Below are 144,179 nucleotides of genomic sequence, written 5' to 3' on the forward strand. Positions count from 1 at the left end.
TGTACCTTCCGAGCTTTACCCGGCTAGGCTGTTGAGGCTTAGGATTACGCTTAATATTTTAGTGTGCATATTAAAAATAATCTCCTCCACCGGCACTTCCTTTTTTATGACCCGCTCCGCGTCCTTCAGGATTGCTTCCAATTTTTCGAGCGCGCTTTCTTTTTCGACCGAGTTTTCTCTTCCCATTTCCTCGAGTTTGTTTACTTTTTTACTTCGATTTCGTTCTTGATTTAGCTCTCGGCTTTTATCCCGACTTTGTTCCCGCTTTCGATTTCTGCCTTTGTTGCTTTGATCTCTTTTTTCTCCTTGATTTAGAATTTTTATTTCTCCGATTTTGTCTTGTTTTTGTTCTTGAATTAGATTCTCGATTTCGACTTGATTTCGCCCTTGATTTAGAATAATTTCTTGATTTAGATTTTTTATTCTGCCGATTCTGTCTTGCTTTTGTTCTTGAATTAGATTCTCGATTTCGACTTGATTTCGCCCTTGATTTAGAATATTATCTTGATTTTGTCCTTGATTTAGATTTTTTATGTTTCCTAGAATAACTGGATTTGATTTTTTTTTGCTATCAGCGCACTCCGCTCCGTCTTTTTGTGTTCGATTTCCGTTTTCTCGCTCATTTCAATCTCCGCGATTTCCTTATTTATCTTATTAGCGAACGTTATCATATGTTCTCCAATTTTTAAGCAGCTGTTTTTGTAATCGATACTTGCTCCCGATTGCGCGAAAAAGTCGCATCCCAACAGTCCGTCTTCTTTTATTGGAAAGTCGTTTTTCACCAAATGAAATTCTATTTTAAAGTGCGCGAAGTATAATGTGATCGTGCCGAGCGTTTGCGTTACTCCTGCTGTGATGCCTCTCAGTTTAATAATAGCGTTTTCGCTAATTTTGATACCCTCCACGCATTCGCTTTCTTTTAATAAGTTTGGTCCTGCTCCTGAGTCTAGTATTAACACGATCTCTTTGCCGTTTAGCGGGTTTATTAATTTGATTGAAGGTGACTTCGCGCACAAGCTGAGTTTTACTTCGCGGATGCTTATTGTTGCTAGCGACGATTGAACCCCTGCGCCGGGCGCGGCCTGCTTTCGGTCATTCGTCCCGCACCCTGATACGATTGACCCGCTTCGTTTCCCTGCGTTTCGCGCATTTTGTTGTTGTATTCCCTTTTTCTACATTCTGCTATGAAATGGCCCTCTTTTTTCAATAATCGCATGTGGGTTTGTTCTCCGCGCGCGCGCGTTTTCGTTCGCAAAAGTTACCCTTTGTCTGTGAACGTATTGCTCCCCTTGATTTTGGGGCGTAGATCGCAGCGGGGGTTGGCTTCGCCATGGCGTCTGCCTTGCATCCTGCGCCGCGCTATTGTTTGGCCCCTCCCTCGGGTTCGTTTGCGGCCGGACTAGTGATCTTATAGTTTCGTTAATCGGCATCTGGTTTCTGTACCAGCATTTTTGTGCAGTATGGTTCTTATTATTGCAGATTTGGCATTTTTCAATAGCTTGAGGGTTTACTACGCAAACTTGAGCCGTACTATTTTTTTGATCTTGATTTTCTTGATAGCATGCGAAGTCACGCTCTATCTCTATTGCATGGATTATTACTTCGTTAACGTCATTAAATTCGCCAAGCCTCGTGCTTATTGGCCAATCAAGTCCTTTCTTGAAATAATATATTAATTTTCGACTCAGTTCAGCGTTAAAACTCGGCGTCGCCTTTCTTTCCATATTTGCTGCCGCTTTTATGTTTACGTCCAAAATTCGGATTCTGTTAGAGTAGGTAACAACTTTTTCTCCCTTTCTTTGTCTTATTTTCGCGAGTTCTCCGAGTAGTTCGTCCGTCGATTTTCCCGATCCGAATGTTGATTCGAGATGTTTACTAATTTCTCTTACTGATTTGAATGTTTTATTGATTGTTGAGTTGTACGCGTCGACGTCTAATTTTGAACAAATTACTTTTGCAAGTTCGAGTTCTCCTTCCGTGGTGAGCGCGTTCGCGGCTTGTTGTAAACGCAACACGAATACGTGCACGGGTATGTTTTTTCCGTCAAACCTTGGCAAGTCTCGCATCACTTTTTCCGCTGCTTTACTATGTAAAACGCTCACCCACGCGTTGTTATATGCTTCCGCGCTTGATTGTAGTATGTTTTCTCTCGGCCTGAAGGTGTTTATTCGCGGTGTTGAAAATTGAAATTTTTTGACTTCTACTGCGTCTGGGTCTATTTGTTTATTCGACGAATGTCCCGTTTTGTTTAAATTATCGAAGAAAGAGATCGTATTGCTCGGAAGGCTTAATGTTTGGTAGTCTTCCGTTATTTCTGGTTTGAGAATTAATTCGGGTATGTATGTTAAATCTTCCTCGTCGTCGCCCGCCAGGAACTTAATTAGCGACGTCGGGTTTACGCGCGCTGCTATAAAATCCCCTACTACATTGACTAATGTGCTGCAGTTGATCGTTTTCTCAATTTCCTCCCTGTCGATTTCTGCTTGTAAAGCGTCACATATCGCGGCGCGTGTTTGTATCACTGTTGACTGCGGTTTTTTGCTCGAACATTTTATTCTCAGCTCGCGAAAGTATGCGTACTTTTTGATGTCCCAATCGTCCCTGTGTGTGTCGGGTTCTAGCGCTTTCGCATTTATTTCTAAAATTCGTAATGCTTCTTGGACTTTATTCGGTCCGCCTAACGCCATGCTTCCGTTGATCTAATCGCGCTTGCTTCTAGTAATAAAAAAAAACCAAGACCGGAAGGGGCCCCCAATTTCTGTTACGTCCGGGCGGCCGCACAGAGCGATTACTCGCACGATAGAAATAATTACAAATTCCGAGTCGACGATACCTTTTATTTAGCGCAGCCCGCTCACGCGATACCGCCTAGGGAAAAGGTAAAGAAGGGCGCAATTTGACTGGTAGCTCGACTGACGGTGAGATAGTGATAGCTCACCAAGTAGCGTAACTCAGAGTGACTTCTGTACGAGTTGATATTAGCTAGATTAAGACACTATGTACTGACACAATAACGTTAAATGCGATACTGACGTGAAATTGTGAATAATGATAGGAGGAACGACTTACCTTGAAGAAACGGACTTGCAGTTACCGACTGGCTAGCTCGCTCTCGTTCTGGCGCTGTAGCTCATCTCAAAAGGGCGCGAAGTTTGTAATGTAATAATTCGTACGCAAGGATTAAGTAACTGAGTGAAGTGATTTATTCAATTAGTCAGATTATAATTAGTACAAGATATAAGGCCTCGACTGAGTTCAACTCGTACCTGAGGTAGAAATATGATTAAGTCCAAAAACTTGGCGAACGCTCTGAGTCTAAGTCCGGTTACAGGAAAATAGTTTAAGTCGCGAGTCGGACAGAGCTTCGCCCTACCAGTAAGAACTCCGAGCTACGAGAGCGCTCCTCCTTGCTCTCTATTGGTATTTATAGGGATGAGGGTAATGCATAAGCATAGGGAAGGTTCTGGCCAATCAGGATTTAAGGAGGGTGTATGTATCAGCGGGGGTGGCTCCCCTTTTATTAATCAATGTTCCTTAGTACGTGTCCCCTAGCCTGGCCAACTGTAATAGTTTTTCTTTATTGTAATTTCCCTCATTGTCGTATCGATTTCCGCTTATTTGGGTCGTTCGGCTGAGATTTATAGCTTCCTTATTGTTTGGTAGGTCTGGGATGTCTCCCCCTGTTTGACCTGGTTTATTCAGGATCGACGCCCTTTCATCTCCCGTCGCGCGTGTCAGTGGCTTGGCTGTTTTGTCGTGCTCTGCGTTGCCGACTGTTGCTGATTTGTTGGTCTCCGTTATACCTGCCGTGGAATAGTTCCATTTACCGTGATGAGGTACACCTTTGGTCGAGCATGGTATTCGCGTGCTCATTGACCTGCCAGTTTAGATCATAGTAGGCTGACGTGACACCGTTTAGGAAGCTGAAAATCCGTGTATATAACTACTTGAAACCAAGTTCTTGAAACCCAATTATATGATTTTTTATTTTCATGTAACCGTTTTAAACTATAAAGCGACAAAAAAATCGCTCAAGTTAGCCCTCCTCTCCCCTACATTGTGCGAAGAGGGGAGAAAATAAGCGATTTCCAGCGAGGGTTAAGCGTTCAGCACGAGTCGGAGTTGTGGGCGCCGAAGGCACCCCGAGACGTATACGAGTGCTGAAAATAGCTCACCCAAGTCTGCCACTCCCTACTGGAAAAATCGTATAAGGTTTTCCGTCAATTTCTCGCGCGATAGATGAAAAAAATGTCAGTAAAAACTGTCACCCTACTGAAAAAAATCATCCAAAATGAATTTTTTTAATGAAATAAATTTATTTAAAATGCAAAATTAGTAAGCGTGGTGGCCAGTTTACGTGTTACCATCCGATTGGTAAGCCATAAACTGGCCACCCTGCTTACTAATTTTGCATTTTGAACAATTTTATTTTTGTCCTGTAAATAAGGATTTTCCGGACGCGAGTAGGAATAAGGTGACACGCAAATCAAGAACACTTTACGAAAGGAGTAAAAGGTTAAACGTGGCTTTATTAGTGCTTAGAAAAGAACAACGGGCTGAGACGCATCACGTGAGCGGAGAGCTTGTTGCTGGCTCGAGATATATATAGGTATACACTTGCCGTTATGCCGTAGCTCCTGCTGTTGCCGCCTCTGGCTAACGGTGCTGCTGATGTTGTGCTGCTGCTGGCTGCTCAGCTGTGGCCCGGAGTGCCGGTGGGAAGGATGGGAGAGCAGAAAAGTGGGTGTATTTGCTAGAATAAAGTCGAACGACTTAAGTTTCTTAAAATTTGAATTAATGTACGCCGCGGAGCTGGTGTAGGGTATTATATAGTCCCCTAGTAAAAATGTTTTGAAAATTGAAAAATCTAAATCTTTACTACACTCCCAGAGGAAAAAAAATGATGTATAGTTATAAAAATGTTTAAAAGAGAAATAAAAATGTGCTGCTTAAAATGCAGGCACTCAGAGGTGTGTGTACCTTTAGCACCTTGGCACTTACTTTTCTCTTCTGCTTCGCCTCCTCCTTAGCCATTGTCCTCCAGGCGTCCTAAAAGTCCATGCAAATCTGGCGTTTATATTGCAATGGACAAAGAGGAGATGAGTCAGAAAGCGAAAAAGAGTAGACGCGCCCACAAAGCACGGAACGATTGACATACGTTTTAACAACGCTTTTGATACACTTCGAAGAATAAAATAAAAATTTTTGGTGAGTTTTTACACGTTTCGGCAACGTTTTAAAAACTATGTGAACATTGTACCAATGGTTACAGTTACACGGCCATCATCTGGGTGGCGTCTTGTAAACCACACGTGAAGTATTGCTTTGGTGTCTACATAGGAAAGTGTAGCATTTAGGATGGTAGGGTGGGAATTCTCGGGGAAGGTGGTAGTAGAAAGATATTACTTTTAATACTTTTTACCTAATTTAAACCTAAGAGACGTTTCAGAAACGTTCTGACAACGTAACTTTTCCAACAAAAGCGGACGTTTTCACGTTTTAGAAACGTTTTTAGAACGTTGAGTAACTTTAGATTTAACGTTTCTCAAACGTTGTATTTGAACCTTGAGAAACGTTTCTCAAACGTTGTATTTGAACCTTGAGAAACGTTTCTCAAACATTGTATTTGAACCTTGAGAATCGTTTCTCAAACGTTTCGTGTTAGGTGGAGCGTGCTTGAACCACAGACCCCTAGATTAACAAGTGAGAGCTCTAATCACTGAGCTAACGTCTACGATGCATGCACATGCTATGCACCGTAGTATGACCAAGGGTGGAAAATATTAGGAAAATGTTGTGAAAATTCAATACAACTTTTCCGTGATTTCAAACTGCATGCCATTTGAACAATACTTAATTTTTATAATTTATTGACGTTAGCAAATTTGGCATGCACAACAGGAAGTTGTAAAGTAGTGGCATGCATGACGAAAATTGCAAAAAACGCTGTTATAATTTCCGTGACTTTATTTTGCATGCCATTCAATATTTCATTAAAAAACATTATTTTAAGTTGATAAAAAAAATGGCATGCATATTACACAAGCCTGACATAAAAAACTTGTGCAAAAATAAAATTAAAAAAAGTTTTTTAACAAAAATAAAAATAAGGAACATTTCCCTGTTTTTTTTTGCATGCCTTTTTGTACATTGTCTGTAAATATTATTTTAAACTTCAATAACAAATGGCATGCATGTTTATTGATAAAAAATTACTTAAATAAACAAAAAAACCGCTGCCAATACATTGGTACGTGGCTTTCTTCAAACTAAGTTATTGTTTCTATTATTAAGTACTCGGATTTACTTTATTAAATAACTGAAATATTTTATATAGTATATTGTTAGTTCCAACAAAAAGTCACGTAAAATAAAAAATTTTTTTTTGGTGATTTTGAAAAATGCTTGTAATTTTTTATTTAAGCATACATTTCTCTCCTTTAATTTACATTTTAATTGTTTAAAAGGTTTTGCTTCAGTTATGGTACGACCACGAAAAACGATTTTTTTCAGTTTTTGATTTTTTCTCAGGATATACTTTGTGAAATGACTTGAAATTTATACAAAATATAGTTCTTATATATCTCTTATATATCTCTCTATCATTATGATTTTTTCAGAGCCATTCGATCTTTATTAGCCGAAATATAACATGTTTAAAAAAAAAAAACACTTTTTTGTGTATAACTAAAGAAGTACAAAAGCAATTTGGAAAATTTAAGCAGGAAAAGATAGATAATTGTATGCTGTTTCAGATACATTTTTTTAAAATTAGGTTTCCAAACGAAATCACTAAACAAAATGCCAAAAACTGAAATCAAAAAATCGATATGAAAAAAAACGAGTCGTAAAAATAAAAAATGCATTCTTTTCCGGAGGTCGTATAAAAAAAATGAGTCTTGGTTTATTCAAATCGATCGAGTACAAGCTGAGATCTTACTTACACATCCATACCGACATTTTCCAAAAACACTATATTTTGATTCAAAATAACACAAAACACATTTCTAACATGTTTTTCTGAAAACTTTTTTTTTTACGAAACTGTACACTTGTATTAATAACTAACTTAAATAAAATATTATTTTTATTGTACATTATTCATTATTAACACTTTCAGTATCATTACACACTGATTCATCTTCCGTAGTTTCTCCAATGTCGGATTCACAATCACTGTCATCGTCATCAGTTTCATCCTCCACATCTTCAAAATTAGGTGTTGTTATTAATTCATCATCCGCATCTGTTTCTTCTGGATCTATCAAAATTAAATAAACATTTGATTTTTAAGTATCAATTTGAACAATTTTATCAATGGGGAGAAATACCTCAACTTCCCTAGCGCGGCGCGCGAGCGCTAAATTTTATTGTTTTCAACTCACGGGATTTTTTCTACGTATATTTTCGTACCATCAGCGCGAGTTGAAAACAACAAAATTTAGCGCTCGCGCGCCGCGCTAGGAGAGTTGACGTATTTTTCCCCCTATTTATTATGAAAGCATGAATAAAAAAATAAAATACCTTCAATTATTTCTTGAATACTTGAAGGTACGTCTCGCCCTCGAACCACAGGAAGGAATACATATCATCTTCGAGTTACCAGCCGAATTCCAGAATATTTAGAGTTTCATTGGGCACTGGAGAAAAGGCATTTTTCCATTTTCCACATGTGTCCAATGTATGATGCTCGAAATAATTGCTGCTTGAGTTCACGCTTACAAGATGGTAGGGTGCAAGCGTCAAAGTCCTTTAATTTTTGTTTGAACTCGTCCGTGGGCTCGATGTTACTAGTATATGTCGAGGAGAATATTTTTAATCGAGCTTCATCGACATTCGAGCATTTTTTTTACCCCATTTTTTATTGTAGCGTACATTTTGCAGACAAAATCTTCGAGCGTGTCAAAAGCATTTTCATAATTGTCGCTTCGTGGATGAATATTGAAACTGAATTTTGTAAACTCACACATCACATATTGTAAACTGAATTGTTATTATGTTTTTTTATTGAACAAAAATTTCTTCTCTGTTAAAACTTGCTCAGAGAAGTGTCGGTAAGTTATTGATTCCAATTTTATTTTAAATTCAATGTTTACATATGTTTGAAATCTGTAACGTACTTTGTATATAAACACACGCACTACATATCGACATAACCGTTAGAGAAACAGACGTATAAAACGGTTTTATCTTGCAAATAAAGTATATTTATGTATATATACTTCTGTATACACATGTACAAATATACGCAGAAAAAAAGTAAGTAGCTAAAACGTCGGTTAATTCTATGTAACTTTATAAATATTTTTATACTTACTAATACTGCTTTGATTAAATACAAAATATACGATGTCACAGCACTTGTACAGTAGTAATAAATGGACAGCTTTGTTATATATTATTAGATATCTTTGAAACTTGTAATATATAATATATTATATAGAATATTATGAATCTTTGTTACTCGGCGGTTATATGCTTTCAACTGCGTATCTACATGTACACTGAGGCCAAGAGGAAAAAATAAAAGTGTAACGTTATGACGGTAGCTCGGCCGTCATTATTATTTTAAATTGTTTGTTGTTTATGTTATTATTCACCGATTCCGTCGGCTGTGCAGAAGGCACTAAATTCTACCGACTATAATCTATTCGCGCACGGACGTAAAGACGTATAAGCACGCGGCGGTGACAGTATTACTCAGGACGTGGATTCAAAAGGAGGAAAAGTCAATGACACTCGCGGATTATTGTAAAACTTAGATTAACTGTTTATTGGTGCTTGGCTTACACAAGTGCGCCAGACAGGCGCATGCCAGCTACCGGCAGAGAGAGAGGAGGCATAAAGTCGCCCGAGTAAGCGAGAGTTGATAAGAACTAGTACTTACAGATGTACGTGGCCGGCACGGCCGTTCTAACCCACGCGAAGATGGTCTCGGACGGATTGTCCTCGGCTCGGTTGACCTCGCAACCCTCGCACACAATAATCGCAATCGCAGAGTGTCTATTCGCGAAACGGAGCGGAGCGAAGACAGACTCGGAATGGCTCGCTAGCGCGAGCACAGATTTACCTATGCCCTCTGACACACTGTTGTCAACTCTTGACAGCAGTGTGCGAGCAGGTGGCAACATTGTACGTTGCAGAATTTAAATCTCTCTCGATGCTTATTCTCTCTCTGTCTCTCTTACTCTCTCACATGCTGCGCCTTTAGTAGCTGTAACAACAGAAGTATTATACCGAATGTTGATTCTGTCCCGGAGAGACGTCGTAACGTGCTCAACGTGCGTTAATTGCACTGGCAACCGTTACAACGTCTACTTTAGGCTGGAAGCGACCCCTTGTGACATTTCGCAAAGGCGGCATTTCGATCATAGAGCCCGGGAATTACAAATTATTACAATTGAAAAATTTTCATTTTCAACTTTTTATAACATTTTTTTTCTGTTGAACTATAGATGTAAATACGCATGCTATTTTCGTCATAAACTTAAAATAATATTTTTTTATAAAATACAAAATTGTATGTGAATTAAAAACGCGGAAATATTTCACATATTTTATGAAACTTTCATTATTATTAAAAGTACGATGGTGTTATTTAATACGCATGCCATTTTCGATATATATGCAAAACGGCATGTAAATTAAAAACACGGAAATGTTTATTAAATTTTTTGCAACTTTTGTTATTATTTATAATATAATGATCATGTGCAACATGCATGCTATTTGTATTTCAGAATTATTTTGTCATAAAATTAATATTTATCTTTATTACAAGTAGTTTGAAATCACGGAAAAGTTGTATTGAATTTTCACAACATTTTCCTAATATTTTCCACCCTTGGTCATACGAGGGGTGCATGCCAATTTTCGTAGAGTATATTTGAAATAAAAAAAAACTAATTTTTTACAACGGCATGCAATTTGTCAACACGGAAATGTTCTATTTTTTTTTCATTTCTACGTAACCCTTTGAGCCCCGTCGGCCGTTGCGAATTGCATGCCATCAATGATTATAGCTTAAATTTGTTCCAACTACGTTATATTACAAAGGCATGCAATATAATGTCACGGAAAAATACTAAAATTCTTTACACAAAGAGAAGCCATTTTCTTTATGACGTGCAAGCGCGCAAGGGCTCGCAACCCCTCTATCTTTCATATTTTAGGGTTAGTTATAAATTCTTAAAAAGGCATGCAGGAGAAAATGGGAGAACATTTTCTGTCACCATCTCCTAGTCTATTAGCCGCACAGATCGGATGCCATAAACGCTTGATCCAACGTATATGGTCCAGAGGCGGGCTTGGCTTAGGGCCAGATCGGAGGAGTTCTGAGGCTATGGTAGGGATCTGTGGATTCGAACACTTAGTAGATCTATTTAGCCGGGTTCTAAACTCGCGTGAACTCTAATTCTCACGTAAGATTTTTGACCAATTTCTCACGTGGTCATCACGTGATTATTAAAAATGTTAAAATAATATTTATAAATTAAGAAAATGGATAATTAAGAATAAATAAAGACCTAATTGAAAAATAAAAAATGTTCACTGATCGAGATTTGAACCAATAACCTTCACGTGAAAATCCATTGTTCTACCGTCTGAGCTATTTGCTTTTTTTTGACGTTTAATGTATAATAGCTATTTACATATATTGAGATATAATTTTTTTTCGAGATTACTAGTAAAAATTGATTCTCTTGAGTTATCGTTATAAAAATAATAATTAATTGTAACATTAATTATTTTTCTGACCTAAATTTTTTTTGTATTTTTATCCTCACGTATTGCTGATTATCCATTTTCCTAATTTATAAATATTGTTTTAACAATTTGTTCTTTCTTCTTTGTTGGTCTACGAAGGAGAGCATCAAGAACCTGGTATTTTTCACTCACCAGAGTCGTCTTCTTGGTGGTAGTGTTGGTGATAGTTGCCCTGCTAAAAAACCTGGATTTAAATCGATTCTGAGACTATATCTTAATCCCAATTATTGCAATTAAAAGTAATTAAAGGTATTTAAATCGATTAAAGCGTAAAATGTATGATATCGAAGTCGATTGAAAATAATTAAAAAATGTCGATCTAAATCAATTTGACTTGGCAAAAGTTGAAGGGAGCAAAAGGGGCCATCTAATGACACCAACAACTTTGACCTGGAACTCGATTTTCAAGGTCATTTGCAGGTCATTGTATTTTTTTAACGGGAACCCCTATTTTTGACCTCGGAATACGGAGCAGCGGAAAAAATTACGTCGGAAATGACATTTCAAGTTTGCCTTAGTGACCTTGAGAAGGTCAATTCAAGGTCAAATAAGAAGTATCAGCCTAAGATTGTTTTCCTTTCAATTTTTTTGTAGAATTATCATTTGTTATTGTAATAAACATTAAGAGAATAATTGACTTAAAATGTGATTATGCTTTGCTGACTTCAAAGCTATTTTGTAAGGTCAAAAGTGCAAAAATGCAATATCAAATGTTATGTGGAGTCCATATTTATATCCTAACTTTAGTGTTGCCCAGGAACAACGACGTGAACGTAATAGGATTGTGTTCCCTTTGGGGTGCTTGATTAGAGTGAGTCTGCCCAAAGACACCACCATTTTTTTAAAGATGATTTTTCATGTTGAATTTTCCCGCGACTCATTGTTGAAATAGACAATTTTTCTAATAAGAGATCTCTGTTCATATGAATTTATCCTCTACTCATTGTTACTTACACTTAGTATTCAATAGTTTACTAGTTATTGAATAGTTATTGATTAGCCAAACTAATCAAATATCATTTGTTTAACATTTTCTCTTTTTCATTCATTGACCTTTATTTTTTCTATTAACATTTATTACTCATCGAAAGCTATCTAATTTGTTCAGTTTGGTAAAAACAAAATTTTTTATTGAACTTGTTATAAATTTTTAACAATTGCTGATTATCCAGCCGCTGAAAGGGTTGATATTTTATTGATTCTTGGTGAATCTAGACGTAATTATTGACAAGCTGCAGCCTTGTATCGAATTCGATATCCCGATAGAAGACATCCAAGTCATACAACCATTCGTGAGATTTACCGTAGAGCTCAACAAGGGCAACTAGCACGGGTTAGAGTAATTACAACGAAGATGATCTTCGTGTAATGGTCGTTTTAGCAATGGTTCATTTCAATCCCCACGTTAGTACCCGTGAAATTCAAAGGCAAAGTGGTATACCTATGGCTACTGCTTGGAGAATACTGAGAAGTCAACGTTATCATCCATATCATATTACTTTGACTCAGGATCTCACACCTGCTGATATGAGGTTAAGGCTACAGTTTTGCCAATGGGCACGACAAATGATTGCTAATGATCGTCACTTTTTTCAATACGTAATGTTTTCTGATGAGGCAAAATTCAAAAGCAATGGAGAGCTTAACCGACACAACTGTCATTATTGGTCGAATGTTAATCCGCATTGGTACAGGCAGATAGATAACCAAAATCGTTGGAGTCTTGATGTTTGGTGTGGAATTGTTAACGGATACCTTGTAGGCCCATACTTTTTCGATGAAAATGTAAATGGCCATAATTTTTTACAGTTCCTGAGAGAACGTCTTCCAGTACTTCTTGAAGAAGTAGATTTATACACAAGAGCAAGAATGTGGATTCAATTAGATGGAGCTCCTGCGCACTATGCTCGAATAGTTAGATAATATCTTAATCAAAATTACCGTGACAGGTGGATTGGACGCACTGGACGTGGAGATTTGGGTGTTCGATGGCCACCGAGATCTCCAGATATGACATCACCCGATTTCTATTTGTGGGGGTATTTGAAAGATGTTGTTTATGAACATGAAACTACAACAAGGGAAGATATGATCCACAGAATTCAAACCGCTTGTGAAAACATCCCAAGAGCTGTATTACTCAGAATAGTAGAACATTTTCAGCAGCGAATTGAATTGTGTATCCAACAAAATGGTGGTGTCTTTGAGCACCTGCGTTGAATTTTGAACAAAAATGAGAGGCAAGGGGACTCACTCTAATTAAGCACCCCGAAAAGTGAGAGGCAAGGGGACTCACTCTAATCAAGCACCCCGAAAAGTGAGAGGCAAGGGGACTCACTCTAATCAAGAACCCCGAAAAGTGAGAGGCAAGGGGACTCACTCTAATCAAGCACCCCAAAGGGAACACAATCCTATTACGTCCACGTCGTTGTTCCTGGGTAACGCTAAAGTTAGGATATAAATATGGACTTCACATAACATTTGATATTGCATTTTTGCACTTTTAACCTTACAAAATGGCTTTGAAGTCAGCAAAGCATAATCACATTTTAAGTCAATTATTCTCTTAATGTTTATTACAATAACAAAATGATAATTCTACGAAAAAATTGAAAGGAAAACAATCTTAGGCTGATACTTCTTATTTGACCTTGAATTGACCTTCTCAAGGTCACTAAGGCAAACTTGAAATGTCATTTCCGACGTAATTTTTTCCGCTGCTCCGTATTCCGAGGTCAAAAATAGGGGTTCCCGTTAAAAAAATACAATGACCTGCAAATGACCTTGAAAATCGAGTTCAAGGTCAAAGTTGTTGGTGTCATTAGATGGCCCCTTTTGCTCCCTTCAACTTTTGTCAAGGTCATTTTTCGTTAAAATTAGTTTTTCCATGGTTTTTTGTCGTGGTCGGATTAAAATGAAACACCCTGTATATAATCATAATAAACTAAAAAAATTGTTCTTTTTAATTAAAGTCTTACTTAACTTAGGGTTAAGTTATATGTTGTTCCATATTACAACTCTCAAGATACCTACTACGTAACTTGCCATGCCCTTTTTATTGTACTTATGGTGTCTGTATCACGTTCTAATACATAAAAAGAAAATTTTAGTTGTTCAACAAAAAACAAATAAAATAAAGAAGGTGATTTTTTTTAAATTCATATCTCTGAAACTAAACATCATAACCTTGCGAAAAAAATTATGTCGATGGGTAACGTGTCAAACTATATCCCATTAAAATTTCAAGTGATTTGACTACTTATTTTTTTTAGTAATAAATCGAAAACTGAAAAAAATCAGTTTATTGCACTTGAGATTTTGGATAAAAGTAGATATTTTATGTGTTTGGGATAAGTTTATTGCACAGCTTTCAAACCCCTATGGTTCGTAAGATATGAATGTTTCAATTTTTTTTTGAAATTTTTTTGATTCCTTATATCTCTAAAACAATGTAGTCAAATGCTTGAACATTTTATTTGGTGATTCACTATATAAAAAGCTATCTGCTGCTCAAATTTTAAACGATTTCGTTAAACGGTTTTTAAGTAAAGAGCTAAAATGTAAAAATCGTTTTCTCGAAAATTGCGCGAGCGACCTAGCTAATGAATAGCCTGTTGTTTTGATGGTTAGGTTGGTTAGGAATACGTGTGAACATGAGTGAATTTCTGTAAAAAAAATTGACGGCAGTCTTCGTATTCTATAATAAAAAAAACAGAGGGGTCTGCAATCTTTTGGACAATGAACCATCCAAAACTTATACATTAAATTATGTTTTAAAAACCACCTCATACATTAGCAGGCAGATATACTGTATATTAAAACAATATTTTATTTATTGGACCTATAAATTTAGTTGAAGGAAGCTACCGTGCCAATGAATCGGCAGTGGTTTTTTAGTTTTACTTTCTTTTCGATTTAATTGCAGTTTTTCCTTCAGTAAGTCATTTTTTTTTAGTTCATTGACTAGTTGTTTCAGCAATAAATTTTCAGTTATGATAAGTTCAAAATCACTCTCCATATCATACTTACCTGTGTCTAGTATATCTTGTGTTCTGTTTATAGTTTTAGCTAATAATTCTCTTCTAATTTCTTCTGAATTCTAGAGTTTGATTTCTGCAATTAACAATCTTGCCGAGTCACTTAGTTTTTCATCACTGATTTTAGAGGTTATGTTGAGTTGACCGTGCTCAGGACAGATTATAAAGCGATCACTTATAAATTTATAGTTTCTGCACTATTGTGTCATCCCTGGTAAAAATAACTTATTAAATCCGATTCAAAAGGTAATAGGTTGTAATTGGATTTCTTAATCGGAAATTATTCAATTAAAACCAATTTAATCGATTAAAATCTATTTAATCTTATTATAACTTTTAGTCGGTTTTAATCGGATTCAATCAGTTGTATTTTTCAACAAATATAACATTTTATTTAAAAACACAACTGTTTAAATCCGATTAAGACCGACTAAAACTTATAATCAGATTAAATAGATTTTAATCGATTAAATAGGTTTAATTCGATAATTTCCGATTAAGAAATCCAATTAAACCCTATTATCTTTCGAATCGGATTTAATAAGTTATTTTTACCAGGGATACAACTATAGTGGTATGCACCTCTTCGCATATTATGCAAATCGCTGTCATAGATGTTTTTGCGTTTACAACACGTAAAATTATTATCACTCTCGGGAGGATCTCGCCCTGCCGCCATGTTGAAAACGTTATTGTTATATTTTTTTTTGCGATTTTTAGAATTTTTCATATTTTATGTAGTAAACAAGTACTTTAAATTTCTACGTTATTAAAATTTTAATTAACTCTACGTTAATAAAATATTTTACATTTCGCTAACGCTTTGCGCTCTTTTACATCCAAAATCCAAGTAAGTCACATCAGGCAGACAATGGTTTTTTGTTGTTTTCTCAATAATACAAAATAAACCGACATTACTGACTCGGAATGGCACAGAAATGGCTCTGTTACCTCAGATCATTACAGTACCGAGTTGTCTATGTGACAGTCATACATGCTTTAAAATATAACAATACCCACCCCATTACCCTACTGAAAAAAATTAGCTGATCATTAGCTGATGGTTTGGCATAATTATCAGCTAATAATTAGCTGATTTTTTTTTCGGTAATAGGTCAACAAAAGCTCGAATACACGGAAGAAACCATAAAGCGACAATAAAACAGAGACCGAAGCCAAGCACAGCTAATAAAGGTCAGAGATAATCCAGGTGCCGTCAGACGGAATGGCGGCATAGCAGAACCAGGTCAACATGCACATCAGCTGTAGGTTTTTTAAGGCGAATTCCCATCTAATATAAATTAAAGTGCTATAATTCAAACGGCGACCCGACTTTGGAGAGAACGCCCCACTCCCTCTTTGTCTATCCAAAGTGTCTCTGATAATAACTGTAAACTACATTAATTTCAAATCATTTCATGGAGCAGATCTGGAAGAAAACGGGTAGGAGGAATTTTATACTGCAACGTGTAGAGTTCCTTCATCTTATTGTTTCTATTTGGCAATCGGCGCGTGTTATCGTGACGAATGTCAAAAGGGCAAAAACTTTATAGAATTATATATGAAGTAAAAACAATCTACATAATATTAATTTGCATAAATTTCTATCCAAAACGTCATTTCCAGCTCAACTTATTCAAATTCCTCCAATTATAATTGAAATTTTTTTAACTGTCATATGAGTCAAGCCTAACATCTAAGAATATTCCTAGAGTTTCATTTTTTTTCTTTAGTGCGCCAATATTTCAATATCTTAATGTAAAGATGAAATATCGCACTTTCCGGATTTTTCAGGGAATTTTTCTGGACTTTTTGGAATTTTAACGCTGATAATATACTTATAATAATAAACGAGGTTTCTTGGTGATTAAACTTGGTGTAATTTAAAACGTAGCATCATATATCATTTACTATAACTATAATATGTTAACCTCAGGATCATCCTGACACCTGGACATCATCTACAGGAAGTGAAACATTTTTTTTTATACATTTGTTGTATACTTAGTGCGTTGCATCATATACCATGTCTCGCCATTTATCATCGTCCGATTTTATATAAAATTCCATTAAGGTTATGGGCGGCCTTGGTTGCCTCCCCTATGATCGTAAGGTGGAGGGGTTCTACTTACACTACTATTCCCAGTGCCTTGGTGGGCGTGGTCCTTAGAGCCCCCCTCGTTACAAGTCCCTAGCGCGGCATACGCAAGCGTGGGTAGAAGTACGGCCCTGTAGAGCCATAGGAGAACTTTGGCACTGAATCCTTACGTGCAGATAAACGCCCTACTGCATGTCCAGAATGCCACTAGGAACTTATTACACTGGGCCGCGAGGTGTTTTTCCCAGGTCAGTTTCCTATCAAGGACAACATCGAGGTATTTAGCCGAGTCCAGGATTGTGCCTGAAAGACTAGGTGCCCTGTAGGTTCAAATCTTGCACTTGCGTGTGAAGATGAACGAGCTTAATTTTGTTCGGGTTAACCGAGAGCCCCGTTGAGCAGCAACATTTTTCCACTTTCCTGAGTGCGAGCTGCATGGCGTCCATGGCAGCACCAGCTTCGCCACCTCTGATCAGTATTAGGAAGTCATCTGCATAGGCCCGGTTGTTCGCAAAATAAATATTTGCGAACGACCGACGCCCACAATTTTTCCACGGAGCGCGCCGCTCTATAAAACTATGGACGTCCGATTCTTTGCATCTGCGCTTGGATGGAAAAGGACTACGACGGTTTAATTGCGCCGTCGAGCGGCCGACGCTCAACACGACACGGGTTTCCCCGTGACGCGCGTTCGTTCAATAAAACCATTAACGGCCGGCTGTTCGGGCCAGTTCAGACCTGAAAAGCGCCTAATGGTACTTTTCACTTTCGGTAGTGCGCATGCTCCCCCTCCAATGAGATGCATGCGCTTTGCTTTCTTATTGGACAAGAAGTACGATGGGAGAAGTTTTTGAAGCGTTCGGGGGCACAACGTCGAGCTGAGAGATCAGTTCCACTGGAGACACGACATGAGTCACTCAGTCCTAGCACACGCGCATCACTTATACATTCAAAGAAAAAAATAAATACAACAACTACCTTCTACATTTACTAGATTTACATACTTGCACATTAGCTAGCTCGACCACCCCAAAGTAATAATATTCAAATTAATTAGAATTTTAAAATAACTCATATTAAAACTGACTAGTAATCCTCATTTCTGTATGATTTTAATCGCTTCTAATCTGCAGATTTTAGCAGGGTAGAATTGCATCCTTTCCTGCAATGCTTGGCATGCAAAATATTTTAAATAACATGATAATAACAATCATACAATATGAAATACATTTTTACTCACAATTTAACTTAATAGTTACATAAGAATTACTTGATAATCACTTGATAATTACTTGATACTCATGCTAAATTCTCAAGTGACATCTCACTTGATTATCAAGTGACATTTTTCAGTAGGGAGAAAATAATATGTTTTAATACAAAATCTTCTTTTTAAAGAATTCTCCTCGCTTTCATTCGCCTCCATCCGATATGCCGATGTATTGTTTAAATAAATATTCTATCACAAAAAATAGCGATGCGTGGGGTAGGTGCAGGGTTTAGGGCTTTTGGTTTTAGATTTATTTCCCGTTTTCGCTAGCCTTCTTATAATTTAAAATTTTAAATTTAATCTAATCCTAACATTTAAAATCTCGACGCGTGAGGTAGCTGGGTTTGAGGGTTTTTGTTTTAAATTTATTCTTTGCTTTCGCTTGCCTTCGTCTGATGTGCCGACGTATTTTTTTAAAATTAAGCTTGTCTCATTAAGAATCGCGACGCGTGGGGTAGCTCGGTTTAAGGGGACAGATACACCTTAAATAGCCAAAAAATGAAAAATTCAATTTTTTGTTTATATTTTTCCCAAATTGTTTAAAAAATGAATTAAACTTCATTTCTAAGGCTTCGAAGGGAATTTTTATACTAAATAGATATGCATCAAACACATTTTTAATTAATATTTTTTTATAAAATCCCACACTCATCTGGAAACTATATATGTTTGAAGCATATCTATTAGTATAAAAGTTCCCTTCGAAGCCCAAATCTTAAGTAAGTCTGCGGTAGCTGAAAAATGGAAATTCTGAATTTTGGCCTTCGAAGAAATGTCATACCTGATAATATAGCATATATAAACATGGATTTATGTTTCTTACATTATACTTGAATAAATTTAATAGTTTTTAATTCATTTTTTAAACAATTTGGGAAAAATATAAACAAAAAATTGAATTTTTCATTTTTTGGCTATTAAAGGTGTATCCGTCCCCTTAAAGGTTTTAGATGTATTCCTCGCTTTCACTCGCCTTCTTATTCTTCGATGTGCCAACGTATTTTTTAAATTAGTACTCTCATTAAGAATAGCGACGTCTTGGGTAGCTGGGTTTAAGCATTTCGGTTTTAGATTTATTCCTTGATGTCGCTTGCCTTCCTCCGATGCGCCGACTTGTTTTTAAATAAATCGCTCGTAAATAGTAGCGGCGGTGCGTGGGGTAGGTGGGTCGAAGGTTGTGTGGATTAATTAGTTTTAAAAATTTGTATGACCCTCCCCCCCTAATGGAAATAATTGGGTGTACCAAAGTGTGGCAAAGTATGCTAAAGTGTGTCAAAGTGGGCCAAAGTGTGCCAAAGTAGACCATGATCTTCTTGAAATTCTATCAATTTCTATTGTAATTTTTCATATTAAGTTTTATCGACTTATATCGATTTTTATCGCATTTTATCACGTTTTATCAAGTTCTAATGCAAAAAGTGGAATTAAGATTCACTATTCAAGTCGATAAGTGATCTAATCGACTTCTATCGACCTTTTCCGGCAGGGCGGTGCCGTCATTCGGCCGACATCATGTTATCGGGGCTTTTTTGACAAAATATGGCACAGTATAGCACAGTTTGGCACGGTATGGTATAGTATGGCACACTTTGGTACAGTGAGATATATCCCGCCGCCCGCGCGCCAAAACATTGCCACGCACGATGCCGTCATATCGACGGCACGCGTGGAGCTTGAAGTTCCAGTTATAGAACGTAACAATAAATAATTTATACAAAAAAAAAAAAATTCTAGCGTCGGTAAGACTTGAACCCGGATCCTTTGGGTTAGTAAGCTGAAAGTCTACCACTGAGCCTCAAGTACTTGTTACAGTTAATACTGTGACGGCCAAGTGCACGTCAAACGTCTAACGGCTAAACATGTACTAAATGTAATAAGATTATTGTTTCAGCAAGCTGCCAACGAGCGCCGAAACGAGCGAGAACGAGAAACGAGGCAAGATAGAGTCAGAGAGAGTGAGAGCATAGGTAGCGCGGTTGCCGCCTGGCCGCACAGCGTTGGCGAGATATGACAACGATGTGCCGACGGCCGGGAGAACCGCGACTAGAGTTAGTGTCGCTGCGCTATCCACGCGAGTAGCTCGCGCTACTGTATACGCGGATTTGTTGTGAGTCCTGCGAGCATCTCGAGAGCGAACGATATTCGTCCGTGCGTTACCGACGAGTTGCTGCGACGCCCGTCTGAACTGTACATCTCCACGTCCGAGACTGGACCACGTCCGTTGTGTCAAGTACTACTGCCACTACCGAGTTGTAAGTACCTGCACTCTCACTCTCTCACGTCGACAGGGTAATATCTCTCGTCTCTCTTTATCGTTCGTCGAAGTGTGAGGCGTTTGCACCTCCGTGTATAGCTACAATTGAATATACATTTCCTTATCTAAACTTCTCGTGTGTTATTTCCTACGACCCGACCTACGCCGCCTCCGCGGGCTCGTGTGAAAACACGTGCCTGATCTGAGTCGGCCGAGCCGTGCCTTCTGCACGTCCGACGTTAATTTACAATAAACAGGGCCCTTCTGACCCTGGTTATAACACGGCAGGAAAGTATTAACCGAGTGTTATAATACAAAAATTTAAACTCATGTACTTCAAGTAGCTTTAGATACTTAGTACTTTTACAATATTAATTAACAATTGCCCGTAATTGCCTTAAAGCTGCTGTCCGCCGTAAATGTTGGAAAAACATGCCTCAACAGGGGAATTCGTCGGGAATACAAGTTGTTCTACGTTTCTACGTCTTACTTCGACTTGCATTTTCTGTAAGTCTGTTATTTCACTTTACTTTTTTGAAATGCTAATTAAATATATTGAAACTTGATAATTAACTTTTAAATACTGTAAACAACTGCAGAAAAACGCCGTAACAGTTTTGTTGTTATAATTCTAACCTATAGGTTACAATCATCAAAGCAAGTTCGATTGCCGATATAGAACAGAAGCAAAATTGCGACGTTGCCAAAATATTCCAGAATACCGAAACGAGTGAACTGACGGCACGCGACACGCGACACCGGTATACCGTGAAGACAGAACCTTAAGGTTTATCTTCGTTCGCTGCTCTCACAGAGACAATTTAGACCGTTATCAAAAAATTTCATTGGCGGGTACAGAGGAAATAGGAAGCAACTTCAGAGAGTTCAACAACAACAAAATCAACGCGCGCGGCACGCGCGCTAAGCCAATTTCTAGTTATACAAATTAAGCATACTTACACTGCATGAGGTTAAAATAAGATTTTACAGAAAATAAGAATAATTTTAAAAAGTTCAGTATATTAATAAAAGTTAAAGAATAATTTTGTATAACGGAATCATTATCATCAATATTATACTTTATTTTATTATTGTACAAAATGGTAATTATTTTTTTGTTAACCCTTATAATTGTTAAGATAAATTATTCTCAATTTGTATTCAACATTTTTACTATTTTAACTCTATTAATTGATAAATATTAATAACGATATTTTTTCAAGTTTTTTAAGTGGTTTGAAAAAAATTTCATTTAGTGAGCACTTGCAATACTTCTTAAATCTGCTAGAGCATTTTTAATATAAACCTAACTTATTTCCTTGGTAATCCTTACAACTTAGCAAACGCTTTTACATTTTCTAGCCATGAAGCATGCGATACTCATATTGAATATATAAGCAAGAGCTATATTATCACATATTATTTTTAAAGTTTTAGCATTTTCTTTGTTCACTTCCTTACTTTTTAATTTGAAAGCCTCAATGGTATTCACAACATACGAATACTCTTATCGCACATTGATTGATTTTGAAAACATCAATTTACAGCTAGCCATTGCTGGTCATGTTAAATTTGGCACGTAGGTTAATGAAGTTTCATAGCTTCTTCGAATTATTTATATTTTTTTGATCTCCACTTTTAGTAGTTTAATTTGTTCATTACATCCATTGATTTTAGCCATTAGAGACCATAGGTTTGTTCTTTCGTAGTACTCTCACTCTCATCCTTCAGTACAAGCACTTTATGCCCTTGCCCTTGACTCTGGGACAAATAGCGCATGATGCTAGGGAACTAGAGTTAAGTTAGTGAGTATATATCTTCTTTCTATCTTGGCAGAGATCGAGTACAAGGATATGGTGAAAAGTTGTATATGCATCACGGAAGTAAAGTACATTAATATTGGTTAAAAAAATGATAGTCCTCTGGCTTTTTTGTTGAATATCTTGAAGAAAAAAATTGCTTATTATAGTTCAAACAGTAAGTTGTAGCCTAATCATCCAGTGGTACAATGGTATAGGTTGGGTAGGTTGGGTTTAATAAAAATGGCGTTGCTAGACATCCGACAAAAATCAAAAATGTTATTTTAAGGTTATAAAATATAATTAGCTGTGCTGTTGCATGTCCCGTGGGAAAATTTTTGACATCCTTGCCAAAGTCGTTATACTAGTCCAGTATACCCCAAAAAGAACACCAAAAAATTTTAGAACCACCTACTACGAAAATTCGAATTTTCGCTTTATACCATGGGCCCGTACCCCCAGTTCCAAGTTATGGACATATAAAAAATTAAAATTTTCTCAATTTTTGCTTTTTATGACAACTAAAATAGCTTATAACTCAAAATAGAAGCATTTTAGGTAAAAAGTCATAAATACCTTTTTTGCATATTTCTTATAGAATAGAATATAAAAAAAAAGTTTATTTTGACCTATATAGTTTGTTTCATATTCCTATATTAAAATATAAGCTATACAGGCCAAGTGCTCAGCTTTGGCAGAGGCAATTTTGGGTTTTCGATAGTGAAAGTGTTTCTTATGACAAGAGCTTCGAGCATGCCAAGTTTGATAATGGGATGGACCTTGCAGTAGAAGTTACATGATTTTGAACAAAATATGTTGTATTGCTGTATGTTATTTATGGACTATAGGGTTATGTGCACAACTTCTTTGCAGCACATGCATGTTCAGTACATATCATGATATAAGCATACTGAAGCCATTATAGTTTCAAATAACAAGTCAAATTAATGACTAATATGAAAATAACTGTGATATAGACATAATTAAGTCTTGAATAATGCTTAATTCAAGATACAACTTTAAGTATACATATTTACTTTAAATATTATTGTATACTATGTATGCTGATATACTATATATCTATAATATATATCCATCGATTTCTTATTCTTGTTAATTGTTCAATGTAATACAACACATATAATGACATTTTTATTTTGAAAACATGAACAAGTAGCACCCTTTAAATCCGTATCGATTTCCATATTCCTTCTTATTAATTGTTCAATGCAATACAACACATATAATGACATTTTTATTTTGAAAACATGAACAAGTAGCACCCTTTAAATCCGTATCGATTTCCATATTTTTAATACCCCATTTCCCATGGAGTGTATTTTTTTGGAGCAGATGAGTTTTTTAACCTCAAACCTTACAATTAAATGTTAAAATATTACAAACTGTACAATAATTGTAGCAGTAACCATCAGTAATCGTAATTATATAATACTTTGTTCAAGAAATAATAACTTTTACAGTTGTGCATTGCAAAAATTATCTTTTTACAACAGTCTGTTCCGAAAAATTTTAGTCCATGGGAAACAGGGTATTTATAAAATTCGGAATGGAATTGGAAGACGCCAGTGCTGTTTTCAAAACACATGAATGAATTTAGAAAACATTAAATGTTGTACAAGATAAAGAAATTCCTATACAACCTGCAATAGTTAATGAGAATGGTTTTTGTAGAAATATATATATATATATATATTATGACTGTACAAACGTACATCACAAATATTTTAGATAAATCTATACATAAATAAATAATTTGCATATGTTCTTTTAATTTTATATTTAAATTCTACAGAATTTTATTAAATAATAAATATTATTGGTGGACTATGCAGCTGTCTGCTGTAGTTATCTCATCATTTCATAATTTTGGAGCAAATTCAAAACTTTCTGATTGGCCAACGCCATTCCGGAGAATCTGTTCCAGATTTTTCTATACCATGGGCCCGCACTCTGAGGGTGCTCAAAGGTCTGAAAAATTTGTGTTCTTTTTGGCGTATACTATAATTTTCATTTGGGTTGAGTTGACTCACCCATCATCTTAACTTGGTTTATTGGGTTAAACATTATATGTACCCGACTTTTGAGGATTTTTAGTCCCTTCGTTCAGAGCAGTGCTAAAGCAATCATACACCCTTCGACAGACTCTGAGTAAATAGACTTTAGAAAAATCCTCAAAAGACAGGAAGTGTACATTTGTCTTTTGACGATCGATTCTCAAAAGACGAGATAATCCTGAAAATGCTGGATCGGTGCCAAAAAAAATCCTTAAAAGTATAGTTATATGCATATATATATATGCATGTGCGTGTGTGTATTTGATTTTTTCTTATTTGTCCGACAATTTTTAAAAAAATCATTAAATATTTGTCATACACATAGTCATAAGTTCATTTTAATATTTTTTTTGGCTATCCCTTATGTTTATGACATCATTTTCGTCACATTTACATAGTTTTATCTGTTTGTATGACAATTACGGTTAAAAACACTGGTGTCCCTCAAGGTACGATCTTGGGACCGATGCTTTTCATTATATACATTAACGATATATTAAAGGAGATTCCTTTGTGAGTCGATAATTTCGTATACAGACGATACTGCTATAATAGCTTCTGGAAATGATTGGTTAGAAACCCAAGTTAGCATGAACAAGTTTAATATAATAACAATTTAAATTGTAATTATAGCGGCAGCTAGAAGAAAAAAAAAGTAGTTTTTTGACTGCCTTTGTTCTAGCTCAACTTTAGAGGCTAGCCACTTTGTTAAAAATGTTAATAAATGATTGTGCTTAACATGTAATGCTGCTTAAAACATAAAAAACTATCTCAGCAAGGAGAAGTCATATTGATTCAGACAGGGCTCAAAAAATTGTAAAAAAATAAAGCTATTTAAAAATTCGAAGGTTATTAATGCAAAAATATTAATTGTTAAATAATAGTAGTTCAAAGTTTGAGCCATTAATGTGTTTTAGTAGCTGGTGATAAATCTGAAAGGAAAGCAAGACCCATGCTGAAATTTGAGGCTTGCTTGTATTACTGTCATGTCAATTTCATCTTTTATCAACATTTTTAACAAAGTAGCAAGCCTCTAAAGTTGGGCTAGAAAAGACTGCATTTTTTATCTTTCAGCTGCCGCTATAATTGCAATTTGAATTTTTATTAAACCCAACCATTGTGCCACTGGATAGTTAGGGAAGTACTACCGGTAAAATATTGTTGGTTTAGAAAATGATAAAATTTAGCGTATAGGTATAGATTTTACTATAAAAAAGACAGAGAAAGTTTAGTGAAGCTTTAGAGCTTAAGGAAAGGCCGGAGCCATGCTAATTGGTTCAAGTCTTATCTTACCTCAAAAATTGTTAAGATCATAAATAAAACGTAAATACACTTATTTATAGCGTCAAAATGCAGTGTTCCGTGTTTGCTGTTATAATAAATTATATTAACTTAGTCTTATTTTTGTGTAATCATGCATAATTTTTACAAATAACCCCTAGTGGAAATGGATTGTGTGCCAAAGTGTGCCAAAGTGTGCCATAGTGTGCCATAATGTTCCAAAGTGTTCAAATTCGGAAATTTATTACACTTTGGCATACCTTGGTATACTTTGGCACACTCTGGCACACTTTGGCACATTTTGACACACATGGGTTTTTCGGAAATTGAGGACTTAGAACATTTTTGCACGAAATCTGGAAAACTTGTATTCCCGACGGATTCCTCTGTTGAGGCATGTTTTTCCAACATTTACGGCGGACAGCAGCTTTAAGGCAATTACGGACAATTGTTAATTAATATTGTAAAAGTATTAAGTATCTAAAGCTGCTTGAAGTACATGAGTTTAAATTTTTGTATTAACTGTAACGAGTACTTGTGGCTCAGTGGTAGACTTTCAGCTTACTAACCCAAAGGATCCGGGTTTAAGTCTTACCGACGCTAGAATTTTTTTTTTTATATAAATTATTAGTATTAAAATTATTATTATTAGTAGTATTAAATTATTTATTGTTACGTTCTATAACTGGGACTTCAAGCTCCACGCGTGCCGTCGACATGACGGCATCGTGCAGTGGCAATGTTTTGGCGCGCGGGCGGCGGGATATATCTCACTGTACCAAAGTGTGCCAAAATAACATACAATACCTATAGTCCATAAATAACATAAAGCAATACAACATATTTTGTTCAAAATCATGTAACTTCTACTGCAAGGTCCATCCCATTATCAAACTTGGCATGCTCGAAGCTCTTGTCATAAGAAACACTTTCACTATCGAAAACCCAAAATTGCCTCTGCCAAAGCTGAGCACTTGGCCTGTATAGCTTATATTTTAATATAGGAATATGAAACAAACTATATAGGTCAAAATAACTTTTTTTTTATATTCTATTCTATAAGAAATATGCAAAAAAGGTATTTATGACTTTTTACCTAAAATGCTTCTATTTTGAGTTATAAGCTATTTTAGTTGTCATAAAAAGCAAAAATTGAGAAAATTTCAATTTTTTATATGTCCATAACTTGGAACTGGGGGTGCGGGCCCATGGTATAGAGCGAAAATTCGAATTTCCGTAGTAAGTGGTCTGAAAATTTTTTTGTGTTCTTTTTGGGGTATACTGGACTAGTATACCGATTTTGGCAAGGATTTCAAAAATTTTCCCACGGGACATGCAACAGCACAGCTAATTATATTTTATAACCTTAAAATAACATTATTGCAGGTTGTATAGGAATTTCTTTATCTTGTACAACATTTAATGTTTTCTAAACTCATTCATGTGTTTTGAAAACAGCACTGGCGTCTTCCAATTCCATTCCAAATTTTATAAATACCCTGTTTCTGACGCTAGAATTTTTTTCTGTATAAATTATTAGTATTAAAATTATTATTATTAGTAGTATTAAATTATTTATTGTTACGTTCTATAACTGGGACTTGAAGCTCCACGCGTGCCGTCGATATGACGGCATCGTGCAGTGGCAATGTTTTGGCGCGCGGGCGGCGGGATATATCTCACTGTACCGTAGTGTGCCAAAGTGTGCCAAAGTGTGCCAAAATGTGCCAAAATGTGCCATAGTGTGCCAAAGTGTAATAAAGTGTACCATGCTGTGCCATACCGTGCCAAACTGTGCTATACTGTGCCATACTTTGTCAAAAAAGAGATGTTTGTTTCCAAAAAACCCATGTGTGTCAAAGTGTGCCAAAGTGCAGCAAATTTCCGAATTTGAACACTTTGGCACACTTTGGCACACTTTGATACAGTATGGCACACTTTTGAACACTTTGACACACTTTAGCATACTTTGGCACACCCAATTATTTCCACTACCCCGATAACATCGCGTGCCGGGCATTTTGGGTTACGCATGCTGGCCGCTCGTGCCGTCATTGTGACGTCCCCAAGACATCTTTCGTTGGAATTTTCAACAATTTTTTTTGCCTGCCATTCGGGAAGTCATAATGTTGACATTTTGGCGGCACAGAGTGCCAGCACGCATGCTCACATTGCGGCGGCACGAAACTTTGTCAGAATGACGGCCATGAGTGGCGGCTGTATGACACCGGCACGAACGAAGGCAAAATGTCGGCATTTTGCGGTCACGCCGTGTTGGCACGCATGGCAGCATAATGACGACATTTTGAGGAGCTACATGACGGCATTGTGCCTTCGACCCGTGTTCCAAATTTATTAACATTTGGCGCTGTCAGAGTGCTAGCAGAATGCCTGCTGGGAGTGCTGGTTTGGGCTATTATTTATCCACCGGACTTTGTTCCTTGCCAATTTTTATTAATTATATTATTATGACTACTCTTTCATGACTACCGAATTTATAGCAGCCTGCCAGTTTCGCGCCTTACACGAAATAAGCGGTGAATATCAATGTTGTTAAACGTGTTAATAATAATTTTGGTGATTGTTTATTACAATAACTTGCAACTTTATTAACATCAACAGCTGCTCGCAGTAGATAAGGACACAATTAGCTATGACTTGTAACAAGTGTTCGTGGTCGAGTGGTAAAGTGCCAGCCTGCTAACTAAAAGGTTCAGGGTTCGATCCCCGTTAGGGTTTTAATTTTTTTGTTTTTTCTTAATTTAAGTGCCGGCACGATGCTTGTACCGCGTGCCAGCATTGTGCTGAGCACAATGCCGTCATTTCCGAGTCATGGAGCAGGGGTACCTGGACGTCACGCGTGGCCCATTCCGAGCAGTCTCGGTGCCGTCATTCGGCCGACATCATGTTATCGGACGTAAACTACGACACGAAGTGAAGACAGCGATATCAGTAAAATGACCGTCACTTTCGTGTACATTATTGGATAAAATGTGGTACCTTATGCGGATGTGCCCGGTCACTATCTGTGTCAGGAGTCGGGAGTTATTTCTGCTGCCTCCTGCGATGCACTTGGTCCAGCCGACATTGGTGTCCTGACCCATTACCGCTTTGGCTTGTCTGCATCCTTGAGTTCTTTGCCATTCCTTAGTATGCTCCCTCTCAACCCAGCCCCGGATTTCACCCGTTAGCAGGCACCTATGTAGGGCTCCTGCCCGATTGGAGGGTATTTAGCTCCCAAAGCTGCAAGTCTATCTGCTATTTCGTTACCCCTGATCCCGGTGTGCCCTGGGACCCAGAGCAGCCTGACCTTGTTGTTGTGAGCGGTCAGCTGATTTACAACCACTTTGCATTCCCAGACCAGTCTGGAGGTCGTCCTATGAGCCATAAGTGCTCTAAGTACAGCCGGGCTGTCTGAGCAAATGGTGATAATTCTATCCCTTGCGCCGAGTTCAATGTTCCTCTGAGCACAGATCAGTATAGCGTATATCTCTGTCTGGAAGACCGTAGCATACCGCCCTAGGGAAAAGAAGGTTCCCCTTCCATCCCTTTGGCAGTAGTACCCCGAACCAATGCCAGTCTCTGCCCTAGAGCCATCTGTGTACCACACGTGCCCAGTTCCTGGTAGACTGTCCCTGCGGGTCTTCCATTCTTCTCTTGTCGGTATCACGACCCAGTATCTTCTTCCAAAGTAGCGCGGAATCATCATATCAGTTTTGATGGAAAATTCCGACAAGAGATCCACCCACCCGGGAGCCGGGTGTGCTTCGTGCCTTGTGCCATTGTCCGTACGCATTGAGTCTGTGCGCTGCCTTAGCAGCCATCCCAATGATAGTAAGATGGAGTGGTTCCACCTTCACAAGGATTCCAAGTGCCTTGGTAAGCGTGGTCCTATAGGCCCCAGTCGCCCTCCTTAGCACCTGTCCCCTGAGTTTGTCTAGCGCTGCCCTAGCACCCGCCAGCTCCGCCCTTGGCCACCAGACCAACGTGGCGTAGGCCAGAGGAGGTACCAGGTCGGCCCTGCATAGCCACAGTATAATCCGGGGACTTAGTCCCCATGTACTGCCAAATGCCCTGCGACATGTCCAGAGAGCCACCAGGAATTTATCGCACTGGGCCGTGAGATGCTTCTCCCGGGTTAACTTTTTATCCAAAACAATGCCGAGGTACTTAGCTGAGTCCTTTACCTGTAGGGCGACTCCAGAGAGTTTGGGCGCTCTGTAGGCATCTAACTTGTATTTGCAGGAGAAGATCACCATTTCAACTTTATCCGGGTTAACCGAAAGTCCCGTCGAGCAGCACCATCTCTCCACGTTGAAGGGGCAGCATTCTTACGAAGAGCAATGAGCTGCGCCTTCTCTATGCCCCCAGAACGACACCCGAAGCGAAGGAGGAGTTAAAGATTTTAACTTAAAATTCTCCAATAGCCGGAAGAGCCATGGTAATCACTCGTTAGGGAACCCCATCCTCCTCCCTTGCCTGCGAGGAGATCCCGGCGAAGTGAGCATTTAGCGCCCCGGCGAGAAACTACGAAGTTCCTCCTCCTTGCTTTTCTTTCCAGATAGTCTTATTATTGTTAAGAGCGTCTAAGAGATGTTGTTGCATATATAAATTCCGCTCTTCTATTATTCGCAGGTCAACCTCCTCACTGAGTCGAAGAAACTCACTAAGAAGCTCAGCACGGCCAGTACGTTGATAACGTCTATGCCTAGCATCTCGCTTGTCCATGAGCAACGTCAACTCAGGACCAAGCCATGGAGCAAGCGTTTTGTTAGGGCAAACCTTCTTAAGAGGCGCCAATTCATCAAGGGCAAGATTAAGATGACTATTTAAAATATGCAAAGCGGCCTCTAGGTCAGATTCTATAGAATTCATGGATGACCAATCATAGCTAGAAAGCAAGTCATTTAGTGAAACCGGGTCAATACTGATAAAATTTCTGCACAAGAAAGAGTCTCTTACAGGAGAGACAAAGATGTCAATAGTAATGTCTAAAATACTGTGCTTTCCAAAACTGGGCAACTATTCGTTCTTAAAGTTCAGCACCGTATCGTTACCGTCCGTCATGATAATGTCAATCCATGTGTGAGAGGAAGCTGTACGATGCGTAGGGCCGTGCCAAATAATTTGGAGTGAAAGCTCTGTTGAGAGACACCGGGTAGTTTTCGCGTCATCAGATGTCTACGACAAGTCTGCATTCAAATCTCCCATAATAATTTTGTGGTTATTCCGTGGACTCTTAGAATGGAAAAGAGGTCAGAATTGTTCTGCATTTGAATTTTTGTTATTTGAGTCACCCTGCTGTACGCTGCAGAATAAATATTCTGGAATTCCAGGTTTTCCTTTTCCCTGGGTTTTGGAGTTTGCAAGAACTCCTACTTTATATCCAGTGCGCACATACAGAGCAATCCCTCCCCCGTTCACGTTTCTATCCTGCCCGAACAACGAATAGCCCTTCACCTGAATGAGACTGTCGTCGACGACTGGTCCCAGCCACAACTCCGCGATACCGAAAACATGATAGGAGGGATGATTGGCAAGAAACAGATGCAGCTGCTCAATGCGAGCTCTAAGGGAGTTCACGTTGAGAAACCCAGCCTGGACAAAACTACCATTTTCGCCCCTCCGTTCGTCTCCATCCAGAGCAAGTCACGGCGTCTCCCCCGGCTCGCTCTGCTGAGCATCCCTTACTTTATTCTTTCCAGCAGTGTTAGCATGCGCCGCCTTGCTATCGTTTGAGGAGGTCGCGGCGCCAGACCCGCACGCTGTATAGATGGCTTGCAAATCTGCAGCCGACGCGAACACATGCGCTTGCTCTTCCCCCCTTCTTCTAGCTAGAAACCTGCCACCCGCATGCCAGACATACTTGAAGCCCAGTCCCTGAGCTATGGGCCGTAAGCTTTTAAATAGAAGGAATTAGTCTCGGGGTAACATCTCGTTTATAAGACTTTATGCCCTGATATGCAGGTGGCAGCCTCCGCATCCAGCAGATCGGGTTTGGCGTCAGAAGTTGTCAGATAATTGTTGTCTACTGAACGCTTAGCCCGTATTATATCCTTGACTAGGCCTGGCCCAGCAAGTTGTACAATTACGGACGACATAGCCGTCGAGCGCGTTTTTCCGTGTATCGATTTACCAATTCTCACCTCGCTCGAACCACGGAGGCTCATTATGCGACTGCTCAATATATATTTTTCGCTTAGGGCTGGAAGCACGGTGTTGAACATCGCGAAGGCGGCATTGCTTGTAATTTTCCCATTAATATTCGACCCTTGCTCAAATAGTCCGCTGATAATGACTTCGCTATGCTCCACCGCACCACCACCCAAGCCTGCCTCTAATTCTGCGGAGCTAGGTTGATTATTTTAGCCAAGTGAGGAACCTGGTTCGTCAGTGTTCACCGCCCGAGAGCCGGAAGAACCGGAGCGGGTGTCCGATGACTTCGAATCGTCGTTAAAATTCCGGTAGGCAGGATGGAAGTCCTCAATCATCTTTCGCGTTTTTTGCAATTCGTCCTTAAGTAAAATGTTTTCGTTCAGCAGCTGCCTGTTCGCTACAAGTATCTCACTAGATGCTTTGCAATTGCATTCTAGTTGACTCTCGAGAGCAGAAATTCGGGCATTCAATTCCTCGACACAGATTACAGAGCCCCCCCCCCCCCCCCCCGCCAGGGGAGGGACACAGCTCGATGTCGAATTCCTGCTTACCAGAGACTTGAGCTTATCCAGCTACTGCTGAAGCATGTCGAATCTTTGAAAAAAAAGTTCCATCGTGCTTCCCGGGATTAATATATTAGTTACCCCCATAAGACTAGCGTTTCCAAGCAGTGGGTCAGATAGTTTGCTACTCGAGAGGTCTATGGAGTCCTTAGTGGTTTGGTCATCTTAAAAATAGTCGTCAGATTCGAGTGCTGCAGTTTCCAGCGTGCAGTTTGGCTAGTCACGTCTGGAAGTCTGCAGCCCGCTCAACGGCCGCTCCAGTCAGCTGCTGCTGTTTGCCTGGCGCCTGGGCGTCGGCAGCCCGCTCCACTCAGCTGATGCTGGACGCCAGGTAGTGTTGGCTTGCGCTGTGAGCTGTTGGTCGCTCTGGTTACGCGACGGCAATTCTCGAGCGGGGTCGATGCCCTCGGCTTGGGCAGTAGGTGGGGGGGGGGGGGGGGGTCACGGGACGCACCGGCTTGTTGTGCTGCTGCTGCTTAGAGCCCGCCTTTGCGCTCACCTGAGGTTGTTTGTTCTGCGGCGTCGTCTGCTGTTTTATCTCTCTTTCACTCTGCTGGGCTGACGTCGCTGGTATCTTGGTGCTGCCTCGGCATTTGTTATTATGTTTTTAATACATGTAGCTTGTAAATGTTGATACGTTGGTGAATGTTGGCTTATAAAACCATGAACCTTTTTATAAAACATTTATATAGTACTACAAAAACAGTTAAATAACCGTTAAACATTAACGAACAAACAACATGTAATATTTGTCCTAATTTAAAATATGAAATGTTTTTAAAAAATGTTAGAATTATAATATGGGATGAAATATCGATGGTATCTAGACATGCTTATGAAGCAATAAATAGATTTTTACAAGATTTGTGTATTAATAACAATCCTTTCGGAGGGAAAATCGTCGTTCCGTCTGGTGATTTTAGATAAACACTTCCTATAGTACGCCATGGCAATTGTACAAAAATGATGAAGTTATGTGTAAAAAGAAGTAAATTATAATTATCTTTTATGCAATTATCATTAAATGAAAATTTGAGATTATAGAATACAGATCATGAATTTCATTTAATAACAAAATAATGTTAGAAAAATTCTATAAAAATATATTTGTAATGATGAATTGATTATAGAAATTTTCTAAATATAACATTTTCTAAATATAAAATTAATCCAAATGACTTATCGTTAAAAAATAAAGTGATTTTATCACCATTACATTCTTATATATCAAAAATTAATGAAAATATAGTTAAAAAAATTTATGGTGAGAGTTTTGTATTTTATAGTAATGACAGAATTGAAATTGAAAATGATAGCAATTTCATAGACTCAATACCAACTGAATTTCTAAATTCGTTGACACCAAATGGATTACCACCACATGAATTAATATTAAAAAGAGGTACGATAGTTAGTTGTTTAAGAAATTTAGATATCGGTGGTGGCTTTTGTAATGGAACAAGAATGCTTATTAAGGATATAAAAAAAATTAGTTGGACAAATCATTACTGGTAAATATTCTGGTGATCAAAGACCATCGTTAGATGAGATTAAGTTTTGCTATGACTATAAAGAGATCTGAATGTTAATCTTTTGACAAAGTTGGAATATATTTGCGCACTACAGTATTCAGTCATGGTGAATTATATGTTGCTTTGTCAAGAAACATCGAAAAATAACTCAAAGTAATTTTTAAGTAAGGAGTCTATTTGCGAGCAAGATGAGGATTTATTAAAAGATGATAAGAAACGAAGAAAACCGAACACCAATACAAAAATATATACAAAAAACGTAGTATAGTCGGAAATCTTGTTAAATTAATTTAATTTTCCACATGATAAATTATATTCGATTCATTCATACTCTATAATACAATAAATATAAAAATATAATCATAATCAATCTTTAAAAAATTATAATAATAAACACGATTAACTGGTCCAGTTATCGCCAATGTCTACAAAAATTATTACATAAATAAATAAATTCTTATATATACTGGTCATTTTTTGACTTAGTCATTGTCATCATTAGTTCTAAGTATATACATAGGTGGCCTGATTATAAATAATAATTGTTTGGCTGAGTTATCGTATTATAAAATTTAAATATACAACATTGATTGTTTAGCTGAGTTATTGCCATTTCTTTATTCCTACCCTATAACAATAACCGCTTGATTAAGATAAATTAAAAAATGTATTACGATAGTTATAATATTAGCTGTGTTATTATTATTATCCACATTCATCCTGTATAGGTATAAAAAGCTTTAATTTAATCTGTCTAAAGTAAATACTGTATATTATACTGTAAATTTACTTAAGAAAACTTGTATCTTCTTGTAGACGATGTCTAGGTGCCAGGATGACCCCTATGTCGAGGCGGCGTCGTCTACAAGGAGGAATGTAAATTAAATGTATCGAAAAAAATCGTAACTACTTGTAGAGGATGTCTAGGTATCAGGATGACCCCCAGGTCGACGCGACATCGTCTACAAGGAGGAGCATTGTATCAAATGTACCGAAATAATTGTAACTTCTTGTAGACGATGTCTATGTGCCAGGATGACTCTTTGATAGGCGGGATATCGTCTACAAGGAGGAGTATCGTATGTGAATCAAATGTACTGAAAAAAATTCTAACTTCTTATAGACAATGTCCAGGTGTCAAGATGACCCCCGGGTCAACGCGACATCGTCTACAACGTAGAGCACCACTCAAACATAAAATATAACGAAAAATACTCCTGACTTCCTGTAGACAATGTCCAGGTGCCAGGATGACCCCGGGGTCGACGAGACATCATCTAAAGAGAAGAGCGTCACTTAAACATAAAGTATACCAAAAAATACCTTTGAATTCTTGTAGACGATGTCCAGGTGCCAGGATGACTTCCTTATCTACGGTATATCGTCTACAAGAAAGAGCATCGGATATAACCCCAAATGTACGAAAAAAACCGTATGTATATCATATCGTTTAAATAGTCCTTATCATGATTATCCTCAGCATCATCTGATCTGGACCACATCCGGAAATTTTTATTTAGCATTTTTATGCATCTAAATTTGTACTATAAGTGTATAAAAAGAAAAAATTATATTTTTTGTTTTAAATAAGAGATAAGTATGTTTGTACGTACGTACGCTACTTTGCTAATGTTTATTGTTAATGTTTGCAAAAACAAATTATTCAATAATTACAATTTTTTAGATGAATCTAGGCGTTTATATGCAAAGATTACAATCGATGTTGTACAATTAATTTTTGTTAAATATTTTCATGAAATATTGAAATATTTACAGAAAATATCGTTTTCCAAAATAAAGAATTTTAATATTATGTAGATAGATTCTTTTACATTTTTTATTACCTGATATGTATACGTGTGGCTGTGTATGTGTGCTTGCGTACAGCTAATCAATTAATTAATAAACGATAAAACCATTTTTTTCAGACTATAGGGAAAAATAATAAAATGCTGCAGCATATCAACTATAGAGTTCGTATAATATTACAAGACTCTAGAACATTTATTGGCACCTTCAAAGCATTCGATAAGCACATGAATTTGATACTTGGTGATTGTGAAGAGTTTCGAAAAATTAAACCAAAAAATACCAAACAACCCGAGAGAGAAGAAAAGAGAGTTCTCGGATTTGTACTGTTACGTGGAGAAAATATTGTATCTTTAACAGTAGAAGGACCACCACCACCTGAAGAAGGTTTACCAAGAGTTCCAATACCTGGAACAAACACAGGTCCAGGTGTTGGTCGAGCTACTGGACGTGGTATGCCTGCTAATATTTCTGGTATTCCGGCTGGATTACAAGGCCCAGTTCGTGGTATTGGAGGGCCATCTCAACAGATCATGACACCTGGAATAAGAGGTCAAGTATCTGCTCCACCACAAATGCATTCTGGAGCTCCTTCAAGAATTGCAGTTTCTGGAGGTCCTCCACCCGGAATGCTAGGACCGCCCCCTGGAATGATGGGTAAATATTAATTTTTTATTTCTGAAATAAGTTGAATTCAATTCTTATTAGTGAGCTGGGCTTTAAGAGGATGTCAGGGGTTATTTAGTATTTCGAATAAAATTAAATACTATAAAGCTTTGGACTTTGTTTTTCATTGCAAGCGCTAGTTAAAAAGTTATATACAGTAAAAACCGTATTTTTTGCTCCAAAGTTTCATTGAAGGTGTATTTTGCCTACTGGATTGAAAATACTATGGCAAAAAATTACTCGATTTATCAAGTGATTTATCACAAGATGATTCACCGCTAAAAATCAGATGATACATTTTTCAGCCCGAATTGAAAAAAATAACTATTAGCGGCAACCAGCAAGTTCTCGTAATCGTAAATCTATTTTTGCCTGAAATTGAAATATAAGCAATAACCGCGCTTGAAAGTAAACAGCTAATTAGAGAATGAATACTGTGTTTTTTAAATTGGTTTCAACTAACACCTTGACATTACCTGTAATGTCCCATGTTCATATATACTTAGGCATTTATATACATGTACAACACATTTGTGATTACATTCGTGCAGTCACACAGACGACGTATACGTGATCGACTAAAACAGAGCAAGGATTTGCATGTTGCAAAACACTTCGCGCCGAAAACCAGAGAGTGCTTACACCTGCTTGTCAGTACTCCTCGTGCGCATACAACCCCAATACGTACGAAATCGACTTCTGGATGGCGAATGCTGATTGGATTAGGATTATCTTTACCATCTAAATTTTACAACCGCTTGCATTGGCACCGTGAATTTAAAAACCCTCGAGCCGATCCACGCTACGCCTTTTTACGCGAGTCAAGGTACTGCCACTGGCTGTACCCGGTGATAGAATACGAGGGCTGTGAATTTGTGCGCATTGCCTATTGAGTGCGTAGAAAACACAAACTCTGCACATAGTTCCACAGTATACCTCTTCAATTACTAGTTAAAAGTCCCGTACTAAGTAGGAAAGGGTCCGTTAATAAATCTCGCGTTAGTGGAAAACCGCAGCTTAGATAAGTCCAAATACTTGCCACGAGAAATTGTGTAGATTAGGTCCAATCAGTATCAGTCACACCAAGAAGGAGACTACGTCATCCAACGTGTGAGAAAAAGATTGTAATTGTTAGTCGCCTTTATACCGTAATAGAAATTCCTAGTAATATTATAGAAAGTAATAATATAACAGCTAATCCAACAAATTAATGAATAGATTACACACTCTGTAACATCAAATTCATATCCGAAGTGCTCTGGTCCGTGCAAAATAAAAACGAACTATAACAATTGAATGAACTTTGATGTCTTCTCATTTATAATAAATATTCCGAAAAACCCTACAGCACGCCCTGACTCGTATTATCAGCCCATATCCAACAAGGTGAGAGACAAGGGAACATCAACTGTAAAAGCGGACAGACCAGTGTCTGCGTAAGAGCAAACTTAACTTCGTCCGCTTCTAAACCTAACCGTGGACAGTCCGTTGTCATCAGTGACACGGGCAACTTCTAACAAGAGCCATTCGATAACCTCTGTCCGCTCATAAAACTTAGTAATAATAAGGCTCTCGAGCCTATGCTAGTTCTCAATTAATAAATAATTATTTGTACTCCCGCATCACTACACTATATACATACTGTATTCACTACACTAAATACGGTCTTTACATACCCACATAAGTCTGTATCTTTGTATTATAAAGATAATTTCACATTAAAAAATTATAAAATCATTGAAATAATTGTCGTTATAAGCGTTTACAACATTTAAAAGTTTCTTTAAATGCTGATGAATCTACGTTAATAAATGTAGTGAAATCAGCTAAAGAGATTTCAATGTAAAGATGTGAGAAAGTCTCATTCATTATTTTTTTGTATTAACTGGACATTGAAATATTTTGGTTTAGATTTAGGTCATGCATTTGTATTACTTTCTGGCCTACTTTATTTCCATTGGGAAGATAAGCGGGTTTTCGGATATTGTGGATTCTAGAATTTTCATTGTTATTGTTAGTTGGGTTCGTTTTTTGTATCGTTGCGTCATCGGTGTCCGATTCTGCTGCTAATTTTAATTAGTAAAAAAGATGCCTTAATTGTTCGTAACTAATTTCAACGACCAAGAGGCTCAAATAAAATTAAAAGTAGAATTTAAATTATTGATAGCAAGGGAAAATCTAGGTCAGTTTAAAAATTTTAGAAAATCTCCAATGACAGATTCGGTATTTAAGGGCAGGTTATTTGGTACTGTCGGAGTTTTTGAAGTAGACACAAAGTGTTAAAAAAAAATATGCATCTAGCTAAGAAAACTCTCAAAAAAAAAAAAAAAAATCGGCACGCACTTATAGTTTATTGTACGCGATTATAGTTTATTGTAGAAAATAGTTGGCTATTTTATATTGATAAGCACAGAAGACAAGTGCACTGCTATATACGAGAAAATGGCCTGTACCCCGGCTCAGGACCTAAACGACCATTCTCAAGCAGGTAGACCAAGCTAACATCAGCTGTTTGTGCGCCGGAGTTGTCCTGCAGCCTAAAAATGTGACGATCGACAGTCTCGCCGTACGGCAGCTACGAGTAACCTACTAGCGATATAGCCGCTTCAAAAGTTGTTAAGAGTGACTGAGCGAGCAGCCTTGTGCTGGCTCTTGCTATCAATCGAGTCTGTACCAGAGGATTCTACACATCATCCTAATAATTTACTGCGGGCAGTGACTAGCTTTAGTTCAATCGAGTACGATTTCTTGCGGTTAGGACCGTTAGGAACAGTTAGGACCATTTCAACACAAACAGTAAAGAGCGTGAATTCTTGTGGTACTCCGCTGTTACGCGGTTGAAGAGTGGAGAGTTTGTCGTTGTCACCAAAAACGGCCTGTTCTCTTCCCGTGAGGTAAGAGGCAAGCCAACGGATTACTTGCTTAGAAAAGCCAAGAATAGATTTCTAAGGAGCTTGACGTGCTGAAATCAAAAAGAGAAAGAAGTGTTACTTTCTATTGGTTCATGCCACGCCTGACATCATCAGTCAATTTAATTAAGTCGGACTACGTGTTGTGACCAGTGCTTAAGCTAGTCTGAAGATCATTGAGTAGAGCTCTTGCTCAAAGCTAAATACAGATTTGCTCTTTGGACCCTATACCCTCTCTCCGGGCGCTGGAATAAGTACATATAGCTATACTCTTTTCAGATCCCCTCTCTCTTCGGCCAGTACCTATAGATACCCTCTTATACGTACTATCGCATTACTATTTGCTTACGTTTTCTTTCTCTGTTTCTCTCATTTTCTCTATACTTCTTGTCGGTATATCGCCTAGTACAGACAGTGACACTATATATTTGTTATCCAATGTCATATAAATTGTTAAAGCCATACTAGTAAAAATAATTGAGTGCTATAATGCTAGTGTGCAGCAGTATCTGTGGTAGGCTTGGAATTGTTGCGAGATAGCGCGAGTATTGGTGAGCTTGAGGCTTAACGGTCCCCGGTTCTGCTGAACTCTCCGAAAAGCGTCGACTTCTCGTTGACGTCTACCTCGTTCTTCTCGTGCTTAAACTCGACGGAATCGTTGCTGCAGTTGCATCTTGTCTCGAACTCATGAACTCATTAACAGATTCGTTGTCTAATGAGCCCCAGCCGCTGCTATATGTTCTTCGAGCGTTGGCATCTGATTGTTTTTGGGCTCGGTCTTAAGCAAGAAGTTAAAGTGTCGCTTACTGTCCATCACAGCGGCTACGGCGAATCCCGCTGCATCAATGACGTTATGTGATGCATACGACCGAGTTTAGGTTCACTATGATCGATACGACGCGGCGGTGCACCGCTCGGGTTAGAATCAAAGTTGATATTATGATAGATTAAGAAATTAGACCTTGCTATCTTCGACATGTTTTGGAGGAATAAGCGAATGAGGTTATGAAAGAAGAGGATCGAGGCTTTGCAGCTGGGTCGTCGCTGAGCTCAAGCTGCGAGAGACTTATTGATGTTGCTAGCCAACATGTTCTCTAGACCCCGATAACATGATGTCGGTCGAATGACGGCACTGAGACTGCACGGAATGGGCCACGCGTGACGTCCAGGTACCCCTGCTCCGGAACACGGAAATGACGGCATTGTGCTGAGCACAATGACGGCACGCGGTGCAAGCATCGCGCAGGCACTTAAATTAAGCGAAAAAACAAAAAAATTAAAACCCTAACGAGGATCGAACCCTGAACGTTTAAGTTAGCAGGCAGGCACTTTACCACTCGACCACGAACACTTGTTACAAGTCATAGCTAATTGTGTCCTTATATGTATACTGCGAGCAGCTGTTGATATTAATAAAGTTGCAAGTTATTGTAATAAATAATCACCAAAATTATTATTAACGCGTTTAACAACATTGATATTCGCCGCTTATTTCGTGTAAGGCGTGAAACTGTCAGGCTGCTATAAATTCGGTAGTCATGAAAGAGTAGTCATAATAATATAATTAATAAAAATTGGCAAGGAACAAAGTCCGGTGGATAAATAATAGCCCAAATTAACAAAATATAATACATTAAAATGCCTTATTTCGTGAATTGCGCAGCTGAAAATTTTCTAAGTTTCGCAGCTAACAAAGGCAGCATTCTGCGGGAATTTCGTCCCGACAGAATGCTGTCATGGCGAGCAGTACTCCCAGCAGGCATTCTGCTAGCACTCTGACAGCGCCAAATGTTAATAAATTTTGAACACGGGTCGAAGGCACAATGCCGCCATGTAGCTCCTCAAAATGTCGTCATAATGCTGCCATGAGTGCCAACACGGCGTGACCGCAAAATGCCGACATTTTGCCTTCGTTCGTGCCGGTGTCATACAGCCGGCACTCATGGCCGTCATTCTGACAAAGTTTCGTGCCGTCGCAATGTGAGCACGCGTGCTGGCACGCTGTGCCGCCAAAATGTCAACATTATGGCTGCCCGAATGGCAGGAAAAAAAAATTGTTGAAAATTCCAACGAAAGATGTCTTGGGGACGTCACAATGACGGCACGAGTGGCCAGCATGCGTGACCCCAAAATGCCCGGCATGCGATGTTATCGGGGGAGCGATAGGTCGGTACCCTATCCAGTTCGATGTGAGCCGAGGATCCCAGGTTGGTCCCTGATCCAGCACGCTGCTGTGTCCATACTTTTTGTATCCAACATTCACAAGTCGTGTTTGTGTCACTGGCGATCCACGCTATTACTTGAGTTTTCCTTTCGAGCGCTAGGTGCTTAGACACAAAAATCTTAACGGGCGATGCACTAGCGATGGCACGAGTTTTTTTTAAATACCATCTTGACGATCGCTGCCAACGCAGAGGGCATGACTCACGACTTGTAGCCATATGGCTCTGACTAACTTACGGGTGCGCTCCGTCTGCTCCGCGATGTATACGGCTCTCTAACACAACACACGGCTCTTTTGCAGCGGATACCTTTCTTTATGGCGTTTTCATGAAGAATTCGTAATTCGTAATCCATTAAATAAGTAGTCAGTTTGTACGTTTATATCATACCATAACCAACTATTACCAATTGTTGAAAATGGCTAAGTGAATAAAAAAGAGTCAAAAAGAAGTCAAAAAATTTAAGAAAAATACCAAATTCATTTTTAATTTTAATTAATTTGCTGAAGGAGCAATTTTTCATCAAAAGGTTACAATTAAAAGTAAGATCTAATTAAAAGTTTTATAATAAAAATTATACAATATTTAAGTGTGAAATTATTTTTTATTGAAAAGTCAAATCCTCTTTAATGTATTTATGGAATGTACACATTCAAAATTTATATATGCTATGTAGTCAGGATTGATTTGCAACTGATTTATTATTGCTAGGAAATTTATTAATATAATATGTAAATAAATTTCATTATATTTACATTAGATACTGTCTCTATTATAAATGCAAATCTATAGTAAAACAGCAACATTGCAGGAGTCAGATCAAAGGCTAAAAAACGAGATGAGATTGATGACAAGTAATAATGAGCTGATTATGTAACTGCTTGTCTGCTGCTTCGGTAACCTGCTTTGCATCTCTTACTGTTTTGTGAGCAATCGGTAGTATATACATGTATTTGGGCTAATAAAATAAAATAAAAAACGCTGCTAAGTCCCTGGCACTTAGCTTCCACCTCATTTGCTTTTTATTATACTCTTAAGGGCATGTCGGAGCAACGCTGATTGGTCGAAATGTTTTGGTTTTCCTAATCTCAAAAATATTTTAGATCATAAATAATAAGTACATACGCTTATTTATCGCACATAAACGCGGTGTTCCGAGGTGCGTATTATAAAATTGTACATTCACAAATGCTTAAATATGTACACCAATGCGTAATTTAGACAAACAAAGTTTTTAATAATTAAATCGCTAAAAACTCTGTGTTCCGAGGTCATTTACACGATAAGGAACAATTTTAAATTTGATTTTTGTTGATTTGAAGTATATTAAAAGCAAATAATGAGAACTACGGCACAAGGTGAGGTCACAATCAGTAAAATTCGCCCCGACAGCCCCTTAATATGCAAAGTACTTCAATCTTATATTACGTTGGTATTTGCATAATTATAGGGATATAAGTAATCAAATTAATGCGTAAGTAACAAGCTTTATGACTTAATAACCAGATATAATAATGAATAACTGGGAAAATTACTTATGCTTATTATTATTCAAAGTTTTCCTTTCATTTTTTTTTGTTTTTTTTTTCAAATTGAAGCTTTTTTCTGTATTTTAATATAGAAAAAATTACAATGCTAAGTAAAAAACTCATAACTCTATCAATTACAATAAAAATTTAGCAACGTACAATGTTACTATCAAAGATAAACCACGGTTTCACATGAAAACTGTATAAAGACACTTACATGGGTGGGGTGTCAATTACATCGATATAGTTCAGGAGGCAGCGACAGATTTGACTACACCAATTCCTCTCATTTTATTCTTTGAGCATAGATTATTGAAATGATATCTAGCACTAAAATCATCGTCTTCCATTCCAGTTGTACAACATGGGATTGCAGAAGGATTAGTTAGGTCTTTATTTATTATTAATTTATAAATATTATTTTAACATTATTAATAATATTTTTAAATTAATATTTTTATTATAAATCACACGATTATCACGTGACGATCACGTGAGAAATTGGTCGAAAATCTTCCGTGACAGATTTTCCGCGAGGAGCGAGCGCGTGCTCGTTTTCGCTTTGGCCATGTCCACAGCTACGCCGCATACCATCGAGATTCCGCGAGCCGCTCTACCGCACTGGTGCAAAAGAGTGTTTCGAGAGCTTCGAGTGCCTGGAGGGACGCCTCCAGAACCACCTCAGCCAACACCTACTCCCTGGGCCGTCAGCGGTCGTGAGAACGAGGAAAGAACATTCCGCCAGCGACCGAGTAAATACGATCTTTATCGATATCCGGAACGAAGCCGTCGAAGGCCGAGATTCGTCGCCACCGAGTCATCGGCCCGGCTTCGCCTGAGAAACCGCGCGCGTCCTTCTCGCAATCGCGCGCGCAAACGTCGTATTCGAAACTTTGTATCATTTTGTATTTCAAACGAGAATTTGACAGTATACTTTCATTCTATTAAATTTACATGCGAGTAAAGTTTTTGGACGGAGAAAAGTGGTGGGATAACCCTGGTTTCTCAAAAAAAAATTTCTTTAACTTAAATTCATAAATAAACGGCAACGTTTCGTCTCTGGTGGGGACCTCTTCAAGCCTTTATTAAAACAGAAAAAATTATAAATGTATAAAAATATTTTTACAAAATATAGAAATCATTAATATAATTGTCACAGCAGTCGAAAAACTTAATGGTCATACCATAATAATTAAATAAATAATATCACAAGAGACAAACGTGTCTCTCTTGTCGTAAGTGTTATCAGTCTGGGGAAGCCGCATAAGAAACACAAGTATGTACAGAGTCCGTGCGGCGGAGATGCCCGAAGTTACCCGAGCTCACTTATTCACGCATACATAGACGGCCCATGCTCAACCCAGGGAAATTCGAAAAATAGAAAAGTTATACAGTAATAGAATTTGGTTTATTTAAATATTTATTTAGTTTATTGTATTGTTTACTAATCGTGTTAAAATCTTCTTGCTTATTAATATTGTTCTTGTTAATGTTAATAAATATACTCTCAGATATTAATCTTTTGAAATTATTTTGTTCTTTGTCTAAAATTTTAACATTATCAAAATCAAAACTATGTGAAAAATCATTTATATGAGTGGGAATAGGTAATATTTTGTCTAACGGAGTTTTCTTGTGTTCATCTATTCTCTTTTCCAAACTTCTCTTGGTTTGGCCTACATAAGCAGCATTACAATTATTTCACGGAATCTCATATACAACATTGGTCTCGCACCATTTATCAAGCTTGTCTTTACCTAACTTAATAATACTATTCAATTTATTTGACATACAAGGAACCACAGTAAAGCCATATTTTTTGAAAGCTGACTTACATGTAAAAAATAATTTTTCATGATACGGAATCGACATAACATTTCTGACTGTAGAATCATTATTTTTAATTTTTGAACTTCCAAAGGTGTGATATCTTACTCTATAACGAATACAACTATCAATAAATTTTTCGGGGTAACTATTTTCACTAAGTATTTTTTTGACTATGAACAAATTTTCATTATGAAATTGATTGTGTGAGAGAAGAAGGGCTCTATCTACTAGGTTATAAATAATGTTGCGTTTTAATTGAATTGTGTGGTTTGAATTAAAATTTAAAACTATTAGTATTTGTGGGTTTTTGGTACCAATTTGTAATAATACTATTATTATTTATTGTTAATGTGACATCAAGAAAAGAAATCACGTTATTATTTTGTAGTTCATGTGTAAATTGTAAGTGTCTATTGTAACTATTAAATTTGTTTAAAACTAAGTTTAGTTCGTCTTCTCTCACACAAAGAATTGTATCGTCAACATATCTAAAATAGAACAAAGGTGAGGCATTATAATTATTTTTTAATTCACTAAGAACTGTAGTTTCTAAGTCCTCCATAACAATATCAGCAAACAACGGAGAAATCGGAGAGCCCATGGGTGTACCAAAGATCTGTTTTTAATTTATATTGTTAAACTGAAAATATGTATTATCAAAAAGGAATTTGACTATGGTTCATATATTGTCAAACGGAATTTTTGAATTACTTTGTATATTATGAAAACGTTTGTCTAAACTGTATAACACTAATTCTAACGGTATGTTAGTGAACAAAGAGGTCACATCGAAAGAAACCAGAATGTATTCATGAGGAATGTATATATTAGTTACTTTTTCTTTTAAAGCAAAACTATTGTCGATATGTGAAGAGGGATTTTTAAAAACAAGTCTGAGAGTTTTATCAATGATATTAGCTAAAAAGTATGTCGAACTATTGACAGTTGAAATAATTGGTCTTAAAGGTACATCTTTTTTGTGAATCTTAGGTAATCCATAAGCTCTGTGAAGAACAGTATTAGTTTGTGTTAATTTATATCTATCATATCTGAAATCTAAATAATCACTATCTTTTAGATCAGATAAAATATTATATATATTTTTTTGCATTAATACAAGAGGATTCTTTTTTTTACAATTTTATAAGTTTTAGTATCATTAAAAAAGAATCCTCTTGTATCATACGTGCATCACACTGACAAGGAAAGGTACCCAACCCGAACTCACCGATTTTGATGATTTTCATATATGTTGTAGAACATAAAAAAATAAGAGACACGTATTTTTTTTTATCGGCTAATTTTCACTTTTAAGGGGTAAAAACCTCCCCTAAAGTTAACCCCCAAAAAGCGTTTTTTTTAAATATCTCGGCTTAAAATTAATATTTTTCAATGAAACAAATTGGAGGTTATTTCTTACAAAAAGAGCAAGTATTTCATGGTGATTTGAAGAGTAAGGGTAGCATCCCCTATTTTTTAGGGGTTGAAAACATATATTTTTTGGCATAATTTTATAATAAAAATGTTTCAACCGACTAAAAAAAATTGGAAAAAATGTTTAAACATCCTTAATAACAAAATTTAGTTGACGTCTTTCGGTGTTTTCATAAATATTACCCCTAAGGGGGTAAACCACCCCTAACACAAAATAACTGTAAATATGTAATTCAATACATAATATTTCGTAGAAAGTTTGTATATAGAGGTTTTCGAGGTCGCTGATTACAAATCTGTTATCAGATTTTGAAAATTCAAAATGGCGGATCCAATATGGTGGACGGAAATATCGAAAAAAAATTTTAACTTTCAAAAAAACTTGTTTACAAATGTGTGATCTTTGTAGCCTGTACATGTGAACTAAAGAGCCTTAAACCCTAAACCCCTAAAGAACAAATAGGCTAAATGGTTGTGCATTTTAACCAAACGACTCCAAACCCCTAACCTCCAGACAAGCCGAAGGCCTATGCTTTACCGTAGACACGAGTATAGACATATTACCGATATTTTATTCTATCATTTTGTATGTAACAAATAACGTCTCGTTTTATGTTTCAATCAAAGATTATTTATTTTTCTGCTTTTATAAATTAGCATAATTTCAAAAGTAATTTCATAAATTATAAAGTATTTCATAAATTGCATAATTATATAATTTTATAAATTCAAAAAGTCCACACTTTTTTGCAAATGAAAAAACATAGGTTAATAAAATTAGTTTATCAAACTCTTTTGCGTTTTGTAATAAAATTTAATGTTGTCAAACTTGGGAGTTTTTCATTGTTACAATTATTTCGTAAGCCAAACGTTTTTTAGATGAATTCTCGAAGTAATGATTATTGTATCTATAGTAAAATATTTACAGTCTGAAATTCCATAATAATACTATTTGATACGATTTAATGAATTTATCAAAAAATCTAAATTTAATAATAAATATTATTCTAATTATTATTATTATTTTTCATTATCATTGCTATTATCAGTATTACTGTTATTATTGCTATTGCAATTATGCTTATTCTTCTTCTTCTTCTTATTATTATTATATTACTATGATAATTTTTGTTATTGGTAAAAATACATAAAAGAATATTAATACTCGAACTTCATTTGCAATTAAAGAACACGTTGTTATTGAAAGGGAATTTTATATGCATTCATTAGTTTAATGAATGTTATCGTACATTCAATGATAATTCCACAGATAAATGTCTTTCACTCATAAAAGTTGTTGACAATATGTGCGAATCAGTATGTTCTTTTTTTAGATTGTTTTCATCGAGTGTTTACCTCAGCTGCCTGTGTTATTTTTTAGGCAGTGAGTGAGTTTTGTGGGTATTCTAGTTCGATGCCAGAAAGTACGAATAGTACGTCTTTTTGTTTGTCAGTGGTATCATACAGTTGTAGAAAATTTTCTTTAGTGATTTTATATAGATTTACATTATTCAATTTCAAAGTGAATAAAAGTTTAATAAAACCAAAAATAGAGTTTTCCGAACATCACAAAGTGGAACGAGAATTCTTCTCCAATGCATAAATTAATGATTTGATTCAATTTACATTCACTCGTTTTATTCTGGTAGAAATGTAGCAGTCGTGCCTTACATGCAAAAACACAGCTTGTATAAATTTTACCGCTTGTTTTCATTTTAGATTGGAAAATGAAAATTAATCCGTTAAACGTTCTAAACTTATTATTAGCATACTTTCAAGCGTTAAACATACCAGATAGTGTCACGAATTATCACGAAACAGAGTTGGCCGAAAAAATAAAAGAAATTTTAATAGATGCAACACATGATTTCAACGATGTAGAAATGATTACTGATGACTCTTTGGATTTTCAAGAAGAGTATAAAGACCATAATGTGGAAATAATTGAAGATGAAGTGCAACATCATTTTCCTGATCCGGATATAGCACCAACAAATCAATGTACAGCAGATAATGAAGAACTAGATTTTGAATACAAAAAAAGAGCTGTAGAATTTTGGAGAAGTAGCAAAACGAAGCAAAATTTAAGTCTCAAAACAGTGCAAAACAGATTCAAAAAAGTATCATCTATTAGTCAGCTACGTCGTTGGGCTCATTCAATTAATAAAGGTGGCACGTATAGAGAAAAAGTAGCACAAATTTGTCAGTATACCCTGGATAATTTTCAAGCAGCTCTCGACAGTGGTTCAATTATCCATGATGAAGATATAATTCGATGGGCCTTACAAGCTAAAAAAGAAATTGGTTTTGATGATATTAGATTCAAAGCTTCTAAACATTGGTTACTCAAATTTAAGCAAGCACACCGAATAGTTTCTAAAAAAATAAATAAGTTCATAACAAGAAAAACACTAGAAAGTAGTGCAGAACTTACGGCTAAAGCTGAAGCATTTATCGATGACGTTAAATCGTGTATACCAAGGATTGGACTCGAAAATTTGTATAATACAGATCAGAGCGGATTTCAGCTAGAAATGCATTCTGGAAGAACATTAGCAGTAGAAGGAGAAAAGCAAGTGCAATGTCTGGTACAGTCAATTTCAGCAACAACGCATAGTTATACTATACAGCCACTAATATCAGCTACTGGACAACTGTTGTCACCGCTATTTCTTGTTTTAAAGGAACCAAGTGGCAAGTTTGGCCCTATTGTAGAACAAAACATATTTAGACCAGAAAACGTGTACGTGGAAGCATCCAAATCTGGAAAATTAACAACAAGTAAGGGAACTAATAACAATTTTTACATTGTAATATCGTTGATCAGTTAATTAGTAAGTCGTTTAATTACAGATCACTTCAAAATCTGGTTGGAAAAAATATTTTATCCCTATGTAGGCCATCACTCAATACTATTACTTGATTCTTGGAGTGGTCATTGTGACAAAGTTATAGAAGAAACAATGCCACAAAATTAAATTATTAACATAAAAAAATTCCAACTGGAACCACAGGAAAAATACAACCACTTGATGTCTATGGATTCCGTATTTGGAAAAACTTTGTCCGAACATTTTCTGATAATGTAATGTTAATGGATCATGATATGAATTTACATGTGAGAAATAATATAATAAACTTCAATCATTGGTTCACAACCAACTGTCTTCACCGAGATATATAGATTTGTTTAAATATTCCTGGTATAAAAGCGGTTACGTCAATGAAAAACCAGATAAATTTGATAATCCTATAGATTTCAGTTTTGGAAAGTCTTGTGCAACACATTGTGAAATAGAAGGGTGCACAAACATTGCAATTGTACGATGTGGTTGGTGCAAAAAAGCATTGTGCTTTAAACACTTTTATGAGGACTACCATTATTGTAAAAACATCGTAAAATAATATATTTTATGCTCAATACAAAAAATGCACTATGGCAAAAGATAAAAGATTGTAGATTATTATTATACTCTAATATTATAAACAAAAATACATTATAAGTTGAATTTACAATAAAGGAATTTCAATAACATTCTGATAACAATTTCTACGGAAATTATAAAACTGCTTCACACACAGAATTTTCTTGTTTACAAATTTAGGAATTTGAGGTGGTTTGTTTAAAAAGCACAACCATTTAGCCTATTTGTTCTTTAGGGGTTTAGGGTTTAAGGCTCTTTAGTTCACATGTACAGGCTACAAAGATAACACATTTATAACAAGTTTTTATGAAAGTTAAAATTTTTTTTCGACATTTTCGTCCACCACATTGGTTCCGCCATTTTGAATTTTCAAAATCTGATATCAGATTTGCAAAGAGCGATCTCGAAAACCCTTATATACAAACCTTCTACAAAATATTATGGATTGAAGTATACTTATAGTTATTTTGTGTTAGGGGTGGTTTACCCCATAAAGGGTAGTATCTATGAAAAAATCGAAAAACTTAATTTGTTTATTATAGATGTTTACAAATTTTTTCCAATGTTTTTAGTCGTTTAAAACTTTTTTATTATATAAAATTTTTTTTCGATATTTCCGTCCTATTGGTTCCGCCATTTTGAATTTTCAAAATCTGATAGATTTGTAATCAGCGACCTCGAAAACCTCTATATACAAACTTTCTACGAAATATTATGTATTGAATTACATATTTACAGTTATTTTGTGTTAGGGGTGGTTTACCCCCTTAGGGGTAATATTTATGAAAACACCGAAAGACGTCAACTAAATTTTGTTATTCAGGATGTTTAAACATTTTTTCCAATTTTTTTTTAGTCGGTTTAAACATTTTTATTATAAAATTATGCCAAAAAATATATGTTTTCAACCCCTAAAAAATAGGGGATGCTACCCTTACTCTTCAAATCACCATGAAATACTTGCTCTTTTTGTAAGAAATAACCTCCAATTTGTTTCATTGAAAAATATTAATTTTAAGCCGAGATATTTAAAAAAAACGCTTTTTGGGGGTTAACTTTAGGGGAGGTTTTTACCCCTTAAAAGTGAAAATTAGCCGATAAAAAAAAATACGTCTCTTATTTTTTTATGTTCTACAACATATATGAAAATCATCAAAATCGGTGAGTTCGGGTTGGGTACCTTTCCTTGTGAGATAAATTATGCTACACTTTCATTTGTTTTAAACTGTTTTGCTTTTCATTTTAACTGTTTGTTTTACACTCTAGAAAGCAAACAGTTCAAATGGTAGAGCAATGGATTTCCACGCCAAGGTTCTGGGTTCAAATCTCAATCAGAAAAATTTTTTTATTTATTTAGATCCTTATTTGTTGCTAATTATCCATTTTCTTGATGTATAAATATTTTTTAAACATTTTTAATAATATTCCTTAATTTTATTATAAATCACGAGATTGTCACGCGATTATGACGTGATAACCACGTGAAAATTTGGTCGAAAATCTCACGTGATTTTCTCATGATTTTCTCGTGATTTTTTTAGTAGGGAAAGAATGGTTACAAAAGGAGTTCATCAAACTTGCCCTGTTAAAAAGAAATAAATATTTATATTGGGTATTTTTTGTATATAATAAAATTATGTACTCTGCATGCACTAATTTGGGACTGCAGTTACAGACAAAATGTGATACAGGTATATAATCGAGATTGTCTGGATATTAACAAAAAATTTGTTACTTTTTAAAGTTTTTAAACAATTTTTGTTGATTATATTTAGAAAACTTTTTAATTAATATTTTTTGTAAAACCCCACACTCATCCTGAAACTATATGTGTTTGAAGCATATTTATTAGTATAAAAGTGCCCTTCGAAGCCCAAATCTTAAGTAAGTCTGTGGTAGCTGAAAAATGGAAATTCTGAATTTTGGCCTTCGAAGAAATGTCATACATGATAAGATGGCACTTATAAACATGGTTTTATGTTTCTTACATTATACCTGAATATATTTGATAGTTTATTCATTTTTTAAACAACTTGGAAAAAATATAAACAAAAAATTGAAGTTTTCATTTTTTGACAATTTAAGGTGTATCTGTCTCCTTAAGGGTCTCAAAACTTGAGGTAAGATTGTCTGCCTGTTGTGTGAATGGTGCTGCTTTGGGAGACTTGGGTTAGAGAGTTTAGAACTTAGAGGTCAGGCCACCTGTCTGTGGTGTAACGCGCATTAGGTTTTGAGAGTCGAGGTTTTTACACTGATTTATTGTGCACCATACTTACATCTTTTGCTTTTTTTTCAGGTTGTAGCAACCTGAAGTATGTCGCTATCTCACAAAATCTGACTAAGTGATAAGCAAAGTAATATTGTATGAGATTTCAATCGGTGCCAAACCATTTTAACCACAAATTGAGTGATTGTGGTTTCAAACTTAACATTTTCGAGTCATTATTCAAGGTTATGGTGAATGATTTATGTAATACATAAATACAGACATGCATTTTTCAAAAACGACTTTTCCTGACCCAGGAAAAAACATCGAAATCTATAAAAACTTTTGTCATCAAATTTTTCACCATCAAAAAGCTTTCTATTAGAGAAAGCAAAACGGAGACGATAACACTGAAAGTGGGCGGAAACGAGATAGTCTCTCGGCCGACCATTAAGTAACTGGGAATCACAATTGACCCTAGATCAACGTTTAAGCAGCATCTTGAAAGGGTAAGCAATAAGGCATATGCCTGTGCGTTTATACCAGCCTCGTTCAGGATGCAGAGCAAGCTGTCCACCACCAGGCACTATAGTGTCGGTGACAGCACCCATCCTTGTGGGCATCCCTTCATTACCACTCCTTTGCTAGAGTACGCTCCCCAGGTAGCCACTATCGTCCTGATTCTCAGCATAAAGCTGATTCACCTAGCGACAGTTGTTGGTACTGCGTGCTCCTCCATGTCTGCCGAAATCGCTTCGCCGGTCGTATGATTGAAAGCCCCCTCGATTTCTAGAAATGCCACCAATACCAGCCCGTTGTTTTTCATGCCCTATGGAATGAAGCTAACCGCGTCCACCAGCGCTGTGTCCACCGACATTCCTGTCTGGTGGGCATGCTGCTTCCTATGCAGCAGCGCTTCTACCAGTGATGACTCCTTGATATATTTGTCAACCAGCCTTTCCAGGGTTTTGAGTTAAAACGAGGTCATGCTGATTGGCCTGAAGTCCCTTGCGACCGTGTGTTGTGTCTTCTCTGGTTTGGGCAGGAAAGCCACCCTCGCCTGACCCCATTCTTCCGGCACATATCCTAGTGCCAGACAAGCTCGGTTCAATTTCTCCAAGGCTGGGACTAATATGTTCATGCCCTGTTGCAACAGAGCCGGGAAAATGTCGTCTAGACCTGCCTCCTTGAAGGGTTTAAATGTCCCTATAGCCCACCTATCCTTGCCTTGTCTGTTACCCGTTTCGCCAGTCTCCAGTCCTCTCCGCGTGCCATCAGCCGTACGGCCTCTGCCCTGCCCCTTTCCTAAAGTCTGGAAAGTGGGTTTTTATCAGGCACTCTAGGGCCTCCTGACCATTCTTTGCCCAGTCCCCTGATTCTAATCTGATCGAGTCTGTCAGTGACTTCTTCGGGTGTTGCAGGACACTGCTCATCCTGGCTGTGTCTGATAACGTGCTTCGGCTTTTGCAGTATTGCTTCCAATCCTCCACTCCAGCCTTTTCGATCTCCTTTTTATATTTCTTTTGCTCTGCTTTATACGCCCGTTTGTTCTTGTCACTCTTCGTGTGCTTGGACCGGTTGTATAGTCGTCTTACTATCTTCCTGCGTTTCGCTAGTGACTTATTTCACCAGGGAGCGCCTTTCGATGGCCTCTTCAGCCTAAGTTCACAATGTTTCTCGTAAGAACTTATTATTATGTCCCTCGGGATCCTACTGCAGTGATCGATGTCCTTCGCCGTCTTGTACGTGACGGGGAAGCGACCGATCTTAGCCCTCAGTTCTTTTCTTTAGCCTACCCAGTTTCTTTTCCTGGGGTTCCCTATGAGTTGATCGAGCGTACTTTGTCCGCCAAGTCTAAACACGATATTTCGGTGGTCTGACATGGAGACTTTTTCCGACACACCTCAGTCCATAACCTCGGACCACACGTTCCTGGAGGTGATTTCTATGACCTCCTCCCTTACGGCGTTTCGAAAAGTGGGTCTGCTGCCCGTATTGAGAAAGTCCATGTTCGTTGTTGTTAAGAATTGGAGTCTGTGTTGTCCCAACATGTGTGATGTACCTTTGCGTCGCAACCCATTATAAGCTTGGTACTTTCGGCTTCGCATTCTCTAATTAATGCGATCATTTTCTCTGGTGGGCACGCTTCCTCATAGGGAAAGTATGCCGCGGCAATCATAATGACTTTCCGTTCGCCTCCGATACCCTTGTAGCTTACCCTAGCTGTACATAGATCTCTTGAGCAGTATTTTGGCACCGTCTCTACCTAAAGCCCCTTGGCAATAAGGCACATTCTAGTCGAAACGGGACTGACGCTGATCAGTGTACCTATTCCGTTTAAGCCTACGATTTTGCCATTGCGAATCCAAAGTTCTCGAATTAGGCAAATGCCTGTATGCACCCCCATTATACGTCTAGCCAGAATGGCTAAGGCGCTCTTGCAATGCTGCAGATTAATCTGCGTGAACTCTATAGTGGTGTCCGGTACAGATCCGGCCCCACTCATATTATTCACGCTGTTACGCTGCTTCCGATCAGCCATCTTGATCGAAAGAACCGCTACCCGCATCTACCTCTGTTATTGCCGTAGTAAGGCCGGGATCGACCTTCATAACCTCTTCTCCCGTCTGTTCCGGGTCTTCCTCCATCTTTTTCTCGAACGGGATGACATGTGCCCTGCCACCTCCACAAAAAGGCCTGAAGTCGAGGGCTTTCAGTGCCTCGATCTCAGTCCTTTCAAGTAGCACCTGAATGGCCCTCTCCTCCTTCTTTTTACCCTCGGTGCTCAACGTCACCGTTTTAGTTTCGGTGATCTCTCAGGAGTCTGGTGCAAGTGTGGTGTTCTGCCTTTTCAAGCGCTTCACCACGACCTCCGAAGTATACACTACGGGGGCGTAGGTCATCGCACTGACCAGCTTCTGGAGGTCCCCTATCCCAATAGCCTTGAGTTGGGTGCCCTCCCCACACGTCTATTTAGTGGCATTGCGACGTAACCACTCCTTGTCCTTTTGGTCCTTGCAATGGAAGATCTGTGCATTCCTCTGGATCCAATTGTCCAAGAAATTTGGAAAATAGCCTCCGTCCGGGGCGTCATCAATTTCCCCCTCCAAGGCCTCCAGGGCCTTCTTTCCCAGGTCCTCGTCTAGGCGCTCTTCCGAGTACTTGACCTCAACGATGGCCACCTTAAAGTCAGTGACCACCGCTCGGCTGTAACTCTTTAGAGCGTCCCCAACTGACCTCTTTTTAAGCTCCTTCGGGGTGGAGCTGTCGGAGTGCTGTCTTTTAGGTGCGCCCGTAAGGGTCCCAGCCTGAGATCCCCTAGAAGCGCCCTCCAGACGCTTTGTCCTTATCTTCGCCCCTGAGGCTAGCTTCCTATTTGCGTGTCTGTTTTTTTTCTTTTCTTTGCTATTATCTGTTTCCAAGGAGGCACCGGTATTTGCCGCTGGGGTGGACCCCATAGCCGCCCTTTGACTCTCCTGGAAACTTTCACCGGTATTTTCCGTCTTGACGACAGCCGCCGGGTCTTCTAAAATACCGCCTGTGAGGACTTGGCTTTAGCTGGGAAACTCCTTTGTTGCTGGCACTTTTGCAACCATTTCTTGTGTCTTGTTCATTTTCATTTGAAGATTAAGCATGTGTGTTAGTGTTTGTGGGCCGAGCCCTGCCTCTGCATTTTGGACCAGTCAGTCCTTCAGAGAGCCACCCACCGCAGAAAAGCCAACTCCGACACCTGTGACCTCAGCAGGCCCCCCCCCCCCCTGACCCAACATGGCTCTATCCAGTCATCAGCCGGCACTGTTTGGTCAGGCGGGATATTTCGTCGGCTGATAGGACAGCCAGGTCATGCTGGTTAGGCTGACCCGGGCCCCTGTACTATCCGACGGTCTAGGTACGCCAAACAACCTAGTTTTCCTACGGTACCCTCAGATTGACGCAGTCAGCCCTCCTTGAGTGCCAAGTATTGTTCAACGATAGTACCTGTGGGGATCCAGTGTTGGAGGGCCACTTGTGCAGAGCTTGCTCTGCCTACGTCACATAAAAAAAGCCCTCCTCGAGTGACCTCGGTAGGCAGAAAACTCGGGCCCGCTAGAACAAAGACGCTTTCCCGAAGACTACCGAAGGGACTCGAAGCAGTGCGCGTGCTCCTCTATATCTATAGCTATACACACCCAGTCATGTGCCCGCGCGAACGCCTCTCGCCACTCGACTCTCTGGCCTGGCAGTCACAGATCGGCCCTTTAGCCTCTCCGTACTGAAAGTGACCTTCAAAATCCGTGGAGTAAACTCCCTACTGAGGTCATGGCAGTCTAAGAATGATTATAAAATCACTCCTAACCGTATTAGCCTGAAGTCACGAATCGCCTTGTTGATTTGCGCATATGAGAGCCAAATGACGGAAAAACGTTCGCTAAAACTACTAATAGGTAGAATATATTATTAATAAAGAATAAATACGCTTCACTTACTCTTATCCCTAGTATTCATCGGTTACGTCCGGAACATTAGGCTTAAATTCAAGGAGGATTTTTTGTACACCTGTAGTTTTGGTACGAATGTACGGATTTTGATTTGAATGCATCTTTTCAGGATTTGAATGTGTTGTGGCCCCTTAATATTTTTTCAAGAAATAACATTCGATGGTCATTATTATGCTGATATCGTAGAAAATACCGAGATAATTAAATTTTTAAAACTATCTGAGTTGCCATTATTATATCCCTGTTTATCCTCAAAACAACAGAATTGTCATTTTATAGTTTTCCATTATGGCTTGTAATCGTTCATAATGTATTACTATTAATTTTATGTAATTATAATATTGATGAAAGAATGTTAAATTATTTTTTATTATAAACACGAATGAAATGCAATTTAAATAAAAAAAATTTTGTTGTGATTAAAAAAATCAATATTGAATCGATACTAATTACTAAATTAATTCAAATTCAGTATTTTTCTCCTTTGTTATTACCGTAGTTACAACAGTAGTAATTTAAGTAAATTTTGTAAACACAAGGATTAAAAATATAATCGAATTAATAATGAACTTAAGCCCACAAGTCCTCTTACCGCAAGTCACTTGTTCTGCACCAGGTGTAGTTGTTCTCTCCTACGCACGAGAACTATCTCGCCCGAGCGTTGCGGAGTAATTTTTCTCCCGAAAACGGGGAAACTCGTGTGCTGACAGTGGAGTAGAAATGCTGCGCCGTCGGAAGAGCAAATCGAGCGCTGCTCGTTTTTTAGTGTAGAAGGAATGCATTATTTCAAGTCCATTATTTCAAGTATGCCGCCTATCGACTTGCTAGCAATAAAAAGGAAGAATATACACGAAGAAAGCCGACGTGGTAAAAATACTCAGAAAGAAGTTTCCCGTGAAAAGGGGCGATAGATTAAAAACTGGACTAAAAGTCAACACGGGGAAGTGAATAACTATGTAGCACCGCGTATAGGTTTCGCTTGACGTACTGTAAATTATAAAAAAAACTAAAATCATTGGAACAAAATTCTAGATAATACACGAGTATGTTGCGCTCCCCCAGTTTTCACATCTACGCTCCGGGCCACAGCTGAGCAGCTAGCAGCAGCAGAACATCGGCAGCGCCACGAGCCAGCAGCGGCGGAGCGGGGAGCGCGCGCAACACGCGTGTATACCTATATTTGTAGATAAGCGAGCGGCGCAGCGGGCGCGTGAATTGATATCATTTAGAGTAGGAGTTATGACTCAGCGGCGGCGCAGCGTACGCATTGTTATAAGTAGGTGTGAATGAAAAGTGTATATAGGTGTGAATGTATGAAGTATGAATGTAAGCGCAAGTGCAACTACCGGCCTAATCCTTGCTGTTCAAGTATTAGTTTAGTTGCTTAGAGAGAGAGAGAGAGAGAGAGAGAGAGAGAGAGAGAGAGAGGGGGGGGGGGTCGAGAAGCGTGGTCGCTCGCTTCCTCTCTCTTTCTCTCTTCGCCCGTTGCCGCTCTCGCAAATGTATAGTTAGTACGTATTGCCGAAACACTGCACGTACTCGCCTCGCAGTGTCGACCGTTAGACAAACTCGTTGTTCTCGCGTCGGTATTTTACTCAAACTTTCACATCATTTCCATAGTTCATACACACTTGTTAATACACTCTTTTCAAATAAACAAACACTTTTCAAATAATCTACAGTTTTTACGGTATAGAGAGTATACCTTCAATCACGAAATTCAATTGTTTGTTTTAGAACTCCTTGCAGACTATTCGAGAACGATTCACAAGTCTCTACAAAATTAGACAGACTCTTGCTCTTGAGCAACTTATGCCTTGAGCAAGTAAAAGGCAAAGAGCATTGTATAATGATAGACTTAAACTTACTGACTCGGATATTGAACTTTCCTTTAAATTCACCTCTCAAACCTCACCGAGGGCGACTTTGGGCACAGAGACACAGTATATCTTCAAACTATTTATTCTTTTAATTGAACTTCTCACTGACATTTAAAAAAATATTCAAACTAAATAATATTCACACACTTTGTTGCTACTTCAAATAGGGTTAGGGTGCCACTTTTCAATACACATTATGACGGTAGGCCCAGCCCGGGGATAAGAGGACAGCAACAGATAACTTGCCTGGCGTAGGCAAGTTACCGACCGAGGGGCGCTAGTAGCCAAATGTAAATAGTCTACCTACGCGCGGGTAGATGGCGTACGCGTATGTAACACAGGAGAGAGGGAGCAACTCGGGTATATAAGGAACCCCGGAGGCAGCAGCGAGCATTAATGATCTGGCTCTCAACGGAGTAACGTGCGAATGGTAGTACTCGCTACTTTCTCCGGTCTCCACCATATCTAGTAGTCCATGAGCCCCAGGCTCTCGAAGAGTATGTGTCCAGTCCACTCCATCTCCTGTAGGCTGAGATCCAGCATCGCTTGCAAATGATTATTGAAAGAATAAATGAATAACTCTTTACAACATATAAATAATTTTGACCCTTTATTAGAACATCTTCTCCCATCCCTCCATCAGTTGTGTCATCAGTGCAGGATGGTAGTACCCTGTTCTTAGGTGGCTCATCTGGTCGTAGATTCATGGTCAGATGGTAGTACTTCACACATCAGTCTAATAGCTGCGTGGTTTACCTAAGTGTGCGGGGCGTACGTATTGGATAGACCCTACTCACCTCCTTCAACACACGAGCATCTCTCCTCTGGTGGGTCTTGCACTTCAGAGCATAGGGAAGGCTTTTATCCACTCAACAGATATTACCGAGTGGATCAGGGTTCGTTATCGTTCTTCGTATGTGCTTGTCTCCTGATTTACTAACCTCGGGTCACGAATTCCTCGTGTTCGCGTTCTAACCCTTCGCGGACCGTTTCAATATGTTGTAATACTACACACTCTTGGTAATGATTAATTTTTACTAAAATTTCTTGCTAGTTATATTACATATATTTTATCTGTTATCAAGGTTTCCACATTTCATTTTAAACACCTCAAACATTTCTGCCAGGGTTATGAGTTATGACTGTTTTGAGGGTTATGAATTTAAAGCGCGGTTCTGATCTCGTTGCCTAGGCAGCCAACCAGCAATTAATCAGAATCACGTATTAAATGCTTCACAACAAAGGCCATAATTTTTTAAAGAGAGGAATAAATAATATGTTTTACTATAAATGTTGAATAAAGTGACTGAGGGGGGACAGAGGGGGTCGAGGGGGCTTCATGAGTAAAAAATAACGCGTTTTTTGAAACGTTTTATCGTTATTTTGAGGGGGGCTGAGGAGGGGCTGAGGTGGGGCGAGGTGATGGGGGGCTGAATCTCGCCTTGTCTCAAAACAACTATTTTATATATGTGTGTATGTGTGTGTATGTGTGTGCCATTATATGTCTTATTTTCTTAGACACTTTAAAGAATGTTATTTAACGTAATCTTTGTATTAATTACATTTTGATCATATAATTTGATGAGAGATATCACCACCAAGCGGTAGATATCTCGGCGCGATTTTTTTTTTTTTTTTGTAAGGTAATGTAACAGTTTTCCTATCTGAACATTTGTCTATTAACTAAGTTGAAATAAATTTCAATTTTCTTTTACATTTCCTTAAAACAATTTTTTATATCTCACCATTTAATGAAATTTACATGTAGAAGTGTTAAAATCAATGACGGCTTACGTACTGCCATCTGACGGGAGGTATACGTGGGTGCTATACGCGAGAATTAACATTCGTCACGATAACGCGCGCCGATTGCCAAAGAGAAACAAACAGAAAAAAGAATTGTGCACGTTAGAATTAAAATTCTTCCTTCCCGTTTTTTTCTCTGGATATGCTCCATGAAATGACTTAAAATTAAATTTGTCTATAGTTATAATAACATTCAATAATCATGAACGATTCTAAAATCACTAGTGATCTAAAAATCGTCATGAAATAACACACATGCGTAACTGAAAATCTTGTTTTTAACGAATTGGTAAAACAAAAACAGAAAATAACGAGCCTAAGTATACATTAAAATCAATTAAAGAGAATCTAAGATATAAGCAATGCAGTTTTCAATTATGCAAATTATACAGGGTAAGAAAAAAATATTGAAGCTTTATAACTAAACTAACTGGTATCATAAACAACCAAAAGAAAGAGATTAAGGTGCTATATAATGCTAACTAAATTCAAAATTTTAAATTGGTTATTGCCTTCTACTCCAGTTATCGCGTCATTTACAAAAAACAACTCATAGCATACAGGGTGAGAAAACGAAATTTGGAAGCTTAATATTTTTGAAACTAATTTGTTTCATTAACAGCCCAAAAGGGATCAAAGTACTATATAATGGTAATTAAATCCAAAATTTAAACTTCATTATTGCGTTTGTTATCGCGTCACGTAGAAAAACGACAGTTTTTCAGTTTTTTATGTTTTTCTTAGGATTTTCTTATGCTCCTTTAAATGACACAAAATTACAGTGGAGTATACTCCTAATAACTTTCAATAATCATGTTTTTTCTAGAAAAATTAAAGATTTAGTTTTCGAATTAAAACAATTTCGAAAAATTGCGGTTTATGGTGTATGATAAATTTTCGACGGTAAAAAGATGAGTAATTTCATTCTCTTTCAGGTACATATTAAGCAATTTACTTTTATCAAGTTCCAATAACTTCAATATCACAAAATGAAAAATTCAGAAAATTGATTATTTCCCCACTATGCACTAATAGAAAATAAGCCTTGGTGGGTTAAAATTCACTAAGTAAAAGCTAAGATACAAGTGTGTAAAAACTAACACACACGCATACATCCGTACGGACATTTTCCACAAACACTATTTTTCGACTAAAAATGCATTAAAATACACTTCCTACATGTTTTTACACAGACTCGAAAAAATACTATTACAAGGCTTCCTAAGAAGGAAGCAAAATATAATTCCAAACTTGACTTGTTTTTATAGAACTCAGTTGTTTTTTAAGCTGTAACTTTATTTTAAATACAGTTCTAAACATGCATGATAATATGGCAATGGCAATGGCAATGGCAATACAACAAACTCGCCTAACATTATTACTTTAATTATTATTATAGTTTATTTTAGATTTTAATTACAGAAATTTTTGGACATAAAATTGATCGTTGAAAACAAAGTAATCATATCATCTTTAAATTCTAATACATTTGAATTCAATGAAAATATAGTTAATAAAATTGATGATAAAGGTTTTTTTATTTTATAATGATGATAGAATTAAAACTACAAATGACGGTAATTTAATAGACTTAATGCCAAGTGAATTTCTAAATTCTTTGACTTCAAATGCATTAGCACCACGCAAGTTATTCTTTAAAATAGTAATCATCAAATACTTAAGAAATTTTGATATCGATGGTGGTCCTTGCAATGAAAAAAAAAAAAATTATTTGATATTAAAAACTATATGACCACACACCCACACACACACCCACACACCGCGCGCGCGTATGCTTTGGTAAAAAATTCCCAAACCAAAATGGCCAATACAACAACTACTCGCCAATTTTTGCTTCCTCCTAGAGAAAGCTTTGTAATAGTAAAATTTTGAGTTTCATTTAAATTTCTAGAAAATACGTTTTGGTGTGTTAAAAGTTAGAATCATTTGTTTTTAGAAAATTTCTGTATGGATGTGTGTATTTGTGTTTGGTGTGCGTGTGCGTGTGCGTGTGCGTGTGTGTGTGTTTATGTGGCGTAGGCAGAGCAAGCTCTGCACAAGTGGCCCTGCGACACCGTATACCCACAAGTACTATTGTTAAACAATACTTCCGTGGGGCCCGTTAACTAGCCTTTTTTAGCTTCTCCTCTTGAAGTTTGACATTTCCATACATCCCCCATCAACGAAGGTGATTAGGGGTTTAGGATCAAACTCGTCTTTTTTATTTTTCATGGTCAAGCCGTCTACTTCGAGCAGCATTGACCGTCCGTCCTCTGGACAGACTCAACCCCGACACCTCCGTTCCTCTGCATCGGGTGAGGGATTCTGAGCTCAACTCAGTTACCTACGTTCCTCAGCATCGGTCTGAGAAGCACTTAGAGGTACTCAACCCTAGCTCCTACGTTCCTTTTGCATCGGGCAGGGGAGTAAGAGTTGTGACCTACGTTCCTCTGCATCAGTCCGAGGAGCGTTTTGTATCTACTACCTAGTAGCCTTCGTCTAGCAACAGTTTTACTTAGCTGTTTTGCCTTGTCCTTCCCTTCTATTCTCTTCGTCGTTTCTAACCTTCTTGAGAATGGTCCTTACGTAGTTGTTTACTGCGTACCAGCCATCCTTCGACGCTAGCATAGCTGTCATCATTGACTCAGGGGTCATCCTAGTCTGAAGGTAACACTCGAGTTTTTCTCGGTTAACTTCGTATTGCGAATAGTCACAGAAGACATACTTCGCATCTTTGTTTGCTTCCAAACATACTGGGCAATTCGGATTGTCCTCTATCTTGAAGCGGTGTAGGTAGTCTCGAAAACACCCTTGTCCACTCAAAAACTGCGTAAGGTAGTAATTTACTTCCCCGTGTCGTCTATTGGTCCAGCCAACAATACGTGGTATGAGGCAGTGGGTCAATCGCCCCTTTCCACTGGAGTCCCATCCTCTTTGCCACTCGGCTAGGGTTTGTTCCTTCGCGGATTTCCAAACTTCCTTTTGAGTATTGTCACCAGCCGGCTTTCTTCGTATATATTCTTTTGTTCTGTTGCTAGAAGGTCAATAGGCGGCATACTTTAGATAACACACACTGCATCTTCTGATACAGTTCGGTAGGTAGCAGCGATCGGCAATGCACTTCTCCTATGAACTGTTGACAGCTTTCATGCATAGGATTTCACCAACATAACGTCCGCCCATATTGGGGCACCGTCGTTTGGCATTAGTCGTGATGGTGCAACACCGGCTTTTGCTGCTTTATTGCTCACCCTCTCGAAAAGCTGCTTGAACGTTAGTCCGGCGTCCATGGTAATTCCCAGGTACTTAATGGTCGGCTAAGAGTCTATTTCGTGTCCGTTCACTGTCAGCGTTATTTTCTCTATTTTCTTTCTACTAGATATAAGGATAGCCTCCGTTTTATGGCTAGCAAGCTCAAGTCTAGTCTGCTTTAGCCAATCGTGAATTATACCTACTGCTTCGTTATCAATTTCCGTCACCTCTTCCTTTTGCTTTGCTACTACCACTACTGCAATGTCATCTGCAAACCCTACAACCGTTGCCCCTACGGGTAACTCTAGCCTAAGTACTCCATCGTACATGATGTTCCACAATAATGGGCTAAGCACTGACCCTTGTGGGACCTCTCCGGTTACTTAATAGGTTTTCATGCCGCTCTCTGTGTCATACAAAAGGGTTCTGTATTTTAAGTAGTCAGACATAATTCTTCTTATATGTACGGGTACCGGCATGCAGCTGGTTGAGTTTAACGCATTTTTGACATCCAGTGTAATAATACTTCAATACAGTACTTCTTGGCTCCCTCCTCCTTTCCATCTTTTCCTTTCTATTGCAGTTCTAGCGGTGCCGACTACTAAGATTACAGCGTCAAGAGTTTAGCGTTTTTCCTGAAGCTGTATTAATATTCCACTGGTCCTTTTGGTTTTTCAATGACTTGGTCCATTCTAACGCCGATTATGCGCTTTAAAATCTTGCCCGGAGAGTCCAGCATGCAGAGTAGTCTGTATGAGGCAGCTTCTCCAGGTGGCTTCTCCTTTTGGTAGTAGCACCAGGCGTTGTTTCTTCCAGTTTTACGGTAACGTCCCTTCTTCGAGAGATGAATTGTACAGGTCCATGAAAACATGGGAGCGTGCCTGTATAGCTTGTTTCAGTGCAATATTGGGTATGCTATCCAAGCCAGGAGTCTTGTTTTTTCTCAATTCCTTTGCATGCAGCCAGTAATTCCTCTGTGGTGATTGTTGGAATGATTTCGTCATTTGTCTCTGCTTCAGGGATAGCTGTTACTTCCTGTTAAGGGGGAAACAGCGTAGTTACAATACGGTCCAGCGATTCCGGGCTTTTAGGAAAGGGGATATAGCCTCCCTTTATCTTCTTTATTACTACTTGGTATGGGATTCAGCTCAATCTCGTCCTGTAACTCTTTAAGGGGTTGTTACGTCCGAACGTCGGCGCACAATGTAATATTCTTCGTTTTGAGTCAGCTTCTGCTGAACTCGGGATTGAGTCACTCCCTTATTTATTTTAATATTCCCCTTGAATTTATTCAAATTTCTTCTCAAACTCATGAACAGGTCTTGTTGAACTGTAGGTCAAAAGGCCTCTGACAAGCGAAGCCCAGTCAACCCTCCAGGCAACTCGACAGGTTCTCCCAAAATTAATAATAAACAGTTAATTAATAAATATAATAATCTAAAAATTTGGGAATTTGTAAAGTGAGCAGGCTTTGAACGCTGCCGCTTATTTTACAAATATATTTATTAATTAACTTATATAATTTTCACTTACTTTTCTTGTTAGAAGATTGCAGCAAATTCAGAATTTACTAGACTGTTAACTCCTTCCTTCTTGTTTTTGATAAATGATAAAATTTTTAGTGATTGATGTATGCTCTAAAAAAATAATTAAATGAACTTTACTACAAGTATGTTTTAGTAATGTATATTATGAAATCTTTGAAAATTTGTTGTCCACTCTGCAGCCACCACGGCTTGTAATAGGCCCCGCGTCGCATCTTTTCCATAGGCCCAACCCTTTGACCTATAGCATCGCTGCTTTCCGCTTGTGATCTTCTTCCGCTCCACCTTCGCTATTTTCCTAGCCTTGTCCGTGATGATCCGCCAATGATTCGTCAAGGTCTCTGTATTGTTTACAGACGATGGCTATGTCGATCTCTGTCTCACGGACATACTGGCTCAGTAGGTCCTATGCAGTGGTGCAGTGGTTCATATTCAACTGCACTATTTTCATTTTCTTTCCTGTCAGTGGCTTCTACTGCAGCTCGGTAAACTGGACATGCGTAGCTACCAGCTGCATGGTCACTCTTCCCACCTCTGCCTACTTCGCAGAGTACACAGTTGGGTTGGTTCTTACACTTCTTTGTGCGTCACCGTACGTCTTTCGCATTCACCGAAATCTTATCGTAGAGTCTTCTATAATGTTCTCTTCGCCAATTTCCTTCTGTAGTGCTTTTTGTACTTCCTCTTTTGAGGTAAGCATGTCCAGATCTTTTACTTCAATAGTCTTTTCCTATTGTAATGCTTTTATTGTGGCGCCTTCCACTAGTACCACTTTAACTGCTTCTTGAAAGTCTGAGGTTTTGACTTCTGTGAAATGCTCACTTCTTTCGCATTTCAATACAGTTAAGAAATTAATAAGATCAATTATCATAAAATTAGTTAACCAACACACTTCCCATTAGAATGCAGCAAAAGATAAGATAAATAAAATTCAAATTAAATATCGATAATGAAACTAAAATTAGAGTTATTAATTAAATAAGATAGAAACAAGAAACGACAGCGTTATCAAAATTACAAATAAAAACGTAACAAAATCCGAATAGAAATAAATAAAATCATTAAAGATTATAAAACACAATGAGGGGAAACTTAAGTTAACTCAGAGAAAAATCAATCCTACACGCTATTCATTACACACACACATACAAAATTGGAGGAAAGCGACTGTCAGCAAAGGAAAAGAGTGCATGTAGAGATAGGAGGGGAGGCACTCGCACTGGCCCCGTGCATCGAAAATCGAGACGCGACGAGAAGAAGAAGGCGACTATCAGCGAGGGAGGAGAGTGCATGTAGAGATAGGAGGGGAGGCACTCGCACTTGCCCCGTGCATTGAAAATCGAGCCGCACGAGAAGAAGAAAGCAACTATCAACGAAAGAAGAGAGCGCAGGTAGAAGATGCATGCGCAAGCCTCCGTATACATGGTGTACAGACCTCCGTCACGTGCAAAACAAAGAGCTGCGGACAAAGGAAGGTCAAGGTGCGCCGCACTTGACTACGAGATATTTGGAAACCATTGGCAGCCTAGATGAAAGAAGATGCTCTGTATATCATAGGGGAGCATGCCTAATAAGGAGATATGCGACGTGCAAGCCCCTTCATTGGTCGAACGATCCTCTCATAGTTACTTCTATACGCCAAAGAGGAACCGCGAGGAGGCTAGAGGAAGCTTGCCCAAATACGGACCGGTAAGTCGCGTCGGACTTTAAATTTTACGCGTAACTTCTGTCGGGACTTAAAATATTTACGGTCGTTCAAAAACTTAGAATATTTTCGATCATATCGGACTTTGAATAATGACGTTGTCGTTTGTTGTTCCTGAGGAAAATTATAATTGCTTTACAATACATGCGTTAGTTGCGAGCGAGCGTTAAACAAAATCTTGTTGCTTTGAATAAACTTGATTGAGAATTTAACCACGAGTGCACATTTAAATCCTTAAACTCCTAATTCCTGACGCGCCCATTCATACTCGAGATCTATTCGCTTTGGAAGCTGAACCGACGCCCAACTGAGAGGATGTGCTGGTAGCAGAGCAGGTCAGAAGCAGAACAAATCACAAGATAAGTGAAATACACACGCATAGGCCGCGCGCCTCAGTAACGATAGGAGTATGATGTCCTACTTAACTGACTACTAAGGGAAGATTAATTTGCATTATAAATCTCAGTGTTGGATTTATTCTAAAAATACATAAAGCTCAATGGCGGTTTCAAAAGACTTTCCGGCAGCTACTGGCGGCTGTTCTTTCTTAGATCGCGAAGGTAGTCAGGCACCGATGGCGCTGAAACTTTGCGTTTTAAAGCCTTGTCGTCATCTGTGCTTATAAAGCAACCTGTAGAGTTACTGTCTGGTGACAAGTCTCATAAGTTTAGGACATAACACTTCTCTTGTGTTAAGTTAAAATTGTTTAAGCTGTATAAGAAGATCTCCTGCCACTGTCCTGCGTATTTTATTTACGCTATCTATTTATAGTCTCTCGAACAAATGTTGGAGACTTGTGGATCTCGATGGACTAGTTGGCAATAAACAAAAACACTCTCGACCGTTAATTTGAATTGATGTACCGTAAGAAAAGGCTTTGACATTTATTGAAAGATAGAGTGTATTTACAAGTGTTAAATCTAAGGAAAAGTAATGAAAGCTACAGTATTAAAGTACCGACGCGTGAACAACGATATTGTTACGGACGACAATGTGAGGCGATTACGTGCGCTCACAGTGTTTCGGCAATACGTACTGACTATACAATCAGCGAGAGCGGCAGGCGGAGAGAGAGAGAGAGAGAGAGAGAGAGAGAGAGAGAGAGAGAGAGAGAGAGAGAGAGAATAGGAGCGAGCGAGCGCGCATTGCCATGGCAAGGCCCTTTTCGGTGCCGTGCGAGCAGGTTAATATATTCGAATTCGAGCGGCAACAGTTCGCCTCTCGAACCTTCTCGCTATCTCTCCGCGTAACCGTCTAATTTTTCGAACACTATTTCTCAGCTTGTTAAGTGAAGGATCCTCCTTGCTTGCCTTTTTCTCCTTTTTCTTTGTCTTTCTTGTGACGACTTCCTGCCACGCTTCCATTTTGGAGATCTAGTATTTGGAATTGTCTGAGTTTCCATTGTTGTGAGTTATCTGCCATGCAGAGATTCCTATAGCTTGCTCTTGTGCTTCGGGCAAGATCTTCAATTTGTTTGTGCACATTATGCCTGTCCTTGACATAGTCGATCCAAGTACGCATCCTTTTGCGATACGCAAACATCTCTTTTATCTCTGTCTGCATCCACCTTCAATTCCATATCACCTGCGTCTTTACATGCAGCAGGTGTCATGCGACATCCGAGTAAGTTCCCCCCACCCCCCTCCAATCTCCATGGGGCCACCGGGGCTTCCACCCTATTGGAATTGTTGGCGGGACTGTGCTCTGTGGCTTGACCCGCTTGGGGTAGTAATGTTATTTACTCACTATCCATGTTTGATTTATTTTCGGGGTTTCTTCCCATAGCCTGTTTGGTCCGAGGAGCATATTTTATTTTTGCTCTACCCTTCGGCGGGTTGAGGGGACCTCAACGCATCGATGAGCTTTCCCCTATCCGCCACCCAGGGGACGTGCTACATACGGGGTATCGACCCCAAAAACCCCCGAGTAACGAGTTTTGACAAATCTTGTTATTAATTCCCCGCGAAACTCTGGGAGACGACGTTTATACTGACCACCCTGGGCACCAGGTACCTCGGAGAGCGTTGACATAACGATATTCGTATTCAATTCGACTAATTATTTAAATGATTCCCGTAAAACTCTAGAAGACGACGATAATACTATTGACCCTAGCCACCAGGTACCTCGGAGACCGTCGCTGTCGCGATATTCGTGTTCAGCGATCCCAAAAACCCCCGAGTAGCAAAACTGGATTAATTTCCTTTAATATTTACCAAGTTGTTAATTATTCATTACCTTTTTGCAATGCACTTCTAAAATGCATGTTTTTAATGCACAAATATATTTTTGAAAAAGTAATTTATCACTGTAGGTTACAACGTTTTTGGACGCTCTCACGAATTGAATGCAAAAAACCGCATTAAGATCCAACTTACTGTTCAATAAATCGACATTTAAGCCGTTTTCAGTGCTTTATTTCCTCGACAGAAAATATAAGTTATGATTTCACGGGATTTATTTTTTACGTGAATATGAAGAAAATTATTATTCCTACAGTTCTAAACAATCCTTTAAATCGTTAATTATCATTATAACATATTTAAATCCATTTAAAAGGAATAAAAAGCCTTATATTTATTACTTTTATTTGTTCTCGATATTCTACCGAGAACGACGTGCAAAATTCATGTGACCAGTAATGGGTTTTTCAGGTAGATCAACCAGACAGAATCTACTAATAATATTCATTTCTAGACAAATTCTGCTAGAAAACCCGGCAACGTTCCTACCAGGGATGGTCCCGTGAAATTTTAAACTTTTAGAAAGTTTCAAAGTATAAATTCAAACTTTTCCTAGAGTTTAAAAACTTATTTTTAAACATTCAACGTGTTTCTGTGAAATTTTAAATTTTCAGAAAGTTTGAAATTAGAAATTTGAACTTTTCCGAAAGTTTAAAATGTTATTTTTAAACTTTTGAAACAGTCTCATTAAATTTTATACTTTTGGAAAGTTGAACATGATCAATTTAAACATTTTAAATAAATATCTTTTAAATAAATTTTGTAGATTTTGTGTAATAATTTATATAATGTTTGTTGCAGGTTTACCTCCAGGAATACCACCAATAGGACGTGCAGGACCTCCTATGGGCCCTCCAAGCATAAGAGGACCTCCACCAGGATTAATGCGAGGTGTGCCTCCCCGACCTTATTAAAAATTTAAATAAAAGGATTTAAATGAGATTTATCATTTTTGTGGGATTTAAATTTTTTTAGCAATATATGCAATTTTGTACTTGAAAATAAATAAATACACGAATGAATTTCAATTGTTTATACTAACATTTAATTATACAATCAAGTTTTGTCACATTTAAATACCATAATTTTTGAGACTGTTCAATATGTTACGCTTGGATTTACGAACTTTAAAGCTACACTGAGAAGCAGAAGGTGTAACTACTACACTCCGACTGTATCGTGTGTTAAAGTGTAGCAGCAGCACCCTTGCGAAGAATCTTACGCGATCTGCAAAACAGTTTGACCACAAAAATTATTAATCGTAGAAAAATAAGAGAAAAATAATGTTTTATGTTTAAGGATTTCAAGAGATATACTTTAATATAAATAATTTAAAGCGTTGTAACGAGTACCGAGATATTCGAATTTTGCGCGCTCGTATGTCACGTGACTGAGACCTAGCAGACGACGTCGATGGCAGGCGCCCACAGGAGAGCTCCATGATTGAAAGAGCACAACGCGTTAGATTGATTTTTGCGTTCGGTTCCACCTAAATCATACAGTGACAGAATCTGTGAGATCGATCCTGAACCTGCAACGGCGTACGATAATACACTGTCCAAGAGCAAAGGGCGACTCGTCCATCGATCAACATCCTGTTGCTTATTTTCTTTTGGAGGCCTTTAGACATTACTCTCCTATTCCCGTTGCTGCCGGGCCCATTCGCGAGAACTCAACACGAGCGAAATCGAAGCAAGTGAGTATAGTGTACTGAGAATTCCTCAGACAAAGCTGCCGACTGCCAAACCTCGTGACCACCGATCAAAACTTTGATGAAACTTCTAAAACTACAAATTCACTCCCTCTATTAGGATAGCACGCGAGCCACGAGAACTTAAACCTATAACATAGAAGTACTATGACATACAAGGTCTCATGGAAAGTGGCACCAATCGTCCGAATGATTTGGAAAAGTTTAGAGTGTAACGAAGTGCGAAATTCGCAGGTAGATTCGCGCATCGTTGAAACGCAACTTTGTGCAAGCGCGAGGCAAAATTCGGGGCCTCGCGTATAAGTCGCGGTCTGTCGGACAGACAGATAGCTTCCGGCCATGGGTGCGAACGCGTCAGCTCTCGTGTGTGAGACAACAACACCACCGGCGCCGACTGTGTGAGTGTGTGTCTACCGAGAACGGCGACTGTGAGTAAGTAGGGCTGAGTCCTTTTTCTGTATCGCGTCAGCAGTAGCAGCGGCTACAGCTTTGCGACTTGGTGCAGCGGCACCAAGTACCGGCCTTCTCGTTCGCGCGCGTAAGCTTCGCGAGATACTACTGATTCGGCGCACATTTGTATAGAGAAAATATTGGCCGCACAATATATCATTATTTTGTTTTACTTTAATCGGGACTAGCTTCATTTTCCCAAATTGTTTTCTCCCGTTCCCTAGGTCCTCATCCCTAATACCGCCGCCTTCGCGGGTGTTGCAACAAGCGGTTGCAACGCAAAACTGAGAAGCCGGCTCCGCACAGAAGAGTGCGGAGTGATAGCACACGTGCGAACACGACGTTCGCGAAGCAGCTCTAGCAGCGAGCTGCGTTGCAACGCGGATAAATCACAGGCGTTGAGAGAGTTCTCCGCCGTACCGAGAGATTGTGATAAGGTCGGATATTGCCGAGTTTTACCCCGAAATCGAACCCCGTTACAATGGCGCCCATCAACGTGTGGATTCTGTGAGGAACGCGCGGAAAATCGTAGAAGAAAACGACGGCGTATTCTGTATATTAAGATTGCTTCAACAAGTGCTAAAAGTCGTCATAAGTGTTACAAGTAAAGCTGCAGATTGAGCTGTAAAATCATTGCCTAAAAGAATATTTTTGATTTAGGCATTTCAAGATACGTTTCGCAGAAAAAACAGACCTTGCCTCAGACGCCGTTGAAATTCATAGCGCATATTACTATTGTTGTCGTGTTCAGAATTATAGAACATTTTATTTTTGCTATTGACAGCGCATATTATTTTGCAATCGCCATTGAAATCTACAGTGCACATTATTTTGCAGCCGCTATTGGAATCTACAACGCATATTACTTTTGCAGCCACTTTTTAAATTACAGGCTCATCGAAAATTATGCAGTGTTTATGGTGATAAGTGCTCAAGTGAACGCCAGTATCATGATTGGTTTGCTCGATTTCATTCCGGAAACTTCGATCTTAAAAATAAACCTCGCCCTGGTCGGCCAACCATTGAAAAAGTCGATGAAATTTTTGAAAAAATCGAGATAGACCGACATATTTCATCTCGCGACATAGCTATGGAACTAAACATCGAGCATAAAACAGTTTCAAACCATTTACATAAGACTGGATATAAAAAGATGCTCGATACTTTGGTTCCACACGAATTAACGTCAGTAGTAGGGGCTGCGCGGCTACTGGGCCACCAAATACCGACGCATGGTAACTCATATTAGTAGATCCCTGCTTTACCGACAGATCATCGCATGTCGGCCGTGCTGTCAGCGGTGGAGCCCCCGCCTACGCATGGTAACTCGTATTAGTAGGTCCCTGTTTTACCGACAGAGCATTGCATATCGACCATGCTGCCAGCGGTGGCGCCCCCCATAAACCAGTGTTGTCGACGGTGGCGCCCCCGTTACCGACCCCCCCCCCCCTCCATAGCTCAGAGTGAGCATCGGTAATTTAATTTATCGACCTGGGATGCGACGGATAATTTGGAATTGGATTTGTAGGATTAAAGGTTAAGGTAAATAAATAAATACATCAAAATATTCATTTTTATTATACTTTATTCAAAAAAAAGATAGGTACATAAAACATTATTTGTAAAGACATGTATATTATAAAATCTTTCAGAACTTCTTATAACCTTGATGTTCTGGCATGACTTCGTATTAGTGAAATATTTCTCAAAAGTATTTTTTAACCGCTCAAATTTATTAACAGGAGTAGAACAAGGTTCTCCACGATACGTATTACATTGTTTATCATCTTGCACTCTACTAACGCTTTTATCCTCCTTGAGAGGTGTGTACGGAATGCTATTTCGTTTCATTTTTTATATCTATCCTGACTGATGGTTTAAGATAAAATTGATTCGAATATTTGTTCCTGCAAGCTTTATATAGTTTCAAACAAGTTTCTTAATATCACCACTTATAGGATTATACTTGACAATGCGATCATGTAGAATTAGATAATACGCTGTAGTATCCACGGGTATATTACGCTTACATTCAAATTCAAGACGTACGTCTACAGCTGCCTGTTTGAGTGATCTATTACAATTCTATCAGAATAATACGCATTCTGAAAATTAGCATACATATCGTAAAGCATGGCAAACTGATTGTTTAAAATATCAAGATTCAGATTTCCATACGGATAGCTCTGAGAGTTGAGGAAAAGTTTGACATTACGAATATTACAATGATCAAAATGACTAGCATTTTGTCTTCGTACACCTTTCCTCCCTATTTGAAAACCGAGAATGATAAAACGTGGTTTTTCCAGCTGATTCGATGTTTTTACAGTCCATACATGTTGCGTGGTTGTTGGAAGTACTGGATACTCATACAACTCCCATGAACGAAAACTCATCGAAATCGGTATATCTTTTTGAATATAGTTAAATAGTTGTATTTTTCGTCGGTCTGACAGCATGAGGTAGGGCATAAGCCACTCTATACGATTGATCTCGATTGTAAATTCTTCATATATTGGTCTCCCGTCCACCATTAAAGCCTCTTGCAAAACAGCATTCAAATCATTTCTCGATCTTGTGAGAATAAGTTCATGCTTAACGTTTACAACGATTTTGCGATAATCTTCAGCGAAACCAAAAATCATTGATAGAGGAACTGTCACATCAAAGTTTCCATTATTATCAGCTATATTTCCCACGTCAGTAATAGGTGTCCAGCCAGAATTTTCAAGATACTTTAGTTGACTAGGTGAGAAAGATGTGTAACCTTTCATTAGGGTTGTAGCAGCAACGTTCTTACATCGATCAATCTCTTCGAATTTCTTCAAAGAGATGACTAATAGCATTGTTCACAAAAATGGTGTGTTGTACTGCTTGTCCATCCTGTCTAGTAATCTTTCCACAAATCTGTAGAGAACTTTTTGATGGTAGAATACAAATCTTGATGTTGTATAGCTATCCGAATTTCATCACTATTATTGAATGGAAGTGAGGTATAGGGTTCATGTGCCCGATGAACCTCATAATGCGAGACAGATTCATCAAAGATGACAGGGGATTATACGTTAAGAACTGATTCCATTTTTCTGAGGCACACAGCAACAACAGATAAACGTACAAGTTATTCTTTCAGTATTTTTCTCGCTTGCGGTCCCGTTCTTCCTGACTGACTGTCTGACGACATACTGAGCTATTAATATAGCTTTTGTCAGCATTAAAAAAAATACCCATTTCAATGGCTTTTTAAATGTAGATGAATTGTAATAATTTCACCTCGGAGATTAACCAAATCACCATCTTGATCTACTATGCGTAGTTGTAGGTGATCGATCACTTTCACAGATATTGGCAAGTAAATTATTTGTTTAGGCACTTCGATTATCTTGTAGCCTGGCGGAACTGCTGGGAAAAATTCATGTATTGTATGAACTTTCTGCTGATTTATATATGCTCCTGTCGTAATGTTATATTCAACTCGTAAAGTGTTCACTTTGAGAATAGCTACTGGTAAATCTGAGTTGTGACTTATATAGGGCTTCAAAAGTCTTGGAGTGAATCCTAGTAGACGACCAATCGAGTCAGTGGGTCGGAAATCTATTTCATGACTACACATAATAACACTTCGTAACGTATTATTTGGTTTGATACTAACTTTTATACCTCGAGTATCGAGTAGTTCAATTATTTCTTGACCAACATAAAATTTATTACAGTTTTCATCGACGTTCGGTATAGAATTAAAAGTTAGCAGCTCAACAAGTCCAAGACTGTATTGCTTATCCGAATCCAGTTCTATTGGAGGAAAATAGTGCGTCTCAAGGATTGAGGAGGTGCCGGAAAGGCTGAGAGTCATTGATTCAACAACCATCTTGAGTAGACTAATTCAAATCATTCATGTAGATTTCTTTTTATATAGACAAAATTATCTTTACGATTGAGCTGATTGCAGAGAAATTTCAGACAGAGATGACCACAGATAAAAGTTGAAAATTCCTGATACCTCTGATAATTGTACTTAACTTGAGATACTTTCCAGTAATTCATAAGATCTCGTGGTGGTTGTAAATCACTGAAACTATCAAAGTATGTAACATCATTACCAATTTTTCGATAAGCTACCCAATGCGTGCCAGGTCCACTTGCATCATCCAGATTAATGACTGCCGATTCTCTGGCTCGACAACCGATTGAAGGCAGAGCATTTCTCATAAAAACTCGAAAATTTGGTATATTCATTAGGTTTACATATTTGAGCAGATCGTAGTCGGTAAGTGCACGTTTAGGCAATCTTATTTCATCAAAGTTTTTTTTTCTTCCTTTACACTTTTTGTTCTTCTTCTTCAGAAAGATGCCGAAACCTTTACGATGAGGTTTTAGAAACAGTCCTTTACCGAGTGCCAATATTTCAATTTATTCGTTGTTTTTTTTTGCTCTTCCATTTGTTTCTTAGCAGCACTTGCTTTATTTATTGCTTTAGCGATTCCCGAAGCTCCTCCTGCAAGTGAGCCTACTGCACTGAGACCAGCAAAAAGTGGGATAAGGGCTGGAAGAAAGCCACCTACTTTGCTGGGAACAGGCAATATGCGTGAAACATTAACTTTACTTTTTCCACCAACATTTTTCACATGCTCTCGAGCCATCTTTAGTGTTAACTTTATCATAGAGCGAGAATCGTTGCCAGGAATGATAGGTTTTCCCATTGACTTGATCAAATTTTTTAGTGTAATCTTTTTCTTTGAAATCGTTTTCTTAAGTTTATTAGATCTACGCCTGCCACCTCCTCTTACTCCTCCTCTTCCAACACCCAAACCAAGCTTTTATTTTAACTTCATGGTATTTGCTATAGCGAAAGCTGTCGCTTTTTGTTTCAAACCAGCGTCTCTAGATTTCACTCTCTGCCACGCCTTCTCTGCTAAAATCTGATCAGTTGCGTTTCTCTCTTGAATGTTATCAGGATTTTTTGAGTAGGCAATATCGTGTTCCTTACAAGCAGCGTCTAGAGGATTTATTCCTGAATCACCACGAGCTAAACGTTTAGCAAGTTTAGTACCTGGACCACAGTACTGATAACCAGGCACATGAAGTTCAATGGGTAATTTGTTAATCAATGTATTCACTAAACCTGTACCTTTTTTCTGATGCATGATGCTAGCTCTTAACAAGCTCATGCGAGACTGACTGAGGGTACTATAAATGCTCATATTTATAATATATCGAGTCAGTCGTGATATGAAATTTTAAGAAGCAGGCAGCAAAGTTGCCAGTGGTTAATTTCGATCTTTTGACCCAGCAGCAGCAAAAAAAAAAACACAATCGTCATGGAAAATTGCTACCTAACAGTATAAGAGCAGTATTTTGTGGTCCGTCTAATTGTGGTAAAACGAACGCACTCTTATCGCTAATCATTCATCCTAATGGTTTGAGATTTGAATATATTTACGTATACTCGAAATCCTTGAATCAGCCTAAATATAAATTTTTGGAACAACTTGTTGAGCCTCTAGAAGGTATAAAATACTTATCGTTCGATGAACACGATCTCGTCGTATCACCTGATGAAGCTCAACCCAACTCAATTTTTATCTTTGATGATATTGCCTGTGAGAAGCATGATAATGTCAAAGCTTTTTACTGCATGGGCAGGCATAAAAGCGTGGATTGATTTTACTTGTGTCAGTCGTATGCGCAAGTACCGAAACATTTAGTGCGTTACAACGTCAACTTGTTGTTAATTTTTCGACAAGATGATATGAACTTAAAACATGTTTATAACGATCATGTTAATACAGATATGACATATCAACGCTTCAAAGATATTTGTTCAATGTGTTGGAATAATAGCAATCATAGTTTTCTCGTTATAGACAAAGACCGTGATATCAATGATGGTCGCTACAGAAAAGGCTTTGATCAGTTTGTAATAAATATACAGAATACTGAATAAATTTAGCATTTGATTGTGAGACTCTAAACTATCAAGATGTCTGATTTTGATCAACAAACTGTAGTTCTACGTGAAGTTGAGAAAGCTCGTAGAGCTTTGAAAAGAAAGTACGATTTGGTAAAGTCACATAAATTAGAGGTGGAAAAAAATTTGGAGGACTCGTTCAAACCGCTTGTGAAACCACTGGAAAAGCTAATCGATGTAAGTGAGCATATTAAACAAGAAAAAAGTTATCACCAGTGGTAGTTAAAAAAGAAAAACGAAAGATGAGAAAATAAAAATTAGAGCGTATTGAAAATAATAAAAAAGACTATGATGATGATGCTGATGATGATGATGATGATGATGATGCTGATGATGATGATGATGATGATGATGATGATGATGATGATGATGATGATGATGATGATGACGATGATCCTGGAGAATCAGCTTTTGAGTCAGCTGTGGGCGATTCAGATATTTCAGATCATGAAGAAACTGTTATTCAAAATAACGCTGTCGATGAAAACATTCCATTGTTGCTTAAGGGACAAACACGAGCCTTAGATACAGTATATGGAGTGCGAAAAATGCATGATAATAAACTAATGATTGGAAATGCTCCTATAAGTTTTGACAAAGATAAAATTATCGTTGGCAATAAAGTGTATGAAAAAGATCTCGGTCTTGTGGAATTGTTATTCAAGAAATATCCTGATGACACTTTAATCACTGACAATGATAAGAAGAATTATGCTAAGATTTTAAAAGACACAAATGCACACAAAAAATACTATAAATCGAAGGAAGATATTCGTGAAAATGCAAGTAAGAAATATACTGATTTTGTGAGTAAAATTCTCAAGGTTGGTAAAAGTGGTAAGGGGCTTATGTCATATAAGATCGCTCATAAAAATATCCATACTGAATACCGTTATTGGGATGATCCAAATGAACTTGTCCATCGTTTAAGATTACTTATAGCTGAAACATCTGCTGGCAATAATAACCATGTCAATGAAATACAATCAATCATTGAGGAGCTTCGTGAAGCTGAAATTATTTTGTAACAACGCAGTATCGAAATGATTATTGATGTTGCGACGCTGTGTCTCCCAGTACAGGTGCGCAAAACTTGACGCCTTGTTCGCACCAAGATTTTTCATTAATCGCGGTATTTAGCGTAATCGCCGACGTTTGGGAGAACGTGAGGAAAGAAGGAAGAAGTAATCACACAAGTTATTAAGTTATATTGCACGTATATTTGGCCCAGCCCTTCCCTACAACGTGGTGGCCGTAGCCGCCCACGCCCAGTAGCCACGCAGGGATCGCCGTCACACCTCTACTCTCATATACACGCGCGCGCCTCGAAGCTCTCGCCTCTGACGTCGCGCAGTCTGATCCGTCTGCTCTCTCTCTCTCACACACCCGAATTTCGGCTCGGCGCAACCCGCTCGAGTAGCTACGCGGCCGGCGCGCTCTCTCTCTCCCTCTCTCTCTCTCTCTCTCTCTCTCTCTCTCCCGTACGTATAATCGCGAGCATCGCGCGCGCTCACCGCGGTGTCGTCGTCCGAACCAACGTGTTCCCCTCTCTCTACTCTCGGGCACGCACACACGTAACTGCGCGCTCACCAACAGCTCGCGCCAGCGGTCCCGGCCCGGCGATGCCTGAACCGACGCCGGCGTAGCTATCTGCTTTCCCCCCTCTCTACTTCCCTCTCCCTCTCTCTCTTTCTCGCTCTTCTCGGAGCTCGCGCGCACAGGCTTTGCCTCGCGTTGGCAGCAAGCCCGACCTGCTGCTACCGAGCAGCGAGGATTTCTCGGACGTCCCGATGCCTCTCTCTCTCGCTCTCTCACTCACTCACACACACTCCCGCGTTTCTTCTGCGCTGTGCTTCTCTCTCTCTTTCTCGCTCTCGCGCACGCTGGCCCGATGCCTAGCGTGGATGACGTCGAGGTGTGCGCCCGCACCGCACACCGCTCTCTCGTCTCGCTCACTCTTTCTCGCACACACCCGCGGCTTTCTCACTCTCTCTCTCTCTCTCTCTCTCTCTCTCTCTCTCTCTCTCTCTCTCTTCTCTCGGCGGCCTAAAGGCTCGCACCGAGAGTATCCCGATAAATCCAACGGTTCTTACCTGGTGTAGGAGAGACGAACACTAGTCTCCCGCCCCCCAGCGGAAGCCTCGCTAGCCCAGGAGGTGCTGGCTTCCCGTACTCTTTCTCTCTCTCTCTTCCTCTCTCTCTCTCTCTCTCTCTCTCTCTCTCTCTCTCTCTCTCTCTCTCTCTCTCTCTCTCTCTCTCTCTCTCTCTGCAGACTTGGGGATGAAGGCCTGGCTCTCGTTCCGGCTTCCTTCCTCTGGCTGAACGACTGGACGGTCGTCTCCGGGGAGGGATCTCTTCCTCGGGGCGGTGGTCCAGGTCGTGGCGCTGCTGCTCTCTCACTCTCACTCTTTTCTCGCAATTCACTTTCGCGCGCTCTCGTCACGTCGAAGTGTCATCGACAAGGCTCGGAAAGGAACTGCCGAGCCGCTCTGCCTCGCGCGCGCGCTCGGCATCTCGCCCGGCTGATAACGTAGCCCGATTGGCCGCGCGAGGCGCGAGACGCGCTGATTGGCTGCTCGTCTCGCGCCAGCTCGAACCGGCTCGAAGTTCCCCCCTTGGGTACGCAGGCCAGCGAATTCCCGGGACGTAGCTCGCGTCCGAGAAAACGCGGGCCTCGCTGGAACCGATCGCCTTTTATTCCTCGCATCGAGTGAGGTTGCTGCGCAAACAATAACGCGCGATTTGCTCGGCTGCGACGTACAACGTTGCAATGTGTTTGGACGTCAACTAGTCCTTGCAGGCACATCTCGAGGACCGCCTGGACTAGGATTCAAGCTGACTAGTAATGGAAATTTTGATTTAGAGAATCGAAAACTGTGTTATGTTGGTGATAAATTTTAAAAAGATTTACAGGAAGTGGAGAGTCTAGTAAATAATAAAATTATAAATGCTGAGACAGATTTTTCTAGAATAAATAAAACGCTTAGAGATTTGCAAGAGAAATTACAAATCTTGGATTCTGGAATAAATAAACCTGTAAATCATAATGAAAGCAGGACTAGTGGAGGAACTTCATAAACCTGCTCGACGTAATTATCCACGTCGTTCTTTTCTCAGCAAAAATATCGATGAAACTTGGCAAGTAGATCTTGTTGAAATGATTCCATATGCCAAGCAAAATAAAGGGTTTAAGTACCTGCTCACAGTTATTGATGTATTCTGAAAGTATGCTTGGACTGTGCCAGTGAAACAAAAAACTGGAAAATGTGTAACTCAAGCTATGAAATCAATACTATTGCAAAAAAGAGTGCCCAAGAATTTACAAACAGATCGTGGAAAAGAATTTTACAATAAAGATTTTGACAAACTAATGAAAAGTTATAAAATTCATCTATACTCTACCTACAGTAATCTTAAGGCATCAATTTGTGAACGTTTTAATCGCACTCTAAAAAGCATGATGTGGAATTTATTTAGTCTGCGTGGTAGCTACAAATGGTTGGATATCTTACAAGATTTAACATTGCAGTATAATAGTCGACATCGGACAATAGGAATGAAGCCTGTAAAGTAGAGAAGTAGAACTTGAAGAAGTAGACAAAAGCAAAGTTAATCGTATTCTTAATCGAATTAATAAGAAAAAGTCAAACAGCCTAAATTTGTTTAAACGAGCTAAATTTAAAATTGGAGATAAAGTACGTGTAAGCCGAATCAAGGAGGTTTTCGATAAGGGCTATACACCCAATTGGTCAACTGAAGTCTTTACAATAACGCGAGTTTCACCTACGAAGCCCTATACTTATCATCTAAAAGATTATCAAGACAAACCAATAGCTGGAGGATTCTACAAGGAAGAACTTCTAAAGACTAAATATCCATATGTCTATTTGATTGAAAAAGTTTTAAGAAAAAGTGGTGATAGAGTTTATATAAAATGGTTAGGTTTTGACGATACTCACAACAGTTGGATTAATAAAAATGATATGTAAAAAAAGAATACATTAATAAATTATAATTGATGTAAAATTTATTGTTCATTTATTTACATTTCCTTCAATTTTTTTTTACAAGTACTGGCAATATAATTTCATTTATTTGTAAAATTCTTCTCCTAAAACGTTCTCGATCACATGCAACCTGCTCCCACTTGCCACATCGAGTTTCATGATGCGCAAATTTCCATTTATACATCAAGTGTATGGTTGGTTCTTCCTTGAATCGTACACGCTTCTCTTTGCTGGATTCAGACGTTTCTAAATTGAATTTTACGTGAAATATGTGCGTATGTGTATAATTCGAACTTACCCATTTTGTAATATTTTATAGTGCCCCCAGGCAAGCGTATCAGTAGTATTATCTTGAAGAAATCTTTTATCATCGTAAGGACTGAGAGCAATCTTCCTCTGTCTAATGGTCTCCACCTTGTGAAGTTTGGATCTTATAGCGTACTGCTCTCGACTCTGAATACGTGAATTTCGTAGACATTCCAAATAGTCATTAAATTCAATGGTTTTCTTTACAACTGAAGCATTGATACCCTTGATTTTTTTCATACTATCTTGATTATTAACACGTGTACTGTACATTTTGCTTCTCAATCCAACAAATTCTGTAAGAATCTGGCCATTACATTCATCTTTCATAAGTCCTACGACCTTTGTATTAACACATGGCATATTAAATACATTGTCTGCCGGATAATCTGATGTATCGAATTTATGAATATTCTTCTTCATATCTTCATAAAAATCATCACATTTAACAGCATATATAAAACTATCAGTATCTGTGTATAATAATTTACAATTATCTTTGTACATTTTCCGTATATAATTATAATAAAAATCATACATCAGTGTCTTGGAGAGATCTAAAACTACAAGCCCAGCATAGATTGGCTTATTCATAAGTATATCACTCTTATTTAACTGTATTGCAACTAGATTCTCATTAAATATGGAACTACTGAGAAAGTTTAGCTTCGAAATTTGAGCCTCGACACCATATCTCCCATCGTATTTACTCATTAGTTTGACTTTAACTCGTTTTCTAATATTTTCCATGGTCTTGCCAAATACAGCATTATTCATTAGTTTGAAAAAGTTTTTTTCAAATTCATTTTTTGCTACTGCCCTCATACTAGTGTTCAAATCAATATATGATTTGAGCCAGGGAGACTGCTTAAATTTTAGAATTTTATGTATTTTAACGAGTCGAAGACTTGTTGTAGAGCAATATAATGAATAACGTAATTTCTTTTGGGTTGAAGTGTAGCTAAAAGTTTTTCCTGCTTAGATCCCGGAGGTTTTCCATGTTCTGGACAGAATGGTAAATCATTATGATCATCGTGTATTTCAGGAGGATAATCTAAATCTACTTCTAAAATATAACCATGAGAAGCGTCTGATGCGATGGAAAACAATTCAAAACTTTCACAATTTTCAAGCCACTGAAATTCATCATACGGAAGACACTGTGAAAGCCCAAATCCGTATAAATTATTTGCATCTAAATAAATCAAGTATTTATTTGCTTTATCTTTATCATACTTTTCAAGCATGTACTTATGATTAGCTGCTGCATACCGATTAGAGCACTGACTCAAACCACCTCGAATTCCTCGTTCTATAAAAAGTACCATGTCAATGTCTGTTAGAAGTTTTAATTGTACACCTGTATGTTTGAGCATAGCGTCCCAGGAAAAACCTGGAGTAGTGTAATAATGAGCAGGATCTAGATTATAAACATTCATGCTCTGATCTCGAAAATTTTCGAAAACGTCTGCTAACAGCAAAACATCAGTCTTCATATAAAGATCTGAGTACTCGACAAGTGTTTTTATATTAAATGTACTCCATACATTTTGTACATGTTCATAATCTCGATCAGATATCGATAAGTTATTGAGAATGCTGAAAAAATCCTCTTTTTCAGGCAACTTACACTCTTCTAGTTTTTCCCATGAGCTTATATACTCATAGGGTAAAACACCTTTTCTTGTTAGCAAGTTTATTTGTGTCGTACTCAGATCACTAAATTCTTTATTAACAATTGAATAATCTTGAAGATATGATGCTAATTTTTCAAGTGATGTAGGCATAAATCTAAATAAATCTAAAAATCTTATCTTAAATTTGCTGTTTTCTACATGCTTTGTAAATGAAATATATTTTTTTTTTGTCAGAGGTAGTAAATCAATCTGTCCTGGAAAATGGTTTGATACATCAGTAATAATAAAGTATGCATCATAACCACTTAAATTATGAAACACAACTGGAACTATTTTTGAATCTTGATAGTTTAGATTGCAGGTAGCATGTGCAGGTCCTCGATATTTTCCAGTGAGATGACAGTGATCACGCACCTTTGCATCATCATTCAACAATTTTTTACAAATATGACACGTTTTTGAATCATAATAACCTATTAATTCAGTCTGAGATAGAACTGGCATAGGTAAAGGGTTCGCATATAAATCACTTATTTGTTTTTCTATGCTTCTTAACTGTTCAGCAAACCATTTTGACGCTTCAGGTCCTCTATAAAAGGCATATTTTGATAGTGAATCGTTGTAACTACATTTCAGATAGTAACCTATACTATAAATTTCATGACTTTGTATTGGTTGCGTGTCTGTTTTTTCATCTTGACTTATTGGTTTTAACAAACATTCACAGTCTGCATAGATTATGAAAGGTAACTTTTCATTGTAGCGATGATTTTTAAACATTATCAAACTATTTTCTTCATTAGGCAGTCTAATTCTACATTTATTTAATATTTTGCAATGCTCTTCATGCTTTATTAAGTCATCTTCTTTATAAAAAAAATTTAAACATCTATCGCAAACATAGAGTTTCTTTTTTCTATTTGTCAAATTATTACTGATTAAACGTGAGAGATTTTTAATGTATACATAATGTGATTGAGATAAAAACTCATCACTTTCATCAACATCACCACCATCTAAATTATCATTTGTGAGTAAAAGAAGATTGATATGATTACTCTTTTTACATGATGTTAAATATAGAGGTGTACTACATTTGAGGCTAATGTTTTAATTTCTCTTAAAATTTTTTTATGATTACCTTCATCTTTTTTAGTTTTTTTATAATTTTTTGGTTTACTTTCAGCTGATTTCCGTTTCTTTCCTTTCTGCTGCTTCTTAGGTTGCTGTGTAATTGATAATTGCAAGAATGATTCTAAATGTTTGTTCATTTTTATAAGTTCACTGAATATATTATTATTTTGCTGCTGTAGTCTTTTTACCGACTCTTCTATCTTTTCAATTAATTTTTCAATAACTGATGAACTAATTATCGACCAGGATTGCGTGAATTTTTCATGACTAAGATCACCTTTATTCTCTTCTTGCGTCTTTGTTAAATCAATTAAATTAATTTGTTGTTGTTGTAGTTGTTGCTGCTGCTGTTGTGGTTGTTGTTGTTGCTGCTGCTGTTGTGGTTGTTGCTGTTATTGCTGCTGCTGTTGAACTTGTTCTTGTTGTTGTTGCTGCTGCTATTGTTCTTGTAGTGTATCTTCTCTATACTCATTTTCTAAAGATTCGGTTAAATTTTTGTATATTTCAAGCACTCTCTCGTCTGACATATTTACGATTTCAGCATTAATAATGCTATCAATATCGATATCAAATTCTTCCAATATACTTATGTTAGCATTTGACGTATTTTCATGCTGCTGGAACTGTCCCGTTTCACAAATTTCATTTTTGTCACTTTTTGACTGATTTTCTTGAAGTTGTGGGTGCTGTTTCATACTATTCTTATCAGCTTCTTTGACTATTAGTATCAATTAAGAAATAGTTTAACCTCATTGAATAATTTAAACCATCCTATAAAATAAATTTAAAAATTAATTATTTTTATAAAGATTAAACTTAGAAACAAAAACATGCTTTAAATTATTTCTTACTTTGTCGATTTCACAGCTTAATACCGAGTTGCCCTGATACCACATAGGATTCACGTTTTCCTGAAAAATAGCAAATAGTCAATAAATATATAAGATTACTAGCTTTAGTTTGAAATAGATAGTGATAGAGAGAAAGAAATTGTAAAGTGCACGTGTATGCATAGAGCGTGTAGCTTGTGTGCGAGAAAGAGACAGAGAGAGAAAGTACAGTTATCTGCATGTCTTTTCAGTACGAGGTAGATGTGAGAGAGAGAGAGAGAGAGAGAGAGAGAGAGAGAGAGTGAGATAAAGAGAGCAAGAGAAATAAAGAGCGAGAGTGAGAGAGAGAGCGAGATAGAGATGCATAAAAATTTACTTACTTTATTCTCCATGCTGATGTTGATGATGAGGATAATTTTTTTTTAAATCACTTGTTTAAACAAAATTTTTTTAACTGTTTCGTATTTGTTTACACGTGCACCCACACACGAACGCACGATGTTACTTCACCGAGAGCTATGATTCGAATGGTTCTATCGACTTGCAAGTGTATCCAAAGCGTTTAGCTCTTACACATCTGTTTCGACCAAAGAAATTTCAGCTTTTAAGTGTTTTAGATGCTTCGACTCAATTCTATACATTCAGAATGCTGATATTTTATATCAATGTGATAATAAACTAATCCCTGTAGAAAGACAACTAAAATAAATTTCATCAGCGCTCTGACTTAAATAATATAATAGATGCAAGGGTGGGGATAATTTTTCATTTGCGTTTCATTATTTTCATGTGTGAAAAATGAGGGCTATCGATGAGAGTCAGTGCATCGAAAATTCATCTCTAGTCGCTCGCGTGGGGACTATAGGAAACGCATTTAAAAGTACAGAGGAGCTGACCTCGTCCGAAAAAAACACAGCGAAGATGCACCCTGCAGAGCATCTGTGTAGGGTCAAGCTGTATCGGTTGCAGCTCTCGCTCGCTGTAGAGAGTCAGTGTAGAGAAAACATAAGCCTACAGGCGTCTGCGTGGGGACTATGGGAAACGTATTTAAAAGTACGGGGGAGAGGGTAGTGGAAAATCCGAAGATCTCGCTGTTTCGACTGCACTGCGCAGGCTGTAGAGAATCGATGCAATACGTTAGAGTGGGGACTGTGGGGAACGCATTTAAAAGTATGAGAGAGAGGGTAGTCGAAAAATCCCAGGATCTAGCTGTATCTGCTCTACCGCGCGCGATATACAAAATCGGTGCGCTTTGAACGAAAATACTGCTTGTAGAGGCCCGAATGGGGACTATAGGAGATGCATATAAACGTATGAGAGAGGGGGTAGCTGATGTCGTTCAAAGAAACATGAAAAGAGACGTTGCACGTCGCAAGCGTGAATGAATCGAGCTTGAGAAGCTTTTTTATAGTGGAAGGGGTACAAATTTCTAGTATATTTAAGCAGTCTTCTGCTCCGTGTTTATATACATTTCCGAGTGTACTCAAGCAGTATACTGTTCTCTACAATAGTTGAGAAAGCTGTAGAATTTGTAAGTATATTTTAAATATTTTATTATTTTATTTATAAATTTATTCTTAATGAGTAATATTTTCGTAGATAACATGGATTTGATTGTTGATATCCAGGCCTTCAAGGGGCAAAACGGTGAATTCATAGTCAAGGAGTTGGCCTACATTGATCCCAACGAGCCAGCAGCAGTAGCTCAATTAGCTACATTTCATCCACCTCACTCTTGGTACGACTTGTCGAGCGATGTCCAGTGTGCCAATCTGTGGCTCAAATATTCTTTTCACGGATTAAAGTGGAGCGATGGTGAACTGCCATACGACAAGCAAGCCGAAGTTTGCTCCAGCCTCCTCGATTTATCGCCGACAAGGAACGTTATTATTTGGGTGAAAGGTGCACAGAAAAAGGAGTGGCTACAGCTATATTTCCCGGACGTCCGTAATATAGAAGATCTCGGCTGTCCATCCTTAAAGACACCAGGATTTCGAACTCCGCTGGTGTGTTCACATCACCTTCCTGACTGGAAGGAGAATTGTGCAGTTCAAAACGTTTACGCAATAAACAAGTGGCTTCGTGCAGTACGACAAGATTTTATCTTCCCACTGCATTTCTTTGAGGATTATTATTCCTCATCTGATTCGGATACAACAACGACAACATTGGAAGAATAATTTATCATGTGAGTATAATATATTCTTGTAATACATAAACAAATATAGTAAGCTTATAGATATTGTTTCATTATTTTTACAGAATGGAGTCGCTGAACGCTGTGGCAAAAGCTCCACCATTCCTGCCTACGAAAAAAATTAAGGATTTGGAGATCAGCAAGAAGTACAAAATATCCAAACATAAGAAAGTTCAGACAAAATTTGGCGCGAAGGTGTTGGAGATGGATGGAAGTTTCGACGTTTTCCTACCCACCAAGGTAAATGCCTTCCTCATCGAGAACAACACCGACGAGGAGAAGTTGAAGAATGAAATTGATACTAGAGATGTTTATCTAGTACATTATGGACACAACATTATTGAATTCATGTAATAATTTATCTCCACTGCCTATAGTATTAAGGATTTTTATATAACATCTTACATTGAAAGTATTATCCAATTTATAAATCACAATTTAATTACTATTAGATTTATATAAGTTTATTATGTACTCTAACGGTTCTCTAATGCTATTTCTAACGAATATTTGAAAAAAAAAAAATATATATAATATATATATATATATATATATATATATATATATATATATATATATATATATAAATAATATATATATATATATATATATATATATATATATATATATATATATATATATATATATATATATATATATATATAGGAAGAGCTTATTAATAAATATTGAGGAAAAATATTGGCATTTAGAAGGAAAAAGTGTAGCATGGGTGCATACGGTTGCAAAAGACGAATTGATTAAATATTTGTGCAACTTTAAATTAGATTCAGTGTTAAGGTTAGTGCTCCTTAATAAATTAAGAAAAATATGTAAAAGTACTGAAGAAAAGATAAAGCAAAGTCAGCACCAAGAGAAGATTATTATTAATTAATTAAAATTTTAATTAATTAATAATAATTAATTAAGAATTAATTAATTAAGAATTAATTAAGAATTAATTAAAATTTTAACGGGTTATAACAAGAAGAGTATTTATGAAATATCAAAATTAGACGATCTAAGAAAGACAACCAAGGGGAAAAATCTAAAAGCAATGAATTATATTTATTGGAGTATTTCAAATGATCAATTAGAGTTCGTAAGTGAAAAAAATACGGCATTGGAAATTATAAAAAAATTTGACGATCTATACTTGAAAGAATCATCGGCTCTACAGATATGTGTAAGAAATAAACTAGATAAAATGAAGTTAAAAGATTTTAAAGACTTCAGGTCATTCTTCACAGAATTTGAAAAAAAACGGCTAATGAGTTGGAGAATGCTGGTGGAAAAGTTGATAAACGACAAAAGTTAAACTATATGTTAAGAACATTACTAGACTCATTAAGTTATATTGGAGATCTGGTAGATGCACTACAAGAAAGTGACAGAAATTGTGAACTTTTAAAAATTAAAATAAACATGTGGGAAAGTCGAAATACAAGTAATGACAGCAGAAAGAAGAAAACTAGCGCTTTTCAAGCTGAACAAAATAAAGATAAAAATTGCTATAGATCTGAACAATTTGGACACTATAAGAAAGAATGCAAAAACTCCTGGACCCAAGGAAGAGGCAGGAGAGGTGAAACGCATTGGCAAGCAGGTGCACGGTATCCATAGCAGCAACAGCAGACACAACAGTACCGAGGCCGCGGAGGCAGAGATAGACAGCGAGGCTACTACGTCAGAGACCGGGGAGGTTAACAACACAGCAAGACAACACAACGTCAGGTATAGCGGAAACGTTAGCGATCAAGTTACTACAAAGGCTATAGCCGGGTTACTATGGTGAAATGGCCCCCTTGGAAAATGTATATATGTTATATACCATTCGATGGGGGATAAAAAAAAACTCCCATAGCCAAATTTTTAGCTCTCTGCCTAGTGCGCATGCGCAGTAACGTCGATAAACGTGTTTTTTTGATTTTATTTTTTTCTGAAGTCCCTATAGGATAAAAATTTTTTTAAAAATTCACATTGGTGTATTTTTATGTCATGAATAACTGCAATTTTTTTGGGATTACATAACCTCAAATATCGGATCTAAAAAAATTATTAAAGTTTTCAATCGATATTTTGACCCCCTTGTTTTTGAGGTGCAACTTTTTAAGTAGACTTTTTTTGTGTACTTTTTCCCGTTCTTTACGATGGCACTAACGTTTTTTCCTTAAAAATGGTGGCACAACTCGATTTGAGCCAAAAACTGATTTTTTTGCCATTTTTTCACGTTTTTAGCTGGTTATGTTACAATTTAGTTACTAAAGTGACTCCTTTTGAGTAGTTTTGCATATCTTCCCATGAAAACATAATCAAATGAAATATTTTGTTCGCTCCAAGCCGTATTTTTTATATTATCTTACGTTTTCAATGATGGTCTTATCAGTATTTGAGGTAATAAAGGGTTTCTCTCTATATATAAAAAGAATATCGCCGCTGTCAGTGTCTGCTTTTCTCTTTAACCTAAAAATGCCCTCATTTGAGTGATTTAACGCCGAAAAAGGCCATTTTTGGTACCATGTAACCCAAAACTAACCTAAAAATGTCATAATGCAAGGGTTTTCACGCAAAAAAGCCTGTTTTTAGCTAAACATAGCCTTGAAATCGATCGTTTGAGGGTACTTTTGGCGTCTTGTGGTCTTAAAAAGGCCATATTTGGCTTATCTGCCTCTACTTAATTGATTATTCAAAATCTATTGACAGTAATAATTATCAGGTTAAAAGGAATTGAAGTTAAGTATGTTCAATTCGTACAAAGTATAATTTATTATCTTCATAGGCTATTTAAAATAGCAAATCAAATGAAATATTTTGTTCGCTCCAAGCCGTATTTTTTATATTATCTTACGTTTTCAATGATGGTCTTATCCGAATTGTGATATCACCTTATTATAAAACTGATGGCTAATGTTATGTTCTTTTTAAACGTTCTGTGATTGGTCGAAAGTATTGTCTCTGTCGCACTTTTTTGTTTATTGTTTATTTTTATTTATAATAAAAGGTTATGCTTGGCCGCGCGGTTGACGCGGCGGCTGCAATGCAGACGATCTGCGTAGTGAATGGTCAATCATAAAATTAAGAATTATCAGGAGCATAAACAAATAAAGTATTTTGATTTCTTAATTAATTAAACGATGCGCAAACCAATGGCCAACATTGTTTTTTTCAAAACTAATTTTTTTTTTCTTACAATTGTCTATATAAGGGAGAAAGTACAATACGTCCCGTCCCGTGCCGTACCGACCCCGGGACATACCGTCTGAAATAAGTCACTTTTATATTATTGGCTAATTCTGTTCGATAACCCAATCGACGGTACAGAATTAGCCAATCCCGTAAAAACAGCTTATTTCAGACGGTATGTCCCGAGGTCGGTACGGGACGACGGACTCAATTGTACTTTCTCCATAATATACTAATACAAGTGAATGGTGAAAACGCTGTTAGTATAAGTTTATAACTTTTAAAGTAAATTAAAATCTAGCAAATAAAAATTGTTTCGATTTTTCTTTTTACTATTTCGGCTTTTGACTGATAATTGATAGCAATACTAGAAAAAATAATAAAGTAGTTAAGTATTTATTTTCAAATACATTGGAGTTAGTTGGAACCGAAGGCTGACGCGGCTACTTTAAATCTTTCTGCTGTTTACTTCAAAACTAACAATCTTGTATATTTAAAGTGAGTACTATATATTTTACATATCTTTTAAAAAAATGAAGATTTAACAAAGTTTTTCAAAAGTTTTGACATCACAGATTATATGCTTTGATATTAGGGTTATATGTATTTCTAATACATATTACACAATAAATTAATATTTTGTTAAATAACTTCTTTAAAATCAAAACCTATTATTAATATCTAAAATGTTATTTTTATGCCGACACTTTGAGTTTTGAAAAAAATACTGTAACCAACCTACTGATAAATAAAAAATCTCCCATGTATTTATAATAAATACACTTGTATTTTACCGGTATATGCAGAGTAAGACTTATTAATGGGTAGAAAAATAAAATTTTTATTATAAATTCTGTAGTATTAAGAGTAATTGTATCAAAAATAATGACAGATAATATAGTAATATAATAATATGATATAATAATATAATAATATGATATAATAATATAATAATATAATATAATAATATAATAATGTAATAATAATAACAGATAATTATTAGACCTTTTTATACGCTAAATAAGAAAAACATGTTGTGTACGTTATTAAATTCTTGCATAAAATCAAAAGTTTAAACCAACATTAAATTATAAACTGTTTTAGTACTCGCATAAAGATCCGATCTTATCCTAAAACAAAAATAGCAATCAGATTTTAAATCAATAAGCTAACAAAAAAGTAATTAATAAAAATGAATTTTCAATCCTATAGATATAGATATACGTACAATGCATGTAAGGGGAACGAGTCTTTATCTATTTAACTTAACCAATTTAGGCTAATCACATAAAGTAAAATGAGAAATTAGTTAAACATAAAGTTGTTGAAACTATTAACTAAATAAAATTAAGAAGGAAAAACATTTGAATAAAATATGACAATAAACTTTTGCCAGAAACGGATTTGACGATTGATGAGTTGCATGTTTTGATGTAATGCGGTATATTAATTATACAAGTATGATTAAATTGATAAAATATAGAAAGTCTTGAACAATAATTAATTTGTTTATGTATAAAATACTGTCAAATTAATAAAAAATGCACATAAATATCTGCATATGACTATATATGATGTGATTTTTACTATAGTTAATTATTATGAGATGAGAAAAAATATTTGGTTTTACATAAAAACAATACATGAGAAATAATAAAAATGAAAAATAGAACTAATAGGATGCGAACTTATTAATTGTCAATTAACTTTTAAGTTAAAAAAATGTAAAATGAATAAAGTAAACACAAGCTAACCTATGCTTTAAACACATACGTATATGAAACACCATTAAAAACAGCATTATTTATTTATTTTAAAATACACTATTATTCATGTCTAGATACAAGAACATATTTTTACAAAAAAACAAATTGAATATAATAATTTCATAGGTTTGTTGATTTTATAAAATCACTAGGTGCAAGCACTTCAATACAGTTTTTATGACAAAAAAAAATTATTTGCTTAAAAAACTTATAAATGAAATACAACTTATTTCACTTTTACTAGGCAATATTATTTTTTTACTTTTCATGTAAAGCTACTGAGAAAACTGGATTATACAAGAACTTAGATTATAATATTTTTGTAATATTTATTATTCATTCTAGTTTTTAATTTAAAAAAAGGCAAACAATTTTTTTAGATTTTTAAAAACTAACTAACAGCATTTTTAAATGTATTGTAAAATATTTATATTTTATTATTTCAGAAGTGATCTTCTTGTCTAATGGTTAAATAAATATGGCATCTAATAGTAATGAAGAGTCAGATAACATCAGGAAACGCGATGATCGAAGATGTGCCATGTGTAATATTTATATTAGAAAATCAATTGGTCGAGAAAAGGAAATCGAATCTGAAGTTGAAATCGAATATGCTAAACAATTATCAAATAAAGATATTTACATCCATGATGTAATTTGTGATTCATGTAGAAAGCGATTAGCCAAATACATATCAAGCTCTAAACCTAAAAAGGTTAATGTTCCAGCAACTGCTTCGTCTCAAGATTCAAATGTTTTTGAATCATTTTCTCAGCTAACTGTCACTTCATCATCTCAGGAAAGTACACAATCATCTGTATACACAATAAAGGAACAAAAAGTACGAGCAACCACGGAATTACTTATTCAAAGGACGATTGCGACACATAAATATTGCTTTGTTTGTGGGTACCAAAAACAGACTAATAATATATTAGTTCCTTTAGAGGCCCGAATTCAAGTTTATAGTAAAATGAATGTTTTTATTCCACATGGCAATAGATGCTGTTGCACACATTTAATTAAAAAAAGATTTTATGAAGATGAACTAAATAAAATTAATATTTTTTCCACTACAAGTACGGTATATATTGATGAATTACTACAATTTTTGAGTCAATTATGAATGAAAGCAGACGAAACTTTATTAGATACAGTAGCTGAATTTTCCATGCCTGAAAAAAAATTGAAAGTTTTTACGGGATTAACGTGGGAAAATATTAATTATCTTAAAGATCAACTCACTTCTCTGAAGAATTCCTGTGTAAGGACAGCGACACAAGCCATTGTCGTATTTTTATTCAAAATGCGCTCTGGGAATTCTAACTCGCTCATCTCTACAATATTTGACATTGAAAGCGAACAACAAGTATCTCGTTTTTGTCAATCAGTATTATTATCTTTCGAAAAAGATTTACTACCAAAACACTTTGGATTAGAAAATGTAGACAGAAATGAATTGATTGAAAATCAAACTTCTAATATGGCAAAGAAATTACATCCTGGTAAACAACTTATTTTGATTGCTGATGGTACTTATATAAGGCATGAAAAAAACTCTAATAACGAGTACCAAAGAAAATCTTATTCAGGCCAAAAAAAAGTTCCTCTGACTAAACCATTTACTATATGTACTACTAATGGTTATGTTGTTGACCAGTTAGGTCCATATCTTGCAAATAAAAATGATGCTACAATACTGATTGAAATATTGGAAGAGAAGCAGAATATTTTACAGAAACTTCTTCGCCAAGGGGACATTTTTATACTGGATAGAGGTTTCAGGGACATTAAACAAAAATTAGAAAATATGGGTTATATTGTTTTGATGCCTGCACTCAAAGGTTCAAAATCTCAACTTTCTACGCAAGAATCAAATGAAACAATATTCACGACAAAACTGCGATGGGTTGTTGAAGCAGTGCACGGAGTTCAAAAGAAAAAATATAGGTTATTAGATCACAAACTTGATAATAAAATGGTGAAAAATACTGGATCTTATTGTAAAATTTCTTGCTACTTAAATAACTTGTTTGGCAAACGCCTAGATTCTGATGAAGACATGCAAGATGAAATATTTAGTGCTATGCAATCTAGAAAAAATGTTGAAAATACATTAGCAGTTTTAGTAGCAGACAAAAGATGGAGTCGTCGGAAACTACCATTTAAAATAATAACTTCGGATGATTTACCAGACTTTCCTGAATTAACAATAAAAGATTTGAAAATTCTGTTTACAGGATCATATCAGCTTAAACAGACAATATCTTACTTAGCGGAAATGCTTGACGCAGATAATGATTTGAAGATTGGATATTCAAAAGAGACTAACAATATTCTCAAACTTGAAGTTCAATCCAGGCATATTAACAGAAAACAATACAAATGTTTCGTTGAGTATAAACCAAATGGTATTGGTTATTCTAGCATCTTAAGACACTGTTGTGATTGTGCTAACGGTAACCGTACTATAGGATGTTGTGCGCATATTGCTGCCATAATCTATTATCTTTCACATGGAAGATATTTATCAAAAATCATACGACCAGCTGAAATTCTGTCTAAAATGTTTCTTAATGATCAAATTGAAGTGTGTATTGATGAAGATAGTGACAATGATGAGTGAATCATTTTTTCTATTGTGAACATTCGTTATTTTTAAAAAGCTACTTGTATACGTTCCATAATTTATTTTAAATAGCCTATGAAGATAATAAATTATACTTTGTACGAATTGAACATACTTAACTTCAATTCCTTTTAACCTGATAATTATTACTGTCAATAGATTTTGAATAATCAATTAAGTAGAGGCAGATAAGCCAAATATGGCCTTTTTAAGACCACAAGACGCCAAAAGTACCCTCAAACGATCGATTTCAAGGCTATGTTTAGCTAAAAACAGGCTTTTTTGCGTGAAAACCCTTGCATTATGACATTTTTAGGTTAGTTTTGGGTTACATGGTACCAAAAATGGCCTTTTTCGGCGTTAAATCACTCAAATGAGGGCATTTTTAGGTTAAAGAGAAAAGCAGACACTGACAGCGGCGATATTCTTTTTATATATAGAGAGAAACCCTTTATTACCTCAAATTCTGATAAGACCATCATTGAAAACGTAAGATAATATAAAAAATACGGCTTGGAGCGAACAAAATATTTCATTTGATTATGTTTTCATGGGAAGATATGCAAAACTACTCAAAAGGAGTCACTTTAGTAACTAAATTGTAACATAACCAGCTAAAAACGTGAAAAAATGGCAAAAAAATCAGTTTTTGGCTCAAATCGAGTTGTGCCACCATTTTTAAGGAAAAAACGTTAGTGCCATCGTAAAGAACGGGAAAAAGTACACAAAAAAAGTCTACTTAAAAAGTTGCACCTCAAAAACAAGGGGGTCAAAATATCGATTGAAAACTTTAATAATTTTTTTAGATCCGATATTTGAGGTTATGTAATCCCAAAAAAATTGCAGTTATTCATGACATAAAAATACACCAATGTGAATTTTTAAAAAAATTTTTATCCTATAGGGACTTCAGAAAAAAATAAAATCAAAAAAACACGTTTATCGACGTTACTGCGCATGCGCACTAGGCAGAGAGCTAAAAATTTGGCTATGGGAGTTTTTTTTATCCCCCATCGAATGGTATATAACATATATACATTTTCCAAGGGGGCCATTTCACCATAGTAACCCGGCTATAGCCTTTATGTTTAACAGAGGTACAGCGTGACGATGAAAGCGATACGAAAATTTATGCTTGCGATACGAATAAAATAGATTGGATATTAGACAGTGGTTGCTCAAACCATATAATAAATATATCCAATGTATTTTACGTTAAAGAAATGGATAAAAATTTGTTGAATTTTGCGAAAATTACTAATGGAAATAAAATTATTTCTATTGAAAAAAACATCAAAAATATTTAATAGGCAAAACAATTTAATTTGAAATAATGAAAAGAATGCTACATTTCAGAAGGAAATAAAATAAATGTAACACAGAGAGAAAGATATCATAGAATGTTAGGTCATGTCAATTTTAAATATTTAGAAAATATGTGCAAAAATAAGTTAGTTGAAGGTATGCCGGAAAAATTAAAGCCAGTAATGTTGAAATGCGGTAAGTGTATACAAAATAAAATGCACTAGCTAAAAACTCGCTCGCTCGTTCTATTTAAACTGGTTGAAGTTTTAAATATATTATAAGTGATTTCTGACGTAATTTTTAATGTGATTTCTTACGTGATAAATCATGTGATTCTTTTCGCCAGGAAATGGACTAAACATCAGAAAAAAGAACTAAATTTGACGTCAATACTATTCATCACTATAAACGATAAATCTGAAATTGCGAAATGTCCGTCATGATAACGGTCATAATTTTTCAAATGTTTCGTACATCGAGATCTGATAATGAAACGAATTAATTTAGAGAACAGCGATATAATATAGATGTTGGTGTCATGTTAATAAAACTACTTCGATTGAGTGTTAGAATCATAAAACAGATAGATGACGTTGTAATCATAATCAGAGATTAGTAGAGAGATTGCCGATGAGCATGGGCGAAAGCGTGCCGTGCGATATGCAGTCGTAAGCTAGCGCCGCCCTGCGGTTTTCGCTCCGAACTATACGCATCTATAAGCAGCGGAGGAGAAGTAGGGGCGGCCGTACGCAACTAGCTTCCCCACCAGCAGCAGCGGCGAAGAGGGAAGTAGAGAGTACACAATCACATCGCGGCGCGGCAGAGCATAGAGGAGAAATAACATACCCCCCCCCCCCCGTCCCAGCCTGCAAATATAACAATTAGTTAATAAAAAAAAATACCAGGCTATAGATATTGATTTGCCCTTTTATTCTACGTAAGAATTTCAATTTGCCCGTTTTTAGTTTTCTCAGGAAAAATAAATTAATAATTCAAATTTCATCTCAACTTTAAATAATCGTATCTCTTTAACCAAAACGTTTTTGAAAATCTAATGAACGTTAAAAAATTGCCCTTACGTCGATTCTATTTGCCCGCTAGTCAAACATGAAAAATATTTATGCATTATAATCTAAAATAATAAAAAAGTGTTGTGGAATATGAGCCTTTGATTTTTTGCTATACTCACGTATATGCGGTGTTGCCAAATCGCCGCGCAAGCAGGACAACTGGACAACACAGCTTGACAGCTGGTATGTATTCAATGGTACTTGTAAATCGGAGTTATTAATAAAAGCAAGTTATTAATCAACCATCTCCAGTGATAGAAAAATAAGTATAAATTCAATTTTAATTTCAGGCAATCAGTTGCATGCAATTTTCACGGGTCTTATCATCACAACTGCAATTACATTGCCCATTCATATTGCAACAACAAAATTGTCAATCAAACGTTTGAAGGTTAACCTGATTTTACACCAGTACCTGTTGCTCATCCGGTTCAGGTTGTATCAGGGAGCAAACAATATTATGCAGCAACAGCTTATTCAAGAACAGATAAACAATCCTTGAAGAAAAAAAAACGATACTCTATATTTGTATATTTGTAAATAAAGCTGTTTCTATAAGATAATGTTTATACATTTTAGCAACAAGTGAATTTTGCTCAATTGGACAGCGCTGTAGGAAATTCATCTGATGACATTGATGAGAAGGAAGAAGAAAATGACGATGATGAAGATCTTAATGAGAAAAAAGAAGAAGAGCAGGAAGATGCTGGTGCAAGAGAAGAAGTTAGTATTTCCATTAATGCTACTACTTTGATTCTCAATCTTTAATAATCAATGTAGATGCTGTGCAATGATGTCTGTGAATAGTTTAATCCCAAGGAGGAAGCTGAAGTTCATGCAGTGTTACTCAATGGAGATTCACATAATCAATTAGCGATTGCTTACCATTTAATTACAGACAACAAAATTGCAGATGTAACAGCTTTTAGTCCTAGTGGAAAAGTTCTTTGCGATCTTAGTTTTTTTTTTTTTTTTTGTATAAAGGGTATCAAATAAGAAACTTTCTTGTAATTGTTATATAAAAATTTTATTTTTCAAGTCTGTCATTTGGAATTCCTGATTTCAATAAGGATCTAATTTTATTTTTAAATGCAAGATGTGAAATACCTCTTTAAAAAGAATAACACTGTAACAGAAAAAATGTTAAAACTTTATAGCGTGCGTAAAGCAAGTGTATCATTTTTGAACACGTCAATCGTTGTTAAAGAGTATTTTTAAATATTGCATCCAAATAAAAAAATAACTCATGTTATTTAAAATATAATTTTTTTAGATACAAAGGAGATCACTTCTATCTCATAATTTAAATTTGACTATACTACCATAGATATTAAATGAATGATTATTACTTATGATCTAAATTATGAATTAAATGAATTTTGTTTTTACATAAAATATTTCGCTAATTTTTAGTTTAGGTGAGTTCTTCGGTAACCTTTTACTATATTTAACCAAGTCATGGATCAATGGGTGGAATGTATTTGGCTACGCCACAGAGAATAAAACTTTGATTTTTTATTATTAAACTTTTTGGTATATCATCCAAACTTGTGGTAAAATTGACACTATCAATTTTAAGTACTTCTGATGCGTATAGCGAACTTCTATATGCCTCATCTTCTATATTCCTCATCTCAATACATAAGTATGGTCCTAAATCATACTTAGACTGAGCACTGTCATTGTTGCAATTTTTGCAATTCCAAGTCTTAGTATCGAAATAATTATTAACTTCTTTTTCTAAATTTGTATAATTACTTAACCAAGCAATTTTCAAATTGGGTAACGGTATTGTTATTTTTTTGCAGTTTTCAATATAACCACAGAGATTGCATTCCGTTTTTTCTACTTTCATAATATTTCATTAATGAAGTTAAGTGTTGTCCTATATTAGTATTACAACTTATAGTACTGTTACCATCCTCATTAAATAATGAATACAGTATGTGTGCTCTATTTGTGTAAAAATAACTGTTGACTCCTTGTATTGCATGCTTTGTTATCGTGTTTGCATAACATAAATGTTTTTGTGCTGCTGCGTCATTTATACTTTTTTCTATTAAAATTTTAAAATCAACTACTTTATAATAAGCACTACTCAGAATCTCTGTGATTGTATCGAACGCACATGTATACTGGAAACAAATTTTTTGTTGCTTCATTTGTTTTGCTAACTGTTTGTTTCCATTTTTTATATTTTTTTTGTTGGCTGTGCCTTTTTTATTATTAGGTTGTTGTAGCCGTAGGACAATATCTGGATTTGAACGTACATGTATACCTCTTTGTTTTTGTATATTGTCTGTTGTTAAACTATCATTTTCATTTTCCACTATGTTTTGCTCTTTTCCATTTGGTAACATTTCACTACAATTTAATGAAGAATGAAATGTCACTTGTTTTTTGAATGAAACATAGGTATGGTCTTGTAAAGTGGAATCCATCGTCATCAAATCATTATCTATTTCTATTTGAGATTCACTTGTATTTACTGTTAATTCTTGACCAACATTATAGTTTTCAACTGATTGAACAATATCAAAAGATTTTTCTTCGCGAATCAGCATTATTTGGTACAACCGTTGATTTCAAGGAATCTGAAAAAATTAGATTTTAAGTATATACTCATTTTTATAATATACTAGTAATTGTTTAACTAAAATGCACTATTTGTTGTTACGATATTTTATATAAAAGTCCGTATTAATCTTTAACGCTTTTAAATTCCGCGTGCGCTCTAAATGATACCGCGCGCAGCGCCAAATTTCTCATATATCATAATAGCTATATAGCGTTATAGTGTAGAGTCAAAATAACTTAGGAGGTTATCCCAAGACTTGTTTAACTAAAAATACTTGTGTACAAACGTAAAAAATTACACAGAAATTGTAGTTTAAATAATTAAACAAGAGCTTCGGATAACCTCCTGGCTCTGATATATATTGTGCTCCAAAAGGAGACAAATGTGGGTCCAGGACAACGGACAAGTACGCAGTATAACCTCTCTTTCTATTGTTAAAGTTACTGGATGAATATTCAGAAATATTAAATTAAATGAAACAAAGACAGCAGGAAAAATCCAGAAACTTCGACGCTTAACGAGCGCAAGAAGTAACCCTAAACCAAAACAAACTTCTCCTCCCTCGGCTGAAAGCGCGCGTGCACAGTCGATGCTGCAGTTTAGCCGTTGACCGTACTTAGGCCCATAAGGCCTAATGAGTAAGAAAGAGAGCGCGGCTAAACTGAAGTGCGAAGGAGAAGTAAAGACCCTGCGTGAGAGAAAGCCATGACGCTTTCTTCAAGCTTCGCCTCCCCCGATTTTTCATTCCTGTGTGTGCGATCCAAGAGTAAGGACGCTATTCAAGAGTTCGATTTTATAGTTATATTTCTGAGTTTTTAAGTTGGAGTTTAGTCTTAATTGTGTTTCCGTCTTGATCATCATTTACCGAAATTGTGTCTTATTCCATTTGAAAGTTATTTGAAGTCTCCAGAAACAAATAAAGGAATTTTTGAAATAATTGAGTCTAAGAAATTGTTTGATTTGAGAGTTTTGATGGTCAACCGTTGGGTCATCCCCGTCAACAAACACAAGTAAGTCGTTCTCGTTAACAATTTAATTTTCCTTGGTGTTTTATTATCACGCAAACAGTTTCGGTGCAACAATCGGTGCGAAGTACTGATCTTCCCCGTATGGGAGAGTAAGCTATCATCCGCATAATCACACAACGTTACTTTGTTGGTTCGGTAAATTTATTACTACCCTAACACTATAAAGGACTATCAGATAAGTATTCTTTGCAACCCGTATTATACTTCAAAATTTCATTTAATCAATAAGCTTAGTTGCTTTGTGTAATTTTATTTTGTTTATTTTCAGCTTTTGGAATCTATACGTTCATCTTTACATATCAAAATGTTTCTACATAATTAAAATCAATTCCCTGTGTTCATGCCATAACTAATGTATTGAAAAGTAATAAATGTTTTAACTTGTCACCTGAATTTTTGTTTGAACTATCATCAAAATCAATATTGAAATATTTTTTCCTCCATCGTTCGACGGCAAACAAATGTTCATTATTATGCTGTAGTTTAGGTTTATTTTCTTTACTTGTCTCTATTTTCAAATCATTAATGACTGCTCTAGCCAATTTAATATCAGCATCAATGTTTCGACAATGATGGACTAAAATTTTATCTTCCCTTATAGAAATATTCTTTATTGAGAGTTTAAAATCTGCAAAATATGCTTCATTTCTAGCTGAATTTGCAACCTCATGAGTATTTTTAAAATATTCGTTCATGACGTTTGTCCAGCATGCAAATTCTTTGCATAAATTGACTAATCTTGTAGCAAAATCTGGCAGATAGTAGTCATTAGCCTGTACGCCTATATAGGAACTATTTTTATTACAGACTTCAGAAGTAACATAATCTTTTAATCTCTGAAAATATATATGAGTAAGTCTTGACTCATTATCAGGATCTTGCTCTTCTTCTTTGTTTTCATTATTGTTATAAGATTTAATTATAGTTGAGTTATTTAGATCAAATTTATGAGTTTGTATAATATGAGTCAAATGTGACATAGCCGTTTCACAAATTTCATCATAATATTTGCTACAAGAAACAATAAATAGATATTCTAGAGCTTTTTCAAAAATTTCTAGATTGTTAACTGTAGTAAGATATCCAAAATACTTGACATATAGCATTTTAACTTTGCGATTCTCTTTTGTGAAACAAGGCCAACTTGTAACTATATGCTGTACATGAGCTATATCTGTTCTCATCTGTGTTTGAAGTTGCACATGCGTCTCTTTTTGAAGTAAAATCAATAAGCACAAATCATTGTACATTCTAAATGTGATAGAGTTGAAGGCTAAACATGCACCATTTTGCAATGCTTTACCCATGTCAGTTACTAACTCTTTTGGTACTTTTGCCCCGGATTGTAACCATGTTTGGAGCCAAAAATTATCAAAACAAGTATCATTTTTCTCAGACATAATTTGAGATATTGGTACAATTAAATTATTAATATGCGTGCACATAATAGAGAGAAAAATATGACTAGTATCTCCATCAACTCTCTTAATTTTTAATATTATAGATGATGTAGCATCTAGTGATACTGCATTGCCTAATTTTGATAAAATATCATTGTAAACACTTGTTTGTTCAGGTGACCAGTACATAATAAAAAATTTGTCATATCCAATATATCTTATAAATTTATTAAATTCAACATTATTCTTTAATTCTATCAGTGAATCAAACAAATTGGTTCTACGCTTTATTCCCAGCTCTTTACTTTTTGCATCTTATCGAGCATTTTGAATTTATTTAAAATAGGTAAATGAGCTGGTTCAACATCGCCATATGACATTTCAGCTCTTGCTTTATCTCGTCTATACTGTTTTGGTAATTTATTTAAGACCTCTTTTTCCACATTCAACTTTGCTAATTTTTGTAAGCGTACTTTATTTTGGTGTGTTATTTTTTTAGTATCCATAGCAGTAACAGTAAATGTCACTGACCTATTTATTGTTGGTTTTTCTTCGCATATAGCATAAATTTTATGCAAACACTCAGTGCACTGACCTTCAATTTTAATGTACGTTTCATAACTATTTACAAAATGTCTATCAAACCTAAAAACACAAGGTAATTTTTGATTTTGCCATATTAAAATTCTCATGATGTCAGTCCATCCCTCTTGTAAAGCTACGCCAGTTCGTCCACCTTTATCTATTTTTTCCACAGGACTTATTATAGACCATTGATCACTTGACATTATAATGTCAAATGATAATTGAGATGTTTTGCCAATCTTTGGCACTTTTTTCTTGGTATTTGGCTCCTCATTTTCATCCACATCACTTTCACTATCATTTTTCTTTCTTTTCCGTGATTTACATTCCTGTGTATCACTTCTGATGCTAAAATCACAAATATTTTCATGATCTTCATCTATAATTATATCTTCCAAACCCTTATATTTTCTATAGAAAGTAAGGGTGTTGTGTCTGTCTTGCTGAACATGATTGAAAAGATTAACTACATTAATGTTTCCAATTGATTCACATACTTTTTTCCACACCTCGTCAGTTCTCTTTTTTAAAACATTATTCTCATCATAAATTTCAAAATTCAATAGTTCATTTAATATTGTTTCTGCCGAAACTAAAGGTTTGCGCCCAACCATTTTAAGCATACATTAAAAAAAAATTAATTTTTATAAAATAAATTTAAAAAACGTAATTTTTTGTTTAACATATAACTGAAGAAAAGCCCATAGATATGCTACAGTAAACTCATTTTTCATAGCACTAACAATACAGACAATAATGTAATGTCAAGTTCTAATTTTTCATTTGTTTTTTCTCAGATTTCAAAAGAAGTAAATACCTATAAGCTTTCTCGACTCATGCGCCGCGATACGGCGAATAATCGAAACTATTTGAAATTATATATATATATATATATATATATATATATATATATATATATATATATATATATATATATATATATATATATATATATATATATATATATATAATAAACCTATCGTAATATCAAACGCTATTAACTTTTAACATTTTTTCTGTGACAGTGTTATTCTTAATAAACAACATTGTTCCAGAAAGTGAACCCAAGAAGTTGATGATTGCTCTAACTAGCGACCGGAGACTTTGTGGTGCTGTCCACACTGATGACAAAGCCTGCTGACCATGAAAACACAAAAATTGTTTGGAGAAAAGTCTCGTACCATCCTGCAACACCTGTTAGCTAAAAACATTCTGTTTGTTGCATCTGAGATGGGTCGCGAACCCCCTACTTTCAACGATGCTGCCAAGGTAGCTATTGAAGTTATGAACAATGGGTAAGTGTATAAAGATTTTTGTCACATTCATACTGATTCCTCAAAAATTGAAAAAACAGTTATTTTAAATTTTTTGAGCAATGAACTTCATATTTAGAAAGATTTTAATGACAATCCTTATGTTATCTAGGTACACATATAGATCTGGTAAGATCATCTACAACAGGTTCAGGTCTGTTGTGTCTTACAAAATTGACCAACTACCACTTTCGACAAAGGCTCTGTGGTTAGTGTACCAAAGTCATCTGTTTATGATTCGCTTGACAAAGAAATAATTCAAAAATTGAATTCTCTCTTGCATCTATGCTCTTATATTCAGCAGAGTGACAGCTATGGACAATGCCAGTAAGAATGCTGGAGAGATGATTGACAAACTCACTTACCTTCAACCGTACTCGACAAACTCTCATAACTAGAGAGCTTATCAAAATTATCTCTGGAGCTGTTGCATTGGATTAAGAAGTTTCAAAGAAATTTTATTAGCAGCTCATTATTAGAATGTCAAATCTTTTACGCAAAATAATGGTGAAGAAAATGTTCTTGACTGATTCCTGCAAAGCCTACTCACTCTATCTCAGAATTGCACAGCAGTTGTACGGAATATTGTACATTCAGTAACCTATTTCAGTAAATTCCATTTATAAGTTTTTTTCTTTTGTGTAAGTTGAAGGCATGGCTTTTAATAAATTGAAATATACGTTAATCTATTGATTTTTTTTATGTAGACCATTTCCAATTTATAATCTATATGTACATTTTTTTTTAAATAGTTATGAAAAAAAAAGATATGAAGCAGAGGGTAGTAAAAATATTATGATAAAATAATATAAGACACATTTATTTATCAGATATTTGCAAAAAAATCATATATGTACACACACATCCATTACATTCTCAGTGAGACGAAAATAGAAATCAATATATTTGTATACAGATAAAGCTAAAAGTTCTAACTCGCTCAAATGGAAACTTTATACACCTCACCGTGTCTTTAAGAGGAAAACAAATTTATAATTTAAAAAAATTATCAACCATGAAATTGACAAAACTAAACATTAAGAGAAAAATTCAAAACTAGTGCAAAGAAACAAAAATGTTCAATCTAGAATGACAATTAAAAGATTTTTAAATTTGAAAACTTAGATAAAGTTTTTACTACAAAGACATACACGTTGCATTGATTACATTTACATTACTTTTGTATTTATAAACGTAATTTTGATATCCAATTATTTTGTTAAAAAGATTTTTCTGTATCAACACTGCACATGTATTTTTTCTTATAAATCATTAGTATTAAATTCAGAGTAATTTTTGTAGTTACGCAAGTGCAAAGGTATGTAGTATGTAGTAAATGTAGTTATGTAGTAATTGTCACTGACCATTCACGCATAGGTATCTTGCACAAACAAGACAACACCAAAATTAACTCGCAAATGTGTAGTTAAAAAACAGCAGAGCTGTTTTGAGTCGATCGTGTATAGCAGTAATCAATTAAAAAAGATTTTTCTGCATCAACACTGCACATAGTATTATTTCACCACTCAGAATCTCCATTGGCTTTTTGGAAAACAAAGTTCTTGCTACTTAAGTTCATAATACCACCCTTCAAGTATAATTTCCATTTATTTCGGCTCCTTGTGATCTGAGATTTTTTTAAAGTTTATAAATAGTATTGTAAGCATTTGATTTAATCACTATTATTGCCTCCCTTCATACCTTATCATATTGACAAACTACAACATTGTTAATATCAAAGATATCGGCAGGATCATCATCTGTAACGTCATCTTTCTCCTGAACACAGTGGTTCTTACAAAATGTCAAAGTTATAAAACTGATGAGAATCAAAGTAGTAGCATTAATGGAAATACTAACTTCTTCTCTTGCACCAGCACCTTCCTGCTCTTCTTCTTTTTTCTCATTAAGATCTTCATCATCGTCATTTTCTTCTTCCTTCTCATCAATGTCATCAGATGAATTTCCTACAGCGCTGTCCAATTGAGCAAAATTCCCTTGTTGCTAAAATGTATAAACATTATCTTATAGAAACAGCTTTATTTACAAATATACAAATATAGAGTATCGTTTTTTTTTTCTTCAAGGATTGTTTATCTGTTCTTGAATAAGCTGTTGCTGCATAATATTGTTTGCTCCCTGATACAACCTGAACCGGATGAGCAACAGGCACTGGTGTAAAACCAGGTTAACCTTCAAACGTTTGATTGACAATTTTGTTGTTGCAATATGAATGGGCAATGTAGTTGCAGTTGTGATGATAAGACCCGTAAAAATTGCATGCAACTGATTGCCTGAAATTAAAATTGAATTTATACTTTTTTTTCTATCACTGGAGATGGTTGATTAATGACTTGCTTTTATTAATAACTCCGATTTACAAGTACCATTGAATACATACCAGCTGTCAAGCTGTGTTGTCCAGTTGTCCTGCTTGCGCGGCGATTTGGCAACACCGCATATACGTGAGTATAGCAAAAAATCAAAGGCTCATATTGCACAACACTTTTTTATTATTTTAGATTATAATGCATAAATATTTTTTATGCTTGACTAGCGGGCAAATAGAATCGACGTAAGGGCAATTGTTTAACGTTCATTAAATTTTCGAAAACGTTTTGGTTAAAGAGATACGATTATTTAAAGTTGAGATGAAATTTGAATTATTAATTTATTTTTCCTGAGAAAACTAAAAACGGGCAAATTGAAATTCTTACGTAGAATAAAAGGGCAAATCAATATATATAGCCTGGTATTTTTTTTATTAACTAATTGTTATATTTGCAGGCTGGGACGGGGGGGGGGTAATAACATAAGCGGCGGTAACTGTCAAGGATTCGGGCTTACGCGGTGAATATGATTCATAAACAATGATATATTAATAAAGAATCACCGATAAACTCTATTACAGACTAAACTCTAAGCCCTTAATGTCAGTGGCCATGATCGTCTTTATGAAATCAACCCTCATAATTAAAAACTTTAATTTTTTAGACGGATTATGGTTAAACCGACACAAACACGTTAAGCTTAAGCTTAAACAAAGCTAAATTAAACTAACAAGCCACCCCAGCCTCCCGATAAACATATGCTACTTTCAGTTTTTCTCCATCAACGATGATTGTGGCGGCGCGGTCTACGTTGTTGCTTGGTATTCTTATGCACTCGGGTTCGAGTCCCAGTCTCAGCAAATTTTTTTTTTTTTACTTGCTGATAAAATATACAGTATACAATAATAACGCAATATGCCATTCTGCTTCTGCAATTATATTTCAATTTAGGTAAGTATACGGTGGGCCTGCAATAAATATAGGTATAATTTACTTCTCAATCGTTTATGAAAAAAACGTAGACAATGAACTTCTTGAATTTTAGGAATACAAATTAATCATTTTTTTTTAATATCAATGTAATTAATAAAACGTTATCGTACTAATAAGATAATTTAAATTTATTTAAAATTGTATTTTTTCTTTACATAAAAAACTATAAATAATGGTAGTTATACATTGCAGGTCCCCTCTGTACCGTATACATACCTAAATTGAAATATAATTGCAGAAGTAGAATGGCATATTGCGTTATTATTGTATACTATATATTTTATCAGCAAGTAGAAAAAAAAATTTGCTGAGACTGGGACTCGAACCCGAGTGCATAAGAATACCAAGCAACAACGTAGACCGCGCCGCCACAATCATCGTTGATGGAGAAAAACTGAAAGTAGCATATGTTTATCGGGAGGCTGGGGTGGCTTGTTAGTTTAATTTAGCTTTGTTTAAGCTTAAGCTTAACTTGTTTGTGTGGGTTTAACCATAATCATATTTATAAAAAAATGTATATCTTCCACTCCTTGAAAATTTACAACATTATAAAATATATTTCAAAGAGTTTAAGTATAAAGTTAAGTTAAGTAATAAGTTAAAATACACATAATTAATCAAACTAAGTGATAACGCTAAATTTAAAATTTCTTTCTAAAAATATAATTTATTTCATATTAGTACTACATTCGAATTTATATATTTTATATAACTCCTTAGTATATATTTTATAATAATTGCATGAAGAGTTTCATAATTTTGTGGAGTTTTGTTATCATTGAACTTAAAATGTTTTTTATAGCACTGTGTGGCTAAAATCCACTGTTAAGTCACGAATAGGCGAGACTTGCGGATTTTAGCAGTCTGTCCTATAAAATTTTATACGATACTCTTGACTTAAATGGTTCAGTTTTACACGGTGCTTAGCGCCCTCGCTACGCTCGGGTGCTAACTGCGCCGTGTAAAAAACAACCATTTAAGTCACGCGTATCGTAATATACTATTTAAATGTCATTATTTTTATACTGACGCTAGATCTAGATTTCATACTTTATTCTTGACTCCTGGGTGTATGTTTTACAATATTTAAGAGATTTGTCAAGTTTTTAGAAAGTAGAAAATTTACTTTGTTCTAAAGCATTGACGTTGATTCCTTATTTACTCATCAAAACAAATCTTCCTCATTATGAATCATGATTGATCTTAACGAATATAATAAAACACACATTAATTAAATAATGATAAAATAGGATTTATTGCTAATTCTGAATATGATGACAAAACATATACTTTAAATTACTTAGGCAAAATTGATCAAGAATATGAATTTTGTAGTGCTAAACACTTTTTATTAGAATTACCAGTTGATAAAAAATATAGCAATTGTTGTCATAAAGGAAAAGTTATAATAAAAGGTAAATTTCAATATCCGATTTGTTTGTTGCAGTTGACTAATCGCAAATCACAAGAAAAACAATTTATGCAATTAATACGAAATTATAATAATGCTTTAGCTTTTGCCAGTTTTAGGGCTAAACTAGATATTGTTCCTGGCCATGGCCCTTAAGTTTTTCGCATTTGTAGTCAAACTTATCATAATGCTTATTTATTAAACCCAGTAACAAATGAAAATAGAAAATTTGGCAATTATATATAATAGACAATGAAATAGCTAATGAAATTTAGTTTTCAACTGATATAAAATGCAACATAAAATTACTAAATGAAAATATTATATAAGAAAATTGCGAATTTTTTATTTTTTTACTTCTGCTTACATTTTTTTACTTTTTCTTACAATTTCTTATGTATTGTTATATTTGATTATTAAATTAATAATTTAAAAAATATATTGACTATATTAGGCGGTAAAATAACATATATAATAAAATGTAATAAAATGTAATAAAATGTAATAAAATGTAATAAAATGTAAAAAAAAGTTAACAAATCTGAAAATGTAAGAAAGTGTACAAAAACGCATGAGATCGAAAAAAACGAACGGTTCGAAATCCAACAAAAAGGTACAGTTTTTTACATTTTTTTTACGTTTTATTGCAATTTATTTAAATTTATTATATTTTTTCCCACTAAGGGAAGCATACAAAATGATGCATAAAGTTGAGGAAGAAGAATTAACACGTACTCGAAATGCCAATGAATTACCTAGAGAAGTTAAAATCTTTTAAAAAAATTAACTCTTATAAAAGTAAAAGGTTAGGCGAGTTTGATATATTCCGCAACAAAATTACAGATAGACAAGAACTGAGATCAATCAAACAAAGTCAAGTTTATTATATTTAATCGTAATGAAGCAAAGAACAACTCTCAAGATAATTACTGCGTTACTTGCCATGCCCGTTTCATTGTACTTAGTAGTTTTCATTGTACGTAGTGTTTGTATGACGTTCTAATATATATATAAAAAGAAAATTTAGTTGTTCACCAGTTCTTTTCTATCTGTAATTTTGTTGCGGAATATATCAAACTCGCCTAACCTTTTTTAAGAGTTAATTTTTTTAGAGATTTCAATCCTTTTTTTAAAATTGTTTAGAGTATTTCATATTCAAAGTCGTAAAAATAAAATATAAGCATCTTTAGCACCATTCGACCACAGCTTTTTGTAACATTTTTATTACTAAGATGAAATCACTGATTGTTCTAATATACATCACCCTGGAATTATTTCTACACCTAGACACCAAAAAACCACGGTGCAAACTACCCAGACCTCGTCATCGGCCACCGTGTACACCTAGACGCCACCCTTAAATTATTTTTACACCTAGACACCAAAAACCACGGAGTGCACCACCTAGACCTCGTCATCAGCCACCCTGTACACCTAAACGCCGTCCTCATATGATTTATTTACCTAGACACCAAAAACTACGGAGCGCACCACCTAGACGTCGTCATCGGCCACCCTGTACATCTAGACACCTTCCTCGAATGATTTTTACATCTAGACACAGAAAACCACGGAGTGCGCCACCTAGACCTTGTCATCGGCTACCCTGGCAAGCTAGTTACTGTTACAGCTCCGGAACGCAGAGTATGCACTGACAACCTCTTAATTAAAAATATCGTAATATATTATTATATTTTCTTGAGAAAGCAATTCTCATCTGTACATAGCTTTGCGGCTAACTTCACGGTCCTAACACTTCTTGCGGCTAACTTAACGGTATAATATAATTATTTGATTATAAAAGTTTTATATTGTAAGCATCAAACAAATTCTGGCTGTGACAAGCAAAATTTAAGACACACTTATCTGGGGGCATCCGCACTCCCACCATGTTGTCTAACGTATTTCTTCTGCTGAAAATTTCTGTTATGTTCAGTTATCTTCTGTTTTAGTCTAAATAGTTAAGATAGAAACTGTTATGTGCAGAATTTTTGTTCCAAGGGCTTACTTAACTTAGATTCATTAGAAACAACTCTCAAGATACTTACTACGTAACTTGTTATGCCTGTTTCATTTTGTTTTCTGGTGAACAACTTACATTTTCTTTTTATCTATTAGAACGTGTTACAAACACCACAAGTACAATAAAAAGTTCATGGCAAGTTACGTAGTAAGTATCTTTAGAGTTGTTTCTAATGGATCAACATATAACTTAACTTTAAGTTAAGTAAGCCCTTGATTGAACAAAAATATTTTTTTTCTTAATTATGATTAAATATAATAAACTTGACTTTGTTGGATTGATCTCAGTTCACTTTTATCTGTTTTCGTTGCGGAATATATCAAACTCGCCTGACCTTTTACTTTTTTAAAAGTCAATTTCTTTTAGAGATATCGGTCCTTTTAAATAATTTTTTTTGCGTATTTCATATTTGTCCTAAAAATAAAATATAAGCATCTTTAGCACCTTTTGACCATGATTTTTTTGTAACATTTTTTTTATTAACATGAAAACACTGATTGTTGTTTAGCAAAGTATTAGTATAGTGGCTATGATTATAATGTATGTTAAAAAAATTTAGATAGGTGTGAATTTTCGCTGTCAACGAATATTATTATTACACTAAGACACAAAAAACTACGAAGCGCACTACCTAGACTTCGACATTGGCCACCCTGTATACCTAGACACTGCCCTCGAAAGATCTTCACACCTAGACCCAAAAAAACCACGGTGCTCTTCACCTAGACTTCGTCATTGGCCACCCTGTACACCTAGACGCCGTCCTCGTATGATTTATTTATTTGGACACCAAAAACTACGGGGCGCACCATCTAGACTTCGTCATCGGCTACCCGGTACACCTAGACACCGCCTTCGAATGATTTTTACGCCTAGACACAAAAAAAAACCACGGTGTAGTCCACATGATATTAGATAAAAAAAAATGAAATCACATCCGTAGTCCTGCCGGTCGGTATATGTGTGGTCACATCAGTAATCCCACTAGTCTGTATAAGTATGTGGGAAAGCAATATGTGCGGCAAAATTCACGGTCTTAACACTAGCCGTGTGTGGCCAACTTCATGGTCTAAGCATATTGTGCTGAAGAATCCCAAACGGATTTCAGCATTTTTGTTAAGACATGCTTGTTTATTGTAAAAAAAGCTGCTTTCTTGTCAATATTTTAAGTGGAAATCATAGTCAAGCATACAAATATGATTATACGCCAAAAAAATTTAGATACAATAATGTACATATTTGTATTTATTGAATTGAAAATTTGAAAAACCAATATAGAAGTCAATAGTGTTGCGGTTGCCGTAGGCTTCTCAAACGTGCCTTCGTGGCGCTACCGCGTAACTTGATATATTTCGATATAGTGTGCGTGAAATGCACTATTACGCACGCTCCGCGAGCATCCATGCACACTTTCGCCCCCTGTATCGGAAAATAACGTTCGATACGCATGCGAAAAGTTGATTTTTAAAATTTTATAAATAGATAAAATTCAGTTGTCAATAATAGAATGACACTTTATTAATTGTGAAATCGCTATGAGTTTTTCACTTGAAAATTTTATGTCTAATATTTTAAAATCAAAATATTGCCCAGAACGCTTAAATACATCTATTTTTGAATACAGTTTTACTATTGAAAAAATAATTTTTAATTATAACAAACTTTATAAGAGTATTATAGAAGTAAACCTAATAGAGCAGTATACCTAATAGTAGAGATTTCATTTGAGATTTAACAATAGGGATGACTATAAATAATTGATGAAAACGTTAAAATATTAATAATTCGTATTAGCTTGGGGTGTGAAGTCGCGCAGCTCGCGGGAAAATATATTTAACTATAAATCTGTATAACATATATTTAAATATTATGGTAAATATGTATATATATATATATATATATATATATATATATATATATCGTCGGTACCTACGAAGAGTAGTACGGTTCAGATTTGCCACGAAGACTAGTACGGTTCAGATTTGCCGCGAAGACTAGTATATTTCAGATCTTTCCCAAATGAAAAAATTCAATTATTTTGGAGATAAACAAATAGTTATTTTGGTTGAAATTAAAATTTGCAATATTTTCAAAGTTGCCAAAATTTTTAAAAAAAATTTCAAACTTTAATAAAATTGCAATATTTTTAAAATTTCAAAAATTTTTATTAAAAACTTCCGGTGTATCTATTTGATTATAAGTTATGTTTTATTTAAAAAATTTATATTATTAATATTAATTTTTCTTTCCCTACTGATAAACTCATGTAAGTGCTCTTTATATAAAGAAAATGATTATGTAATGTGCCATGTTCAAATTGCATGAATATATTTTTATACCTGTGTGTATGTATGACTGAGTATGTGTGTAAGAATACATGCGAATATATTCATGTATTTATATACAAATGACACTTGGATGGCTGCAACCATGCACACACAAACAATGTACATCCGATCGTGACGAAGCAACTGGATTGCAAAACATGTAAAGCGCCGAAAATTGGAGCGAGTGCATTGACCTCTGTGACAGCACTCCTTGCGCGTGAACGACTACTACAAGGCGTACGCGTCGATCCTTTGTGGCGAATGCTGATTGGACTACCACGATCTTCTTCATCAAAATTTCATAACTGCGTGAATCGATACCGAGGCTTTAAAAACCCCGGAGCCGATACACGCAGTGCCTTTTTGCGTAGTGACTTACTCACTGGCGGCTACAACTGATTCTAAGGTGAAGCGGAGGTGTTTGCTAGTGTTAGTGTTTGGAGCGTGCTAAATCCGTTCAATACCTTGGGAGCGTGCTTAATCCGTCCCTTGGCATAGCATAAACCGGAGAGCCCTTTGAATACAGATCAGTGCCACAGAGAGAAGTACAAGCTAAGGTCCGTCGAGTGGAATCTCCGGCGTTAGCAAGAGCAGTTGACCATCCCTATTTTAAATTGCCACGTTAACGCGTGTAGATAATACAGTCAGCATCTGTCACGAAGGGTGATTAGAACCGTCTAGAGTGCGCAGGATTATAATAATAGTAAGTTGTTAAGATAAATCATAGGTACTTTACAATTAATAAATGAATAAGACTAAACTTACTAAATACTACTGTAAAACGACAACATCCTAAGCTAAATATAGCGAAACTCCGTTAACTCTGTAAACTGACCGTCTGTGAAGTGCTCTGGGCCAATAAAAACATAACAATCAATATAAATAAAACCCTTGTGTACTAAATTGATAATAATAACTAAACCTCAATTAAAACAAATAAATTCAAATCAGCTTCGCAGTCACGACGTGCAGGTAAGAGTACTTTACCCGTGGACTAACCATCAGCATCCACACACGAGACGAGTTAAGCGGACATAACGCGGAGTCCGCAGGACACCGAAGTGTCACAAGCGGCATGTCCGCCAAACGCAGTCTAGGACAGAATACCGTCCGCACGCAAATACGCGTTCGCGCAGACTAGCAGCGCGGGACATCCTCAATTCCACAATCCGCGTGTAACTTTAATAACAGAACAGGCTCTCGAGCCGAAGTTCTCGCGAATAAATAATTACTTGTAAGACTCGCGCAGCCCGTCCTACTATCTAGTACTATACTCGAATTTTTCGAAAACTCGAGTAGATCGAAATTTTTGAGTACTCGAAATTATCTGGCCTTGAATAATTGGATATTTGGATGTTATATTATTAAATATAGTAAAATTATAACTTTTCAATGTATGATGAGGCATATGATTCAATTAATATGAATTTTGAGTAGCTTACAAAAATTTTCCATCACTCGGCAATTAAAATTTGAACTTTGTTGTTAAAAGACATAAGTTAATAAAAAAAATACTGGCTGATTCTGCATGTGATAAGGATAGAACAAGGTATCAATTTTTTTTTGTAAACCTGGTAGTTTTCGAATTAAAAATATAAATAAACTTGATTTATTCAATATTAAGTTATTTTTAATTTAAAAAATTTTAGGTCTACAAAAACATTATAGATACCTTTTTAATCCTTTTTACATGCAGAATCAACTAGTATTTTTTTTTTTGTTCACTTATGTCTTTTAACAAAAAAGTTCAAATTTTGACCAAATTGCCGAGTGATTCAATTTTTGCGTGTTTTTTAAATAAAAATTTTGGTGTTTCACAATCATCTAAAAATTTGTGCGCAAACTTCCCTCGTATTAGTAAGGTGCCAAATAAATTTTGGGCTTGATCCTGCATGTATACGCAGAATGCGGTCACATCCAAAAATCGATAAAAACGGTTTTTTGGCTCTCACTCAAATTCTATGCATTCAATAAATAAAAGTTAAAGGAAAAAGTTGTAGATCTCGAAGAAATACAACTTTTTCCTATCAACACTTAAGCGTGATAATGCTTTTAATTCGAGTTAACAGGATAAAATCAATTTTTTTATAGCAATAAACCAGTATTTATCATAAAACTTTGAGGCTATACATTTTACATAAAAATTTTGAACACAAAAGTTGTAGATATTTTGAAAACACAACTTTTTACCATGACAAACATTTTTTCAAAACGTTTATACATAAACAACATCCCTAGAAACCATTTTTGGTACATATAATTGAATAACAATTTCGGCGTGACACGCCCTATTTGGCCCAAAAGCTTTAATTGATTGCCAGACGCTTGCGTAAAGCGCGAGCACTGGTGGATTGGGCGAGCGTCAGCGGTCGTGCCTTACACGCAAAACGCTTCGCGATGCAAAGCGGCAAGCCACCGAGCCGTAAGCCCGCATGTGGTGCGCTAGTTATACATTGGACTTTAGAGTGTATTGTATCAATGACAAGCAATCATTCTGAGAAACTCAGGAAGAAAGTAAGGCGGCTATACAACCGGTCCAAGCACACGAAGAGTGTCAAGGACAAACGGGCATATAGAGCAGAGCAAAAGAAATATAAGAAGCAGATCGAAAAGGCCAGGTTGAAGGGTTGGAAGAGATACTGCAAAAGCCGAAGCACGGTATCAGACACAGCCAGGCTGTGCAGTGTCCTGCAACAGAAGAAGCCACTGACAGACTCGATTAGAAGCCCTAGAGGATGGAAACCCACTTTCCAGACTTCAGGGAAGGGGCGAGGTCAGAAACCAGTCAGTGGACACAGCGTTGGTGGACGCGGTTAGCTTCATTCAAAAGGGCATGAAGGACAGAAGTTTGGTATTAATGGCTTTCCTAGACATCGAGGGGGTTTTCAATTACACGACCAGCGAGGCGATTTTAGCAGGAGCACACAATACCAGCAACTATCGCCAAGTAGATCAGCGTTATGCTAAGGACCAGGACGAGAGTAGCTGCCTAGGGAGCGTACGCTTGCAAAGGAGGGGTGAGGAAGGGATGCCCACAAGGAAGGATGCTGCCACAGACACTATGGTGCCTGGTGGTGGACAGCTTGCTCTGCATCCTTAACGAGGCTGTTATAAACGCACAGGCATATGCAGACGACATCGTCATCCTGATTAGGGGGGACGACGAGAACGTGCTGGCAGATCTAATGTAGTTCGCGCTGGGCTCAGACAGTTTTTTAAACACATCTTCAATTTCATCTAAAATTGCTTTTGGTATTACTGGAGGATGGACATAATCTTATTCTTTACCTTCTGCTAATGCCTTTTGATATTTGCACCAAGATCCGGATCCAGTAGGACAGTACATATGTTGGGCATTTTCATCAGTCGAACGTTTATGAAAAAAAAGTGGCCCAAATTGCTCTGGTGATGTCTTCTAAAGAATCAGAATTTCCTCTGATAGCATTTCCATAATATGTTTGTAGTTCGTCTCTTAGTTTATCTGTCAAGCGCCCTTTTCCACCAATTTTTTTTTTATCCGAAAGAATCTTTGATTTAATTTTTTCTTTTAATGTTCTGAGTTGCTTGCCGAAACGTATCTGCACGAGGCCACAACACTCTTTCTTCGTAACTACTACAAGATTACCATACGTCTTTGCTTCCAAAATTTTTGAGAATGTTGAAGAATCTCCATCGCCCACGTAAGATACGTATTTTATATCATACTTTTCTACTGAGCGACAGAAAATATCCACAATGGCTGAAGATTCCATTGATCCGGATGAGCCAATATGATTTTTAGTGCACGATGGTAAGTGCACACTAAACCATTCTTGCCATTCTGGAGTCCCTTCAGATTCATGAATTTTTTCATATAAATTGCACTGTAAACAGTATGCGGAAAGCACTTCAATATCAATGATTTTTCCACTTTCTTGTCCAATAATTGTAAAAACACCATTGTAAGATCTATGACCTCGACGCTGCCACGTACCATCACCTTGAACACCTATGTGTCGCGTACAAGCTACAACTTTGTCTGGAGTATTTGTCAACTCCGATTCATTCTCTGACATATCTTCCTGTTCTAAATTTTCGATACTCAATCGACGAATAGCTTCTTGATTGGAATCATCAACTTCAACAGTTTCTTTGCTTGAATTTTGAGTAAGTTTGATTTCCTCTTCAACGGCATCAGTCATAAATTTATGAGCAACATCACAGGTAACGTTTAATAGCTGTTTTCTGATTTTAGTAAAACTTGAGTTTTGCACTGGAGCAGGAAAATCCATCACTCCACAAAAACTTCTGAGGCTTTCAAGGCCATCCCCAACTATTCTCATGGCAAGAACACTACGTATGTTTAGTTCATAAATATTTTATTTTTTACCAATTTTCTTGCAATTAAAAAAAAAGTATCATGTTTACACTTATCACGAGAAATACTATACTTTCCACCTAATCCACTACAACTTTCTTCATACATTTTGATATTTCCACCACATTTACACACTAAATTATTTTCAAGAATTGTAAAAAGAAGTCTCATCAAAAATCCTATAACCTTCAAAACTGACTTCTGGATAGTAAACAGAAGATAATTTATAAGCGGAAGAACTTTTTTTTTATAATTCGCATTACAGACTTTTGGTCGTTTTTTTCTCTGCCAAGACATCTTTTTTTAGCAATTTTTGTATGACGGTTTCTTGAATACATTTTATATTTTTTATTAAAAGCAGAAGAAACCTGTAGCATAACATAAGTATGTCAACATTACGCTACGTATGCATGAAAAAAAATTCCGTAGCTACTAAGCTGATTCTACAATAATGCGCTATCTATGTATGTATGTATACACACTCGTACGCACACACACACACACATATATATATATATATATATATATATATATATATATATATATATATATATATATATATATATATATATATATATACGCGTGAAATGAAAAAGAATTTGTACATGCAGTACTAAGGCAGAGTCTACAATAACGCGCTATGTATGACATGCTAATTATGTGTGTATGTATGCATGTATATATATATATATATATATATATATATAAGTTTGTATGCGCGCGTATGTGTATAATTGTGTATGAATTATTCTTTTACTAACTTTGATCGTAAATTTCATATTTACCGGAAAAACATTAATTTTGCAATAAATAATTTCCCTAATTTTTCTAAACAAAATAATTGTATGCAAATCTGATAGTGAAAACGTGATCAGCGACCCCAAAAACAGTAGACAACCGATCTGTTATCAATTTTTTATTTGATTTTCAAAAGTCGGTTTAAGGTGATTAGGTCCTCTTAAGTTGCAACTGAGCGATAAATGGACCAATGCCAATGGGCTAAGACAGGCTAGAGCCTTGATGAGCAGCAGCCCACCTGAGGAGTGGCTGCGGACCATTAGGGGCCTAAACAGGAATAGGTTGAGGTTGGCCGTTGGCTGGTTGACAGGACATTGGAGGGTAGGATACCACCTGTGGAACCTGAGAATAAGGGACTCTGGGAGCTGCAGGTGGTGTGAGTACGAAGAGGAGGCCACCTCCCACCTGCTGTGTGAATGCCCAGCTTTCGCAGGGACAAGACAGAGGGTGTGGGGGGTTCCCATGTTGGGGTTAGAGGAGCTAAAGTTAAAAAGCTTGGCATCAATTTGCCGAGTTGCCAAAGCTATAAACAAGGGTTTATAAAGTAATTACTAATGGTACAGGAGGCACAGCACAATGGGCTTCGCCTGAGTGCTCGACCGGCACGTTCTCGTGCTGGGGCCGCCACAGTTTACCTCCACCCAACAGACTAAGACTAAGACTAGCTTTAACAAAAAGATCATAACTGCACTAATAACTATTTGCAGCATGTCTTTCATCTGGACCAAATCTGCAGATAACATCTTGCATTATGCATAAATGCATACAGCGTTCGTCATTTGATATTCACAAACACACAGCTTTAAAAATGGAGCATATCTGCAAGAATAATTATTTGCAGCATCTTATTTATCCCGACCAAAATTGCAGTTTCATCTTGTGATATGCATGAATACATACTACATTCGTCATTTCATATCCACAAAGCGCCCGCATGCACTCTCTTTTATAGACTCCATGGGTGGTGTGATTCCTACCCGTGCGGTCGTCCGAATTCGTGGAAGGGAGGTTATGCTGAGTCAAAGGAAACGAGCTTCGGGGTGATTCCGAGCTGTTGCTATGCGCGTATTCAGCTACTTATGCATCGATTGCATTATAACTAGTAACGCTATATACGTGTGAGTATTCGCACGTGACACATCCTTGGGGTTGCTACCAGGCGCCCTCGCCCGCAAACTATAACTATGCGAATAAAATACGTCCAAAAAAAATTTGAGATTTTTCTCATATGAATTTCACTTTTACTCTTAGTCGTTACAGTATAATCTAGTCCCGAATCAGGATAAAGGAGTTTAGTTTTATACAATATATGCTATGTTAGGCTAAGATTTACATGCTATTTCCCTAATTTCCTTGTTAAAACAAAATTTCTCAGGTAATACGCGTTTTTTCCGGTCACATAAATTTCCTAAGGTTGGTCGAGCGGTTAACAATTTTTGCTTAGGTTGGTCGATTATTTCGTTCCGTACTACTTTTCAAACTTACCACGCTTTCAATTTCTTTACGCTCTTTGCCCGTTCCCTTATATTATCTGAGTTTACATAACGAGTGACCTCTTACTAATTGTTATTACTACCGGTGCCATAATCGTTTCACTTCTCCGTTTTCGCGATTATTACAGTCAGGTGTTTCATAGTTAAAAAAAAAATCGTAATCGTCTCGCAGTTAAATAATTGTATCTTAATATAGTTCGTAATATTTTGTATGCGTTCGCATTTTCCGTTCCCGATATTCACCGTCTGCCGTCGCAACTTGCCTTCCGGACTAAGTGCTGACGCTGTCTTGACACTTTTTCGTCTATCCCCACTGACAGAGTTTGTGCGAATTTGAAATCAGGGGAATCTCTGCTCGTGTGTATAAATTGTCTACCTCTTTACTTTACTGCTAGCCGAATTGCTGTCCGTCCGTTTTGTTGACCGTTACGTATTTTCCTTTGAGTGCTTTCTGGTGTCTCGTCCTGTTGGTTCATCTTCTCGTGAATTTATTGGTAAGTGTTTGTTTACCAATTGCGCTTCGTCATCTTATTTTCTGTGGAGGCTGCGTTCTTTCCTTACTTATTTTTCTGGCGCTTTTAGAGAAGAGAGAATGATGCCTTCTTCTGGTTCGTGTGGATCTGGACCTCGTGCTTAGCGACGTCCTTTTGCTCCTGAATTGAGAGATGCGATTGACCGCATTTTAGCGCGGTTGGATGCTTCCAGCATCTCACAAGACCGGCTGATTGACAACATGCTGTTCCTTTGATCCGCCCGGCAGTCCACCCGGCCTATAATCGTCCCGGACTATGTGTCCCGGTCGGATCGATCAATCCGAGTCTTCTACGAGATACCTCAATCAGGTGCGCGACCATCCTATCGATGTATTGGTTGTGGCCGAGGTGCTGTCGGAAGGATGCCTGGAGAACGTGATTCCTCGCCTACTTCAGTCCTAGCAGCTGGCCGAGTCTTCTATCCGTCCTCGGAACTCGCACCTTCTTCTTTTGGTTCTCGTGACTTCCGGCATGGACTACCTCTGCCTGGACCCATTACTATTGCTTCGCCTCGTTCTTGTGTGAGTAATGATGTTTGTACTTAACCGATCATTAATTGTCCGGTTGTCGCGTTATTTTACACTGTGTTCTTTTTTTGCCATCGATTTATAGTCTTTTCGAAGCGTGATAAGTGCAAGATATCCTAGGCGTAGTCGGACGCCTATTCGTGGTTTTGTGGAGACAATGTCACCAATTTTGAATCTGTCCGGTCGGGCCGCACAGGGTGTATCTCTATTTCCGTATACTCCCTCATCATTGTCCAATCAGTATTCGTCTTCCTTTCCGGCTAGGATTAGCGAGGAGCGCTCTGGTTCCGAGGTGTCTCATACCCTCCGTGTATCCGTGCGCTACTACTCGCAATTCGGTCGCTACGTCTGTTTGCAATGGTGGATCAGATTTAACGCGAGAGAACATATCGGGGTGGGCCGGTTACTGGTACAATAGTGCTACGGTTTCTGCTCCCGAAGCAATTCCCGCGTCGACTGTTAGGAGCGATTTCCACGACGGTGCTCTTGCTTATACCGAGTATTTTTCCGCGAATTTATCTGGCTCTTATCCCGTAATTTACGACAGTTCTTTTGACGTTACGCGTACGAATTTGGAAAATTACGAGTCGGTGTTCCCGTCGGCCGGAGGCTTGCTTCCGCCTTACGGCTACGTGCCGTCATTTGAGATCTCTCGCGCGGTGCCTCCACGCGAATCTTTATCTCAGGACGCTTTACCTCATTTATCAATACCGGCACTCGGCGCGCCGCCCGAGCGACCCGTGGTTGAGGTTGATCTCTCTAATGATTCGTCAAAACCTTCCTTTTCTATGCTATCGGATGATTCATTCAGCTCATCGCATAGTGCCGCGGTAGTCGCGCGTCCGTCTTCCCGGTTATTGATTTCGAATAATTCTGGGCCCGTATTAGTACCCTGATTTGTTGCGATTACATGTTTACGCCTATTTATCAATGTTTAAATGGTCACTCGGTATGCAGTTTTTGTTGGGATAATACTACGGTGTGTGCTATTTGCCGCGGTCCGCATGGCGGTGTGCGAAACTTAGTGTTCGAATCCCTAGCCGGTGAGCAACCGCAGGCTTGTCGGTATTAATATCTGGGCTGTCGAAAATTTCTAAAGCCCGATGATTGGACTAGTCACGCTAGGCATTGCTCCTTTTCACCCGTGAATACTCTCGTCCGCGGGTCGCCTTTGCCTGTATTGGCTGTTTCTTCTGAGTCGGCGGTACGTTCGGCCAATCCTCGTCGGATTGTAACTGATAGCGATTCCGACAGTCTCTTCTAGCGTATCTTATATGCATCTTCTGTTACGGTTACGTGAATTAACTACTACTCTGCGTTCCGCTTACTTGTTTCTATATAATCCCTCTCCTTGTTGCAGGTTCGACCCAGTCTCCGAATTCCTTATAAGCCTGATAGGGCGCTAGTCCCTGCGCTGCCTAACCCAGACCCCGTTGATACTTGGGTCGGTATAACTGCGCCTGCTTCGCCCTGGGACATCGTTCAGCCTTTGGCTCAGGTGCCGGTTAGCCCAACTTCTTCTGTGCCGGACGATCTATTGGGAAATCTGTTCCTGGATTCGGATGAGAGTGGTGTTTCGGACGATGTTCCTGGAGGCGTTGCAGTTGCTAAGGCGGGCGAGCTAGCTGCCGCTCAGTCAACTTCCCTGGCTCTTCCGGCTGAGAACCCTGACGAAGCAGATGCGCTGCTTCGTGATTTGTTCACTTGTCCTATCTGTGATGATTTTATCTATCCAGACTTTCGGCAGTGCGATAATGGTCACGCCGTTTGTGAGAGCTGCCTGTCCCGCTGTAGGGTTTGCCCTGTCTGGAGGAACCGTCTGCTTCAAGGAATCAGATCTAGGATGCGCTTCCCTTGCCGTCATCATCACTTGGGTTGCCCTGAGGTGCCAGCGGCCGATGCCTGGTCTAGGCATAGTGACTCCTGTGTTTATCGTCCGCGGCCTCTGTCGCCTGGGACCCGTCGATCTATCGACTGGCGCGCCTCCAAGGATTCTGACGACCGTTACCCAATTCTTTTCCGTAGTGAAGTGCTTATTTAATGTACTTACAATGCTTTAATTTTCTCGTGATTTGTATATGATTAATATACATATATTCGGTTCTACTGAGAATTTCAGTGATTATTTATTTCATACCTAGTTCTGATCCAAGCAATATCCCCTCCTGGTTCTTTCGTTAAATTTTGTTTATTTATTGATTTTTATTATGCGACGCTATGCCTCCCAACACAGGTGCGCAACACCTAGGGCCACGCATGCACTAGGATTTTTCTTACACGTAGGAATTGGCGCGATCGTCACGTTTAGGAAAACGCTAGGGAGAGGGAAAACTAATCACACACAATGGTTAACAGTTTATTGCACTCTATATTTCGCCCAGCCTTTCCCTATAACGTAGTGGCTGTAGTGCCACCCGCGCACAATTTAGCCACACAGGGCTTATGCTGGCACGCTCATACACGAACCGCGCTCACGCATCCGACGGCAGGCCTCAGGCTTAGGCCCAGGTCCAGTCTGCTGACGACTGGCGCTCTCTCTCTCTCTCTCTTTCTTTCTCTCTCTCTCTCTCTCTCTCTCTCTCTCTCTCTCTCTCTCTCTCAAAATTGTTGCATATTTAATTTCCTGTCGTAATAGTATTTTGAGTACGTCGGTCAAAGACTCATTTGTGCGGCGAGTAACCTAGTCCGTCGTGTTCCGTTGAATTATATGCGTGCTGTTCGTTCCCTTATGACCGCCGATTGATGACTCGTGATATTCTTTATAACGTGGGTGTTCGTGCGATCGTCAACCGACTATGGAACACGCTACAAAGCCTTACTTGACCGGCTCTTAAAGGTTCATCTTCGGCGTCACTACTTAAGCTACTGTTGCTGTTTTCGCTGATTTTCATGTTGTTTCTGTGAAACTTCGGCAAAGTTCTATTAAGGGTTTCGTTTCCCGAGTTTGTGGTTTACTTGCGGCTTGCACTCCGAGTCTCATATTTTCTTCCTTCCAAAGTTTCCTTAAGAACCTGTTCGGGTCCGCCTAACTGAGAATTGGCTCGGATGTTTCTTGTGAGTCGGATAATTTGTAGCATGTTGGGTATATTTTCCCGGTTTTCTCACCGTAAACCTTCTTGTAAACTCTCTTTTAACCATTTCTCGTTCCCGCCTTGGGTTGACATTCGTCATCTAAGGAGTTATGTAGGCCTGTGCTCTTGGTATAAACTACGTCACGTCGTTTTTTTCTCTTGGGTTTCCAGAGTTTTCAGATTCTGTCGATATTCGTTCTTTGTCTGCAGTATCGGCTGATTCCGGAAGCTTTTTGGATTTGCCTCTTTTCGCTGTTGTTTCAAATCGTAGTGTCGTAGCGTCGTGCTCTTGCTTATCTGACAACTCGTACAATTCTGCTTTTGGCCTCTCTGGATTTTCTTCTCCTTTGTCAAGGATAGGATTCCTAGAAAGTGCATCTGCGTTTCCGTTGCGAGCTCCGGGTCTGGATACAATGCCAAATTCGTAGCCTCTGAGCTCTGCTTTCAATCTGTTGTACCTTAGATCGGTTTTTTTTCTGGTGAAGAAATGTTTCAAGAGCTCGTGATCCGTTACTACTGTAAATTTGCGTCTTGCAAGGTATTGTCTGAACTGGTCTTTCGCGAACACTACAGCTAGTATTTTCCTGTCATAGGTGAAATATCTTAGCTCAGGTCTTTTAAGGACTCGCGATGCACAAGCGCAGGGTTGGTCGCTGCCTAACTGTCCTTGGCTCAAGATGGCTTCTATGGCGTAATCAGATGCGTCGGTTATTACTTAAAAGGGCAGGTTAGGCAAGGGTTAGGTCCGGTGCCTTCATCACTGGTTCCTCACACAATGCCGTTCGTAATTTGTCAAAGGCTTGCTGATGCTCTTCTTTCCACACAAAGGGCTCGTTCTTTTTTAACAGTCTAGATAGGATTGTTGCTGCTTTCGCGAAGTCCTTGATAAAGCGCCTGTAATATCCTGCGAGTCCTAAGAATTGTTAAATTTTCTTGGCGTTTGTTGATACTTGAAATTTATTTACTGCTTTTATTTTCTCAGGGTCAGCTCGAATTTTTCCCCCTCCAGCGATATGTCCTAAAAAGTGTACCTCTCGTTGTAGGAATTAGCACTTCATAAGTTCGATTGTCAAGTTGGCGTTTTCTAGTCTCTTCATCAAGCGTCAGAACTTCTTACCGTGCTCTTCAAGATCTCTAGCAAAAACGATTATATCATCTAAATAGACGTACAGTTCTGTCTCTTGTAAGCCTGCAAGTGCTAAGTCCATCAGGGACTAAAATGTCGAAGGAGCCCTTGAGCCCCATTCCTAAACGTTGATAGCAGTAATGACCGAACGGTACAGTAAAGGCTGTTTTGTGGGCGTCTGCGGGGTCCATTGGTATCTGGTAGAACCCAGTTCTCAAGTCTATGGCGGTTATGTACCTAGCTGAGGCGACGCTGTCAATTATATCCGCTGTATTAGGTTTCGGGTAGCTATTTCACACCATTACTTCGTTCAGTTTCCTAAAATCTGTTACTAATCGCCATCTTCTCGTACCGTCCGCTGCGGGGTTTTTGGGTATCACGTATGTAGGAGAACTGTAGGGTGAATCTGTTGGTCTGATTATGTCGTCCTTCAGCATCTGCTCTATCTGGCGCCGTAACTCTTCTTTCTCTTCTTGACTTGGTCTGCATCCTTTCGATCGTACTGGGACATTTGTAGAAGTAGGTATCTTGTGCGACACTAGTGTTGTTGCTTTAAGTTTCTCCCTGGGTAGCCCAAAGATGTGGTTTCTCTCGGATGATTTCTTTAACATGAGTTATTTCTTCCTCCGTTAAATCCTTAAGTGCCTCAGGATCAAGAAGTTCAAAAATTCTTTCGGCCCTGCCCTTGCTTTTATTGGAAAATATCGATAGTATATTGACAGTCTTTTCAGGTTCGTCTTCTTCTAGATTAAATTCTTCTTCTCCCTCTTTTATGGCTTCGCAGGCTTCCAGTGTTACCTCTGGTTGATTTAACTCTACCTTATGTTCTGTAGTATTAACGCATAAGGCGTATATTTTGCTTTCTTGGTTAATACCAATAAAATTTCTAAAGTATATCCCTTCTTCTAAATTTTGTAAAGGGGCGAATCCTACTTGCTCTGATCTATCGCTTGCTCTTGCGTAAATCACTTGTCTCGTAAGTGCAGGTATAATAAATTTTTGTCTTGAATAAATGGTATAATAGTATGTCCAAATTCTATACATCTATCTGCAGCGTTGACCTTTACACTGTATATTGAAAGCACATCCCATCCTAAGATTTCATCGGTATCAATGAAAAATTCGTCAGGAACCACATGCACGTCGCACTCTAATCCCTCTAAACTCATATTCATCCTACCTAAACTTGAACATTCGCCCAGCGTAACTCCGTTAATGTTAATTAGGTATAGTTTATCAATTATCGTCCTCCTAGTGGCATTACTCGCTTTAATCAACGTAACATCAGCTCCACTATCCGCATAGAAACGTGCTTTCCTCCCCTATAACTTTTTGCTCGTAAGCTTTACGATCGGTGGTTTACGTCCTGCTGTAGCAAATCTTATTAAGTACTTCAGATTATTAATTTTCTCATGCACATTGGCTTCTTTCTCCTGTTTTGACTGTTCTTTTAACTCATTACACTGTACGGCTATCTCCTTTATTTGCCTCTTTGAATTTTCGATTTTCTCCTGATTTTTACTAATTTGCCCCTCTACTTTCTTTTCTAGTGTTGACGTCGGTTTCGGATACGGTGGATTGTTGCTTATTGATTGCTTGATACCCCCAACTGGTAACGAGCATCCTGGTAGTTTAAAGAATCTCCGGACTAATTTCTGGCATTTCTGTTATCTTGTTTATTACGATCATTGTTATAATTGCCGTTATTCTGATCATTGTAACGATTGATATTATTGTTGCATCTACCGTCATTGCGCCTATTGTCAAATTCTCTGTCATTTCGCCGATTATTAAAATCCCGATTGTTTCGACGATTTTCAAACCCGCGGTCATTACCCCTGTTGTTGTATCCCCCATCGTCGCGCCGATTATTATTTCGATTATCGTCTCGATCATTGTTGTACCTATTATTATTGTTATAATTGCTGTCATTGTCTTGACTATTGTACCCATTATTATTATAATTTCTATTGTCCCCACCGTTGCGTTCTCCTGAATGCCTGAGCACGTTGCTCTTCGATAAGTGCCGTTTTGCTTTCCACCATTTCCTTGAGGAGCGCTATTATTTTGCGTCGCATTATTTACTTCCGGTGTGGGTATGACGTACGGCATCGGGCCCGGAGTGGGTATGGGGAAGGGGGTATACACTACTGGCTGAGCAGCGGCCGCGGGTGCTGACGCTAGCTTTTCAAGTTTTTCCTTACTGAGACGTCCGTTATTTATCGTGTTTTTCAACGAAAAGCATTCAACGTAGGTGTGGCCCGCAATATTACAATATCAGCATATTTTTTCCTTGTAATCTTTTTCTAGGTGTCCCTGTTGCCGAAAATAGTTGAAAAGGCTCTTACCCGTAGTGTATCTGACAGCTTCGCTGGCAACTGGCGTGGCCTTCGGCTAACATGCTGCCTTTGCGATACTCATAAGCTCGGCTGCCCACGACGGAATTTGCGTGCTGTCTTCTCGGATCAGATCCGGTTGCTGACTGTATGCGCGGCGCGCGCTAGTACGGTATTCAAATGCTACGACCTCCGTAATAGCTCTGAGACATAGTGGGTTTTTAGAACGAACTAGGTGTTGTAATTCTCCATTTAGCCCGAATAGAAATTGTTCGAGGGTCTTCTTATCGGCGTTATTTTTATAGGTAGCTCTCTCCCAGTTGCGCACGTCGCGGCTTGCGTCATAGATGTTTAACAATCGATTGTGTAATGTTTGAACGCGTAGTCTGTAGCTTCCGGTACTTTCTCCTGCATAGTGGCGAATTACTTTAAGATTTGCTAAAACTTTATCTGCTCCGCCAACGCCACTGTATTGCGTAGTTAAATTGGCTAGCAACCGCTCTACGGTGTCGTATTGCGTCAGGCGCGAAGAGTAGCCGTCAGCAGCACGTCCCCGAAACTTCGATGCTAACGAGTTGAGTACCCAGCGTTTGAATTCAGGGCCGAATTCGTGAATCACGTCGCGAACTGCGCCCAAATAGTGCAAGCATGTCTGGATTTCCGTCGTAATGAGGAATTGTTTTCAATGCTTGGTGTACCGAGAACATCCAGCCCCCGTCCCGAGAGCGGTCTCTATGCTGTTGTACGTTTTGTGATCGTTAATCGAGTGTGCAAAGGTAGCGCCGGTCCCGCTGACATCTCGAATTCTTGCTAACGTCTTTGAAAGGTGTCGGGATCGTTAGTATCACGTGTGTTTTATTTTTTGCCAAAAAATCTGATGTAAAAACTCAAAGGCAGTTAAATAAAATATTTTACATTAGATTGTATACACAAATAAAGCTTTAAAGCGTTTTTCTCGTAACTTATTCATTTGACTTCAAAAAGTTATTTGCGCAAGGCATTATATTAATCCTTTTGATATTTTTTACACTCATACTTTAGAACATTTTGAAGTTAGAATTTTCATTTAAGGTATCTGTTCTGGAAAAATTTGTTTAATTATGAAGATTATTAAATTATGGGTTTATTTAAAGAATTTTACTGTTTAATAAATTCTTGATTTATTACAGATGAACAATGAGAGTTCTCGTAATAAAAAATACTATCTTTTGTTAAGTATGGCTCAAAATGTATTTTGAACTTTTTGGGATTGATTTAGTCGAAGCCCTGTGCGCAAGCAACTTTTTTAAAAACCTTGAATTTTAATGATTATTATTTGTTTTTATATCATGACTTGAGTATATGTGGATGAAAATGGCCCGGAACCTCCTTTTATCATATGACGGCAGGCCCAACCCGGGGATAAGAGAACAGCAACAGATAACTTGCCTACGCTAGGCAAGTTACCGACCGAGTGGCGCTAGTATCCAAATGTAAATAGTCTACCTATGCGCGGGTAGATGGCGTGCGCGCATGTAACACAGGAGAGAGGGTATATAAGGAGCCCCGGAGCCAGCAGCGAGCATTAATGATCTGGCTCTCAACTGACTAACGTGCGAATGGTTGTACTCACTGCTTGCTCCGGTCTCCACCATACCTAGTAGTCCATGAGACCCAAGCTTTCGAAGAGTATGTATGCAGTCCACTCCATCTCCTGTAGACTGAGATCCAGTATCGCTTACAAAGAATTATCAAAGGAATAAATGAATAACTCTTTACAAAATATAAATAATTTTGACCATTTATTAGTACTTCCTCTCCTATCCCCCCATCAGTTGTGTCATCGGTGCAGGATGGTAGTACCCTGTTCTTAGGTGGCGTATCTGGTCATAGATTCATGGTGAGATGGTAGTACCTCACACATCAGTCTAATAGCTGCGTGGTTTACCTAAGTGTGCGGGGCGTGCGAAGTGGATAGACCCTACTCACCTTCTTCAACACACGAGCAGCTCTCCTTTGGTGGGTTTCCCACTTCAGAGGATAGGGAAGGCTTTTGTCCACTCAACAGATATTACCGGGTGGATCAAAGTTCATTATCGTTCTTCGGATGTGCTTTTCTCCTGATTTACTAACCTCGGGTCACGAATTCCTCGCGTTCACGTTCTAACCTTTCGCGGACCGTTTCAATCACAACAATCAAGCCTCCAAGAGCTAACAATGGATGGTGCAAAAGGTAAGAAAATTAAAAAATTGGTAGAGATCCCCCTTAAGAGTAATATCACGTCCGTCGATATTGCATAAAACAGTCTTGAACTGTTGATACACGTCTGTCCGTCGGTACTACAGAGAACAGTAATGACCTATTGATACAAACCCGTCCGTTTGTACTGCAGATACCGTACTCTACCCACGATATAGTAGGACTCGACAGTACGGAACTACAATAAACGAAACGAAACATCGAACCAGCCACGAGCAAAGCGAACGCAATCACAACAGACACGACACGTGTTATGACGCCGAAATTAACCAAGAGGTCATCCGATTGATCAATACTGAACTTGCAACAAGAAACAAGAAGCTGACAGTTGCCCACCTGGAGAAGGGGAGGCGCAATTTATGAACGCTCGAGGTAATAGCCCTCGAGTAGCGGACAGGCTGCGACCACCCGATAAGCTATAATTAACTTCGGGGAAAGGGACGCCGACGCATTTTCGGAGCACCGCCAAAAAGACACCCTTCGCCCTATCCTTTTCCACACCTCCATCAGCCTATAAAAGTCCATGTGTGAACACCAGGAGGAGCTTTCTGCACCTAGAGTTCGTACTGACAGGGCGAAGCTCTGTCCGATCGCTATCTGACTTTTATTCTAAATCTGACTTAGTTTCGAAAGCATCTGAGATTCTTAGTTCTATTTGACTTTTTGACTTAAAATGGCTTATTTAAACTTTCCGCCCTGAGAACGAGACCACTCGGCAGTCTACAGCCATAGAATACAGCAGAGCTGATAGCCGAGCAACATCAGTTACAAGGTAAGCCATTGTCTTATCCGAGTCTTGTTACAATGTGTGCATGAGTGTATAAGTGTCGTTATAGAATCTAGTCCTCACTCCCTCTTAATATAATAGACAACAGCTTACAAGAACGGGTAGCACCGATCATGAACACTGCATGTCCGCTTGTGTCTACCTGCGCGTTCGTTACCTTTGTCCAAGGCGGTCGGTGTAAACCGCCGTGCTGAACTAAAGGTCCTATCATTCCGGACAAATAATAACTATTTCTATATTACGCGTGTACGCGGAACATAATGTATGATGGGGTACTAAGACTGGAATTACCCAAAGGGGCAACAGTGGTAGGCTTTGCTGACGATTTTGCAGTAATGGTGGTAGCGAAGCACAAAGAAGAAGTGATAGACATAGCCGAGACGTCCATTCGTATAATACACGAATGGCTAGCAGAAGCAGGGCTAGAGCTGGGCAGTCACAAAAACGAAGCTATCCTTATTTCTAGGAGGAAGAAGATGGAGACAATAACACTGACGGTGGGTGGACATGAGATTGTCTCTCAACCGACCCTCAAGTACCTGGGCATCACCATCGATGCAAGACTTACGTTCAAACAACATCTCGAAGTAGTAAGCGATAAAGAAGCAAAAGTTGGCGCTGCTTTATCGAGGTTGATGCCAAATGTAGGAGGGCCAACACAGAAACGAAGATTGCTCTTGGCCAGTGTACTCACATCGATTATATTGTACGGGGACCCAATATGGGCGGATGCTATGTTGGTGAAAAGTTACGCAAGAAAGCTATCGACCGTGTACAGGAGAAGTGAACTAAGGGTTGCATCGGCTTACCGTACGGTATCGTACGAGGCGGTCTGCATCATAGCAGGCATGCCGCCTATCGACCTTTTAGCAATGGAGAGGAAGGACATTTCGAGTGGCAAAAAAGATGGGATTCCAGCGACAAGGGGCGACACATTGCCTTATTCCAAGAATAGCGGACTGGATGGAAAGAGGACATGGGGAAGTCAATTACTACCTCACACAGTTTTTGACGTGGCATGGATGCTTGCGGGCGTACCTACATCGATTTAAAATAGAGGACCATCCAAACTGCCCAGTCTATTTGGACGCTGACGAAGATGTAGAGCATGTCTTTTGTGAATGCTCACGATATCAGCAGGAGCGAGAAAATCTTGAGGGCTACCTTCAAACCAGAGTTACCCAAGAGTCTATAATGGAAGCATTACTGGCTTCAGAGGAAGGATGGAAGACGGTAAACAGTTATGCCGCGGACATTCTTAAGAAGGTCAGGAAAGACGAAGAAGGACGAAGGAAAAGACAAGACGAAATATCCGAGTAAATAATCGCTAGACGAAGGCCATTAAGTCGCTAAGACAAAACGCTCCTCGGACTGATGCAGAGGAACGTAGGTCCTAGAGTCGAGCTCTCACTCCCCTACCCGATGCAGAGGAACGTAGGAGCTAGGGTTGAGTACCTTTAAGTGCTCCTCAGACCGATGCTGAGGAACGTAGGTAACTGAGTTGGAGCCCAGACTCCCTCACCCGATGCAGAGGAACGTAGGTGTCGGGGTTGAGTCTGTCCAGAGGATGACCGGACGATGCTGCAAGAAGTATACGACCGGACGATGCTGCAAGAAGCAGACGACTGAATGATGCAGAAAAAAGAAGACGAGTTTGACCCTGAACCCCTAATCACTTCGGTGGATGGGGGGTGTATGGAAATGTCAAACCCTAAAGAAGAAGCCAACTAGGCTGATTAACGGGCCCCACGGAAGTATTGTTTGACGATAGTACCTGTGGGGATCCGGTGGCGGAGGGCCACTTGTGCAGAACTTGCTCTGCCTAAGCCGCATAAAAAAAGACCGTGAATTTAGCCGTACATATTGCTTTCCCACATACTTATACAGACCAGTGGAATTACTTATGTGACCACACATATACCGACCAGCAGGACTACGGATGTGATTTCATTTTTTTTTATCTAATATCAAGGCTCGATAGCGGTAGCCAGGGTAGCCGCGATGACGACGTCTAGGTGGAGTGCAGCGTCGTTTTTTTTGGCTAGGCCTAAAAATCATTCGAGGGCGGAGTCTAGGTGTACAGGGTGGCCAATGACGACGTCTAGGTTGTGCGCTCTGTATTTTTTGGTGTCTAGGTGAATAAATCATATGAGGACGGCGTCTAGGGGTACAGGGTGGCCAATGACGAAGTCTAGGTTGAGTGCACCGTGGTTTTTTTGTGTCAAGGTGTAAAGATCTTTCGAAGGCGGTGTCTAGGTGTACAAGGTGGCCAATGACGAAGTCTAGGTGGTGCGCTTCGTAGTTTTTTGTGTCTTAGTGTAATAATAATATTTGTTCGAAAATTAGTTTAATATGCGAAGAGAGAGCGAGAAGGTTCAAGAAGCTTGTCATCTTAATTTCAAATTCGACGGTTTTCGCTAGCCCGCACGGCACCAATGAGGTTGCCATGGCAACGCGCGCTCGCTCGCTCCTACTCTGTCTCTCTCCGCCTGTTTAGCGAGCGGTCTTCTGCCGCTTTCGCTGATTTGTGTAGTTCAGTACGTATTGCCGAAACAGTGTGAGCGCACGTACTCGCCTCACAGTGTTGTCTGTAACAATATCATTGTTCACGCGTCGGTACTTTAATACAGTAGCCTTCATTTATTTTCCGTAGTTTAAACACTTGTAAATACACTCTATCTTTCAATAAATATCAAGGCCCTTTTCTTACGGCATATTAATTCAAATTAATGGTTGAGAGTGTTTTTGTTTATTGCAAACTAGTCCTTCGAGATCCACAAGTCTCTAACATTAGTTCGAGAGACTATAATTAATATTCGTTGACAGCAAAAATGTACACCTATCTAAATTTTTTCAACGTACATTATTAATCATAGCCACTATACTAATATTTTGCTACAAAACAATCAGTGTTTTTATGTTAATAAAAAAAAAGTTACAAAAAGTCATGGTCAAAAGGTGCTAAAGATGCTTATATTTTATTTTCATGACAAATATGAAAAACGGAAAAAAATTTACTGAAATCTCTAAAAAAAAAATTGACTTTTTAAAAAGTAAAAGGTCAGGTGAGTTTGATATATTCCGCAACGAAATTACAGATAAAAAAGAACTGAGATCAATCGAACAAAGTCAATTTTATTATATTTAATCATAATTAAGTTAAGTAATATGTTGATCCATTAGAAACAACTCTCAAGATACTAGGTAATTTACCATGCCCGTTTTATTTTGTTTTCTGGTGAACAACTAACTTTTTTTTGATCTATTAGAACGTGATAGAAACACCACAAGTACAATAAAAAGTGCATGGCAAGTTACGTAGTAAGTATCTTTAGAGTTGTTTCTAATGGCAACATATAACTTAACTTTAAGTTAAGTGAGCCCTTGTTTGAACAAGACTATTTTTTTGCTTAATTATGATTAAATATAATATATTTGACTTTGTTTGGTTGATCTCAGTTCTTTTTTATCTGTAATTTCGTTGCGGAATATTTCAAACTCGCCTGCCCTTTTACTTTTTTGAAAGTTAATTTTTTTAGAGATTTGCTCTGTTCGACTTACCTGGACGTAACAGTAACAAGGTATTTTACGTCTGATGTCTGTTTTTTAAATTTTGGTTTTGCTCTTATTCAAAAACTAATAGGTCTGAAGAGCTCATGTTTTTCACATGTATTTCTTTTGTGACAGTGAAAAGATAATCAAATATAAATTGATATTAACTTAAATACTTTCAATGTTAACTCCAAGACTCATGATAATAATTTAATAGCCTAAAAAATCGCATATACATGTAATAAAAAATATATACACGCACACAGCGGAGAGAAAGAGGAGGCTCAAAGTCGCCCGAATAAACGAGAGGTCAATAAGAACGGTACTAACAGGTAACTGTGACCGGTACGGCCGACCTGGCCTCGCGAAAATGGTTTCGGGCGAATCTTCCTAGCTTGGGGGACCTTGCAATCGTCTCACAATAATTGCGCGTCTGGCGGGCGGATAACAGCTACCAACACACGATCGAGATGAGAGAGAGCAAGAGAGAGAGAGAGAGAGAGAGAGAGAGAGAGAGAGAGAGAGAGAGAGAGAGAGAGAGAGAGAGAGAGAGAGAGAGAGAGAGAGAGAGAGAGAGAGAGAAAGAAGGCTTAATTCGTTCGAATAACCAGGAGCTCGTAAGAACTAGAACTTACAAACGTAAGTCGCCGTCACGGCTACCCTGACCCCCGTAAAGATGGTCAATTGTCATAATTAATCGCACACGCAGAGCGTCTATTCGCGATGCAGAGCGGAACGCAGACAGACTTGGAATAAGCTTGCTAGCGCGAGTACAGGTTCACCTATGCCCTCTGACACACTGTTGTCAAGTCTTGACAGCAGCGTGCAAGTAGGTGGCAACAACATATGTTGCCGAATTTCAATCTCTCTCGATACTTATTCTCTCTTTGTCTCTCTTACTCTCACCCGTGCTGCGCTTTTAGTAGCTGTAACAAAAAAGGTATTATACAGAATGTTGATCTGTCCTGACGAGACGTTGTAACATGTTTTACGCCTTTGGCGCCCTTGACTCCAACTCGTGCTGAACACCTCACTCGAGTCTGAAATTATTTTTTCCCCATGTTCTACATCATAATTTTTCCAACGAGTGCATGAAGGGTCCTTTTCCCTTACGAGAATAATGTGCACAGATCTCTGCACAAAATTTGGACCGTATTCTTTTCATTCCCAGAATATTCTTAAAAGTAAAACAATAAGACACAAGAGTGCCTATACAGGGTGATTCTAAAACAATACAACATTTTGATACCACCGTGATCAGTGTGGAAAACTGAGTCCAGGGAAATGAGTCCGAAAAATTTTCCTCCACTTTTCAATTTCCCAGTCAGGAAGAGAAAATCCCTCCACCACTGCGCCAGGTAGAGAAGCGCGTGAGGGAAAGTGAGCGCGGCGGCGCCGCGCGTTGATGAGTGAGGGGAGCCGTTGCTAAGGAGGTCGGCGACGGCTGCGCGAGAAAAACGGGAAGCGGACGCGATTTAAACTATTTCCGCAGAATCTGATGATCGGCTGCTGTTTTCAACGCACAGCCCGAACTTGGTCGGTACAGCTGATTACGAGCTATCGAGAGCTAGGCGCGAAAAAATTTCAAACGAGAGACCGCTTTTATAGCACGGAACGTGCTTCCTCTTGTTCCCATTGCGTAAGCAGTGATGAGAAATGTTTTGTGTATACGACTGTCCGAGTCTTTACGCCCAGTTTTACTTTTTTTAACTGAAAAGAACGTAGATCTGAAGCCCCGTAGAGGTAATGTAATTTTGGAGCATAGCACACGAGACAGTATGCTTCCGCTTGCCTTCACCGCAAGGGCGTGTGGTTTTAGGATGGAATAAAAAGGCGTTTTAGCAGAATATCCTAACTTTATACCAGACTTTTCCATATCACAACCTCGCCGCACGAAACACAAGCTCTTTTACTTGTTAAATATTGAAAAAACAGCGAGATTTTTTCTGCCGGCTTTTCTGCGGCCAAGATCAAGTGATCAAGTGAGCTATTTTGGGTGGCGTGTCGCGCGAAGGGCTCGTACAGCTTCACCGCACAAAACACAAGCTCTTTTTCTCACTAAAAATTGGAAAAACTGCAAGTTCTTTTATGTCGGCTATTCTGTGGCAAAGATTGGGCCTTCGAGAGAGCTTTTCTGGGTTGTGTGGTTCGCGAAGGGCTCGCACGGTAGCACAGCACAAAACACTAGCTCTTTTACTTGTTAAAAATTGAAAAAAACAGCGAGATTTTTCTGCGGGCTTCTTTGCCGCAAGTATCGAGCGATCGCAAGAGCCTTTTCGGGTGGCCTATCGCGCGAACGACTCGCACAGCCACACCGCACGAAACGTTGGAAAGAAAAAGCACAAAAGAGAATTAAGTGAGTGAAGTGCCTGCTGAATTGTAATAATTTCATACAGAAATCGTGTATGCGCCGGTAATGCAAAGCGTGGTGGCCATCCTCCTTCATAACACGTTAACATGTGGAGTACGATGTTTCCAGCAATTGGGCAGTCCGCCACAAGCTCGTATTCGGGTCATCGGCAAAGCAATCTAAAATTGCTTCTTCGTTTTCGGCTCTCGCACCTCTTCGTCGACCTCCATCAGGATTTCGCACTTGCACAGTACCCGTCTCAGCCAGGCGTTGATAAACGCGCGGAAAAGTGCCCGCATCCGGGTGTCCTCACGAGGGTGAAACTACTTTACCGCACTACTATTGTAATATATTTTTCCTCACACCTGCATGGAAAGTACAATTTTTCTCTCGGGCGCCTGGTGAAAAATATGTATTTTCCGTGCTGGTGTGAAGTAAAATCGTATACGCGCCGCGGGAGGAAATTTGGACAGCCCATAACTCGTGTTTGCGAGAAAAAAATCGTAGTAAGCTGCTTTGACTTTTGCGCCTTTACTCCATAATCGCAAAGCCCGTGGTATTTCGCTTTTTCATCGGAAGATGAGCTTGTGCTTGCAAGCACATCTTCTCTTGAATTACCGTACTACTTTGCAAGGTGGAAGTCACAGTCGAGTTTCTTGAACATCAACGCGTCAGCTCTGAGAACAGAAAGAAAGCGGTATTTCGATGTTACATTAAAAAACAAGCTTCTGCATGCAAGCTCGTCTCCTCTCGAGTCGCTGCAGCTGTTTTCGAGAAAGAAATTAGAGTAAGATTGGCAGAACTTTAATGCAACTGCTCCTAAATAGCAGAGCGTGCAGTTTTTCAAATTTTTTATCAAAAGCATAAGCTTGTGATTGCATGTTTGCCTCCCCTGGAGTCAGTGCAGCTGTTTGCGAAAGCATAATCGTGAATACTTTGAATAAACTGCTTAAACTATTACAGACTGTACCAAAATCGCAGATCGCGCGATATTTTGCCTGTTTATCGTAAAACTTGTTAGCAAGTTTGTCTTCTTTTGAATAACTGCCGCTATTTGCAAGGCGGAAATCAGCTCAAAACGCAATCTTTTTTCCTAGTAAAGTTTTCAAAAAAACAGCAGGATTTTCTCCGCAAATGTCGGCCTCGCCAAACAAAACATAAGTTTAGATAGGTTTTTTACTTTTATTCACGCATGCTCGGAAAGTGCCATTTGGCGCACGCATTGCAATTTTTCGCGCTTTGCCACCCTCACCTTTGGCTAGGGTGTCAAATTCACGCGAAAAATGTCAATATAAGATTCTGCCACGCGAGAGACGTACACATTTAAAGTGATTTCACGGCGAGGGTTATTCGCTCGTTGACCCACGAAAACTCGTGCCCAATAACATACATCTCTCGCACTTCTGATAAAAAATAATATGTGCAACTCGTGCCTAGTTGCCCATAACACACGCAGCCGGCTAGTCACACTCGCTTTGCTCTTGCGCCCAACGCCGCTTGTGGCGCTATTGGCAACTTTCCGCACTCGTTGCACAATGTACTATTGTCTTGTCACTCATTCGTAGAACGCTCAATATCATCGTGAGGTTGTCTTCTATTATCATTTGGTAAATATCGTTGTGACCGAGCACGAACGTTGCGCGATTCGAACGCCGAGAATCGCGCATAGCAATCCCTATCAACAAAATCAACAACGTTGCATTGTTATTGTTTATAATCAGTCAGATTCTGACCGCTGCTTTTTGTGGTTAATACAAAACTGTAATACGACTTGTTAGTTGCAATAGCAGGAGAAAAATCGATTACGGCTCGCTTTATGTCAAATCCAGAGAAGTATCAGTGTCTCATTCAGGTATTGGCTACCTATGAAGATGCAGACTTTTTCTCTTCTGCACGCTTATAAGATATCTACAAGAGCGTTTTTGCGCGATCACCTTCTACCACTCAGATCTTGCAGATGCGAAATTTTATTGCTGGTCGGAAACAGAAAATTGATCATCACATCAAGTAAATATTTTCGTATGATCGACTTGTATAACTGTTTTTATTGATTCACTATCTTATATGTAAATATGTTCTATTTGAATAGTTTATGCAAAGCGAAGCCTCACTAGATGATAATTCTGAATGAATACGTTTCCGAAATTATGAACAAGCGGAGGCTTTATGATGTCATGAAAAATTTGAAGATGGAAAGACTAAATAAGAAATTTAACTTTTTAACAGAGATTATGAAAAAAGCACGGAGCTCAATCGGATCGTAAAATGGTGTATCGTTGGCAAAAAGTTACGCGAGGAAGCAATTTGAAGCCAACAAAGAAAATAAAGATTTGGATCTTCCAGATATCTGCAAAGAATATATGATTATTCAAGTACGTTTTGAAGCTATATGATTTCGCACATTCATGTTCTCCGTACCGATCCATTAAAGTCATCTAAACATTTGTGCAATAGAATTTATAGGAAAATCTCTTTTATACATTTCAGAATACGATGGTTCATTTTAACAACATCAAAATTAAAAACTTTCGGGACATGTGCCTAGTGGATAAAGCTAAAACTATGCTTAAATGGCTAAAATTCACTAAAGCATTTATAGTTGACGTTTTGTACGGCCGAAATTCAATAGATATTGACCAATAAAGAAAATTTCAAGTATATCGGAATCATTTTAATACGATGACGTCAACATCTGCATTTTAGAAAACTTTTTGAATTAAGAGAAGGGAGATTCTTTGGCTCAGCGCACTTTTGCATAAATCTAAGTAGCGTGGAACAGCGAATAAATATAGGTTGCCATTCGCCGCCGCGAAAACGTCAGTTAAGGTGGAAAACTTTTCCGGAAAACCAGTAGGGTCAGATTTTCCGATGCTATAAGGCAGAGTAGCTGTGTACGCGTGTGCACAACGCGCCACTTCACCGTGGAGCCATTTAAAGCACAATAAGTTTCTTAGTAACAAACAGATACTGAGTAATAACAACTGATACTTTCTTAGACATTTATTTCTATCAAATTTTCTTCAAAGAAAGCCCCAAAAGTTGGCATCAGAATAGAGTTTTTTGCTGCTCTCAATACACTGTGATCGATGAATGCCTAGGCCATCGATGAAATCTGGAAATGAAGGAAAAGGGATTAGGTCATGGAATATTCTGTGATACGGAAAAGTCTGGTATAAAGTTAGGATATTCTGCTAAAAGGCCTTTTTATTCCATTCCAAAACCTCACGCCCTTGCGGTGAAGGAAGCGGAAGCATGCTGTCTCGTGTGCTATGCTCCAAAATTACGCTACCTCGACGGGGCTTTAGACCTACATTTTTTTAGCTAAAAGAAGTAAAACTGGGCGTAGAGACTTGGACAGTCGTACACACAAAACATTTTTAATCATCGCACACGCAATGGAAACAAAAGAAATCACGTTCTGTGCTATAAAAGCGGTCTCTCGTTTGAAATTTTTTATCATACCCCGACAACATGATGTCGGTCGAATGAAGGCACTGAGACTGCTCGGAATGGGCCACGCGTGACGTCCAGGTACCCCTGCTCCATGACCCGGAAATGACGGCATTGTGCTCAGCACAATGCTGGCACGCGGTGCAAGCATCGTGCCGGCACTTAAATTAAGAAAAAACAAAAAAATTAAAACCCTAACGCGGATCGAACCCTGAATCTTTCAGTTAGCAGACTGGCACTTGTTACAAGCCATAGGTAATTGTGTCCTTATCTACTGCGAGCAGCTGTTGATGTTTATAAAGTTGCAAGTTATAGTAATAAACAATCACCAAAATTATTATTAACGTGTTTAACAACATTGATATTCGCCGCTTATTTCGTGTAAGGCGCAAAACTGGCAGGCTGCTATAAATTCGGTAGTCATGAAAGAGTAGTCATAATAATATAATTAATAAAAATTGGCAAGGAACAAAGTCCGGTGGATAAATAATAGCCCAAATTAACAAAATCAACAGCCTTAAAATATAATACATTGAAAAGCCTTATTTCGTGAATTGTGCGGCTGAAAATTTCGCAGCCAACAAAGCCAGCATTCTGCGGGAATTTCGTTCCGACAGAATGCTGTCATGGCGAGCAGCACTCTGACTGCGCCAAATGTTAATAAATTTTGAACACGGGTTGAAGGCACAATGCCGTCATATAGCTCCTCAAAATGTCGTCATAAGGCTGCCATGAGTGCCAACACGGCGTGACCGCAAAATGTCGACATTTTGCCTTCGTTCGTGCCGGTCTCATACAGCCGGCACTCATGGCCGTCATTCTGACAAAGTTTCGTGCCGTCGCAATGTGTGCACGCGTGCTGGTACGCTGTGCCGCCAAAATGTCAACATTATGACTTCCCGAATGGCAGGAAAAAAAAATGTTGAAAATTCCAACGAAAGATGTCTTGGGGACGTCACAATGACGGCACGAGCGGCCAGCATGCGTGACCCCAAAATGCCCGGCACGCGATGTTATCGGGGATGGCACGAAAATTTGTCAGATTGACGGCCACGTGTGCCCGCTGTATGACACCGACACGGACTAAGGCAGAATGTCGGCATTTTGCGGTCACGCCGTGTCGACACTTATAGCAGCATTATGATGAAATTTTAAGGAGCTACATGATGACATAATGCCTTCGAGCCATGTTCAAAATTTTTTAACATTTGGCGCTATTAGAGTTCCAGCAGAATGCCTGCTCAGAATGCTCCTCGCCATGACAGCGTTCTTGCCGAAACGAAATTCCTTATTAAAATGCCGTCTTTGTTGGCTGCGGAACTTTTCATGACTACCGAATTTATAGCAGCCTGCCGGTTTCGCGCCTTGACACGAAATAAGCGGCAAATACCGATGTTGTTAAACGCGTGAATAATAATTCTGGTGATTATTTATTACAATAACTTATGCAACTTTATAAACATCAACAGCTGCTCGCAGTACATAAGGACACAATTAGCTATGACTTGTAACAAGTGTTCGTGGTCGAGTGGTAAAGTACCAGCCTGCTAACCGAAAGGTTCAGGGTACGATCCCCATTGCATTGAATTTTGAGCAAAAGTGAGAGTCTACTTATTTGACCTTCTCAAGGTCACTAAGGCAAACTTAAAATGTCATTTCCGACGTAATTTTTTCCGCTGCTCCGTATTCCGAGGTCAAAAATAGGGGTTCCCGTTAAAAAAATACAATGCCCTTCAAATGACCTTGAAAATCGAGTTCAAGGTCAAAGGTGTTGGTGTCATTAGATGGCCCCTTTTGCTCCCTTCAACTTTTGTCAAGGTCATCTTTCGACATCAGTAAAATAAAACCAGACAAGCAGCTGTTTAGCAGATTTTTTGTTATTTGACCTTGAATTGACCTTCTCAAGGTCACCAAAGCAAACTTAAAATATACTTTGCGACGTAATTTTTTCCGCTCTATCCGATTCCAAGGTCTAAAATAGAGGTTCCTATTTAAAAAAATCACAATTACCCTCAAATGACCTTGAAAATCGAGTTCAAGGTCATAGGTGTTTGTGTCATTCGATGGCCCCCTTTACCCCCTTCAACTTTTGTTAAGGTCATTTTTCGTTAAAATTAGTTTTTCCATGGTTTTTTGTCGTGGTCGGATTAAAATGAAACACCCTGTATGTAGCACAGTGTGGCACAGTTTTAGCCTAGTACGGCACAACTTCTATTTCCACTAGGGTGTTAACAGGAAGTCATTTCTTAACAGTTTTGAAAACACGCTTGAAATGATCATTTTCTCTCCTCAAGTAAGGCATAAATAACAACCTATTTCATGTGCGTGATAGGACAAGAATATTTAGCTGACATGCATCGATTTAAAGAAGAATATTATTTCTTTCTTAACAATAGAAATTTTATTGATTTAAACGTTCATTTTGTCAGTTTATTTGAACAGAGTAAACTTTAAATCTGTTTTGCTTGTTCTAAATCCATAACATCTTCAACTCTCATTTGACGAAATAATTGATGTCGTCTTTCAGTACTTAAACGATCTTTTACCTTTATTGTGAGCAGACCTTTATTCGGACTATAAAGATCCATAGCCATGGACACCTGACTATCTTTAAATTTTGTAATTTCTATGGCTTCTTCATTTTTCTGCAAAAATAGTAAACTATATAAAAAATTGATCAATAAATATATTTACAATTTTCTTTCATTGTTGTTTCGAAATAAAACATTTATTTAATCATATAAATTCTTACAAAATAAAGTTGTATTTCATAATAAAAACTATTATATGTCCCATCCATACATCTATTTTCCACGAATATAGTAAAATATTAGATTTACTCGATTTCGTAAAAATACCCATTAAAGAAAAAATCGCCGCTAATTCTTTGGGATGAAGCTTTCTTCGAGTTTATGATTGTCACCCACATATAAATTAATAAAATATTTAAACTAAAAAAAATTAACTCTCAAAAAGTAAAAGGTTATATAAAACCCGCCTAACCTTTTACTTTTTAGAAAGTTAATTATTTTTAGAGATTTCAATCCTTTTTAGTAAATTTTTTTTTGAGAATTTCATATTTGACGTCGTAAAAATAAAATAAACGCATCTTTAGCACCTTTCAACCACAGCTTTTTTGTAATATTTTTATGACTAACATGAAATCACTGATTATTCCGATATACACCACCCTCGAATTTTTTTTACACCTAGACACCAAAAACCACAGAGCGCTCCACCTAGACCTCGTCATCGGCCACCCTGTACACCTAGACACCGCCCTTGAAAGATTTCTATACCTCGTGGGGAGACAATCAATGCGACTTATGCACTTTCCGTGTAAAGTTTGATGTTTGTGATCGTCCCTTGGGTTCTTTGTACCCTTGTACCTTTGGTTACTGTCGCCACTTGCTTGTTGTGTACAAGCAGGAAAACTGTCGTGTATATCACTAATACGAGTGTACTTGTCTCGATTACTGCTTCGACAGATATTTCTTGGCCAGGAATATTGGAGCACGTAATTGATTATAGACACTTGATTATTAGTTTTTATATGCACTTGATTTTATTTTATTTAAGAAACAATATGTCACGTTGTTGATGCAGAGCACAATCACGCTCTGCGTTTACAAGATAGATTCGCACTTTATAATAATACCGCAGGAGCTCTGTTCGCTAGAGCTGTGAATTTGTAACTGACTATTTGAATTCCCCGCGCCGTTATATACACTGTCGCTCGCGTCCATTCGGTTATTCCTCTTGGTCTTTACCGACCGAGCGGCTTGTCCGCTTGGTTCATGTTGTTGTCACTTGATCGCTTTGGCGGTTAGGATATGGTGGCCATCCCTTTGGTTGTCATTGCCCTTTGAATGCTCTTACGTCGGGCCGTTTAGCTTCCTGTGGTGGTGCCTTTGGAAATCTCCTTACAACCTATTATATAAACTTTCAATTTAATACGACGCCGCAGTAATATTTTGCTTCCTCCTAGAGGAAGCTTTGTAATAGTAAAATTTTCGACTCTCTCAAAAATAGGTTAGAAATCCATTTTGAGGTTTGTACAGCTCGAATGTGTTTTTACAAAATGTCCGTATGGATGTGTGTGTATTTGTGTATGTGTGTGTGAGTGTATGTACACCGCAATATTTGCGAATCGAGGCTATGAATGTCTACAAAATTTGGCATGTTTATCCGTTTTTGAATTCTGAATTGGGGAAAAGAAGTTATTTTTAATTTTGCCTGCTCGTTTTTGTTTAAGGCCGTTTATTGAATTATGCAAAATTATTTTTGGCATTTTTTGTATCATTTTATTATTACAAACGATTTAGCCATAACGCATTTAAAAGAGAAATAAATTACCTTTCTTTTCTCGTTTGGCCCTCCAGATCGACCGCACTGTTTGGCAGCAAATGCAAAAAAGGTGATTTTTTCAAAATAAGGCATATCTTGGAAACAAAATATCAGAATCTCGCAAAAAAAACTACGATGATGAGTTTTGAGTCAAGCTATATATCACAGAAATTTCAGTGTATTTGTCTACGTAGTTTTTGAGTTACAAATCGAAAACTGAAAATAATGAGTATATTATGTCCAACGTTTACGAGAGTAAAAAGGC

The 144,179-nt window shown here is 37.5% G+C and overlaps 4 protein-coding genes across 7 annotated transcripts; 3 read left to right on the top strand and 1 right to left on the bottom strand.

The window, feature by feature from the left end:
* Positions 1–21,073: 21,073 nt before the first annotated feature.
* On the top strand, positions 21,074–69,798 carry LOC100114940 (small nuclear ribonucleoprotein-associated protein B). Its single transcript, XM_031927157.2, has 3 exons — positions 21,074–21,529; positions 35,761–36,298; positions 69,572–69,798. Exons 1-3 carry the CDS (start codon positions 21,527–21,529, stop codon positions 69,682–69,684), a joined length of 654 nt encoding a protein of 217 aa, XP_031783017.1. The 5' UTR covers positions 21,074–21,526; the 3' UTR covers positions 69,685–69,798.
* An 11,402-nt stretch (positions 69,799–81,200) lies between these two features.
* LOC116416898 lies at positions 81,201–82,037 on the bottom strand. The gene has a single exon (XM_031927164.1). The coding sequence runs from the start codon at positions 82,035–82,037 to the stop codon at positions 81,201–81,203; it is 837 nt and encodes a 278-aa protein (XP_031783024.1).
* A 4,357-nt stretch (positions 82,038–86,394) lies between these two features.
* On the top strand, positions 86,395–87,372 carry LOC116416895. 2 transcript variants are annotated; one of them, XM_031927158.1, is made up of 2 exons: positions 86,395–87,001; positions 87,076–87,372. In XM_031927158.1, exon 1 carries the CDS (start codon positions 86,418–86,420, stop codon positions 86,991–86,993), a length of 576 nt encoding a protein of 191 aa, XP_031783018.1. In that variant the 5' UTR covers positions 86,395–86,417; the 3' UTR covers positions 86,994–87,001; positions 87,076–87,372. The 2 variants fall into 2 exon arrangements, with proteins under 2 accessions (XP_031783018.1, XP_031783019.1); XM_031927159.1 differs by having other exon boundaries at positions 86,473–87,001.
* A 12,750-nt stretch (positions 87,373–100,122) lies between these two features.
* Positions 100,123–104,549, top strand: LOC100114983 (ATP synthase subunit gamma, mitochondrial-like). Of its 3 annotated transcripts, none has more exons than XM_031927161.1 (4): positions 100,123–100,548; positions 103,607–103,846; positions 103,977–104,072; positions 104,166–104,549. In XM_031927161.1, the coding sequence occupies exons 2-4, from the start codon at positions 103,695–103,697 to the stop codon at positions 104,260–104,262; spliced, it is 345 nt and encodes a 114-aa protein (XP_031783021.1). In that variant the 5' UTR covers positions 100,123–100,548; positions 103,607–103,694; the 3' UTR covers positions 104,263–104,549. The 3 variants fall into 3 exon arrangements, with proteins under 3 accessions (XP_031783021.1, XP_031783020.1, XP_031783022.1); XM_031927160.1 differs by lacking the exon at positions 100,123–100,548 and adding an exon at positions 101,824–101,980; XM_031927162.1 differs by lacking the exon at positions 100,123–100,548 and adding an exon at positions 102,032–102,142.
* Positions 104,550–144,179: the final 39,630 nt, after the last annotated feature.

The sequence above is a fragment of the Nasonia vitripennis genome (assembly GCF_009193385.2).
Source record: "Nasonia vitripennis strain AsymCx chromosome 3 unlocalized genomic scaffold, Nvit_psr_1.1 chr3_random0013, whole genome shotgun sequence".
Classification (NCBI taxonomy): Eukaryota; Metazoa; Arthropoda; class Insecta; order Hymenoptera; family Pteromalidae; genus Nasonia; species Nasonia vitripennis.

Coding starts and splice junctions, on each gene's coding strand:
- LOC116416895 (XM_031927158.1), top strand. CDS start 86,418: ATGGATTTGATTGTTGATATCCAGGCCTTCAAGGGGCAAAACGGTGAA.
- LOC100114983 (XM_031927161.1), top strand. CDS start 103,695: ATGAAAACACAAAAATTGTTTGGAGAAAAGTCTCGTACCATCCTGCAA. Junction 103,847..103,976: donor ATTGAAGTTATGAACAATGG/GTAAGTGTATAA, acceptor TATGTTATCTAG/GTACACATATAGATCTGGTA. Junction 104,073..104,165: donor CTTTCGACAAAGGCTCTGTG/GTTAGTGTACCA, acceptor TCTTATATTCAG/CAGAGTGACAGCTATGGACA.
- LOC116416898 (XM_031927164.1), bottom strand. CDS start 82,037: ATGAGGGCAGTAGCAAAAAATGAATTTGAAAAAAACTTTTTCAAACTA.
- LOC100114940 (XM_031927157.2), top strand. Junction 36,299..69,571: donor ACCGCCCCCTGGAATGATGG/GTAAATATTAAT, acceptor TGTTTGTTGCAG/GTTTACCTCCAGGAATACCA.